The sequence below is a fragment of the Rattus rattus genome, chromosome 3 (assembly GCF_011064425.1).
Source record: "Rattus rattus isolate New Zealand chromosome 3, Rrattus_CSIRO_v1, whole genome shotgun sequence".
NCBI lineage: Eukaryota > Metazoa > Chordata > Mammalia > Rodentia > Muridae > Rattus > Rattus rattus.
The window spans coordinates 73,406,693-73,550,871 of NC_046156.1; the positions used below are offsets into that span (position 1 = coordinate 73,406,693).

At 41.7% G+C, this 144,179-nt stretch overlaps 1 protein-coding gene and 1 pseudogene across 1 annotated transcript; one reads left to right on the forward strand and one right to left on the reverse strand.

Moving 5' to 3' along the window:
- Positions 1-44,854: 44,854 nt before the first annotated feature.
- Positions 44,855-100,179, reverse strand: Gask1b (golgi associated kinase 1B). Its single transcript, XM_032898203.1, has 5 exons — positions 99,996-100,179; positions 98,131-99,271; positions 81,261-81,475; positions 52,110-52,336; positions 44,855-46,725 (listed from the first exon to the last, which is right to left on the reverse strand). The coding sequence occupies exons 2-5, from the start codon at positions 99,035-99,037 to the stop codon at positions 46,518-46,520; spliced, it is 1,557 nt and encodes a 518-aa protein (XP_032754094.1). The 5' UTR covers positions 99,038-99,271; positions 99,996-100,179; the 3' UTR covers positions 44,855-46,517.
- Positions 100,180-111,841: 11,662 nt separating this feature from the next.
- LOC116895816 lies at positions 111,842-112,427 on the forward strand (annotated as a pseudogene).
- The last annotated feature ends 31,752 nt before the right edge of the window (positions 112,428-144,179 follow it).

The window sequence follows — 144,179 nt, forward strand, 5'->3', positions numbered from 1 at the left end:
GTTCTGTCTTAGCAGGACCCAGGGCTTCCCTGGTGCTCTTACTAGGATATTCATTGCTACCTATGAGGTCAGAGTCCAGGGTCAGTCCATGTATAGTCTTTAGGTAGTGGCTTAGTCCCAGGAAGCTCTGGTTGCTTGGCATTGTTGTACATATGGGGTCTCAAGCCCCTTCAAGCTCTTCCAGTTCATTCTCTGATTCCTTCAACGGGGGTCCTATTCTCAGTTCAGTGATTTGCTGCTGGCATTCGCCTCTGTATTTGCTGTATTCTGGCTGTGTCTCTCAGGAGCGATCTACACTTCTACACTTCTTTGCTTCATCCATCTTGTCTAATTGGGTGGCTGTATATATATGGGCCACATGTGGGCAGGCTCTGAATGGGTGTTCCTTCAGTCTCTGTTTTAATCTTTGCCTCTCTCTTCCCTGCCAAGGTATTCTTGTTCCCTTTAAAGAAGGAGTAAGCATTTCATTTTGATCATCCGTCTTGAGTTTCATTTGTTCTAGGCATCTAGGGTAATTCAAGCATTTGGGCTAATAGCCACTTATCAATGAGTGCATACCATGTATGTCTTTCTGTGATTGGGTTAGCTCACTCAGGATGATATTTTCAGTTCCAACCATTTGCCTACAAATTTCATAAACTTCGTTGTTTTTTAGCTGAGTAATATTCCATTGTGTAGATGTACCACATTTTCTGTATCCATTCCTCTGTTGAAGGGCATCTGGGTTCTTTCCAGCTTCTGGCTATTATAAATAAGGCTGCGATGAACATAGTGGAGCACGTGTCTTTTTTATATGTTGGGGCATCTTTTGGGTATATGCCCAAGAGAGGTATAGCTGGATCCTCAGGCAGTTCAATGTCCAATTTTCTGAGGAACCTCCAGACTGATTTCCAGAATGGTTGTACCAGTCTGCAATCCCACCAACAATGGAGGAGTGTTCCTCTTTCTCCACATCCTCGCCAGCATCTGCTGTCACCTGAGTTTTTGATCTTAGCCATTCTCACTGGTGTGAGGTGAAATCTCAGGGTTGTTTTGATTTGCATTTCCTTATGACTAAAGATGTTGAACATTTCTTTAGGTGTTTCTCAGCCATTCGCCTCCACAGCTGTGAATTCTTTGTTTAGCTCTGAACCCCATTTTTAATAGGGTTATTTGTTTCCCTGCAGTCTAACTTCTTGAGTTCTTTGTATATTTTGGATATAAGGCCTCTATCTGTTGTAGGATTGGTAAAGATCTTTTCCCAATCTGTTGGTTGCCATTTTGTCCTAACCACAGTGTCCTTTGCCTTACAGAAGCTTTGCAGTTTTATGAGATCCCATTTGTCGAGAGTCTTCAGTTCTATTTCACTGGTCTATCTGTCTGTCTCTGTACCAATACCATACATTTTTTATCACTATTACTCTGTAATACTGCTTGAGTTCTGGGATAGTGATTCCCCCTGAAGTCCTTTTATTGTTGAGGATAGTTTTAGCTATCCTGGGTTTTTTGTTATTCTGGATGAATTTGCAAATTGTTCTGTCTAACTCTTTGAAGAATTGGATTGGTATTTTGATGGGGATTGCATTGAATCTGTAGATTGCTTTTGGTAAAATGGCCATTTTTACTATATTAATCCTGCCAATCCATGAGCATGGGAGATCTTTCCATCTTCTGAGATCTTCAATTTCTTTCTCCAGAGGCTTGAAGTTCTAATCATACAGATCTTTCACTTGCTTGGTTAAAGTCACACTGAGGTATTTTAGATTATTTGGGACTATTATGAAGGGTGTCATTTCCCTAATTTCTTTCTCGGCCTGTTTCTCTTTTGTGTAGAGGAAGGCTACTGATTTATTTGAGTTAATTTTATACCCAGCCACTTTGCTGAAGTTGTTTATCAGGTTTAATAGTTCTCTGGTGGATCTTTTGGGATCACTTAAATATACTATCCCATTGTCTGCAAAGAGTGATATTTTGACTTCTTCTTTTCCAATCTGTATCTCTTTGATCTCCTTTTGTTGTCTGATTGCTCTGGCTAGGACTTCAAGAACTATATTGAATAAGTAGGGAGAGAGTGGGCAGCCTTGTCTATTCCCTGATTTTAGTGGGATTGCTTCAAGTTTCTCTCCATTTAGTTTAATATTAGCTACTGGTTTGCTGTATATGGCTTTTACTATGTTTAGGTATGGGCCTTGAATTCTTATTCGTTCCAGGACTTTTATCATGAAGGGGTGTTGAATTTTGTCAAATGCTTTCTCAACATCAAATGAAATGATCATGTGGTTTTTATCTTTCAGTTTGTGTTTATAGTTGATTATGTTGATGGTTTTACATATATTAAACCATCCCTGCATCCCTGGAATGAAGCCTACTTGTTCATGATGGATGACTGTTTTGATGTGCTCTTGTATTCTGTTTGCAAGAATTTTATTGAGTATTTTTGCGTCGATATTCATAAGGGAAATTGGTCTGAAGTTCTCTTTCTTTCTTGGGTCTTTGTGTGGTTTAGGTATAAGAGTAATTGCAGCTTCATAGAAGGAATTCAGTAGCACTCCATCTGTTTCAATTTTGTGGAATAATTTAGATAGTATTGGTATGAGGTCTTCTATGAAGATCTGATAGAAATCTGCACTGAAAGCATCTGGACCTGGGCTCTTGATGGTTGGGAGACTTTTAATGACTGTTTCTATTTCTTTAGGAGTTCTGGAGTTGTTTAAATGGCTTATTTGTTCCTGATTTAACTTCGGTACCTAGTATCTGTCTAGGAACTTGTCCATTTCCTCCGGCTTTTCAAGTTTTGTTGAATATAGGCTTCTGTAGTAGGATCTGATGATTTTTTTTGAATTTCCTCTGATTCTGTAGTTATGTCTCCCTTTTCATTTCTGATATTGTTAATTTGGAAACACTTTCTGTGTCCTCTGGTTATTCTGGCTAAGGGTTTATCTATCTTGTTGATTTTCTCAAAGAACCAGCTTTTGATTCTGTTGATTCTTTGTATAGTCCTTTTTGTTTCTACTTGGTTGATGTCAGCTCTGAGTTTGATTATTTCCTGCCTTCTACTCCTCCTGGGTGTGTTTGCTTCTTTTTGTTCCAGATCTTTTAGGTGTGCTGCCAAGCTACTGATATATGTTCTCTCCTGTTTCTTTCTGCAGGCACTCATAGCTATGAGGTTTCCTCTTAGCAGAGCTTTCATTGTGTCCCATAAGTTTGGGTATGTTATACCTTCATTTTCATTAAATTCTAAGAAGTCTTTAATTTCTTTCTTTATTTCTTCCTAGTTATCTTCTTCCAAGTTATCTTTGAGTAGAGCATTGTTCAACTTCCACATATATGTGGGCATTCTTCCCTTATTGCTATTGAAAACCAGCTTTAGCCCGTGGTGGTCTGATAGAACACATGGGATTATTTCTATCTTTCTGTATCTATTGAGGCCTGTTTTATGACCAATTATGTGGTCAATTTTGGAGAAAGTACCATGAGGTGGTGAGAAGAATTTATATCCTTTTGTTTTAGGATAGAATGTTCTATAAATATCTGTTAAGTCCATTTGGTTCATGACTTCTCTTAGTCTGTCTATGTCTCTGTTTAATTTCTGTTTCCATGATCTGTCTATTGATGAGAGTGGGGTGTCGAAATCTCCTACTATTATTGTGTGAGGTGCAATGTGTGCTTTGAGCTTTAGTAAGGTTTCTTTTATGTATGTAGGTGCCCTTGTATTTGGAGCATAGATATTTAGGATTGAGAGTTCATCTTGGTGGATTTTACCTTTGATGAATATGAAGTGTCCTTCCTTATCTTTTTTGATGACTTTTGGTTGAAAATCGATTCTGTTCAATATTAAAATGGCTACTCCTGCTTGCTTCTTCAAACCATTTGCTTGGAAAGTTGTTTTCCAGCCTTTTACTCTGAGGTAGTGTCTGTCTTCGTCTCTGAGGTGTGTTCCTGTAGGCAGCAAAATGTTGGGTCCTCATTGTGTATCCAGTTTGTTAATCTATGTCTTTTTATTGGGGAGTTAAGGCCATTGATATTGAGAGATATTAAGGAATAGTGATTGTTGCTTCCTGTTATATTCATTTTTGGATGTGAGATTATGTTTGTGTGCTTGTCTTCTCTTTGTTTTGTTGCAAAATGATTAGTTTCTTGCTTTTTCTAGGGTGTAGCTTGCTTCCTTGTGTTGGACTTTACCATTTATTATCCTTTGTAGGGCTGGATTTGTAGAAAGATATTGTGTAAATTTGGTTTTGTCATGGAATATCTTGGTTTCTCCATCTATGTTAATTGAGAGATTTGCTGGATACAGTAACCTGGGCTGGTATTTGTGTTCTCTTAGGGTCTGTATGACATCTCTCCAGGATCTTCTGTCTTTCATAGTCTCTGGTGAGAAGTCTGGTGTGATTCTGATAGGTCTGCCTCTATATGTTACTTAACCTTTTTCCCTTACTGCTTTTAATGTTCTTTCTTTGTTTTGTGCATTTGGTGTTTTGACTATTATGTGACGAGAGGAGTTTCTCTTCTGGTCCAATCTATTTGGAGTTCTGTAGGCTTCTTGTATGTTTATGGGCATCTCTTTCTTTAGGTTAGGGAAGTTTTCTTCTATGATTTTGTTGAAGATACTGGTCCTTTGATTTGGAATTCTTCATTTGGATACCTTTTTCCTTAGGTTTGATTTTTCTCATTGTTCCTGGACTTCCTGTATGTTTTGGCCAGTCTTTTCCATTTTACATTATCTTTGGTTGGTTTCTATGGAATCTTCTGCTCCTGAGATTTTTGCATTCTGTTGGTGATGCCTGTATCTATGATCCTTGTCTCTTCCTTTGGTTTTCTCTATCCAGGGTTGTCTCCCTTTGTGCTTTCTTTATTGTTTCTACTTCCATTTTTAATTCCTTCACCTGTTTGATTGTGTTTTCCTGTAATTCTTTCATGGATTTTTTGCATTTCCTCTCTATAGGCTTCTGCTTGTTTATTTGTGTTTTCTTGCATTTCTCTAAGGAGTTCTTTTTTTTTATTAACTTGAATATTTCTTATATACATTTTGAGTTTATTCCTTTCCGGTTTCCGGGCAAACATCCCCTCCCCCCCTCCCCTTCCTTATGGGTGTTCCCTCCCCACCCTCCCCATTGCCGCCCCCCCCAGACTAGTTCACTGGGGGTTCAGTTTAGCAGGACCCAGGGCTTCCCCTTCCATTGCTCTTTTCATTGCTACCTATGAGGTCAGAGTCCAGGGTCATTCCATGTATAGTCTTTAGGTATGGTTTCCCTGGAATCTCTGGTTGCCTTGAGATTCTCTTCTCTTCTTCTTTCTCTGATTCCTTCATTCTCAGTTCAGTTGGTGATGCTCTGTATTTGCTGTATTCTGGCCTCTCAGGAGCGATCTCTTCTCCTTCGGTTTTTTCTTTGCTTCATCCATCTTGTCTAATTGGGTGGCTGTTATATATGGGCCACATGTGGGACAGGCTCTGAATGATGGTGTTCCTTCAGTCTTGTTTTAATCTTTGCCTCTTTTTATTCTTGTTCCCTTTTTTTAAAGAAGGAGTTTCCTTTTGACCTGTTTGATTTCATTTGTTCTAGGCCTAGGGTAATTCAAGCATTTCATTATCAATGGATTTTTCTGTGATTGGGTTAGCTCATTGATATTTTCTAGTTCCAACCATTTGCTATTTCAGTCATTCCTCAGCTGTGAATTTTTGTTTATTTGAACCCCATTTTTAATAGGGTTTTTGTCTCCCTCTTGCTAACTTTTTGAGTTCTTTGTATATTTTGGATATAAGGCCTCTATCTGTTGTAGGATTGGTAAAGATCTTTTCCCAATCTGTTGTGTCCTTTGTCCTTTGCCTCTAAGGGAGTTCTTTATGTCTTTCTTGAAGTCCTCTATCATCATGATCAAATGTGATTTTAAATCGAGATCTTGCTTTTCTGGTGTGTTTGGATATTCCGTGTTTGCTTTGGTGGGAGAATTGGGCTCCGATGATGCCATGTAGTCTTGGTTTCTGTTGCTTGGGTTCCTGTGCTTGCCTCTCGCCATCAGATTGTCTCTGGTGTTACCTTGTTCTGCTATTTCTGACAGTGGTTAGACTGTCTTATAGGCCTGTGTGTCAGGAGTGCTGTAGACCTGTTTTCCTGTTCTCTTTCAGCCAGTTATGGGAACAGAGTTTTCTGCTTTCAGGCATGTAGTCCTTCTTGTCTACTGGTCTTCAAGTGTTCCTGTGGGCGTGTGTCCTGAGTCCACCAGGCAGGTCGTTTGGAGCAGAAATGTTGGTCTTACCTTTGGTCTCGGGCCTGGAGTCGCTCCTCAGAGCTGGGTTTCAGCTCTCTGTGAAGGCAGCAACCAGAGGGCCTGCCCCACCTTTGCTCAGGACCCTGTGCACAGGGGGCCCAGATGGCGGTAGGTGTTTTCCTCTAGAGTCAGAAATGTGGGTAGAGAGTACTCTCCTCTGGCTTCCCAGGCTTGTCTGCCCCTCTGAAGGTCTAACTCTCCCTCCCATGGGATTTGGGTGCAGGGAGCTGTTTGACCAAGTCCCTTCAGATCCGGACAGTGTCTGGACTGCAGCATTGAGGGGCCTATCTTCCTATTCCCAGAGGCCCTATATAGTTTCCTCTTGGGCCAGGGATGTGGACAAGGGTGGGCAGTACTGGAGATCTCTCCTGCCCTGCAGTCTCAGGAGTGCCCACCTGTCTGGGCGATGAGCTCTCTCCCACACGGTTTGGGAGCAGGGAGCTGTGGGCCTGGATCAGCAAGGTTTGGGCCCCAGCTCGAGCACGGAGTTTTTTGTTTTGTTTTGTTTTTTTAAATAGCTTATCTCTCACTCTTCCTTCAGCTCTTCCACTCTTCTCTCTCTCTCTCTCTCTCTCTCTCCTCTCTCTCTCCCTCTCTGGCTTGAAAAAAAGCTCTCCTCTCTCTCACAGGAGTGGGGAAAAAAATCTCTCTTTCAAGAAACTCAAGAGATTTCTCTTGGTGCTCAAGTACCAAGAGAGGGCTAGAGACAATGTTGATTCCCACAAAGACATCTGTTGAGTATACCCTGCCACCCTTCCTGAAAGGTATGGGGCTTTAAGCTCACCATGAGGAGAAGCCGGCTTGCAGTTCCTACCGACTTTTAGGGGAAAAAGTTGAACCACATTGACAGACAAACCACTCAGCCTAATTAATTTTGTGCTGACAAAAGGCAAGGCAATCTGCCATTGCTTGGAATTTATGGTCTCTAGGAGGAAACTGGGGCAATGCTCAAGGAAAGAATAATGTTTATTAATGACATTATCAGTCCTCTACCTTCGAGTATCCCTATCTAGAAAATGCCCCTGTACTCTCAACCTAGTGCTTGTCTTGATTTGGGCTCTTCCAATTCATGAAGTCAGTAACTTAAAATACTTACCTCCAAATGCCACATTGAGCCAATACAAGTCCAATTTTCAATTGTCACCTTAAATCTTTTGCATATTGTACTATTTCACCTTTGCAATAACCGTACAGCAATATTATGAATCTGTTCATGCTATAGATGAAGAAACATGAGTCAAAAACATACTAAGAGATTTCAAGGACCTCAAGGACTTGAGCATATCTCCGTTGATGACATTTGTTTAGTAAGCCTGGGTTTAGACAGAAAACTAACAGTATCAAATGTATAGTCCTCAAAGAAATACCACAGAGAGTAGCAACAGCCAAGTGTGGAGTGTGAGCTGCTTCTTGTTCACACGTCAGTAGTTCCCTTTTTTCAACTTCCTGAGTAACAGTGTTTGACTCTGTGTTTCATCTCTGGGAGTGAGGAATAGAGAAGGCTTGGGGTGTAATTAGATAGAAAGAATATTTTTGCTTTGTTTTGTTTTCTGAGGCTTAGTTGCACGATTATGGTAGACAATAATTAACAATCGCAAAGGAATTTAAATCATGGATTTCCAACAAAGAGAAATGTATGAATAAATAGATATATCAATTACTTAATGAGATTACCAAATTTCACAATTTATTAAAATATCATACACTTAGCTCAGAATACAGCCCAGTTATAGATGCTAGCACTTTTCCTAGCATCTATGATGTCATGCATTCTATTCTCAGCACCACAGAAGCTAGCTGTGATAGTGTATTCCTATAATTTCATTAGAGTCAAGAAGATCAGTACTCCAAGGCAAACCATGAATTTACTATAATCTGGAGACTAGATTGCTATATGTTAGTTAGACCTGGCATCAAGCAAAATGAGAACACACAAGCCCAAAATATTACATATCCCATTCATGTGCATAATTATTACTTGTCAATTTTAAATATATATTAATAAAATTAATTTTGATAAAATGACGTGTGTGAAATAAATGGGTATATGTGTTTAATATTCAAAACTAACCAACATCCAGACTGATGGTGGAAGTTAAGACATTTTCCAAGGGTAAGTGGGAAGAGGAGGTAAACGGTACCACAAGAGACTCAGAGTGAGCAAAAAAAAAAGAAAAGAAAAAAGAAAGAAAAGAAAGAAACACACAGAATCTTTAACAATGGGATATAGGCCAGACTAAAAACAAAGAATGCCAAACACGCACATAATGACAAGATGCATATGAAGGCAAGGACCCATGTCAAAAGTGTTGTTCTGTGTACTGGAGGCTATCCATGGAGACCTCTGGCCCAGTCTGACAGGAGGGTTCAAGCCAAGGGGAAAGGGCATGTGCAAAGAGGGGAAGGGCTTCTACCACTCTGCTGCTGCTGCTGCTGCTGCTGCTGCTGCTGCTGCTGCTGCTGCTGCTGCTGCTGCTGCTGCTGCTGCTCTGGTGTTACTGCCCCAGCAGCCACTGTTGCTGCACTGGTTGTGCTGAGTCAAGCTGAGGTAGGATGAGTTGGAGGAGAGCTGGGTAGGGAGTGAGCAGAGTGCCGGGTAGATTCTGGTAGTGAAAGCTTTGGGAGAGCATTCTCTTCCTAGGCAGTATTACAGCTCTTGTGACCAATACTCTCAGAGGACAGAGTAATTCTCACACACCTTTATTCCTTCTGGATAGGATCTTATATACAATTTTGGGGTGGGTTGGGTCTGAAATCAGGTGCTTCCTCTTGGCTTGGCCTGAAGGCCTCATCCACATAGGGAGGGACTTGAGGGCACTATCCCTAAGTTATTGGTAGCCACAATCCTCTCTGGTGGGGGGGGAGGGGTGTGGCTATTGACAGAGGCCTAGAGATGGGAGCAGGTGAAGCTCCTACCACCCTTTCTGGGTCTCCAGGACTTCAAGCCCTAGCTCAACTTTACCAGGCTTCCTCTCACAGTTCACTACCACACAGAAAGGAATTTGCTGGGTCCTACTGAAAGAGAGAATCTCCTTTGAAGATCTAGCCAATAACAAGTTCCAGTTAGATGAGAATAAAGAAGAGAGTAAGCAAAGTAATGATTAAATCTAGGATAAAAAGTTATTACTTCTGTCTTAATTTGGGTTTTATTGCTATGAAGAGACATCATGACCATGGCAACTCTTATAAAGGCAAACATTTGAGACTTAGTCCATTACCATCATAGCAGGAAAAACAGTATCCTGCAGCCAAACATGGTACTAAAGGAACCAAGAGTTCTACATCTTGATCTGAAGGCAGCCAAGAGAAGACTGACTGTGCAGGCAGCCAGGAGAAGGCTCTGAATTCTCACACTAGACAGAGCTTAGGCACTGGGAGACTCACAGTGACTTCTTCCTTCAACAAGGCCTCACCTACTCCAACAAGGCCACAGCTTCTAATAGTGAAACTCCCCAGGGGCCAAGCATTCAAACACATGAGTCTATGTGGGGTTGGGGGGTGGGGTGACAAACCTATTCAAACCACGACAACATTGTAATGGTGATGAACTATTCTGGAGCCTAAAAACTTGTCACACAGGCTTGAGGAATCAAGCTAGGCTGGGAGAGGAGAAAATGGCAAGGTTCTGAAAACAGGAGTCTTCCTACAGGCAGGATTGCTAGCCAAGAGAGGCCACAGTGGTCCCAGAGGCCCATGTTCATCCTCATAGTAAACAGAGAGATGACCTTGGTTATTTTTAACTTATCACCCTTTCCTCTGCTACACATTATGCTGGGATTCTGCTAATGAGTTCCTGGCTCAGCCAAGTGCTGACAAGACTGGAATGTTTGACTTATGCCCCCATGTCACTAAAAGTGGCTGCACAGATGGGTGGGAGCAAAGTCCCAACAGCTTCAATATTTCCACAAAAGCTGTCTTCTTCAGTTAACACAACGATTCTCACCATTCAAACCCGAAGTCCCATTTTCCATGCAAGTCTGGTTACTAGACACAAAAGGAAAACATTTCCTCCCCATGTGCAGCAGGAAGCTATATGTAGAGAAAAATAAAATGTTTTCATCGTGGAAAGAATTTTAGCACAATGGGGACCTGACCTTCACACACACAAAAACAATGTGTGTTGGGAGACTTCCAGGTGGGAGGGGGAGGTAGAAGTTGAATATTGAACTGTGCTAACCACCACATATTATATTCTCAGACATTACTCAGCTCCTACCAGGAAAAATAGCAAAGAAAATTCAATATGCAAAGCTCTTTATAGACATCTTGCATTACTAGGACATGCCTCTTTAGTACTCCACTGCCTTTATGAAGTCTGAGTTTTTCAAAACTTTCTTACCACTGTGAAAAATATAAAATCAAAACCAGGATGCATCAATTTGCCCTCCAGGTTTAACCAGGAAGACATCTATATGCATCTAACCATATGGGCCCTTAGGGGAGAAAGTCTTGCATGCAAACAGTCATGTAGGCCACTACCCCTCTACTCAGACTTTAAAGGACACTGTATTTTCTCCTTATTGTTCTCTGTTATCTCATTATTCCCTAACCCCTCCACTGTTCATCTTCCCCCTCAAAACCATCCCTTCTATGAATCATAGCTCAGACTATTGCAGGGATGTCTTCTAAGCTGTAAAATTCACCAGCATCAAGTCCCTGCCTTTGACCTTGTCTGCACCATAGCTCTTTGACCCCATAGCTTTTGTATCCCACTCTCTCATACACAGTATCATCACCACTGCCATTTTGTTTTGGAGGTCATTACCCCACACTCTTTATTGCTTCCAGAATTTCGTCGGTAATGGGAGTCTTTGGACAGTCACCATCTTATCCCATGTCTTTTGTATGTGATTCAAATATATTTGTCTTGTTTGCTGAATGAAAGGACTTCTATCAACAAAAAGACACCTCTTCCCTATTGCTCACTCCCAAATTCTTTATCTTCTACTCTTTCAGTTTTATCCCAGGCAGACTTTCAAGATGTCCTACTGGAGAATTGTCATAACTAATCATTTGTCTCCCCAAGTCTCCATGCCTGCCTCCACTTTAGTGTGGTACTCACAGGGCTGCCAGAGCCAATCTTCTAAGTCATCTGTGATGTTCATTCTTCTGTCTGAAGCTCCTTGATTCCTTCTAGCTCACAGCATCATTTCCTTAGAAACTTCGGGTCGGCTTGCATAAGGAAGTTCGGAAAGGTTGGGAGGAAAATAAGAGAAGACAAAGTATAAAAATATCTCAAAACTCACAGAAACATTTTTGTTTCTTAATTGGTGTCATGTTCTAACTGTTTATGTTTCATGGACTAGATATACAAAGCAATAAGGAAATACTATTGTATGTGTATGTTGCTTTCAAAAACAAAGAAAGGGGGCCAGCGAGGGGGGTGGATGGAGAGGGGAATACCTTTATAGAAGAAGGGGAGGGGGAAGGGAGGGGGCTTATGAACAGGAAACCGGGAAAGGGAATAACATTGGAAATGTAAATAAAAAAAATCCAAGAAAGAAACAAAGAAAGGATAGGCTAGATCACAGCCTAGTATGATTTATGCATTAGGAGTCAGTGTAGATGTGATCATCTAATTAGCTCTCTAGATGTTTTCCCAACTGTGCTGTGGTTACATAAAATTCTTATTCTTAGGAAATATACACTATATTGTACATAGCTCAAAGAATGTGACTAATACAGCCTCCTGTCAAATTATTTAACTAAAAATAACTGTGTGTTGAGGGATGGGGAAGACACACACACACACACACACACACACACACACACAGACAGAGACAAAGAGAGAGACAGAGAGAGAAAGACACAGAGAGAGAAAGAGAGAGACAAAGAGACAGAGAGAGAGACAGAGACAGGGAGAGAGAGAGTGTGTGTGTGTGTGAGCACACACGAGAGAGAGAGAGAGAGAGAGAGAGAGGGAGAGAGAGGAGAGAGAGGAGAGGGAGAGGGAGAGGAGAGGGAGAGGAGAGGGAGAGAATAAAGTAAAACCAATTTGTCATCAAGTTAGAAATTATCACTTGAGGGTAAAGAGTCATTTTCTTTTTCCTGACAGAACATTCATCACTTCCTCATGCACTGAACAAGCCAGAAGCCTTTATCCTCATTTCTACTCATTCCTAATCTCCACTTCCGGTCACTGACAGCTTTAAAAGCCTGAAGATTTGCTGATAATTCCATCCTGGAGAAGATTGACAGGATTTGGGTTAAGTGCTCCATCTTCTGCCGTGGGTTTGTAGAGCTGGTGAGCAAATGATTTTGCACATTTCCTCTTGGATCGAAGTCCTGCAGATCTTGAGTTGTTACTGTGATGATTCATTGTGTGGGCTGTCATGTATATTCTTGTGAAATGGACATTTTAGATTTCTTCAGCTGTAGAACTGTTGAGTAATCACAAGATTACATCTCTAAAGTCCTTTCTCCCACCAAAATTCCTCTTTCATATAGTATTTCCTTGATTTCCACATGTAGAAGAAATTCAATTAACTGACCACACACTCCACTATCACTTGGAAGAGAAAAACATTTGTTCCTGACAGAGGCGAAGTAAAGCCTGTTGTCAAGCTTGTTCTTTTCTGCCTGACTTTAATTTCTTAGTTGAGACTAGAATTGCAAGACTTATTATTTCAAGAATTCTAAAAATACTAACCTCATGCCTGAGGTGGCTTACATTCTTCCTAGTAGAGGGGAATTGTTGAAATAATTGCCATGTTGCCAGATGAACGCCTCCAGTTTTCCTCATTTCTTGGGCCTGCTGTCTGCTCCGGCCACTCAGGGCCCCTGGCCTGCTTGGTTAGCCTGGGCCAAGGTCGTCAGGTCAGGAAAGAGGTGCTGCCCTCTCTCCAGACGCCACCCGTGCTTATGTACTTTGTAAGTGGCTGGACACATACTGGAATGCATTTTCTATTTTTTTGCTGCCCCAAGGAGACCTTGCAAAGGTCTGAACATAGTGCAGGTAGAAGCTGCTGTTAGTTGACAGGTGGCAGAAATGGGGCTTGGTGGGTTTTGAGGATTTAGATGACAGAAGGTCATAAACTTTACCCCAAAGAGAAAGAAGTAGGGAAGGAAGTGGTTTCTATGATGACATCAGTTACTTTCAAAGACACCAAAGCCCTGGGACATATCAAAGCAATTTTCTTAGAGGAAAAAAAGTTAAATTTTCATTAAACTTAATTCACTTGATACACACTTTAAGTCCTTATTTTATAGTCTGCACAATGATCCACAAGTCAGACCTCTGCTCTCAGGAAAGGCAGATTGTAAGAAACATTAGCTCCTAAGTAAAGTTTACTAAAAATTAAAAGATATTGGTTTGGTCATATACAAAATTTTTCATGTGATATTTTCCAGTTGAAAGAAGTGAACGCATAAAACTAATCTTAAAGGTTCTTGAAAATTCTTCCTCAGCCACGATCTGAGTATTTTCACATATTATAAAATCTTTCTTAACACTGCACAAAGCTTCTATGTTCAAAATTGCACGTGTTGTTGCATGGACTGTATTTTTAATTTCGGCTGTGACATTCATTCAATTTCGAGGTTTTAGGGTTCAGACGGACAGTGGGTGTTGACAACATTGTTTCTCTTCCCACACAGGCATTCAAGGGAAGCATCCACAGTGGAATAGGAAAAAGTCAATGCCATTAAAACTGGCTTTTCCTAAACAATATTGTCACTGTGTAAATGCCAAGGTCTACACAGAACTGGAAAACTTTTCATGGTTTCAAGCCTTGTAATTTTCCACCAATAAGCAGCCTTTGCTGTCTAAAATTCTCTATGCAAATCTCCCCAAGAAATTCTCTCTTAGAAGGAAAGGATGGTGTCATTTTAAATGCATCACTTAACAAAACCATGTTTTAACTACAATTGGTATGAAGGTTTTTCTATTGAAGCTTTTTCACATCTATACGTATGTGTAGGTATACAAACACATACAGAGAAGCCTATTAGAGCACTGGGGTTTATTTTTTGTCCATGGTAATAGTATTACTCCAGGATTTTAGGAGGTTGGAGTTTTTTTTTCAGAAGAGCAAATGGTACTTAGAATAATGAAATGTGGTCTCTACCCTTTTTGTGTGTTTCATTATGTTGCAGGATGATGTCATTATGCAGCAGGGTGGGTCCAGGATAAGGCGAAGACTATCATTGGATGAGAAGGAAGAGAAGGGGGGAAAAGTCTAGAAAGGAGAGAGGAGGGGGAAGGAGGAGGGGAGGGGAGGGGGAGGAGGGGAGGAGGAGGGGAGGAGGGGGGGAGGAGGGGAGGGGAGGAGGGGAGGAGGGGGGAGGAAGGGAAGGAGGAAGATGGAGACAGGAGTAGTATGATTCCGATCCAGGTGGTCTAGGTCAATTTTATCTTGTCTAGGTAGGCGGTTTCTATATTAATTGGCAGTGAATTTATTCTGTGAATGAATTGTAGATTGAGAATTTTAACATATAAATCTAATTGTTAAACTGCAAGTTTCTAGAGCTTTGCTTTTACCGGACTTCATGGAAGGTGAGCAAAGTTCCCAACAGGCAGAGAGACAACGTGTCTCAGTTCTAGAAGCCATGTTAGGCTACAGAACGCCTGGGGCTAGCGTGGCGTGATGTCATGCTAGAACGTGATGTGTGTGTGTCAGGCATGGTAACAACCCGCCGAGGGGACAGTGTGTGAAAGCAACTGGCAGAGAAACAGCCAGAGCACCCGGCTCCTGTGGATCCCCGTGAAGTGAGCCAGTTCTTCCACTTTTTTATTTTTACCTCAACATTATATTACCCAACAACTGCAAGTAACAGTTAAACCACACTGCTGTTGTACCTTAAACAAAACCTCAGTAATAACAGTATTTACTCCATTAAAAAATTTTGTGAGAAAAAAGTTTCAAAATCTCTGCTTAGACATTGTATAGAATGGGTCTTCACTGAGGAACATGTTGGCCCATATTCTTTGCTAAAACCTTGAAAATTTCAGGCATAAGTGTGAGATGGTGCATGTTCTGTTTGCATTGAAAGAGTGGGCTTCTGTTTCTTATCTTTGCTTTACTTGTTTCAAAATTGTGCAGCCTTTGGGGTAAATAATCTTTTCTGTTAATATGATTATAATTCATTGAAGGATGTAGAAAATCTGAATAAATTGCTTTTGAAAGTAACTCATAATCAAGCTGTTAAAGGAATATAAAAACGGTGCCACTTGCGGAATAGTGACAAAGATTACAATTTTATTTTTTTTTTAGATTTACTTGATTTTTATGCATTTGTAATTTGATGGTATGAATGAATGTATGCACACAATGTGCATGCATGATGCCCACCTATGTCAGAAGAGGACATTAGATCCTCTGGAGCTGGAGTTATGGATGTGAGCAGCCCTGTGGATGCTGGAAATTGAACCTGAGTCTCTGCGAGAACAAATACTCTTAACTGCTAAGCCATGTCTCCAGTACCAGGACTGAAGTTTTATGTTCTACCTGACCATCTGATGGAGGAGGCATTTCCTCTAGTTCATCTTTCCAAATTAGTTTAGCTTGGGGAAAAAAAAAAAGACAGACTCTTGTTACTAAGGAAATATGACCAATAATAAACGAGCCAGGTCTCATGATATTTAAAAAGCTATTGTACAGCATTGGAAACTCAATCAAGTGAAAAGGTCCTGCAGAATTGGAGAAGAGTTTAATCTGACCAAGAAATTGGTATCTAGAATATAGAAAGAATGTAAGAAACTAACATTAAGGAAACAACCACTACAAAATGGGCTATGGCACTTAATGGAGTGTTCTCAAAAGAAAAAGTATTTAAAGAACATTTAAAGTGTTCAACACCACTAGCCAACAGTCAAATGTAAATGAAAACTATTGTGAGATTACATCTTGTTCCAATGGTACCAAAATTCCCTGAATACCTTACAAACAAGAGTCCATCTTACCCTGCAAAGGAATGGTGATTACAAAGAAATGAAGTAACAAATGGTGCTGAAGATGTGGGCAAAGAGGTTCCCTTCTTCACTGTTGACAGGAGTGTGATCCTGTATATACAATATGGAAATCTTTGCAGAGTTTCTTTTTTTTTTTCCCCCATCTTTATTAACTTGAGTATTTCTTATTTACATTTCAATTGTTATTACCTTTCCCGGTTTCTAGGCCAACATCCCCCTAACCCCTCCCCCTCCCCCTACCCTTCTATATGGGTGTTCCCCTCCCCATCCTCCCCCCATTACCACCATCCCCCCAAAAATCACGTTCACAGGGGTTCAGTCTTGGCAGGACCAAGAGCTTCCCCTTCCAATGGTGCCCTTACTAGGCTATTCATTGCTATATATGAGGTTGGAGCCCAGGGTCAGTCCATGTACAGTCTTTGGGTAGTGGCTTAGTCCCTGGTTGGTTGGCATTGTTGTTCATATGGGGGTCTCAAGCCCCTTCAAGCTCTTCCAGTCCTTTCTCTGATTCCTTCAACGGGGGTCCCATTCTCAGTTCAGTGATTTGCTACTGGCATTCGCCTATGTATTTGCTGGATTCTGGCTGTGTCTCTCAGGAGAGATCTACATCCGGTTCCTGTCGGCCTGCACTTCTTTGCTTCATCCATCTTGTCTAATTGGGTGGCTGTATATGTATGGGCCACATGTGAGGCAGGGCTTCTGCCTCTGTTCTAAACTTTGCTTCCCTATTCCCTCCCAAGGGTATTTATTCTTGTTCCCCTTTTAAAGAAGAAGTGAAGCATTCCCATTTTGGTCATCCTTCTTGAGTTTCATGTGTTCTGCTTGCAAAGTTTCTATGCATGAACCACAACACGGTCTGGCTACACCATTCCAGGGCTGTACCCAAACAACTCTATACGATACTAGACACTTGCTCATTAATGTTACTGTTGTTCTAGTCATAATAACTAGAAAATAGAAACCACCTAGATGCTCATCAACTGAAAAATGGGTAATGGAAGTGTGGTGCACATATACAAGAGAATCTTACTTAGTTGTAGATAAAAATAAAATTGCCTCTCAACATGGACAAATGGAAGACAGTCGAAAGCCCCCTCACTGAAATGAGCAAGTATGTAGTATGGAGATGGGAGAGAAAGAGAAGTGGAATGGTTTGTGCACTACAAAGAGAGGCAGAACTGGAGACACGACCAGACCGAAGTGAGGAACAGCCTAATGTAAGGTGCTACCCCCTGAGGCCATGGTGATGTTCAGGTCTGTGTACCACCCAAGGCATTGCAAATGTCCATGGTCTAGGCTGCCACCTGAAGCCATGTTGGTCTTCAAGGGTCAGGCTGAGCAGGACACACCCTTCAGTAGCCACGACACCGTGGCATCAGAGGTGTCATAGGCCAGGAGAGCTGTCCCTGACCCTCGTCTGGCCAGTGCGAGAGCTGGCCCATGGGCATGGGAGAGCTGGGCTGACAAACTCAGTTACCTCCCAGACCCAGGTCCAAGGCTTTGTGTTGGCCCACCCCAACATCCACCCCATCCACAAACTGCTAGAATCAAAGCCACGGGATCGCCATGACACAGGGCAACAACAGGCTATCCAAGAGGAGCACTGATGAGGATCCACTATTGATAGAGTAGCAGAAACCAGAGGACTTAAACCAGACCGATGACCCATTGCTCTGAGCACTTTCGAGTAAAGATGTTTGGGCAAAAGGATGTACCACGTGACACACCTCAGCTTCCAATGCCACTGTCACTAATGAACGTGTGATAGAGAGATGGGAAAACCTGGAGGAGCGAATGGGTACACACAAGCAGAACTAGGGATATGACAGCTGTGGGTTTGAGAAAGGGCTATGGTTGAAAGAGGAGCAGTCCACTGCCCAGGGGGGGGTCAGAGAAAGGTTTTTGTTTATTTTATTTGAGGGAAGGGAGGTTACAAGGGTGGAGGGTGGATATGGAAGGACTAGAAAATGAGTGGATTGTGGTGCATGACGTGAAATTCCCAAAGAGTCAATAAAAAAAATGTTTTAAAAATTATGAAATTAAGAATTTTACAAGTAAATGGATGGAATACACTGAATAAACCTAAACTGACCTAGCAAGACGGGCACTGTGTCTTTTGTCCCATATGTGGCTATCAGGTTTGGGTCTTTAGCCTACTGCGTTTTAATTGGAGAACTAGAAGTTAGGAACTGGAAGGAGAGGGGGATGCTATAACATGGGTAATAAGTAGAAAGAGATGTGGATATGGTTTGAATTTTGTTTTGCTTTGTCTTTTTTATATTCAGCAAGAGAGTATTTTTTTTCAGTTCCCATTAGTATTTTAGGAAAATTGGTTTTTAACCCTGATCTTTAAAAAAAAACCCTAAAGGGACAAAAGAAAAACTAGAGAGATATCAGAGAAGACATGAGACAGTTCTCCTTCCCTGGCTTTGAAGATGTGCAGTAACTCTTCTCTTGAAGTTGTTAAATATTTCACAATCTTGGAGGCTTAAAACAATGGAGATTTGGTATCTACAGTTAAATAGGTCAGAAGTCTGACCCAAGTCTCAGAGGGAGAAAAGACAGAGCAGATGCATTCCTCTCTGGAAGTTTAAAAATGAATCAATTTCCCTGCTGTTCTAGCTTCTAAAACCACCATCACTCTCTCTCTCTCTCTCTCTCTCTCTCTCTCTCTCTCTCTCTCTCTCTCTCTCTCTCTCTCTCTCTCCCCTCTCCCCTACCTCCTGTGTCATCATTAGATTCTATTCATGAGGGGAGTCATGTCCAGGTTCTAATTCCATGTCAGAGCCTCACATCCCAGGTCCCTTTTGTCATATGAGGTGACTTATTCACAGGATGTCAGATATACATGTGGTTATCTTCAAATAGACATTGTTCTGATCATGTACAATGGATTTCTTGTGTCTTGAATATTACTGTTCTGTTTACCTCTAAACAAGAATGACTTTCACAGAAATCCTTTTAAAAACATTCAAACATGTGCAAGAAAAGGAAAGAAATTTGCCAGTTTTCCTGTGCTGCACAATTGGAAAAGCCTGCAGCTGAAGAGACTGCTTTCTCTGCACGGCTCACTAAGAACACTCATCCATTCTTTTTGAACATGCAGTATGTTTTGCAGAATGTTTACGGGAGTGACTCTGTGCTTGTCACTGTTACTACCAAGAGTATTCTCTTGCTATTTTCATATTGACTGTTTTTAGTTTTCAAGCAATTTCAGAAGTATATTAGTTACGTGAATGTCACTAGTTAGGACTACATTAAACATTTCACTTAATACCAACCATTTCCTTTATGCCAACTTGGATCACAAAGGTTCCAGAGTGTATGTAAAATATTATTTTGGATTTTTCTGTCAGGATTTGTGATAGTATTGACCTTAATGGGATTTTTTTTTAATTGAGAATAGTTTGTTTTCGTATAATATGATCCTGATCCTGGTTTCTGGGTAGGTTCTTAACTAATCCAGATTTCCCTCCTCAATATCACTGGAGCTCATTCAGTAAAGACCTGAAAAGAACAAAAGGCCATGTTTACCCCAAGTGGGATCAAATTCTATAGCAGACAGACATGTCCTGGTTATACAGCAAACCACCTACAGACGCCATCTGCCACACTGGTTCTGGAGTGGAGCTGTGGTGTAGCTGCCCCAGGCTGTAGCCTGCCAGCTCATTCTGCACTTTTGGAATGCCCAACTTCCATAACTGTATAAGCCCATTCCTTCTGAAATACTAATTTTATGAATAAAAAAGCACAGAAAGACAAAATATTTTATAAATATAAACTATTTAAATATAAATATAAAGGCATAAATGCAGGAAGGGAATTATTTGGGGAAGGAAGAATGAAGAGAAACAAGGGAGGGTAGTACAAAAGAATGTGAGCAAAGAACAGTAATACATGTATGAAAATGAAGTGGTATAATGAAGTCCATGACTTTTTACACTAGTTTTGAAAGTAACACTAAACGAATATAATAATAACATCTATTTCTCTCTGTGTTTCTGTGTCTGTGCCTCTCTGTCTCTGTCTCTCTATCTCTGTCTCTGTCTCTCTCTCTGTCTCTGTCTCTCTCTCTCTCTCTCTGTCTCTCTCTCTCTCTCTCTCTCTCTCTCTCTCTCTCTCTCTCTCTCTCTCTCTCTCTCTCTCTGTGTGTGTGTGTGTGTGTATGTGTCCTATAGACTGTTGTTCTGGAGAAGCCTGGCTTGTGTCAATATAAATAGTTCCTTTAATATACGAAGTACCTATTATCATGATCTTCATTTTTTAATTAGTGTTTTTAGTTGATAAATCAATTGTATACATTTATGGAGTAGATGAGTTGATTTTACACATGTGTAGCAGACAGAATACTAAATCACTCCTAGCCACGCATTCATTACCTTATTCACTTTATTTATTTTTTTTTGTGCTGAGTCCCTGAAATTACTCTCTTGTCTATTTTCATATATTATTATTGATTCTAGTCATGTTACTGAGCACTAGCTCCCAAAATTTTCCTCCCTCTCCAATGGTCCTCATTTTATAAATGTAAAATATGAAGTATGTGATTAGTTGAGTGTTTCATATAAAGGAGGATGAATGAGAGGAAGCGAGAAGACAGAAGGAGCCTTCAGTTTGACATTCAATTGTGATGAGGCTTTTCCTGGGAAGGTGTGAACAAATGTTATTCACACCATATAGAGTCCCAACGACAGAATTAGAAGCAAATCTATTCCAGTATTGCTTGGTGGACCCACGAGTTCATTGGGATGATTTGTTGAAGCGTGGGTGAGTAATTACTTTCAGGAACATGGACAATTCAGAGACAGCTGTATCATCAAAATCATTTTCTTCAATTTGAGGAGGAAATATTTAGTTGACTACCTGAGTTCATTTCTACCAAGAGGATGTCCTAGTCCATTGTCTAAAAAAATAAGGTCAGAGGTTTCCTGCCTGCATTAGTGTCCTAGGTAAGTACCTAAATTGGATGTTTTTTAAAAAGCATACATGAGTGCCCCAGTGGCCTCACTATTCAGCAGGATAGCCTCAGATTCACTCTGCTGTCAGAAGGATGACCCTGAAACTCTGGATCCTCTGGCCTCCACTTTCTGAGTGCTAAGAGTATAGTCATTCACTACCAGAACTGCTTTGCATAGCTCTGCAGATCAAAGCTAGACCCTGTTCAGGCTAGGCCAGCACTCTACCAACTGGACTTCATCACCAGACCCTCAAAAGAATACTGTCACACAGAATTAATGTCTACCCCAAGGAACTCTTCTTCAACCCATTGGATCTACTCAGATCCTATTTCCAAGTAGGACCACATCAGTGCCTTAAGAGCTTGGATTTCAAGCTGTCTTTGTGAAGAAACAAAATGATCTTTGCAATGAAGCCAAAGTCACAGGACTCTAACCTATTATCTGCCATAGAGTTAAAGCCGAATTTCTTCTGCAACCTGTCTGTGTACCTCAGTCTGTATGTCTGATTTCACACTGGCAGCTGTAGCCTTGAGGACGAAATCCTTGATACATACCAGGGAAATGCATTTTCAGGTCAAGCATTGCCCATGGATACGTGAAAGGTAGACAGAATGCTTTCCTCTTTGATGCCATTTCCATGTTACTCACCACTATGAAGAGCTTGGGCCTGTTTTACTTTTGTTTACCTGATTATCCAAGATTTCATACATCTGACTGATCAGCTCCTTCTTGAATCAGCAACTATTTGACCCAATGCCATCCTATGTGCTGTGAGAGCACCAAAATATAATATATGTGATACTAATAGAAGTAAACCAAACCAATCTCTGGCAGACAGGGACACTAATACCCATGGGATTAATGGATATTAATTATCCAATATGGTTAAACCTATTGGAGACAAGGCCAGATAACCGCAAGTATCAGTTGGACCTCACCTGTTCACATTTCTCAATTCAATATGATATTTATATTTTTCAAAAACATACATAGGGCAGTTTGTTTTGATTTGCATTCCTGTCCCTGCTTATAACCATTTGTCCTGGCTGGTTTTGTGTGCCAACTTGACACACACTGGAATTATCACAGAGAAAGGAGCCTTCCTTGAGGAAATGCCTCCATGAGATCCAACTGTAAGGCATTTTCTCAACTAGTGATCAAGGCAGGAGAGCCCCGCTCATTGTGGGTGGTGCCATCCCTGGGCTGGTGGTCCTGGGTTCTATAAGAGAGCAAACTGAGCAATGCAGAGGGAGCAAGCCAGTCAGAAACATCCCTCCATGGCCTCTGCATCAGCTCCTGCTTCCTGACTTGCTTGAGTTCCAGTCCTGACTTTCTTTGGTGGTGAATAGCAATGTGGAAGTGTAAGCTGAATAAACCCTTTCCTCCCCAACTTGCTTCTTGGTCATGATGTGTGTGCAGGAATAGAAACCCTGACTAAGACACCATTGCAGAAGAGAAAGTTCACAGTTCTGTCTGCAATGAAGGAAGCCCCTTTTTTATCACTCTGGCACAGACTACAGCATAGGAAACACTTGCTCTTTGCCCTATCTAGTAAATAAACTGATGAGAGAAAGTCCAGGAATCCTCCTTGCCCCTGAGAGCTGCCTAAGCATCTCAGTTCTGCTTCCTCCCAGCAGCACCCCTGCCTTTCAGCATTTCAATTGCCCACAGAAACCACTGAAGGATTTGCTCTGGCAGCTGTCAGTGCCTAGCCCTGAATATTGAACAGACAGCAACACATAGAACAATCACAGTCCTAATCAAATAATGTTTTATGCCCTTGAAACTTGGCGATAAAATTCAGATTGACTTTTTTGGAAGTTACGCCTTCTCTCTGCAATGCATATAACCTATTTCTCACTTTCATTTTCTGTACCATAAGAAATTTCAAGCATCATCTGTGGGTTCATAATTGCAGGAATGCATTTTTATGAGGAATGTGATTAATTTTCCTGCATCTTTTTTTTAAATCAATGGGGAAACATTTTAGAGCATGAATCTCTCTCTGCATCACTGACTGCATTAAGCTGAGTACCCACAGTCAATGAAAAGGAAGGAGGATAAGCCATCCAGTAGAAGGAAAGTGTGTCTCCATTAATGGGAAAGCAATCCAATCAATCCTGTTTTAATCGAGTTATGAAGACAAACAGTCCTTAAGGATGTTGGAAAATATGAATTTTGATGAGAAGGATTAAACAACTAGTACTGAACAATAGAGTCAATCTTTATAGAGTAACTTGCATCTCCCAATTTAGATTTTTAACAGAAAAGAAAATATGGTTATATTATCTTTCTGGAAATCACTAAATAGTAGTTTTATTTCCACTTTACTCAGCCTTCCCAGTGACATAAAGTAATACAACATTCAAATAAGAACTCTAAAATTAGGCTTCCTTTATTCAAGGGCAGGCATTGTAATTGACTAGCTGAATGTCCTTGGATAGGTTAACTTTTAAAAAAAACTTCCTCAATTTTCTTGTCTACAAAACAGAAATACGATGTAGTTCCTTCCTCCAATTATATTTGCACAGATATGCCAAGACCATGTGTGTAAGACACTTTGGATAATAAATGCCCAAGCTCTCTTGCTACTTGATCTTAGTGAGGAAGGAAGGCCATACATAGATCCTCTTGGAAGTGCAAAGGGAAGTTGTAAGCATTGGCTACCCACACCTATGATGTCTTTTCTTTTTCAGCACCAGATATTGCCCACCACCTTATCTATCTTCCTCAAAGAAGTCACATATGACGATAGTTGGGTAACATTGCACATATACTCATGAGGTTACTAACATGAAGCTATGAGAAAAACAAAATGTTGCTCATGTCCTACAGTGATTTCTGCCAGTAAACTAAATAGTGACTGTTTTTGCTCTAGCCATCATTCAGAAATTTTATAAGACCCACCAGAGAGAGGGGAGAGATGAAGTAAAGAGCGCATGCCCTTGCAAGAAGCAAATATGTAATTTATAAACATCTTTCCTGTCCACAAATTTGGCATATGGTTTTCATGATTTTCAACTATGAAAGGTCTTATAATTCCCATGAAGTCCTTTTACGAGAGTCAATTACTTGCAACTGGATGAGAAACCTGTGTTCTGTTCTTGGCAGATAACCTTCGCATTGGCAGCTGCGGAAGCAGATGCTGTCTGCACAGCTATCCAAAAGGAGTAAGGTGTACTCCAAGGTCAGAGCTAGAAGAAAAACACACCAATGAGGGAAAGTACAGAAACGAGGACCAGTGCCTCGATGGTTACATTTGCCACAGTGCAGCAGAGCCAGGCACTGGAGGAAGAAAGCAGCAAGCTTTCTCAGTGAGACTCTGCCTCAGCGAGATCTTCATTGCCAATTGTCAGATCCTATCCCGTCACTTTGAATTTAAGTTAAGATCCTCACACTTCATTCCAGCTTGTGAAACACTACAGATCTTCCTACTTTTCATCAAGAGCACATGAATTTGTAAATGATTGGTTGATTCAACTCTAGTCTGAAAAGCAAATTATCAACCATGACACTCATGCAACAGTGAAAAACAATCCACCCAGTATCAAAAGTCAGGAAGTCAGTGTGACACTGCCATGCTGCTAGGAAGAGATCTCTGAAGGGGCTGTCTCATCTCCCCAAAAAAAGTGTAAGAAGAAGACCCACATGAATGCTCCCACAGTCCTCTCTTGCCCCTAATTTTATGGTATAGGCTAATTTCAGAAAAGAAGATAACGTAAAGGTTACCCAGAACCACAACTAAAGCCTATCAAATTAATTCTGCAGCAAAATGAGAAACTGCACTGGTTTATTAAATAAGTAAATAAATGCTTTCTGATCCCATTGGGTGTGACTAAAGAGTAATTTGAGCTCTCACTAGTTCTTATTTGTCTGACATGGCTCATGTCCAGTCAGTTACAAAACACTCAGACTAAGGACTAGGGTTGTAGCTCAGTGGTTGAGGATTTGCCTACCATACATCAGGACCTGGGCTTAATCCCTAGCACAAACTTAAAACAGAAATTCCTCCACACCAATTCCCATGTTTTAGACCAACACTAGCTTCTACCACTGACCAAAATACCTGAGAGTTACCTTGTAAGGAAAGAAGACTTAGTTTTGATTTGCAGTTTCAGAGAGTTCAGCCTATTGTTAGTTGGTCCTATAGACTTTGGTAGAGCATTAGGAACTTGGGATAGAGGAGAGAGATTGACTTCTGGTCAACCAGGAGTGAAACAGGAGGCACATAGGGATAACATAGGTCCCATGGACCTTCCCCCAGTGACTTACTTCTTCTAGTTTGATCTCCTAAATATACCAACACCTCCAAAATAGTCTCACCAGCTAAGAACCAAGTGCTCATATCTTGAGCCTATGAGAGGCATTTCATGTCAAACCATAGTAAAGCTCAGTCTTCATGCTTGGATTTGGAGTAGAGAACAATATACAAGGGGACCAAGTAAACACATCAACTCACCAGAGGAAACATGGTTTTTTATCTTCTACTAATAAAGTTCAGGGAGACAAGGTTCTTCTCAGGAGTTCCAAGAAGCAGCTGTTATCATTGGCTTCCAGTCGACAAAGTGTCTAGTTTTCACAGCTGGACCAAATGTTCTTAAGATTGGCGGTTGCTTCCAGCACACGGTAGAAAAAAATAAAAAGATGATAATAATTGCTTCACTTCTCCTTCCTCCAAATGAAAGAGATATGGTTTTTCCACCAGAATCAAACTGCAGGTTGGGAAAATTACAAATTCATATTATCTATATTTATACTGCTAACTATAAATATTTATAATAATAAAGTCTGTGCCATGGTAATATGTAGACATAGCTTCTTACCTCTCCCTTCCCCATTCTCTCTCTCTCCCCCTCCCATTCTCCCTACCTTCCCCTGACCCCGTGTGTGTGTGTGTGTGTGTGTGTGTGTATGTGTGTGTGTCTGTCTGTGTGTGTGTGTCTGTCTGTGTGTGTGTCTGTGTCTATGTGTGTGTATGTGTGTGCATGTCTGTGTGTGTGTCTGTGTGTGTATGTCTGTGTGTGTGTGTCTGTGTGTGTGTGTGTGTGTGTGTGTGTGTGTGTGTTTCCTGGATTCCAAGCTACTAAAACATCTTAGGTTTGCATCTATCTTGGCAGTTGCTTCCTTCCAACTTCTTGAAGTACCTCAGGCATCCAGAATAATCTTCCTTCTCTCACCCCACCTTCTCCCCTGCCCCATACCCATCTGGTTCTCATTTCTCATTGACTCTTCTATTTCCTTAACACTAACATCCAACCAGTTAGTTCCACCTCCAAAATGTGTCCAGCATCTGACCATTTCTCTCTTCTATCACTGCTTGCACTGTGGTTCATCATTGCTCACTTGGGTCACTAAAAAGGACGTCCTCACTGGCTCTATGCTTCTTTCCTTGCCTCTTAGCTTGTATCTCCATCACATGAAGGATAATCTGTTAGCTCTTAGCCACAGTAGCCTTTTAGAAGAGAAGTTATACACATTCACACTTGCTGTGCTTTGAACATTAACATCCCCCAAAACCTATTTGTTAAGACTTGTATGGCTTTGTTAAATGCTAGTGGAATATCTAAAAAGGAGAGCCTTGTGGGAGGTCTTTAGGTCATTGGAGGTGTGCCCTGAAGAGAGTCGTGGAATCTCTATGTACTACTTCTCCAGGGTCATGCTAAAATGATCTCATAGCTAATACTACAAAGGGCAGACACTTCACTGCCCCACTGCAAGGAATATTCTCTCCGCTGTGATATTTTCTACTCACTGGGTTCCCTCAAGCAAAGTTAAGTAGTAATTCCCAGGGCAGCACCTGTGTTCTAATAGGTGCTGCTGTTTTTCTAGGGATCTCTGACTATCCTTGGTAGAGACAAAGAAACCACCCTAGGCCAGACAATGCCCTTGCTCAGGCTCAGGCATTGTTGAAATTCCATTCAGAAGGTGCAGCTGATTAGAATTCCTTTGAGACACAAGGTCCAAACCAAAGTCAAGAATAAAAACATGTATTTTCTCAAATCAGAGGATAACTGCATATTTCTGAACGAACATTTTAATGTCCAGATTTTATTTACATAGTATAAAAAGAATGTACATCTTCAGGAAGATACTAAAATGTATTGGAGATATTAGTTTGAAATATGTGAAGTATAAAGTGCTAATGAGGAAAAATTGTAGAATCCAGAGATTAATATTTAATTAATAAATAAAATACTTAGGTGTTTGCCAAAGCTATGCGCATCCTCAGCATCTTAACACTTCAGAACAAAAGCCAGGCATTTCTTGACCAGAAGAGATTTGCTGGGAGAAAGTGATGCTCCTTGGACGACTGGAGATTGTAGGAGGTGCCTTCCTGACCAAGGAAAATTCTGCCACAGTTGTTTCTCAAAGATAACATTGAGGCACTTCTCTAAGCCAAGCCTGTGCATAGGCAATTCTAATGCATTATCCTACTTACTCCTCACAGCATCTCTATCGGCTGCTTATTGCTGACTCATTCCCACCTTACAAATTAAAAACCTGGGGCTAAGAAGCGGGGCGATTTGTCCAAGGACACAAAGCAAAGAGTGTCCAGACTGGTACCCAAACCCAGAGCCTACAAACAGGGTCAGATTTTTGCCACTGTGTTCTGCTGTGTCTTGGCCAATAATGAAGACAAATAATGAACAACTAAAACATTGTCTTTCCGATCATTTCTTAATATTTTTATTTCATCTTTTTATTTATTTTATGTAGATGAGTACATTGTTGCTGTCTTCAGATGGTTGTGAGTCACCACATGGTTGCTGGGAATATGAACTCAGGACCTTGGCAAGAGTAGTCAGTGCTCTTAACCTCTGAGCCATCTCTCCAGCCTTTTCCGATCATTTCTTAAGGGAACAGAACTATTGGTTTCCCAATCACCCTTGGAGGAATAAAACTCAAGGTCAAGGCATGAGGTCATAGGCTTAGGGGGCAAGAACAGCTTCCTTATCTGAGTGTGGTTTTTTTTTTTCTTGTAAAATGTGATGATAATGACTATGACTGTTATAAAAACTGAGTGAATACTCAGACAGTAAATAACCCAGCAGCAAAAATTATAGGCCTTTGACCCCAACACTGACCTCACCTTTTCTTACCATCTGCCTGCTGGTTCTCTCAGCCTAGTCTCCTGAATGTTTGGAGGAGGTTATGGAAATCACCCTCCTCTCCTACCAGGGGGCTGAAAGTATTAAGACAGAAAATCTTACACATAAAAAATGTTTAATAAAATTGAGCTTTGCCTTTTATTACAAAAAAATCACCTGGCACCACAGACATTAGTGATTACTGTTCTAAGCAAATAGAAGATAATTGACTAGAAAGATGTCAAAAATAAAAATGTAACTTCAAGTAAACAGGTCGCACCAAAATTAATATTACACCAAGAGAAATGATCCTTATATTATGTAAAATAAAATCGCTTACTTGAAAGTAAGCTCTGACCGAATACATTATAAAGCAAAGTTTAGTGATTGGCTGCATAATGCAAGTTAAATAACATGAGGAAAGTTAAACTAAGATGAGATATGACAGTAAGCTAGAACAGGATAGTTCACAAATAGAACAGATAAGCCAAAAACATAGAAACATAGAGCGATCTTATCTGTGACTACATGGAAAGGCAAACTAAAAACTGAAGATTATCAGGCCATCATGAAAAATTAAAATGTAAGTCTAGAAATCTAAACCTATGTATTTTGCGGTGTGTGTGTGTGTGTGTGTGTGTGTGTGTGTGTGTGTGCGTGCGTGCGCGCGCGCGCGTGTGTGTGTGTGTGTGTGTGTGTGTGAAAGAGAGAGAGAGGGAGAGAGAGAGAGAGAGAGAGAGAGAGAGAGAGAGAGAGAGAGAGATGTATGCATATTTGTACAAGTCTAATGTCAATACAGGATATCTTTCCTTGATTGCTCTTCGACTTATTTTTTGAGACAGGCTCTCTCCCTGAGTCCAAAGTTCATTGATTTGTCTGGACTGCCTGGTCAATGAGCTTCGAGAACTCCTGTGTTCACCCCTCCACGCTACCCCTAAGGCTCAGACTTGTGCTGCCATGCCTACTTCCTCATGGGTTCTGACTGTCCAAACTCAAGACCTTGTGCTTATGCACCAGAGCACATTAGGAACAGAGCAATCTCTCTAGCCTTAATTGGCAAGGAAGATGATAGTGACAGGCAGATCTGCATAAGACTCCTAAGATTCAGAGCGTATCACTTAACAGTTTACGCAGTGTTTAGCCAAGCTAATAGCGCACAGAGAATTCTTCTAACACAACTTTGAAGGACACATTGGATTTTGTCATAGGTTCATGAAACCAGAAAAAAAAGTATTTTTCCACCTATAATTGATTCTTGGCTGCTTTAATAAAATAAAATGAAGAAATTGGACAGCAACATTTCATAACGCCGCGTGACAGTTTGGGGACCGAGGAACTTTGATGTGATTTATGCTATCAAAGACAGAGTCCCAAGATCAAACCAGTCTATGAAGAAGCAGACTGGCCTCAGATGAGGTGCATGTTCTCCTCAGAGGAAGAACTTTCTTTAGTAAGCTTTGCTTTCCATGTGATTGTACCGAGTGGCTGAACGAACACTGTGTGGTTGCCAGCAGGCTTGACAAACACAAGCCTAAGGCATGCATCTCCGGCCTTTCTGTCTGACACTATTCCCCTCACCTTGGTGGTTTCTCTGGAATATGTGTTCATTTTAACATTACACAGCGTTTTTACATTGTTCATATACTGAACTCTCTATCTAAATTGAGGTGGGAGTTATGCTTTCATTTCTATCTTTGGGAACGTACGCCTTTTGGTGGCTATGGAAATGTATAGACATTGCTCCGCCCATGCCAGCAACCTCTCCCTCTTCCTAGTCTGTCTTTGTAGGTCTCCTAGGAGATATACCCGGGTCCTCCCCAGGCTTCCTTCCATGCAAGTTTATCTTCAGACATTCTTTGAGAATGGTCCATTGTTCCAATGGCCAGCTGCTCCGTGAGCTCTGTGCTCATAACTCCACTTACGTAACTGGTATTTTAAGAATTGAGTTTTGAAAAACAGAATTCCATTTTCTTGGTTTTTTTTCTCCCGTAGTCATCTCTTGTCCTAGGCCATATTAACTTCCTTCAATAAACTTCTTCTGGTATTTTGAGGACTTCCCACATATTATCTGTTTTATTTATTGGATCAGCAGATTAGAGTACTTTTTCTGCTTCTCTATAAATTTTGGTTTGTGGCACCTGAGTTCTTTACATTCGAATTAATGTATTTAGAGAGTCTTAATTATCACTAGTGCCTTTATGCCGACAGCTGCTGAAGGTGACATTCCTGAAATGTGGGGTATTAGTTTTTCAGGGGTACCCTGAGTGCCAGCTTTTATATTGTTCTCTTCTCTGAGGATCTATGCTGGCCACATAGGGCAAATTTAAACTTTCACCCAAAATAGCATATCAGTACAGGGTTTTTATTGATTCGAGTTTTTTTTCCCCTAGCGACAGACAGAAAAATGAGCTTCCTTGTCAACCCTGGGTCAGAGGGCAGATAGGTAATGCCTGCCTGTCAGGGGTGCTTCACATTTCTATCCTGCAGGAAGGTTTTTTTCTTCACAGAGAATCATAGCTTTGTAAGGTTTATGTGCAGATATTGAAATTCAAGCCCAGGAGCTCTTTCCACATCACCCTTCAACCTCTGTCCAGGGCTGCAGCAGGGTCTACTCCACGCTCTTGGACCTAAGCTCTATTCCACATTTTTTCTTTGAAAAAGTAAAATGTTATTGTGGTGTCTAGGACTTCTCTTTCCTTGCTATGTTCTCGGTGTTAACTTTAGTGTCAGCATATATTTTATCAAGCAGTTCCAACACAGTGGGAGGGTTTGGCACTTACTTGGCACATAACTTGATGGAACTGAAACTCTGTGGGTGATTTCTTCCATTTATATGGATTTCAAATTCCCTGTGCATTTTAACAACTCCTCAATTCTATTCTGAAATCAGTGGCTCTCAACTGGGTGGTGTCTTTGCTTTACAGAGGGCATTTTGTCATGTCCAGGATTATTTTGGGTTGTCACAACAGGAGACTACTGTCTCATTGTGGGTAGAAGCCAAAGCCTCATGGCCTTTATGTACTGTGCACTACTTTTCTATTTTCTAGACCCACACTTGAATGAATATGTAAATGTGTTGAACAAAATATTGGTGTAGGTTTTATTTACCAAATCATTTTCATCCATCTTCCCCATCTTGCTGGATGGCCAGCATCGTTATGAAACTGACTGCTCCATTCTAAAGTGCAAAGGTCATCCTTCAAATCTTGATAGCCCCATGCAGTTGATCAGACTTAGAAAATAGGAGCTCATTCTTCATCTCTACTCCTCCAAACTTACCTAACTTGTTCCCTCAAAGGCTTCTCTTTTTCTTTTTTTTTCTCTCCATCTTTATTAAATTGGGTATTTCTTATTTACATTTCGATTGTTATTACCTTTCCCAGTTTCTAGGCCAACATCCCCCAAACCCCTTCCCTCCCCATCCTCCTCCCATTACCACCCTCCCGCCAACAATTACGTTCACTAGGTGTTCAGTCTTGGCAGGACCAAGGGCTTCCCCTTCCACTGGTGCCCTTACTAGGCTATTCATTGCTACCTATGTGGTTGGAGCCCAGGGTCAGTCCATGTATAGTCTTTAGGTAGTGGCTTAGTCCCTGGAAGCTCTGGTTGGTTGGCATTGTTGTTCATATGGGGTCTCAAACCTCTTTCAGACGTTTCTCTGATTCCTTCAATGGGGGTCCCATTCTCAGTTCAGTGGTTTGCTGCTGGCATTTGCCTATGTATTTGCCATATTCTGGCTGTGTGTCTCTCAGGAGAGATCTATATCCGGTTCCTGTCAGTCTTCACTTCTTTGCTTCATCCATCTTGTCTAATTGGATGGCTGTATATGTATGGGCCACATGTGGGGCAGGCTCTGAATGGGTGTTCCTTCTGCCTCTGTTCTAAACTTTGCCTCCCTATTCCCTCCCAAGGCTATTCTTGTTCCCCTTTTAAAGAAGGAGTGAAGCATTTGCATTTTGGTCATCCTTCTTGAGTTTCACATGCTTCTTGCCAATCTACCTCTTTTCAGCCTTGCCTGTCCCAGATTCATTTTCCATACCATCTGGATGACCTTCTCACTGGAAATCTGACAAAACCTCCCACTTTCTCACCAAGGTATTCACAACATTTGGCCCTCTGAGCTCCTTAGCACACATGTCCCAACAGTTACCTTTTATAAATGGCTTTTGTCTCAAAGCAATTTTTATCTCAAAATTCTTTTGAGAAAAAGAGGTTCTCTCTCACTTCTGTTTCCGCAGAGGCATGGGCTGAACAAACTGTCTTGACTTTATAAGAAAGAATGTATTCTTCTGAAAAGGAATCTCAGCCAACAAAAGAAAGCTGGACTGAGGCCATGACTGTTACTCTACTGTGCATGTCACAAAGTAAGCTCAGCCACCTTTGACTCTCTTCCCTGCTAATATCAGGATGCTGCACAGGAAACCTCATGTTCTTAAAATCTGTACCTGTCTCTAAAAGAGTTCTCTGTGTGTTTTCACATTTGAAATGTTCTCCGATACTCAGCACAAAGGCTCTACGATTTAAACCAACTGAGTGGATTTTGAATTGTTTGGATTTATATTGTGGCCTCATTGTTATTTTTAAGGCTTCCATCTGGTATTACAGCAAACAACATCACTTCAAAATATATTTCCACTAAAACAACAGTATCAAGATAAGTATCACTTGTTGTTCCTGACAATAAACTTATTTCTAGCATGCTGAGAGAAAGAAAGATTTCCTTTCCAGCAGCGAGCTGATTTTCTGAATTTCAATCTGGCTTGGTTTTTGCCTACCTTCTTGCTTTGAAGCACACTAACGAACCAGTCAACCAGCGCTGCCCTGGCCATTATGTCTACTTGCAAACTAGCAAATTCAATTTTTAACATAACAACACAAAGCAAAATGAAGTGGAATGCTGTGATTTTAAGGGGGCTTTGGTCTCTTTTGTTCTGCGAACTTTGCCAGCTTTCACAACACAGAAGCCCCACAGCCCTTTGTTCAAACTCACATCATATGTAAAGAATGGCTTTACATTGTGATCTCCTTACCAGAGGAATCCAAAGGCATCAAGGAAAATGCTCATCGAGGCTTGGAAGAGAAAGAAGTATTTACTTTACTTGTGGCCTCATTTTATGCTACTCAGCATCACGACGGATGGGACTCGGCTTGCATAGGACAGTCCGTGCTTTTATTTCTGTAGGAATCAAGAAGTCCTAACGCACATGCCTAAAATTTATCCTTTTAAATACCAGCTACTGGTAAGAGGGGACACTGAATATCACCACCTCACATACCTGACTAGCACTACATTTGCAAGAGATCCCACAAACGTACTGTTGGCTCCCACAGGTGCCTATTAGTCAGTTTTACACATGGTGTGGTTTCTGCAGTCTATCTCATCACATGGCCAAGGTACAAACTCTCTCAGGCAAGCCACAGAGACAAGGTGGAGAAAGCTCAGGGTGGATGAAAGAAACTCGAGGGACCTCATTTTCACAGGCATTAGTAACAAAGTCAAAACAGACGGGATTTCGAGTCAGTTCAGCTAACACCTACCTAATTGGTCCTGTGTACAAGCTCCACTCACTTTTGTTTGGTGGGTAGAGTTAATGTGAAGAATAGAGTTGGAAGTAAAGAATGTGTCAGTTGATTTAATTTACTCATCCTATATGATTTCTTAAGGCATATTGCTTTGCACTCCATGAGTACATGCAGGTTTGGGAAATTTTTTAAAATAAATTTTGAAAAGAAGACAGTATTTTTGAAGAGCATGGTACCACACTTGTTTTCATTAGAGAAAGAATCTGACACAGGCAACTATTATACTAAGGTGATACTATTTTTAAGGGAGTTTTTTTCCATGCTATCACTCTCAATAATTCACATGAAATCATATTCAAAGTGCAAATGAAAAAAATTTATAACATGAAAGGCCCAGTAACCTAAACAAGTTTCCAATGTGTCAGCTTTAAAGTTGTGTTCAGTTTCCCACTGTGTGCTCTTGCTCCTTACATTCCTTTGATGGCCTCCAACATCTGTGTAAAGAATCCTTGAAGATTTGGAAACACAAATAGGCAAAAGCCAGACATAGTGGTATACACATGGTAATCCCAATATTTAGGAAGCTAAGACTAGAGGATCCTAGAGACTGATCAGGGCCAGCCCACACTATATACTGAGGTCATGTCTCACTACAAAACACACACGTACACACACACACACACCACTCAAGACACCTTCAAAAACAATGAAACCAACACTGTCACTTTCCTCAGAGGTTCAACATTGCATCTACCTGAGAACACTAACCCAGAAGAAACTCTGCCCATGCGTTCAGGAAAGAGGAAACAAGGAAATGGCAGAATGTCAAAGGCCACACCTCCAGGGTCCAGCAGAGAGGGCAAGCATTAATGGAAAAGAGAAGAAGCATTAAAAGTTGTACGAAGATAAAGTATCCAGACAGCACAGAGAAGTTACTTCGATAAACAGAAACAATATTGAAGAGGCTTCTAGAAAAAAAAAGACGAAATAAAACTGGCAATTTTGCAAAGCACTTAGACACAAAGCATAAGTGTTCTGGCCACAGGGGAAGCTCTAAAGGCTGGTGCAGCTCACAGAGGACAGCCCTTGAACTTGGCTGTCCTCACATTAGTCTTCCTCTTCACAAACACCATCCATTTCATTCAGGGCAGAACATCGTGCCAAGTATGCTCTTTAAATATTGATTTTTAGAACATTTCCTTGATTTGAAAGTTCACTAGCAAGCCTGGCAGTCACCCAGATTCTTTCTCTCTGTAGTTGTTGTTGTGATTTATAGGAGCTTTCCCCCTAAGAGCAAGTGGAAGAAGACCAGACAGTAGACTGGTGGCGAGCTCACCATTGCTGATAGGTAAATGCCTTAGGGAGAGTAGGCATGAACATTTGGGCTGATCCAAGAGATCCACATTGTATACACAGGACAGCTGAACACTGATGCTTCCTTTCCTTGTAGGGACCTTTGAAGACTGGAAAACTAAAGGAACTCTGCATGAAATTACTCTTCATGATGTGTGCCCCATTCAGAATGAATGCTCCTAACTTCTGTTATTCCACAGATGCACTGGCATTAAGTTGGAGAAAATAAATGGCCAATGAGGAAAGCCCTAACTGCCTGCTTCCTGCTTTCTCAGGAGGCCAAAAGCAATCCTGACACACAGCTGGCACTCCATAAACATTGGTTAGATGAATGAATGAAGCACTAGAGAAATCACATTAGCAACTAAAGTGAAGTCTTTCATCATCACAACCTGAGAGCCCCCTGTGTCAGAAGCCCTGAGAACCTTGAAGTATGAGTTGCAACTCATGGTTTCGGCTCCCTCAACCTGAGTTCATAGCTCTAGCCAGAAACTAGTAAATAAGCTGTTTTATGATCAACCATAAAGAGAAATCAGCCTGTTGATCAATAGAAAGAAAGGGAAAATGATCTAATTCATTTGGATTTAGAGTGTGTGTGTGTGTGTGTGTGTGTGTGTGTGTGTGTGTGTGTGTATGGTTTGCAAATTCATGCCCTTTACAGTCTTTCCTTTGATGTGTCCTCAGTGACCTTCTCTGGCTTACATAACTCTCTTTAAAGACTACTGATCTGACAGCTGAGGAAAATAGATCTAAACCCTGAAGCATCTCCTTTTATACGATATTTCTAAATTTTTTTCTTTAAATCGTATCTCATAGCAATGTTTTTCTCATAAACTAACACATTTCCTAGGAATTTTAAAGTGACTCACAATTACATATGAAAAACTCTTGAAAACAACACCCATCTTAGCTCTTACCTTGACTCCTAGGCCTTGTAGAGCTCTCCTCCACGTGGCCCACCATCCCTTCCTGCCCCAGTTCATTGGGACACAAGACTATCACAAGGCAACTTTTCTGAAAAATACATTCAAGCCTGTCAGTAAAACATGACAAGAAAATAAATATAGTTTTTAGTGGAAGCTGGGGCAGGGTGAAAAGATAGGTAATTTGGGGATAAGGAAAGGGAGAAGAGCCTTCACTCCACACTTGAACTGAAGCCAACTGAAAACCAAGAATAATTAACATTTGCTGACATCGAGTTAATATTCCTCTAATGTGTATAGGTACTTTATATTAAAGTAATAAAGAACAGGCTTAAGTATTGGATGTCCATGACCTTGGGTAGAGCCGTGGCTCCTTTCTCAGGCATCATTTTACGCTGTTAACTTTGCTTACGATGAAGAGATCCTACCTTCCTGCATCTTTAGATTTTTACCTTATCACTTAGAATTCTATCAGATGCCTCAGAAACCACCCTGCGATCTTACTTAGATTCCTTGATGGCACTTTAAGATAGTAAACTTAACACTACCAGAATCCTAGGTGTGCCTAGGCAAACAGCCATGAGGTGACACAGCTCTTCTGAGAAACCCAGGCCCATGACTGACAGCATGTCTTACTTTCTACAGCTTACCTCAGTCTCTCGGTACTGAAACTGATATCAACGCATCTACCAAACCTCACCTCTGCTTCATAAACTTCCCAGTCCTGAAATTCTTTTCAGCACTGAAGCCACAAATCCCACTTTGGCTTGAATCAAAGTCCCTAAAATTTAAGGGAACACCCCGGGTTGCTGAGAATGAGTTTCTCTTGTGCCTATACCCACAAACATGGGCAGAAACCACTAAAGTAAGCTGAGGCCGGAAATTCAGTTGAAGTCAGCAGCATCACTCTCTAAAATGGCTGCCTCGAAAATCAGGACAGAGAGCATCAGTCAATCATAGTAAACTGAAGGAGGAGGAGAAAGAAAAATCACGTGCCTGTTCTCCAATCAATATGAGTTGATTCTGCCACAGCAAGTGGGGGTTTTAAGAGACTGAAAACAAGTCTTACACTTGCTCCTTCAAAAACCAGGGTGGGAGGAAATGGGGGCAATAGGGATCTAGCTCTGTGGCTTGAGGGTTTAGTGTCCACAACCTTCATTTGTCTCTCCATCCTTCCGTACTTAACTCTTGCTATCGCCACTGTCCCCACCATCTCTTCTTCATCCATCTCTTGCAGCTCAGCAGAAAAATGCTAACTAAGGCCTCAAGAATGCTGCGGATGGGTTTAGTTTTCAGAATGTTTTTTCTTATCATGATGCCAAAATTCTGAGTGAAATGTTCTGATTGGCCCAAATCAGTAGTCTAATTTTGACCCAACCAACTATTACAGGAAACAGAGCTCACAGCAAACAGCTGGCTTGCCTGGTAAGTTGCATGGCTATCAACCACAACAAGAAGGTCAGAGGTGCATCGTGTTGGGGTGCTCGGTTCCCAGAACACTGTTATTAGGATGCAGTATGATGCTGAGGCTACTTTGACTCAACACTTGAAACTTTGACCACATGCTGTACTTAGTCATTCAATGGAGAGTTCCAATTTGCAGGCTAGGTATCCAATGTGTGGAATGGCCAACTCCTTCCAGATCTTTCTTCACTCGGGCGTAGAGATGAAAATATCTGAGTGCTTGGGTGTAAAACCTTCCTATGATAGATGTGCACCAGAAGAAATCCCGTTTGTTTTAAGTCACTGAGATTTAATGGCATTCTGCTATTGCAGCATTCCTTTGTCTGCTTACTGCCTTGCTGCTATGGTTTGGATAAGAATCTCCCAAAGCTCACTGTATTAAATGCTCAATCCCTCCCTCTGCCCCCAGTAATGTTACAGTGAAGGGTGAAACCTGATGTGAGGTCTCAAGGTTACTGGTACCCTTAAAGAGAAATGTGAGATCCCCATTCCTTTCTATTGCTTCTCGCTTCCAGACTCGTGAATTAGCTTGTCCTACTGTACACTCTTTTTATGATGTTTCGTCCTCACTGAAGACCAAAGTTATAGGAACATTGAAATTGGACTGGAGCTACAGAACCATCAGCCAAAATAAACCTTTAGCCCTTATAAGTTAGCTGCCTCAAGCATTTCATTGCAGTACTGAAAGCTGACTAATGTGCCAACCCTGACTGAGGCTCCATGCTTCCCCCATTTACCTTTGCTACTCTTTCTGCAGGATCCACTTGGCCGCTGACTGTGTCCTGACTTAGCAGTCCCTCTCTAGGGTGATCTGCTGGTTCTGTTCCTCACAACGAAATACCTTCCTTCTGCTTCTTTGACCTTCATCAGGGGAGTTTTTGAAACACTTCTGAGGCCCAAGAGTGAGTTTCTTTGACAGAAAAGTTCTCAAGAAATACAGGTCCTGAGTCCTGGGGCAGGGCATGAGCACGCTTACCAACAGCCACAAACCATCCTCAAAGTCCTGGTCTTTGCTTTGCCATGGGCTTCCAGGTTTATTCCTCATCTAGAATCTTTCAGAGCCTCCAATGTGTCTCTCTCCTGAATGGCAAGTAGCTGCTTCCTGTGATTGGTTTCCTCAAGCCCTCTCATTTCTCTGAATTTTCCCTGGTGTCATACAGGGTGGTGATAGATTACCATGCATGAAATTTCACAGAGAAATATCTTTATAAGCTAAATGTGAGGAGACCACAGTTACAGTTTGTCTTTTACGAGAGACTTGGTGTCTAGGCAGTAGCTCTCAGCTAAGCAGGAGAGCATCTCCTGGGTGATGTTTTACTTTTCTCTGGAAGAGAGTGGAGAGCAGAGTGAGGACTAATCTTGGTTGTCAAGGAAACTTTTTTTATGACAGCAAATATTGGCTGTTAACCTGACATATCTGAGAAGAGACAATCTCAACACAGTTACCTCCATCAGATTGGCTCTGTAGCCAAGCCCAAGAGGCATTTTCTTTATTGCTAACTGATATAGGAGGGCCTAGCCCAGCACTAGCAGCACTTAACTGAGTGTGGGGCTGGGAGCAAACAAATAAGGGTCTTTCCTCTTCAGTTCCTGCTTCCAGGCTCCTGCCTGAGTGCCTTCCTTGATTCCCTTCAGTGATGGACAGTTACCTGGAAGTATAAGCCAAGTAAATCCTTTTCTCCCCAAGAATCTTTCGTCACAGTGTTTGTCACAGCAACAGAAAACAAACTGGAACACAGCCAGCTACACTGCATATATAACATCTGCCATCACAGGGGCTCTCGGGATTAAAATGTCTCCAGTGGAGAAAACCTACACTACAATGGAGGTTTAACTAGGATAGGAGGTTCTGTCTTTAATTAGAGACTTAGTTCTCCTGGTCCTGCAGTGCCACTGCTGTTAAAACACATCATCCCCCTCTTCCTGGAGACAATGTTTTTGGCATCCCTAGAAAAGAGGAAGTGACACAAGAGAATAAGACAGGAACTATCACAATACTTAGCAAACAATTAGTATTGTCATATTAGCATGTGTCTTACATTTTAACTGTCGTGTTAACTGATTAAGAGAGATTAATGTTGAGTCTCTTATGGATGAAACTTTAAGTTATTCCATTTCTCTCTAAAAATAGCCGAGACTTATAATATTAATCATATCATAATTACTCCAATTTAAAAATAATGTCTAGATCTTTGTTGTTGCTGCTGTTAAAATGTTACAAAGATTAAACACAAAAACTGTATTAATCTTAAAGTCTAATACTACTGAGATTAAGAAACAAGTGTCTTATTCTCTTTAATGGAAGCTGAGCTGATAATATATGTCACTTTATAAGTCAAATAGTACCTATTGTCTTGAAGCTAAAGACATAATTGGCCTACCTGTAAACTCACAGCTTTCAGTCTGGCTTATAGACCCATTGCTGTCTCAGAGACCCATCTTGCCTGCTAAACTAGAGTGGTAACCAGCTATTCTGGAACATGGGGTGAAAGTCACAACCAGACCAGGAGCCTGGCCTCAGTTGTAGCTCAGTATCACAAAAGTCTTAGAATGTCCTGACATGTACTGTTAAGAAATATAGATTGCATTTTTTTTTTAGAAAGACGATGCACCAGGGTTCCTTAAAGCTCATGTAGTTGTGAATTTTTTTTAAATCAAAGTAAGTGCATTTTAGAAGGATGAGGGTAAAGGGCTACCCAACCTTTCCACAGCGAATAGAAGTGGGTTGATGATGCGCAGTGCGCTGGCTGCTGACAGGGAAGGGGCTCTGAGATTCATTCACTCAGCATGTGCATTTTCAGGCTCTGCAGCGGGCTGCCAGCAACTCTGAGTCAGGCCTTTCTTACAGCAGAACCCCATCCCAGGGGACTAAAGAGCTTAAAAAGTGGGGAAGATGCCATATTCTAACAGGAGACAGCTGTGTGTAAAAGGGACAAGGGCAAGGGTGACAGGAATAAGATGTCCAGTACTTCCGGGAGTCAAAGACACAGGTCACATGGCCTTAAAACTTTTCCCAATGTCAAGGAAATAATGTCATTGGCAAAATTTCATGAATTTGTTTAGGAAACTGTTAAATTAAATGTGGGAGCATTACTAATGTGCAGTAAACTACTGAGTAATAATCAAGTTGCTTATTTCAATACCACATAGCAACTTATTTTTCTCCTACTCCAAAACAGATCATAGTTTTTTTTTTTGTTTTTTTGTTTTTTTTTTTTTGGTTAATTTTTTTTGTTATTTTTGAAGAAGAGCAAATAAATCAGATAACAGAGTTTTAATAAATTAAAGTATTAAATAAATGCAAATGACATTCTACAATTCTGTCAGTAGATTGGGAACTCATGGCACTGACTAAGCATATTTAAGAATTACTAACAATCAACGATTCTTAGGTTTACATGCATGGATAAAAAGTTTGCAAACCGGGTTGGGGATTTAGCTCAGTGGTAGAGCGCTTGCCTAGCAAACGCAAGGCCCTGGGTTCAGTCCCCAGCTCCGAAAAAAGAAAAGAAAAGAAAAAGAAAAGTTTGCAAACTATTTGCTCTAAGCTCAGTTTCCAATTTTGTATGCAAGTAATGACTTTATTAAGTGATGATTTCTCTTATCTATCTAATATAATTTATTGCCCTCTTAATTTTGCTCTGGAGAGCAAGCATTTTAACTCTCAGAGACTGTAGACCAAAGAGACGAGAGTGTCCCACCCATAATTGGGTACCTATAGGTCTAAGAGCCCACTCACTGAAAGCTGTATGATGCTATTGCTATAACAGCGAATACAAGTGGAGGAAGGGTTACCTGTGGAGGAGTGAGTCTACTTTCACTAACTCTTAGTATTGTCATATTGAAGACCAAGCTACTAGGACAGGCACATGTAGGGAGCAAACCACATTTTAGCCTATGAAGTTTGTTGTGGTATCTCTTGGTGCTTAAAAATTATGACAGTTCATCAAATATTCCTAATTTGACCTCAAATAGTCTAGCTTAAATTGCTAATGAGGAATCACACTAGAACCAAAGAGAAAGAAACTAGCTTCAATATTGAGAAAATTAGTATTAAAATAAAATATACATGTTCTTTTAGCCAAAAATTTCACTTCTGAGAATTCACCATGAGAAAACAAAGTTTTTATACAAATAGTTATCAACAAACACATACGTTACACAGGGTAAGTGAAAGTTTCTTCTTTGTGTCTAATAGAAAGGGATTGTTTAAACAAATCGTGATGTTTCAGTTCTATAGAGCACCACATAGTCTTTTCTCTGAGCTCCAGAGTTTAGCACCCAACTGTGGACTCAACAGCTCTACATGTTGATATCCTCCCGACCACATACTACCAACGTAATCTTTATCTCAGCATATAGCACCATTTCTATCAAGTTCTCTGAGCCAGGAATTTATGAACCATTCCCAACATTATTTCTCTGAACATACCTCTCAATGACTCACACTATTTCATTGTATTACGGTTTGTGTATCTACTGAACCTAATTGTCAATAGTGTTACTAGGAAGAGGATTTCCCATACTGTATCCAGGGGAAGGCTTAAAAATTATTAACTAGTAACATATTATAAAGGTCTGTATCTCACTTACTATTGTATCAGTTTCCTGGTTTTCATAAACGATAGTATACTCATGTAAGATCATTTAAGATTGTTATTTAAAATGAACCCCCCATATACAGGGTTTCCACAAGTAAATACAACACTGGAAACTCACTGTATTACTTTGAGATTTAATGTGTCTAAATTATTTTCAAATAAAATTTTTAACAAAAAAAAGAAGTTTATTAGAGCAAAATTTTCCAAAATATAAAATTGATTACTAGGAAAATATAAATATAAACACATATAAACTATTTGATCCAAATAATAAATACAACATTACTATGTTGGTAAACTCATTTTAAAATATTTCTAAAGTTAAACATTTAAAAGCCATGAGTAGATAAAAAACTGGTTAGTGTCCAACATGGTAATAAATTTTACCTATTAAGTTTGTTTCTTCCACCAAGAAAAATTTGTATTTCTATGGAACATGAATTTTCAAGCTAACCTCTTCCCTAAAATTCTGTTCAATAGGCATTCAGTAGAAAACCAAGCCCAACATTGTAAGAATATGCCAAAGTCATGGTAGGCTGGGCCCAATTTCAGGTAAGTTTTCTAACAAGTCGAAAAGTCTCTCTTAGAGTGAAAAGTTCTTGCATTCTGTTTTTAGACAGGGTCTGACTGTAGTCCAGGCTGACTCAAACTTGAAGTCACTCTGACTCAACTCTTCCATGCTGGGATACCAAGTACATGACATCATTGTCTCAATGACAGATCAGTGGAGAGTACTCAGTCTGGTAAACGATACTCAAGATGCTCACTACGTTCTTATGTCCTCCAGTGAGACCCCAACTGCTTGGGCTCAAACCATCATGGTGCCACAGGCTACTGAATACCTTGGACTCCCCCAGCCTGGTTCTTGACTATATTACTTAATTTTTATGAGAGAAAGAGAGAGGTGATCAAATTCATATATATATGATTTCAAAATGTTTTTCAGACCAGTACATTAGACGTGACTTAAATAGACTGCATTCAAATAAACATTAAGATGTCATAAGCCAATGTGCAAAGAATGTCTATCTAAATATTTTATTCATTACTTGTAATGTAATGCATATCTAAAAGTACAGTAGAATAAACACATTATTATTCAAGTCCACAGATATAAATATTTTAAGAATAAATCTAGGATATTTTACATTTTGGTCAACTCCCTAAGTACTTAACAAACTTATTAAACAGGAGTGATAGGAAGGAGAGTTTAACCTACTAGAAGGCTCACAGCAACCATGGAAAGTTAACCAATCCAGGCAGGCATCTTGATTTTTAAATTGCCTCTTTTTCCCCACTGGTGAAGTAACAAACAAACACACTTTTGAAAGCTCATTGCTTATCCTGTTTTCCAGTTTAAACAGAATATTTGGTCATCAAAACAAAGTCGGTATAAAGCAGAGACAGACTGGAGTGGACTGTTCCAAAGGGTGTGGGGAGCTGCTGCATTTGCTTTTGAGAACTAACTCAATGGATCAGAAAAAGTACACGACTTTAATTTGTAGCATTTTTATTACAGGGTCTGAGACACATGTGCACTTTCATATCAGTTAAAAGGAAACAGGTCACACCAGACTAAGCTCCTGTATGTGAACCAAGGTAAATTCTTCTATTTTAAATCTGTTAGAGCAAATTAACCACGTAATGAGCTAATAGATACCAAATCACAGTCATTTTTTGAGCACATCTGAAATACAAACACTCTCATCCTTTCGATGAAAGAAGAATGTTACTTATTAGAATTCAGTTTGGCCTGCAGCTATTATGCAATACTAATGCACCATCAATTACTCACTGTTTGCAAAACGAATCATTAAAAAAATGAATGTAAAGACTGGGGAGATGCCCAGCTGTTAAGAGCAGTACCGCTCTTCCAGAGGACGTTAGTTCAGTTCCAAGACCCCAAGACAGGAAGCTCACAACTGCTTCTGAGATTCTGATGCCCTTCTTCTGGCTTCCATGGGTACTACATACACATGCATGTGTATGCATATGTATACGCACAAATTAAAAAGTAAAAATAAATCCTTAGAAGATAAGTTATGAACATAATCAATAGTCTTTCACTTTTTGCTTAGAATTAAGCATGTTGAAATAACTAGGCAAAAATACAGTCAGACACATCTGGGGAAAGCCAGCCTGCTCAAAAACATCCTAACTTGAGAGACATAAAAGCAAGATTTTAAGAAGCCAGAATGCCTGTAATTAATATCACAATGGTAAATGGTGAAATGGTAAAATCTGTAGAAATAAAAAAGTATTCGGATGAATGTAGATCGTCTTGATAAGGCATGAGACAACTTGGCAGAAATCTTTTAATTCTAAGTCAAGTGGGGATGTAAAAGTGCTCGCAAGGATAATTGAGGAGATAGTTTGTGAGACAAAACTCATAGAGAGCAACCATCATGGGGACTCACCAGGGCCCAGTCATTCTCAGGTCACAGTGGAGAGAACTGCAGAGAGCGTGGCAAAGTTCAACATGGCGTGCCAAGGGAAAGGAAACCTACAGGATGGTAGGTGCAGTGCTTGGACATGACCCTTGAAAGCCAAACCAAGAGACTCAGCTCTTCCCTTGGTCTGTCTTCTCTTAGACTTAACATTTTGGCTTTCTTTTTGACATGTCGGTGTGTTTGTATCAATTATAATCTACACAAGTGTTTTTCCCCCATGACGTAGTCTATATTGCTGTGTTTTTAAAAGTTGACATCAATATCAAATTATCTTCATCGGAATATGGAAAATGTTGTGTGCATTAGGAACAAAACTGAAAAAAGGAGACGAGAAATATGATAAAAATGTGTAATGCTTTATTTTTAAGTTTCCAAAAGAAGAAAAAGTCAATAAATCAGCTTCTATGAAGGGAGGGGCACATTTCAGACAGGATGTCACTATGAACCGGACTGGCCTCAGACTTGCAAACCTTCCACAGCTTCCTGGGTGCTGGGATTTCAGCTATGTATCACCATAGCTGGCTAATCATGGCCTTTCAAATAAGGCATAGAAGAGTTGAAATCGAGAGAGACATGATTTGCTCTAGATTCAAAGGCTCCATATAAGTAGGATAAGGAATGACCTGGCAAAGTCTCCCAGGACAAAAAGACTCAGAGCATGAACCTTGTGTCTCAGTTCTTTCAACCCAATGAAAGATTTGGTAGAGGGATTTGGGGAAGAATTAATTGAGACTTAATTTTGCTTAATTTGTTGCAATATGCTTTCTATCCATGTGCTCTTTGTGAGAAGATCCAGTCATGTGTGTTGGGTTTCATTGCGACTTCTTGTATTGAACTGATCTATATGATGTATTTAATATCAATACCTAGATAATATCAATTAAATCAGATGAAACTTAATTATACCAATGTAGTCTTCTGTGATCAAAGAAAAACTTCATAAATTACAGCATATCCTTTATAAAATGACAAATTGTTAAGTATTCATTAAAAGTGGTCTAGGTTTATGGGCATAGTCATACAGTGTCTCTCTAACATGACCGAAGACCCAAGTGTGATACTGGGCACTCCAGGGCATGGCATCACATACCTGTCTGTAATCCCAACACTTGGGAGACAGAGCATCAGACCAGAAGGCCACTGATGAACAAAGAGTTCAGAGCCAGCCTGGGCTACATGAAACCTTAACTTTTTTTTAAACCAACCAACCAATAAGAACAGTAAGAGACTCTACAAGTAAATTTTCAAACAGGTAACAACATGCCTTAAACTTTTTTAGTTTTCTAACCAAAGGGCATAAATTGAGACAGCAAAATTGAATTAATACATCATTGTTATGACATTTCTATGCTGTCAATAAACTTCTTAAAAAGGGAAGGATAGGAGAGGTTTTTGTTTTTCAGAGGTAGCTGATTATCTGAGGCTCTAGAAAATATACTTGTCATTTGTAATGAATCTACTTCTATGTCTACTTAGAAGTTGTTTTAAGACTGCTGCTCTTGCAGAACTCATGCCTCAAATTCCTGATGGAGAACTGCCTCTGAATGGGGTTGGGATAGCTGTTGTACCCATCAGCAATGAGAGGATGTCAATCAATTCACTGCTAGCAGCTGGTCAGATCAGTCAAATGTCGTGGGAATGGTTTATTAGAAGAGCCAGTTTATACTGTCCCATCAAATGACATCAAAATGGTTTAAACATCAGTAGGAATAATCATTTGGGTCATTGCACAATGACAATACTGAGACACATATATCAGAGTCTTAGGAAGAAAATACCATCAGGCATTTTGCAAGCAATGTGTTATTCCGAAACTTCTTGAATCTGCATACCTTTAAACTCTACAAACTTTTTAGACTTAGTTCATGATATAAACTGCGTCAGTTTCATGTATTCAACTATGCTGCCTCATTCCTAGAAACACTTAAGGTTGATATCTTTAATTAAAGAAAAACCAAATGTGACACATGTACAGCCCTTGAGGCGGAAAGCCATTTGTCACTCGTTCATAGGTAATACTCTAGCTCCATGTGCGTTGATGTAGGTGATAAGGATTCTGGCTCTCCGCTCGATGACATCGATAAGCTTCTCAATGCCTTGCCTGCCTCCTTGACTTTCCCAATAAACCTGATCAAGGAACAGAGACTGCAGGAGCTTCTGCCTTAAGTGTTGACTCTTCAGAACAGAAACTGCAGATTCAGGAAACCTGAAAAGATAACACAGTGTTTCATTCTTAGCATTCTTTATGTTGCTCAGAAATATTCTTTCTTCCCCCACTTGCTCTGCCTTCATTAGTCTCATAAGTCACATTATCGAATAATACCTAGAAAACCAAAATGTTTTTGTCACTATCAAGCAGACACTTCCCTTAAAAATAAAATACAAGAAAAATGTGCTTTGAATGAACCAAATTATCTAATCCATTCGGAACTCGACATACTAATTCCTTATTTAAAGGTCATTAAAGACTGGCGAAGAGAGGCATAGAATTAAGATTGCATTAGGTCTGAAGATGTATTTCTCGTCATCTTAAGCTCCATGTCTCCTACAGAAAGCCTTTTGTCTGCTCTCATCAGTAACAAGGTGGAGTTTGAGGGGGAAAAAATGGTGAAAAGCAAAACACGTGTGGTTTCAGTGGAATATCCTCCCTGAGCAGCAGTAACGGTTTAAAGTGTGATGACCTCAGACTTGTGAGAGAGCAAAAGAGAAATTATTTTTAAAAAACTCAATTAGAGGAAGAATTCCCTCTGGTTCCAATTATAGAATTGAGGCATCCTGGCATGTATAGTCCAGTCCAAATGGATTCATCTACAAAACAACTCCCACATCTGGGACTTAGGAAACACTGAAGAGGAGGGAGTAGGGGTGTGTCTAAATGTCAAAAGGTCAGGGAGTTTGCACCCAGAACGTCTCACAAACATGGCACAAGCTGAGTAAGAACAACAATAGACATGGTTAGGTGCAAGGCCAGTGTTTTCCTGAGTGGAGTTTTAAATGATGCTCTATGTCTTGAATGATCTTGAATGTCTCCCAAATCTCCATGCATTAAAGACTTAGTCCTTGGGATATTATGTCTGGGGGGTGGTGAACCTTTTAGGAGGCGAGGGGTAGTGGAAGATGGTGTCATTGGGGCACGCCTTAAAAGAGATGCTAGGACTCCGCCCCTTCCTCGTTCTCGCTTTCAATTCCTGGTCATTGGTGGAAAGGACCTCCCCATCCTTGGCTATAAAAGTCCTGTTCATAAAGGAAAGCAAACCATTACTCTACTAGTGTCATTTACACTGCATTGGTTAAGGGAAAGGAAATGGCTAATATAAATACAGTAGCATTTAGTACCACCACAGTGTACTGTACCACTAAAAGATCAAAGAAGCAGAGCCAGGTGACTATGTCCTGAAATCCCTAAAGTTGTAAGTCACAGTAAATCTTCCCACTTTGTATGATGATCACTTCAGTCATTACTTACAATAACAGAAAGCTGCCAATTGTTTTCAAACAAAGTCAGCAAAACTAAACTTTGAGAGCAAGGATATTAAATGACACCTCACTGGACATCCTGAAGTCACTTAAGAAGAACCTGACTGAATAATTGAGAGATTTCATTGAACTTGATTTTATATATATATATATATAAACTAGACTAGAACCAGGGTCTAGCATGTATAGTGTCACAAGGTCTTAGAAAATTTCTTGTCATAGGTTAGGTTCTGCAATACCTCCAGCCTGGCTTCTTCGAGCTTGCAGAAGACCTGTGCCATATAATCACTGGGGTTCAAGAGTGACTTTCAAATAAATTTAGTTGCACCCTAAAAACATCAGGGCAAGAACATATACTTAAAGACATATATTTAAAGACACACTTGGGGACAAGACACGTGACACATTAGACACTAGGGATCCAGAGTCAAGAATCCTGGTGATGACAGAGACCAAAGATTGCTGAGCTGGACAGAGTAAATAATCTTGTGTGCTCTGAGTCCCTTTAAAGCATGTACTGTGCAGTCTTGTGGGCTATGTCTTAGTGTTTTGTTGTATAATGTATTAATATCCATAATTATTATTTCTATAGCCTTTCAACCAAGTTAGCTTAGGCAGCATGCATGAGATGAGAATAAAACTGCCAGACTCTTCAATGACTAGAAGTCCTGTTCATAAAAGAAAAGAAAAACCATTATTCTGCTATTGGTTTTTACATTGCATTGGTTAAAGGAAATATCAGTGTGTGACTCGAAGCCTAACAAAGACTTCACTTTTGCTTATTAATGTGTGAATTATATGTTTAAAGGAGATTTACCCTTAAACCCATTATACCCCATAATGCAGTTAAGGTTTAATCTTCTTTGAAAGAATAAATAAAAGTATTCATATTTTTGTGAATGTTTAAGATAGATAGATGTATGCCCTCGGCACTCTCAGTGCTGCAAAGAAATTTAAGTCCCTGTAATATCAACTTAATAAGAGATGTCTTAGGAATGTGAATTTCCCTATGCATAAATTTTCCTTGGCTCAGACATTTAAAAGAGAGAATCTGCCACGCATTCTGCCTTCAACTGACAGAGCCGTAAAGAGCAGCAACAAGGGAAGGCTATGGGGGGAAAAGCCTCCTGGCACTCTCAAAACCCACAGGAAAGTGTTGAGAGTTTACAAAATCCATTTTATCTAAGCACAAAGTTGGGAGGAAATGATTGAAATGTGGATATGAAACACACTGAGCCCCATGCCAGTAAGAGTATTAGCATTGGGGGAGGGGGGTATTAGCATTAGAATGCAAACACAAGTTGCCACAAAGGAAAAACAGTGGCTATAGGCTTGGAAGGGATGAGTTCTACCATTAGCTTCAGACTTACTGGGCTGTTATCCTGATGTTCAGCTCTGGGGTGGGCGGTGCTGTCACTATCTTGTGAGCTCTTAAGCTTCCAATCAAACCTAATTCCTTTTGGAATCTTATTCCCAACTAACATAGGAACGAGTATGGCTCCACTTCCTGTGAATTTTACTCATGGCTTCCATAACTGAGGTGGGACTGATAGACTTTGTAGCCAGCTCCAGCTACACTTTTTTTTTTTTTATTAACTTGAGTGTTTCTTATTTACATTTCGAGTGTTATTCCCTTTCCCCGTTTCCGGGCAAACATCCCCCTCCCCTTCTTTATAGGTGTTCCCCTCCCCATCCTCCCCCCATTGCCGCCCTCCCCACAACAATCACGTTCACTGGGGGTTCAGTCTTAGCAGGACCCAGGGCTTCCCCTTCCACTGGTGATCTTACTAGAATATTCATTGTTACCTATGAGGTCAGAGTCCAGGGTCAGTCCATGTATAGTCTTTAGGTAGTGGCTTAGTCCCTGGAAGCTCTGGTTGCTTGGCATTGTTGTCCATAAGGGGTCTCAAGCTCCTTCAAGCTCTTCGAGTTTTTTCTCTGATTCCTTCAACGGGGGTCCTATTCTCAGGTCAGTGGTTTGCTGCTGGCATTCGCCTCTGTATTTGCTGTATTCTGGCTGTGTCTCTCAGGAGCGATCTACATCCGGCTCCTGCTGGCCTGCACTTCTTTGCTTCATCCATCTTGTCTAATTGGATGGCTGTATATGTATGGGCCACATGTGGGGCAGGCTCTGAATGGGTGTTCCTTCTGTGTCTGTTTTAATCTTTGCCTCTCTATTCCCTGCCAAGGGTACTCTTGTTCCCCTTTTAAAGAAGGAGTGAAGCATTCACATTTTGGTCATCCGTCTTGAGTTTCATTTGTTCTAGGCATTTGGGTAATTCAAGCATTTGGGCTAATAGTCACTTATCGATGAGTGCATACCATGTGTGTTTTTCTGTGATTGGGTTACCTCACTCAGGATGATATTTTCCAGTTCCATCCATTTGCCTATGAATTTCATAAAGTCATTGTTTTTGATAGCTGAGTAATATTCCATTGTGTAGATGTACCCCATTTTCTGTATCCATCTGGGTTCTTTCCAGCTTCTGGCTATTATAAATAAGGCTGCTATGAACATAGTGGAGCACATGACTTTTTCATATGTTGGGGCATCTTTTGGGTATATGCCCAAGAGAGGTATAGCTGGATCCTCAGGCAGTTCAATGTCCAATTTTCTGAGGAACCTCCAGACTGATTTCCAGAATGGTTGTACCAGTCTGCAACCCCACCAACAATGGAGGAGTGTTCCTCTTTCTCCGCATCCTCGCCAGCATTTGCTGTCATCTGAGTTTTTGATCTTAGCCATTCTCACTGGTGTGAGGTGAAATCTCAGGGTTGTTTTGATTTGCATTTCCCTTATGACTAACGATGTTGAACATTTCTTTAGGTATTTCTCAGCCATTTGGCATTCCTCATCCAGCTACACTTTTTATTCAACATATTTTTATTGGTTATTTGGGAAATTCACATCATGCACCCAGATCACATTCACTTCCCAATCCTTCCAACTCCGCCCTCCCAACCTTGCGAACTTGCTCCCTCCCTGAAAAAGGAAGAAGCAAAAGAAAAAAAAAGTTCAAATTCTGTTGCCCATATATTCACTGAAGCACGGTCAAACTTCCCATGGCCAGCCCTCTAAAGAAAACTGAGTCCTTCTCCCCAATGCCCCTCCAGGCCTCCCCACCACTCTTCCCCCTGCTTCCCCACCAGAAGCCATCAATATGCGTCTGTACTATCCACAAATGCTTGAGTGTCCCACGAGACCCACTGTGTTCTTACTTCTACAGCACAGCTCTTTAGCTCAATGCTGCCTCCCTGTTTACTCTATATCCTTTCTAAGTCCTACCAAATGTCTCCCAAATGATTTGAGTCACCTCTGAGTTTTGGGCCAATCTTGAGTACAACAGTTCTTCTTTGTCTAGCTTCCTGCAGCCCCTCCTTTGTAGTTTTCAAGACCCAGCCCCACAGTGTGTCTGCCAAAAAAGACTTCTGAGTACTCAAAAGTCCTCCTACCCAGTTTAAAGGGCCAGCTGTCCTCTGGTGCCCTACCCTTCAGAGAGCTCTTTCCCAACTATATCCATAACAGTCATGGGTTAATCATGAATCCGGCATCCTACCATGCGTATTAGTTCCATGGACAGGCCAAATAGTTGATTACAGATTTAGACATTTCTATTGTTCCTGCCATGTTCAATCCTGTGCTCTCACAATGGAGCCTCTGTCACCTGATTATCATCCTCCTGACAGCCCTGCATATGTCCAACCTCACCCACATGGGTCTTCACAATGAAAGTTGACCATGGCAGTGATGGCAGACTGTGGCAGGAGCTGTGTGGGTGTAGATGTACTGGCTGCATCCCTATTCCCACACTTATAGTTTCTTTGGAAATTAAATATATCTAACACAAGGTGCGAGTTTTCACAAAACATTACTAATTATTAACAAATACATGGTCTTCCAAGATGTCACTCAATTAGAAAATGTACTCTTCATTTTGGGCATACCAGATCCTTCCTGCAATTCTAGCCCCCTGAAAGCTGAAGCAGGAGGATAACTGCAAGTTTAAGGTCAGCTTGAATGATAACAAGTTCCAGGAAAGCCTGAGCTACACAGAGAATTCCAGAACAATCTAGAGAGTGGGATGGGACTTCCACAATAAACACAACACTTACTCTCTGATGCCTTCCAACAATTTGAAGTTCAAGTTGTCTTCGCTTCTGTCAAAGAAGCCCTTATTGTTGATGAAGACCAAATGCCTTGGGTCATTCTTTCGCTGGATAATGTGTGCTAAAGTCACAGAACGTTGGTCCTCACAGTTTGGCCTCAGTCCATTCTGTACACAGGCGTCTTCCTTGCGAGGTCTGAATCCACAGCAATTGGTATCCAAGCGATTATAAATCTGAAAATGGAAATGAAAACAAAATCCAAGATGCTGAGCAAAAGCTTGGGAAAGTCAGAACCGTTCCAAAGAATGGGAGCTGTCTGAACAGCTGACCTGCCAGAATCCAAGCAGGCCAGGCTGCTTTAATTAAAAGCAGCTGTTAGAGTAAATCCACAGTTCAAAGCCCTCTGACTCAGACGTAGTCCTAAACATTTCCAGCTTCTGCTAACAGCAGATCGTCCAATTCAGGCGACCCCACCCTTGATATCCCCAGTTCCCACGGACACATGCAAGCATGTGGCCAGCAGAGTCTCTCGCTCTTCAGGAAAGAGAAGTCAGCATGGTGTTTTTACAGACCCAGGGACTAGCTCTTGTTTTCTTCCTGGGTTTGGGCCCTGCAGACTCTTATTACTTTGTTGGCTTATAAAGTCTATTGTGCTGGACTGCAGTACTGCAGGAGCGAACCTGAAATAAGATAGAGGAACTCTACAGAACGTATGAGATCCAATAGTGAAACATCAGCTACATTTTGAATGTGTGACAAAGCTATAGAGACTTTAGGGGCTTGTTACAGAACTCAAAAAAAAAAAAAAGTAGCAAGGTTAATTAGCACATTGCACTGTTTTTGACCAAGAAAAAAGTAATACTTAATAATCAGAGTGAAGTAAACCTGAGCTCAGGAATTTAGTCAAACCACTGGTCTATACTTGTTAGATGGTAACCTTGGTAGACATTCCTGCATGTCACTGACTGTGTTTAGTCACCTGTAAGCTTTGACCTATTTATGTTATACAGTTGGTAGAGAGATTAATAAAATACTGTACACTGACATTGAAGCATGACATTGTTATTTACAAACAAATGGGACCACAGTCATAGCTATCCTAAGATGTTTGTGGCCTTGAGCCACAGGTCAGACCTAATTATATGGCATACAGTCTTTACTTTAGATCTGAGTGCTTCCCCCAAAGGCCCATCTAGCAGAGACTTAGTTCCCAGGCTAACACTGTTGAAGTGGTAGAAACCTTAGAAGATGGGACTTAGGTCTTAAGTGATCGGGGTAGGCCAGAGAAGGGGATTTGGAGCCTCACTACTCTTCTCAGATTCTCAGCTTCCTCTTCCCTGTACCATTGCCTTCCTACAAGTCCAAAAGCAATGACGTCAGTCAGCTAGGGACTAAAGTCTGCCAAACTGTGGGCCAAGTTTAAACTGGCTGGAGGCCAGTTGTCATTATCACCACCATATATTCATGTTCAACTATATTAATATTCATGAGGAAATGAAATGTTTTCAATTTTTACTATACTAAAATAAACATTTAGAATTTAACTCTTAAGGACAAACTTTTTTTTTTTTTTTTTTTTTTGGTTTGGTTGGTTTGGTTTGGTTTGTTGTTGCTGCTTGAGACAGGGTTTCTCTGTGTAGCCCTTGGCTATCCTGAAACTTGCTCTGTAGACCAATCAGGCCTTGAACTCAGACATCCAATACCTACCTTCCAGCAGTACCACAAACTGGGGGCCAAGCCTTTAACACAGAAGAAAGAACATATGGGAGAATTATGATCCAAACTATAATAAAAGCCGTGAATGTTGAATGAGTTCATGTTTGATCATAAGCTCTCGTGAATTTAAGCCCTGTCAGCATCTTTATAAGAATTATATTTTATGGTTGATATTTTTAAACCTCATGAAAGCATGAGCAATTAGAAATTGGAAAGAATGACAGAGGACCTAGTTTTTATAGCCGTCCCATTTGACTGTTTCCTACAGTGTGTTCTAAAATGTTCTATATAATCTAATTTTGAGTCATGAGATATTCTGATGATTTCACCAGTTCTCTGACAATCTGCTGTGCTGGACAAGTCTGACCAACATCACCACTGAGGACCAGTTCCTCTTCTGGGAAATCATGCCACCGATGTTATTCCGATCCAAACATGTACTTGGTGAATACATTACCATGCCGAGTGTATGCCTATGCATACCTAGGGATGTACAGTCAGACTGCAAGGCCTTGGATAATGTGTTTTACCCAGTTATGTTGCTCTCTGGCTAGAGTAATGCACGTCCTTATATCTTTGCCCTTGTATAGCAATGGCTTATGTAGTTGTTAAATTATAATCTCCAAGTCATTTCAGAATTTTGTCATAGTTTTCCTCTGAGTCCCCATTCAATATAACAAGGATATTGGTATAATTCTTATCCCTTATAGTCCCTGAAAGTCAGCATTATCAGCCTGGCAGCTGGTTTAGGTATTTACCAAATACAGTTCTGTGTGCTTTCAAGATAGCTCACCAATTTTTAAAGCCTAATAAAGCCCATTCTACAAAGCTGTGAACCCCAGATGATATTTTAATGGGCTTGTTTAGTGCACACATTAAAGCAAACACTTAAGCATTGCATGGTAAAGTACCCGCAGTGCCAATCTGTGTCTCCGTTCTTAAATGGGCATCCTGGAAAGAAGCCCATTGTGGGTAAATGTTTTCAGATAAGCAATAATGACATCAATCACCATTACTGTTCGAGTTCTTACTATTTTATTAATTTACTTTATTTGGGTGCACGCATATGGTACGTACTATTTTATTAATTTACTTTATTTGGGTGCATGCATATGGTACAAATGCATGTGCCTGACACCCTCCACACGTAGAAGTCAAAGGACAACTTTCAGATATGAACTCTATTCTTTCACCATATGGGTCCCAGAAATAGAACTCAGATCATCAAGCTTGGCACAAGGCACTTTTACCAACCCGGTCCAGGCATGTCACTGGCCCTGACTGAACTCATACTTTCTTATTCTACAGTACAAGAAGAATCATTTTTTAAAAAACAGTTTACTGTTGAAGAGGACTGCCAACCATCATTCTCCATAAAAGTACTCTTTCCTTTTTTAGAAAAAAAAATATCTTTTCAATGTTTACCTAACTAAAATTACACTCAGAAAAATCCAGGTGTTCCTGCCAAACTTTTTAAAGAGATGGGATAGATATTTTTAGATATATTTCCTTCAAGAGCTTTCCCCCTTAATTCTATTTTCCTTTGGTAGCAATTATTTTGTCTTTAGGGAAAAAAAGATATCTTCTAAGTGACTTATGTTCTCTTACTGCACCTAAACTGAGGAAGCCTCTGCTCATGGCGTGGCTCTGAAGAGCCATTAGAGGTCTGCAGAAAACCACTTCCGTTTTCCACAAAACCACACCCTATCCGGGTGTTCAAAACTAGGCACATCAAGGACTTGGGTGAGTTTATTTATATTGTCAAAGTAATAGGATTAAACAACTAATTGCATACCATGTCCAAACAAAGCAACAGAAATTAAACGAAGAAACTGAGCTATGATAAGGAAGAGGCAGGTAACTCCTCTGGGCTCCCCTCTTCTCACAAAGAGGAGAACTCAGGATTCTAACCCGGAAGTAAAAGCTGTCTTCAGAGCACCATGCTCTCATCCATCCTGATACTATCTTTCGGGTACTGTCTCCCGTCTGAGGCAAAAGAAGCATTTGTTTACATTTCCATAAAACGTTAAATGATTCTGCAGGCAATTAGTGTTGATTACAAGAGTTTCAGCAGAAGTACAAAGAACTTCAGGCCAGAACAACAAGGAAAAATGCACGGAGGCAAAGTCATAAGACTTGAGTTTAAAGAGCCAGGGAGCAGGAGCTGGAGAAGAAATACTTCATTACACTCAGTGGGCAAAAGTGCTCTGCAAAAATGCTAGGGGTGCTTCTCACGGTGCTCACAGGCACTGTTTGCACTGGCGTTGTGGACTGGTATGAAGCGGGGTGAAGTGGCCTATGTCCTCCTTTGGGCTGGTATGAAGTGGCCTGGGTCCCTGGGCGACACTGGACAGTACAGTTGGAGTGCACTGCTGGAACCAAAGAGAACATGAAGCCAAGAGAAGTTAAAGTGTCATGCCCGGGACTGGAGAGATGTCTCAGCGGTTAAGAGTTCCGACTGCTCTTCCAGAGGTCCTGAATTCAATTCCCAGCAACCACATGATGGCTCATTTGTAATGGGATCTGAAGCCCTCTTCTGGTGTGTCTGAAGACAGCTACAGTGTACTCACTCTACAGTGTACTCACATACGTAAAATAAATAAAAATCTTTAAAAAAAAAAAATGTCATGCCCGTGTGAAAAACTCTGAAAATAGACTTATCTGAAAACTTTGCCATTCTCTCACATTGAACCAAAAGGACCGAATGCCAGTGAGCAGAACATCAGGGGAAATCATTAAAAGAATGAGAAGTGAAACAGAGCATGCTGGGAAGCTGAAGGAAGACTATAATGAGGATGTTCTCACCTACACCGACAGTGAACTCCCATCATCCACATGTTATAGCATAAACCAGCCAAGTTAGATAAACCTGCACATTGGTATCTACCAACTTTTCTTTCTTCATTCTTAACTAGTCTGCATGAACATAGGTGTGCATGTCTGTATTTCTTGTTTAATGAGTCAGAATCTTAATATTCTTTGTGGAGGGGATATATATAATATATATATTAATTTGCATGTGTACACATGCATGTAGGTATATTTGTTCATATGTGTAGGTCAACGTGGAAGCTAAAGACTGACTTCAGTATCTTTTCCTGTCACTCTCCCTGTTAGTGTTTCACAAAAATCTCTCACTGAACCTGGAGCTCATAGATGAATCTAGGCTGGCTGGCTGATGAGCCTCTGTCTCTGATTGGTCCAGGCTGGCTGGGTGGTGAGCCTCTGCCTCTGATTGGTCTATGCTGGCTGGCTGATGAGCCTCTGTCTCTGATTGGTCGAGGCTGGCTGGGTGGTGAGCCTCTGCCTCCCTACGCCCCACACTTCCCTTTCTGGGGTTACAGATGTATACCCACTACCATCTTTTATATGGCAATTAAACATGCAAATCCAAGCCTTCATGAAAACATTGTACCAACTAAATTATCTCCCCAGCTCCTCTCAAGAGTCTTACTGACTTCAATCAATTTACTTGGTTTTAGTTTAAACTTTTTGATCCAGAATCTGTCTATACAACCCTGCCTGTCCTAGAACTTGTGAAATAGAAGAGAGATTCACCCACTTCTGCCTCCCAAATTCGAGGGTTAAAGATGTGTACCCCCACACCTTGCTCAAACATTAAACAACTGTCATCTTTTGAACCCAAATTTAAGGGGGGAAGCTCGAATATTCAAGAAAGTATGTAGATAAACAGAAATTCTGCACAATGATTTACCCAAAGGCTAGCATGTTGTAGCGAGTAGCCCTTAATGAATCAACCCTGCTGAATGTTGCAACTCAATTTGGATTTGACTATGTACAGACCTTCAACAAAGGACTACCTTGTATTGAGAAAAGCAAGCACAGTAAAGTGTTAGCTATGCCAAGGGGAGAGGAACTTATAAAAGAGCTGTCAAGAGCAAGCCACCAGATGCCTCTTTGCTTTTGGCTAGTGTCTGTCTTTGGTTTAACTGTACTAACCATGGATCATGAATTCTGCATCTGGTAGAAAATCTACCATAATGCCTTGCATTACATTAGCATAACAGGCAGGTGAAATGGAAATCCCAGAAGAAAATTCTTTCTTTTATATGGCTGGCAGTTTCCTGGCAGAGTTCCTCTGACTTTCAATTATTTGATTGAACATCTCACTTGCTTGTTGAAAAAAAAAGGGTAAAAAATAGGCCTTACCTTCAACAATTAATTTCAAAAGGCAGACACAGAGTCAAATTTACTCGAAGCACTCCAAGCATAAGAAAATACAAAACATTCGGGCTTGTTTGTCAGAGAAACTCACGTGGGAAATGTGCTCTGGGGTTGTGTCCTATATAAACCTTTGCGTATTTGTGATGCTGCAGAATTGGTTCCCTACCATCTAATGAGGAAGATAACTTCATCATAAGAAGACCAATCTTAGACAAACACCACAGCATCTGTGGTGCCTGTTAATACAGGCACAGCTTCTTCCTTCAGGGAGCTACAGAAAGCAAAATTCTGAAGAGGAGAGAGAGGAGAGAAAAAAGAGGAAAGGGGAGGGAGAAAGAGAGGAAGAGGGAGAGGGAGAAGGAGAGGGAGAGGAGGAGGGGAAGGGAGAGGAGGAATGTCTTCTCCCCGTCCTGCACATATACCACTTGGGAACTGTGTCACATCATGAAGCAAGCCATCAATTTCACTTGTGTTCCGTGCTGCCATGACAACCAATAAGCAGGTTCACATGACTAGCAGGGCAGTTGAGGAATGATGAGAAATGTAACAATGCTCTTCTGTGTCTAACATCTACCAAGGAGCACGGGCTCTCAGTTCTTGTGTCTGTGAGCTGCTCTAATCCACCTCCACCCCAGAATTTCACATTTAAATCGCTATCAATGGGCACCAACTCAGGACGGATCTCTAGTTTCTTCCATATTACAGATTCACACGGAAAGACGTAGTATTATTTCTCTGTTCAATGTTCAATGCTGGGAAGTACTTAGGATACAATGTTAAAAAGCTTCACTGTCTCATAGAAAGGCTCTGGATAAAGGCACTAGGCAACCAACAGCCTATTTTTAGGGAAAGAAATTCACTTTCTATAATTTGAACAAGCAGAGCTGCACAAAAATAAATTCTGCCCGAGACACACCCACCTTCCTGCAGTGAGTTTTAAAAAGCACTCAAATGAACAAACAGAAAAAGAGAAGTATTTTTATATCCTGTGAAGTTCTGATTTGTAGACTGAATTTATATTAAGTAGAGAAATCTAACACAGGAAGAGGGGTCTGGAAAGATGACTCAGGGATTAAGAGGACTGCTACTCACCCAAAGGACTCAGGTTCAATTCCCAGCCCCGACACAGTGGCTCCCAACAGTACATACTTTCAGTGTCAGGGGATCCAATGCCCTCTTCTGTCCTCCCTGGGTCCCAGGCACACGGGTGGTACACATATATGTAACAAAACACTCACACACTTAAAATGAAAGGTCTTTAAAATTAAAAACTAAGCAAACAAAATGAAGATAAAACAATCTAATTTTTCCCTTAAGAATTTATACTAAGAAATTTAAACTAGAAATGAAATATGCCTAATCTAAGAAAAAAAACTCCTTAAAAATGCATCCCTCAGATGAGACGAGGCAGCATTTCAGCTCCCATAAACTAGGATTCCGAAGGAGCAAACCTCCTGCTTGTTTACATCTGAAGGAGCGATGCCACTGAAAACTGGTCTTTTGCACAGTGATATTTGTTCATATCTAGTGTTTACAAAGAATTCCTGCCAATTTTGTTTTTCTCGATAAGGTGAATCTGATAAGAGAAAATTGACAAGAATAAAGACGAACTAGGAGATGCTGCTCAGACCGTTCTGGGCATGGCTCGAATTGAAGAGGCAAATCTGACAGCTGCCTAGACTCATTGGCTTCATGAAACTCAATTAAAACAGTAACTAATTCTGACAAATTGATTGTTTGCTAGCCTTTGAAAACATTTTGGTTTTGCTTCCTGAATTGGCTTTCAAAGTTGTTTTCCCATCTACTACATACAGCATCTCCCATTCTAAGATGGAGTCATATCTGTGCTTCTCATACATTAAAGCCTTATATGTAACCAGCTAATTTTTCTAAAACATGTAAACAAAGCACTCATACACTTAAAATTAGTAAAAATTTCTTTAAAATTAAAAACTAAACAAACAAAATGAGATTGAAACACCTATTTTTTTCCAAAACAAAACAAAAACAAAAAAAGAAGGCTGCAAGGCAATCCAAACCAGCATTCCCAGTCATTACATACTAATAAAGAAAACAATTCCAAGAGGGTAACAGTCGCCCAAAAAGAGAAACAAGAGCTGATTTCCACAGCAGCCTGCCATGGTGGGCCACGCTAGGAAGACCCATGGGCTTACCACCGTGGGTGTTACACTTCTTGTGCCGAGCACGGCTAATTTTGTACGTCATACCAGTGTGCTTCCCATCTTATAAAGAACGAATACTTAATAACTGTTAATGAAGACAGGCTCCACATGTGTTCACGATACGGATAACACTGATGTGGGGATGAAGCCAGACTTCCGTGTTTCCCTATCTGTTGTCTTACTAATGTCTCACCACAACTGAACTTTGGGATACAATACATGAGACTGCTGTAGATATTCTTGTCTTGTCACTCGGGTATTTCAGAAGTATGTACTTATAGGCTCACATTTAATAAAGCGTCACTTCTCCAACGTCATTCTTGAGAGAATCTGGCACTTTCTCTGTGTGTTTTTCTGTGTTGTGCAGAGGGACACAAACTGGAGCTTTTCCTGGCACTGCGCTGCCTACCTTGACTCTTGCTAAGACACTAACAAACTCACTAACTCGTGTAAATGCTAACACACTGAAAATGGCAAATGGAGAGAAAAAACCAAGTCTCAACGTGAAGAGCATATTGATTAGTTATGTGCCTTGTAAAATTTATTTTCACAGTTGCCATGCACTTTCAGATAGTGCTGAGATTAATAATACACAGAATGTTTCAATCATAGCTGTAGTTATACCCAGGGCTGCTGAAGAGATGATGAGTTTGGAGAGCTTATGATCCTGTGGTTCCTTGAAAAGCCTGCAAAATGCATTGCCCCAGACCAGATTCCATTTGATTTGATCTTGTCACAGAAATGGTGTTTGAAGTTCCATGTATCTTTTAGTAAATAATGTCTGTAAACGGCAACATCAACATGGCTAGGGAGAGCGTGAGGATAACAGATACAATTCACAGAGCACAGGAAGCTCAAGAAGAAGGAAGTCCAAAGTGTGGATGCTTCAGTCCTTCTTAGAAGGGGGAACAAAATACTCATGGGAGGAAATACAGAGACAAAATGTGGAGCAGAGACTGAAGGAAAGGCCATCCAGAGACTGACCCACCTGGGGATCCATCCCACATACAGTCAATCACCAATCCCAGGTAGTATTGCGAATGCCAAGAAGTGCATGCTGACAGGAGCCTGATATAGCTGTCACCTGAGAGGCTCTGCCAGAGCATGACAAATATAGAGGCGACTGCTCACAGCCAACCATTGAACTGGGAACAGGATCCCCAATGGAGGAGTTAGAGAAAGGATTGAAGGAGCTGAAGGGGTTTGCAGCCCCACAGGAAGAACAACAATACCAACCAACCAGACACCCCAGAGCTCATGGACTGAACTACCAACAAAAGAGTACACAGGGATAAATCCATGGCTCTAGTCGCATATGTAGCAGAGGATGGCCTTGTCGGGCATCAGTGGGGAGAGGCCCTTGGTCCTCTGAAAGCTCGATGTCCCAGAGTAGGGGAATTCCAGGGCCAGGAGGCAGGAGGGAGTGGGTGAGTTGGTGGGTGGGGGAGGAGGGAGATGGGATAGGGTGTTTCTGGAGGGGAAACCGGGAAAGGGGATAACGTTTGAAATGTAAATAAAGAAAATGTCCAATAAAAAAGTCACTAATTAAAAAAATAAACTAAAATAAAAAACAGTAGTATATATGTAAGTATATGTATAACACTATATGCATTATAATGGTTCCAAGGGAATATCTGGAAGAATGGGCAGATGGATATTCATCAGTCCCAATGAGAGTTCAGAGTTTTTAATTTGCTTCACAACAGATTCATCCAGAAGTCCAACTACAAATTTCCTCTTTCCCGGAAACATGCTAGTTAAGTGGGTATCAGAATCGTGCAATGATATTAGAAAGCAAGGCAAGGGCTAGTTCACACAACGTGTTAAACAGCCATTGAATCTCAGATGGCTACATAGAGAACCACAGACTTCTCCAAACTCATCATCTCTTCAGCAGCCCTGGGTATAACTACAGCTATGATTGAAACATTCTGTGTATTATTAATCTCAGCACTATCTGAAAGTGCATGGCAACTGTGAAAATAAATTTTACAAGGCACATAACTAATCAATATGTTCTTCACGTCTAGCTAACAATCAAATTAGAAGTGACCAGGAAATACTTGGTTATCACAAAAAAAAAGAGATTATGTATCTCATGATTTTGACTTTCTCTGTTTTACTTAATATAAAAGCAAGTACCTAGGTCAGCCAACATCCTAGTGTAGAGAAATCAAGGACAGGAGTATCTGAAAATTAATACAAATATATATGTATATATATATATATATGTGTGTGTGTGTGTGTGTGTGTGTGTATGTATACTTGCATATAACTCAGTGATCCTATACCTGAGTACAAATCCAAAAGAAAAAAAAGAAAAAGAAAAAGAAGAAATCAGTGTGTCCAAGGGACATCTATGTCCCATGGTCTCTGCCATATTCCATGTGGCAACCAAACCATGAAATTATATCATGCATCCATTCAGATGGATGGAGAATAAAAACATGAGTCACACATGGAGAATTATAGATGAGACGAAAATCCTGTTATTTTGGGCAACATGGACAAAACTGGAGAACATTATATTACATGAAATAAGTCAAGCATAGAAAGATAAATCCCACGAGTCCCACCCAGCTGTGGAAGCTTAAAAGGTTGATGTCATGGAAAGTGCATGAGGACGAGCATTTCCCAGACACTGGCAAGGGTTGGGGAGGGATGATAAGAGAAGATGATTAATGGGCACAGGGGTGCAGCTTGGTAGAAGGAATAAGGAATTGTTGTGTGGCACAGTAATGTAACTGTGGTTGACAACAATTAATTGCTTATTTCCAAACAGCTATTAGAGAAGATTTTGGACTTTCCAAAATTAGAGATGGAGGTGATTCCAGTTATCTGCCTCCAACAGCACAAATTGTATATGATATTGAAATACCGCAGTGGCAGGTAAATATGTACAGTTAAATATTTTTTAATATTTAGAAGAAAAATACATTAATATTCTTAAATATTTCACATTGGGAGCAAACATCCCGGGAAGCTATTTGCTCCTTAACGTGGAGCATAGGTTTTGAGGCACAAATTATTATGAAAAGAAAGTGGGCTGTGGGAGACATGATTGTACCAACCTGTAACCCCAGCATACAAGAGAACCGCCAAGGAAAGAGATCAGGAGTTTGAAGCCAGCCTGTGAGACCCTTTCTAAAAACTTAAAAAGAAAAGAGGGGAAAAATGAAACCAGCTTGTCTCCAAAAAAGTAGATGTTGACTGCTGAGGCCAGCTGTTGGCTCATAAGCCAAGTGTGAGTTAATGTAGCTAAAGACGACTCTCCCTCTCCTCCCTCTCCCTCTCCCTCTCCCTCTCCCTCTCCCTCTCCCTCTCCCTCTCCCTCTCCCTCTCCCTCTCCCTCTCCCTCTCCCTCTCCTCCCGTTCACCCCCGTCTCCCTCCTCCTCCTCCTTTCTCATAGCCAGCATAAAGCAATTAAATAGCTTACATGATGTGAAGTGAGAGAATGTGGTTTCTAAACCAAAGTAGAAAGGAAAAATCATCATAGCTCAGTGCACACATATTTGTTTTCCCATCCTGTTATATGATTGAAGAGAACATTAGCACCAGCAGTGTTTTCCATTTAAGGCTCATAAAAGTGAAAAGCATTTGCCTTTTGAACTAGAGACCCACTCTCTCCTTCCTCCCTTCCCAAGGTCTCCAGAAGACCTAATTGTCAGAGAAAACCTGTCAATCTCTGCCAAGGAAGACCTCCCAGTGAACGCAGTTTGAGGTGTGAGATCTAAAGGTGCTATCCTCTTAAAGAAGATGTATCAATGAATGGTTAAAGAGGAAGCAGATGAGAAGAACACCCACAAAGACAGCTGGAGTGGAACACTACTGAAAAACAGAACACAGAGCGGATGTTTTGTCAATGTCAAGAGGCAAGCCCTCAAACCTCAAATGAAGCCAACAAGAAGTTATAGAAATCCCACAATAAAGATACACTGGCTTTCATCAAAACCCACCCATGGTTTTCTAGATGTCTGTAATTCCCAATTTGGTATATAAAGTAACATAAGAAGTGATGAAACACACTAACAGGAACAGAATAGCTGATTAAACATACATACATACACATTTAAATCATATACCCTATTCAAATCAAATACCTCGAAAGCAAAGCAAAGCTAAGCTTCTTTATGTTATTAAAATGGTCACAATCGGGGGCTGGAGAGATGGCTCAGCAGTTAAGAGCACCCGACTACTCTTCCAGAGGTCCTGAGTTCAATTCCCAGCAACCACATGGTGGCTCACAACCATCTGTAAAGAGATCCGATGCCCTCTTCTGGAGTATCTGAAGACAGCTACAGTGTACTTATATATAATAAATGAATAAATCTTCAAATAAAATAAAATAAAATGTTCCTTAAAAAATAAATAAAATGGTCACAATCAATGAATTCATGCTCTTAATATCTGCCACATCAAGATCTGATTTCAGGCCTGGAGAGATGGCTCAGTGGTTAAGATCTGTCCTTGCAGAGAACCCAGAGTCTAAGATTCGATTCTAGCACCCATGTGGTGATTCCCCATCCTCTGTAACTCAAGTTCTTGGGGAAATATAACACCCTTTTCCAACCTCCATGGAATCCTGACATGCATGTGGTACACAGACATATATGCAAGCAAACACTCATACACATAAAAAATAAAATTAAAAAAAAAATAATCTGGTTTCAAGCTGGTCATTTCCTGGTCAATGTCTTGTTCTGGCTTGGTTGGTTGGTTGGTTGGTTGGTTGTTTTTTGGAGGTAGGAGAGGTTGGTTTTGTTGTTGTTGTTGTGTAGTTTTGTTTTCTTTGTTGGTTTTTTTTTTGTTGCTTGTTTGTTTTTTGAGACAGAGTTTCTCTGTGTAGCCCTAGCTGTTCCAGAACTCATTCTGTAAACCAAGCTGGCACTGAACTCAGAGATCTGCCTCTGCCTCCCAAATGCTGAGATTAAAGACAGGTGCCACTCCCACACAGTTAATGCCTTGTTCTTGATCTGTTCTTAGGAATATATCCTCCATTTTATTCACCTTCAGCCTTCCCCTGTCCTTCCTTAGTTGTTAAAGGTACGGAAGGTGCAGAGAAATGTAGTCACCTGAATGTGTAGTGGGCCACCTTTTAAAAATGCACACATATCCACTTACTGTATATGAACTCATGGGTGTATGCATGTTGACGGGTTTCCAGCTAGCTAAAAAGCCCATGTTGGTTTCACGAGAGGGATCACATCTGGGAGAAGATAGAAGAGTGGGGCATGAGGAAGAAGACAGGAATCAAGTCTTCAGAGAGAAGACTGAAAGCAGATATGCAAAAAGATTGACAAGATCATTCTGAAAGATGGAATGTTGTGTCCTGCTTTGTAGGGCCATGTGCTTTTGGATTTAAAACAGACAGAATCCCCCCCCCCAACTAAGAGAATCCAAGAGTGAAATGTTGATTTGTTTTAGTCTATAGATCAAGGGCCCATCAGTTACCAAATACATCCAGAGGTGTTTGTTATAGTCTTCCTGTCTATATAAAAATGAGAGCCCACCCTCCTGCACCTGCTCAACAGGCCCAAGGAAACTGGCCTCATATGATCTTGCAAATGGAAACAAAAACTAAATAAAAATAAACAAAAAGATGTAGGCTTAGAGTCTTGGAGTTTTACATATTAAGATCCTAATTGATCACATGGCATAGGCTTTATTGAAAGCCTGTTTTCCAACAAATTGAAGTAAGTACCCATGCCATTTAAAACAAATAAAAAGCTTTGGCATATGGCAGGAATGATTAAAAATTTGAGGCATGCTAATAGTAATATGCTTATATGCTTTATCTTCTAGTGATGCATGCCGAAATGCATACAAATTAAGCAATACAATGTCTGTGACTTCCTCCAAATTAATACAAGGCATAGGAAATAGGTAGCACTAGAGAAGGGACAAGACTGTCATGAGCTGGGAATTGTGGACAGATACTCTGAGGTTCATTACAATGCCTTACCTGCTGGTATATTTTTGATGTTTTTTTCATTTAATCACCTTATGTCTTCATTTACTTTGGTCCCGAGGATAGGTCCTCACACATGCTAACCATGTCCTCCATCACTCAGCTATAATGCTGGCTTCCATAATAACTCTAAAAGCCCTCAGGCATTTAAACTTCACTGCCCAATCAAATGGAAGTCCTTACAGATTATTTTAGTTTTCTGTGAGGTCGATTCAGTGACGGTTTGCACAGTAAATGGCAGCCGAGAAAGACAAGGAGATCAGTTGGGAGCTTAGATGGCATCTGACTCATGTGGAGAGAGTCTGATTAAGGTGCATTGACAGGAAGGGGAGACAGATAGGCATATGGGAGTCGTTTCGAAGAACTGTCAAAATCTGCTGCGGCTTGACTGTGAGGCACAAAGCAAAGGAAGGCTAAAAAAGATGACTCAAATGTAGAAACCTCCAGATTTAACATGGTTGTGTAACGAAGAAAAGCAGGTAGGTCAAGAGAGTGAGCTGATAAAAATACCCCCAAGCATTGTAAGAACCTAAGGGACTGACTGCTATCGGAAGCAAATTCTTTAACTAGGCATGCACAAAAATAATGCCTAGTCGATTGTGTGATTTATTTATAAGTCAGCTGTCATGAATTAAATGTACTGTAACAGAGTAATCGAGTGAGTTAGTTAGCTGGGCGTAAGGAGCACACCTATAATCCCACACTCAGGAGACTGAGGTGACCAGACTGAAGGGTTCAGACAATCATGGATACACAGCAAGACTCGGCTCAAACAGAAAAATGAATCAGCTCAAATCTGTTTAGAACTAGCATAAAATAGCCCCAAACCTTCCTTATAGCAATAATTCTTACATGGTTTATCCATTTCATCTAATAAAAAAAAATTTCTTGTTCTTTTAAGCAATCTTGTAGGTAGTCTTTCTTTTACATCATGTCCAATTTCTCTACTTTCTTAAATAGTAAAATGCAAGAAACACATGTGGATGCCCCATAAACACCAAGGTTTCTGGGCGGTCCACTCAGTTATTAGAAACGATACTAGATATTACAACGAAATTGCAATTTCACAAGATGAGTTTAAAAGAAGGGGAGATCTTGGGAAGAATTCTTAAATAAGATAACATCATTATCTTCCTAAGCACAACCATTAAATGTACTAAGAAGCATCGATCATGCTGAAATAATTTTTCTTGAATTTCACTGGAGAAACGAGACAGTATAATAAATCTAAAATAACCATAATAAATGTCAGTGTTTGGCATGTCTCCCCCTATGAAGTTTGACCTTGGCCAGTTTTTAAAAATAATGTTTCTTTTATCTAGAAAATTTCATCTATGTGTACAAGGAAACAAGATTATATCCAGCCCCCATTCCACTCCAGCTTCCCTTATATGCCTTCCAACGTGTCCCCTTACAACTTCATATCACCTTTGTTTGTTTGTCAACAGCCAAATAAGTCCAATGAGTGCTGCCAGTATGAGCATGGGGGTTTGATCATCCACTGCCAGTTGCCACACTCTCAAACAAATGACGGTTCTCTTTTCCCCAGAAGCTATTGCCTGCCAATAGTTCTTCGGTAGGGCACTGCCTACTGTTCTAGAGAGCACATGACATCTCTATGAACTCAGTCACTTTTAATGTTTAGAAAGCATAGTCCATACATCCTTTACCTGAGTAAGAGATCTGGTGCCAAGGAAACCATTCTGATTATTTCATACTCCCCATAAGAGAACTGGGATGCTATATCAACAAACAATAAGGAGGAGAAATATAGCTCTGCAGACTCTTAGCTCCTCTCTCTCTCTACTTTTTAGGTCCTAGACAATTCATCATGAGAGCTAACCACTATATGAAGCTAATCCCATTTGTTCCTAAGACATTATTTGAGGCCATCACCCCTTCCTCACTATTGCAATCAAGTAAACAAGAAACTGCACCATTTGTTTGAACTTGCCGAACAGGGCAAGATATCATTTACATATGCATGGCCAGAGATCACTTAGATGGATAATGCTCTCATTCTGAAAAACAACAAAAGCTAAGCCAAACTGTGTTAAGTCTCGATGTCTGGAACCCTGGACTACTCTACCTTCTGCCACCAGAATGCCCACCTGTGACAAGTCTTTCTTGCTGGCTGTTGATGTTGGCAAGTGAGAGCCTTGATCTCTGAGACAGCAGAAGAGGAGAGGATGCTTGGGAGTCCTTTATGAGCTATCAAGGGGCCATAAGCAGAATCTTTCTTAGAGTTGCAGAGAATGGTCAAACCGAATAAAGCTTCGTTTGTAAAAGATAACAAATTCTCCCTTCTATAAAAGATGGTTGAGGTGTAAGACTGGAAAGAAGGTCCACTGGGTAAAGTGCTTATGCACATGAGGACCCAAGAACCCACATGGAAAGTTAGGGTGCCACACACTTGGGATCCCAGTGCTGGCAGGGAGAGGCAGGAAAATCTCAGCAGCTAACTGGCCAGTTAGTGAACATCTCAGTATGAGAGCATACACACCCACATACAGATACACACACACACACACACACACACACACACACACACACACACACACACAGAAACAGAGAGAGAGAGAGAGAAAGATGGTTGGAATTTTGCTTTCAACCTACAAAGATCAAAGCAAGGGGAACTCTATAGAGGTCATCCTAGAGCAAATTCCTTATGCACAGATGAAAAGGGGGCAAGGATAACTGGAGGAGACAGCTGTCAAGACAGGAAAAATGTGGCTAATCGTTGAGTTTATCACCATGAGTCCATTACTCACAGCCATCTACGCAAAAGCTACATTTGGAAAACAGGAAGTTTCTTCAGGCATCATTTTCCCATTCAAGGTACTTTTTCACACTTTGAACTCTTTGTTAAGATTCTTCTCCATTAAAATCTCTTCCTGTGGAGTCCTGCTTTTCTAGATAAAATGCCAAACTCCCTAACTTCTTTCTTGAGCCAACCATTTGAGAATAATTCATGGCTTCCCGTTCCTTTCCATAAGATTTAAGACTTAATTGTGGTCAGTGATATATTCTACTATGGTTATCTTTCTCTCATTTTAAATTGTGTAACTCTGAATGCAGGATATTATCTCTTTCAACTTTTTTATGTACAGCATTAAATTCCCCTCTATGTCTCGAACAAAAGAAGAACTGGAAAGTCTAAGTAGAAAGAAACATGCTATAATGTTTTGGTAATAGTGAAAGCAAATATTTCTGAATACACAACTACTATCCCCTTAATGTAAACATTCATTCATTAATTTCTCATTCAAAGAATGACTGAAAAAAATCTAAGTCCATCAAGCAATAAAAAGATGGCAAACATTTTCTCTTCATTAGATTCTTCCGTTTCTTTTTTCTAATTCCCTTTCTTTAACATTATTTACTTTCTGTGTTATAAGCAGTTTTCCTTTCACTTGTAACAATCATAGTTTGACACTTCAGATTTAGTATTTTCATGTAACTGGGTAGTTTTCCTTGCCCAAAAAACAGTGCCCCAAGAGCTGCATGCACCATTCCTAAACATGTGGCTGAAAACAGAAATCCAGAGTTTATAAGGAAAGACAGAGTTGTCAAAAAGAATTAAACCACAATAAGAAAAGACCTAGAAGGGATGTATAGCAGTCCATAAGCATTCAATAAATTAAAATATTTGTAAATGATTTGCAATTTAATGAATAAAATAATAAGGAGATTGATTTATTTACCTTGTATGCACATATTTGAATTTCTAGGTGTTTAATTTGCATAACTAATGAAATAATACTGAATATGTATCAAGCATCATTCTAAATACATAAAGGTATGTATAAAAGTAATTTGCTCTTTCATTAGCCCTCTATGTGGTGTGAGTGTCCTATTTTACAGATGGAGAAACTGAGGAGAGTAAAGCTTAAGTGATTCTCAAAGCTAAGAAATGACTGCGTCGTAGTTGACATTCAAATTCTGCAGATTAATTCCTCCTCAGTTTCCAACACTACAGTAGAGGCTTCTAGTTCAGGAGACATGGTTCTTGTGTGCTGACGTCAGTCCTCTTATCTAATCTTTTGAGAGAAATTGGGACAAACCTTAGAGACACAAAGCATTTTCTAGAATTCTTTGTTTTGTCATCCCTATGGTGATAAATTTTGATTTGTGCAGTTCATAGCCCCACACTTAGAGAAGAAAAGATGGCTTGTGGCTCTTTTGCACTTTACAGAGTCAGTAATATGGTTCAGCCTTTCTGAATTATACATTTGTTAATTGAGTGAAACAAATGAACACTGTATGCAGAGAATAACAACCATTCTGTGTTCCCTGGTCCTTGCTCCAGCATCACAGAGCAAGTGACTATAGCTTGCTCCAGGCATAATTTGTCTAAAATTGTTCACAAAATCTACTCTCTGCTTTCCCAAGCTCCACTTTTATAGGCATGTTTCTGATTAAATAACAACTCCATGTTATTGAATAGAAAAAATTTTTACCAATCATTAACTAAGACGATACTCAAGAATGGGTCTGTTTTTATAGACTTTGTTTCATAAACTCCAATTTCTGACAGCAATTTATGATGCTAAATATAAAAAGTGAAAGAGCCAATTATAAATAACCTTACATGAAATGCAAAACTGCTCCTTTGGTATTAGGAGAATCAAAAGGAAAATATTACAGTAATCTAGAATGTCTCTTAAAGGCCCAATCATAGAAGGATTAGTCCCAGTGATGTGCTATAGGAAAGTAATGAAACCTTACATCCATCAGATTTAAAGGCAAGGCACCAACTCATTGGAAATAGTCTAGCATAGCCTTTCCCCCCAGGCAAAACATTATGGTAATGGTCATGATTAATAAGCAAAACAACACAATGATAACCCAGTCTCTGGTGCTAGCAATGGGTCTATTTACACTTCTTAGTAGCAGAGAGAGAGAATCTTGGCTTGGGATTCCAGCCTTTTATAAAACCATTTCCTTCTAATTGAAACATTCCCTCCTGGAGAGAAAACGAAAACTTAGGACGCTAAAGAGACCTACTAAGGTAAGTCTACTAAGCAAAGGAAGTTCATGAAACTTACATTTAAGTACAAGACCTACGAGGCACCTTCCCAGGGCTGTATGAGCAATAAACAATGACTGAAGAATGAGGACACTCTTTGTGGCCTTCAAGTTGGGCACTGGGTTCCAGTGATGCTGCTTTCATGAACCCATCATCCATAGCAGTGTGAGCTTTTCGGTGGTTCAGTTGCCTTTGGATTGGCCATGTTTCTACAAGCAACCCCAATAAATGAATTGATTTGGCAAGCTAGAATTGGGTGGAATCATTTCTTTAGTCTGTCACTAATGGCCTACCTAAGATACATGGACATTTGCTCTCATCTATCCAGGAAAAGTCACACAAGATAGCTGGCACCCAAGGACCCACAAAACCAGAGAAGAGTTGGGATGAGCATTTATGCAGCAATTACAATGGGTGTACTTGAGGCTCATCCATCTGTAGATGAAGCATCCACAAGAGAAATCTAACACAATATATTGTTCCCATGAGTATGACCTATTATCCTGCTATAGTGGCAATTGCATAAAGGAGAGAAATCTTACACACATCTGATAGAAGGGGTTTAGAACAATGGACACTTTAACACCCCAGTTATGCACAATCCAAGGGCCTAAGGTGTTAGTCACTCTGGGGCAGTGCTGCACATTTATTTTCTCATGCTCACTACTAGAGTTTAAAAGTATGAACTCTCATGGGAACATACACAGCAGAAACAAGCTTTATTTGGAATTAGAAAAAAAATGAGAAATTGAGAGGATAGTGAGGGAAGCTCAAGAGTGGGAGGAATTTCCAAGAGAGAAAAAGATGTCAAAACCTTCCTTGTCTGGGGTTTTATAGGCCTGTGGTAAAAACTGGACAAATGACAAGATAATTATCCTGAGATTGATTGACTCTCTGGGCTACATTGGGTCAACTCAATAAACACCCACATCCAAGTTTTCCTGGTCAACCATGGAGGTGATAACAAGCCTAAACATGATCTAAACATCTCGCTAGGTGTGGTTAGAGCCCGTCCCTGAGATCTCTGATTTGTGCTGACAGGTACTAATTTGACTGCTAACTTAGTTACAGGCTGCTGTTGCTACCTCTGACATTGCAATGTCTCATATACTGTTCATGTAATAAGTTCTCGTTGTTCTCACATTTTCATGAGCAACTTGTATCTTTATCATGGCAGAGTTAACTCTGTCACAGCTTTATATTTAACTACCTGTCAATGGGATCGGCTGGAGTGATCTCTTAGGTGGAAGGTTCCTCTGAGAAGTCATGCTCAGTTTCAACTTAGATTTAGAATTAGCTGCATTTCAAAGCAAGAGAATTTGAAAAGGCTATAGAGGCTTCCTTTTTTTTTCTCAAAAGCTTCAGGAAGGGGCACCAGCTTGCTATAGCTGGCTAAGAGCCCTCTTCCTCCTCTTATCTGGTCCTCTTGGCTGTCTCTCTGTCTTATCCCTAGTGTTCCTGGCTCCCAGCTTTAACTCTAAATCCCTGTGTTATCCACTTGCAACCTTCACCACAGGCCCTTTTCTCCTACCACATACTGGGAGCTAGCTCCTAAGCCACAACCAAGGTTGAACCATATCAGGGTGGAGCACCCTTGGGGGGACACTCAAGGTGACTGACTCTCTTTCTCTCTGTGGCCCAGAGCCGTGTACCTCCAAGACTGAGACATATGTGCTGTGTGAGTACAAGCAGAAACCCAAGTTGACTGATGGAGTAGAGAATATGTCACAGTCTCTGAAAGTTACACATATGGTTTAGGATCATAGGCAGTTGTGATGTTCTATGGTCTTGGAGGGGGGAGCAATAAAACATGCAACTGAGGCTTAGCAATCTGCCCAGACAAAGAAAGACTTACAAGAAAAGGACTTGTCTGTGTTGTCCTTCAAATTAGCCTCCAATTTGGGAGACAATATGAAAGACAGAGGATGAGAAAAAAGTGTTAGTTTACCATTTTTTACAGCACAAATAGAGAATAAAAATTGGTAGCTTGCTTAACACCCATTCCCGAGACCTAAAAACCCCACCTCTGAAGCAGAATCAATCAATGCAGAGAGAGAGAGTGAGGAAGAAGTGCTAGAAGATGTCCCGCAGCATGAAGTCTAACCCTTAGACTGAGGACGAGGTAAATCCCAATTCAGCATGTACACAGGAGGGAGCGTTACTGAAGAGTTATACACAAGAAACCATAATTATGAGAAAATTCTGTATCTGCAATGCTTGAATTGTGAAAAGCATCCTTTAAACAAGAAATAAAAGAATCCCTCATAACCTGGCTTATTAGGCTTTTGAGGTCATGGGATATGAGAATGAATGGCATGAGTCTGAGTATGAAAGGCCTGAAGACACTGAGTAACTACTCGCACACCCTTGAAACAATACAGTGAACTTGTCCCCGGTGAACTGGCTCCAACAGGTGGTTATAGCTAGATGGGTCCCCATGAATATCAGGGACTAGAAGACAAGACAGGAATAAGATTATTACTGAGGAAAGTGGGGGTGAGGGAGACAACATCCGGTGCTTGCTCACCAAGCCTAATGGGTTTGGGTTTGCTGACGAGCTAAGAAAGAGATTAATTCCCAAGGGGCTCTGTTACTTTACTTAGCCACAGGTGAGGCATGATCATGGTGAGGTAGAAGACATTCTAGTAGATCTGAACGACTTAAATTTTTAAATTGGGAATTACACAAAGGTGTGTGTCCAGGACAACCCAATATCCAGTGTGATGAATTTGTGAAAAAGTCAGAGTCCCTCAGGTAAATATTAACAGAAGCTGCATGCCATGGAGGGAACCTTGGGAAAGCTTTAAGGCCAAAGCAGCAGTTCACCAAAGGCATGAGAGAGGGAATGGAAGACAGAGTGGTACCGTTAAAAGAGATTTGTCTTAGAAGTAGGCAATTATTGCCTCCTCCAGAGTATTCTGTGCACATTTCTCCCCATGAGAAAATATACTGGGTGTGGAAATTGTAACACTGTGGTGGTTTGAATACGTTTGTCCCAGGGAGTGGCACTATTAGGGGGTGTGGCCTTGTTGGAGAAAGTGTACCACTGTAGGGGTGGCTTTGAGACCTTCCTCCCAGCTTCTTAGAAGTCTGCTCCTGGCTTCCTTTGGAGCAAGATCTAGAACTCTCAGCCCCTCTAATGCCATTCCTGCCTGGATGCTGCTGTGCTTCCTGCCTTAATGATAATGGACTGAACTTCTGAATCTGTAAGCTAAACCCAATTAAATGTTGTCCTTTATAAGAGTTGCCTTGGGTTGGGGATTTAGCTCAGTGGTAGAGCGCTTGCCTAGCAAGCTCAAGGCCCTGGGTTCGGTCCCCAGCTCCGAAAAAAAAAGAAAAAAAGAGTTGCCTTGATCGTGGTGTCTCTTCACAGCAATGGAAACCTTAACTAAAACAACCCAGCCCACGGTTCCTTCAGCAGCAGCAAAGATGGGTGACAGATTGATAGCAGCCATGGTTCTGCCTTGAGCAACAGGTAAGGGTACAACCATAACCTGGGTGAGCCAAGCACTGCAAGGCAGTCCAGAGGAAGCCATCTAACATGGAGAGATGCATAGCGGCCACACAGCAGTGCCCCACATGAGAAAGCAGCACAGCTTACGGAGAATGTGTGGGTTAAAGAAGGCTAAATAGGGCCATGCCTACTATCCATTCTGCTCTACTCGACATCACTCTTTTTATAAAACAATTGATACAAGTTGTAAGACCTTTTCTAAAGGATCGCTCTACTTTTGAAAAGTATAAGTCTAGCTGCGAAATCCAAAGACCAATTGGCACTTGCTTAAAGTGGACAGCGGTAAGTCTCAAGACATCTTACCCTCGATAAAAAGGTTTCATTACATAATGCCCTCGAGTGTCTTGAATGTGTTACAAACTTGGAAGCGCATCTAAAAGAGAAGTGAAAACAGATGTTGAAGATTCTGAGTAGAAAAGGCCACTCAGAATCCATAGGTTATTAAATGAAAACCCTGGTGCCAGAAATAAGTTACCTCCTGTCCCAGTTACTTCTCTGTTGTTATGATACACTCTGACCAAAAGCAATTTGGTAGAGGAAAGAGTGTGTTTTGTCTTATCTGTCCTGGTCACAGTCTATCACTGTGAAAAGTCAAGGCAGGAACTCAATACAGGAACTACAGAGAAATGCTGATAGCCAGCTCGCCCTATGGCTGACTCTCAGGCTTATATTTGACTGGTTTTCTTAGCTCAGGACCACCTTACATCCACTAATGATCAAGGCAATCCCTCATAGACAAGCCCACAGACCTCCTGATAAAGAAAACTACTCAACTGAGACTCTTTGCAGCATTTGAAGCTATGTGAAGTTGGAAGTTACATGTAAGAATGGCTTAGACCTATAAACTGTTGGCTAGGTGGTAGCTTCCTAAATTCAGCCATCTCAGGAATGAATTCCTTGCTAGCAGGATCAAAACTAAGTTGTATGCCCAGGCCCTGGAACCTAACTTCTATCCTCCTTCTTCCGATGTTTCAGGTTTGTGTGCTCACCAGTAAAGGATGTGAAGGGGGAAGATGCTGTTATCCCGTTAGCCAAACTAAAGCACACAAGTCATCATGTGTTGCCTGTGTACAGCGTGACCACTCCTTTTTCCTCTTATCGTTCTAAAATTCCAGGTCAGAGTCCAGGAAGGGACCTGACTGCAAGGGCTGACTCAAAGACCCTGAAATCAGGTGACCTGGATAAGGTCCAGTCATCAACGTTAACTTCCTTGCTTAACCCCTTATTTCAAAATATGACTGGTCAATGCAACAGCCCATCCCAATTCCCTTTACTTTCTGTTCCCATTCTATAAAAATGTTCTTCGATCCCCCTTCAGAGAAGATTCCCAGAAAGTAAGACTCTATTGCTGAAGACTTTCACATTTTTGGTTTTAGGATATTGAAAATTCAAGCTGCAACTAAGATGGATGACCCCTCTATATTGCCTGGCTTTAGAGTTCTGGGAAGTCCTATGCAAAAGGTTCAGAAGGAACTGTCACCAAAACCCTTGTTCAGATATGGACTCTTCATATACACCACCCACATGTCATGCAAAATGTGGCATAACTGTTGAAGGTTCAATCGACTGCTTTCTGATTTGACCTAAGGCTATCACCAGCGAAGAGAATTCATGTTGGTAATAAACTAAGGCAAGGATCTGTGGCTGGAGAGCTGATAGGCCCCTATGCTGTTGTTTAGTTCAATGGATATAGCATGCCTGTCAAATTGCCTTCTACGTGTTTGTATTTAAACCCACAGATTACTGCTGCTATCAGGTTTGACCTAGAGGGAAACTTTTTTGTTGTTATGTGATAGACACTAGAACTCACGCTTGGTCTACCCGCTGTAAGCAAGAGATTGTTTCTGTGTATAAGGACTCAATGTTCAGCCGTAAATGGAAGAAAACTCTAACATATCTACAACACCCCCACAAAAGCCCAGGGAATACCAGGAACTGTGGAAGAAATGTAGTTAGAAATGAAGGAAACGGAGGTTGGGGATTTAGCTGAGTGGTAGAGCACTTGTCTAGCAAGCTCAAGGCCCTGGGTTCTGTCCCCAGCTCCGAAAAAAAGAAAAGAAAAGAAAAGAAATGAAGGAAATGAAGGAGCATATTATGAGGCAAATATGACCTCTGAATTTTAACATTCACTCCCGTGGGAAGTGGGAAAGGTTGGGAAAGGCTAATGAGACCCAAGAGACTCAGAGAAGGAGTAGCAAGGCCTCTCCCAGCGGTCATGTAAACAGTAAACAATCTCTAGAGAAAGAAAAGACTCTTGTGGGTGGAACTGCCTACAAGTCCAACAGAGAGCTCCAGACAGGCAGTTTCCATGAGTTCTAACCCATGCTGGGCTGGGCTTTCAGTGATACAACTGCCTTTGAGTCACACGTGTTTCTTTAACCCTTCATCTATGCCATCTGTAGTAACCCCAGGGACTTGTTTGTAAAGTGAGCCTTGGGTGAATTGATTCTTCAATCTGTCATCAATGCCCTAAATAGATTGAACAGAATTTGTTCATGTCTCCCCAGGAAAAAAGTCGAACAACACTATCATAACCAATGTGCGCATTGATCTTGAGAGGTACTAGAATACATAAGAGGTGGACACTTAACTGGGCTGAACCTCATAATGCAGCTTCTGTAGGCTTCACCCATGAAGGGGTGGCACTTTCTAGTGATGTATCAGCTTTGTCACCATTGTAAGTGACCACCCCTTTACCCCCGTCTACCTATAATCTCAGTAAACACATTGGCTCACCAAGCTGGATTTGGATAGATCATTCTTTGGATAGGTCATAGATTCATCAGTCCTGAGGAAACTTAAACAGGACTTTTGCGGCAGGCTGGCCCCTCTGTTCTCTCTCTCATCTACTTACTGCCCATGAGATAAGCAGGTTTGTCCCACCACACACTTTTTCCACAATCTACCCCCTTATCATAGGCCCAAAACAATGGGATGGAGCAATCACAGCCTGAAACATTAAAAACTGAGAGCCATAAGTCTTTTCTCTTCATAAGTTGATTGTCTCAGCTCTTTGTTTGTGGCACAGAAAGCTGCCTGATGCAGACGTGAATAGGTTTCCTTCTCATAATATACAAAGTTTTTAGTCAATAAGGAAAGTTGTAAAATGTGAACAAGAGATTTACTGGAAGCAAACAAAATACCTGAATATATAATATTCTCAATCTCACACACTGTAAAACTGAAAAATGCAAATAAGACCTCATCACCCTTCAGATTGGCAGAAACACCACGTTGCCTTCTGCTTCCCACAGTGGGGAAGAGGGAAGCAGCAACCATCAGACCTGACACAAAATGGTAAAATGACGCACTGTCTAAAGGAGATGAGCATCTCGCCTGTTCACTGATAGAAATAAATAATGAAAAGTAAAGAAAAACTGTAATCTCTCCCAACAGATGCCATTTGCATATGTGTGTATGCATGTATGTATGTGTGTATGTATATATGATGTATGTATGAATGTATGTATGTATGTATGTATGTATGTATGTATGAATGCATGTATATGTAACTGTGGGCTTTTCTACTCATGATCCAGTTCCCCAATAACAACACAGAGGTTCAGTATTAGTTCGAAATGACTAGGCCATAAGCTAGGCTTGTTCCCACCAACTCATAACATATTTAGTCTGTGTCTGCCACATGGCTAGTTACCTCTCCTCAGTGCATATGTCCAACTTCCTCTGAGTCAGGGCAGGGAACCTTCCCCTCTGACTATCTCCCAGAGTTCTCACCCACCCCTGTCTCTGCCAGATGTCCCACCTTTTAATCGTGCCTCAGCTTATTGGCTATAAGATTTTTATTGGCAGGTGATATTCCCACACAACACACAAAACATTATCTCTGCCTCTGTGTGTGTGTGTGTGTGTATTTGCAAATACTATTTAAATTAATCATTAATAAATGATATTCTGAGTTCTATACAGAGCTTTTAAACTAGAGTTAGGAGCTTCCACTCGGTATTACAGTTTGAGCAAGTTGTGGTAAATCCTTGCCCAGACTTCTTCCTCGTGAATTACCAAAGAGGAAAAGCTTCCAACACAGGCAAAGGGAGTAACTGCATAGACTACAGAAGCAGAGAGAGCCACACCCTGCAGATATCTAACCTCTGCCTTAAGTGATCTTAGCTCATACAGTTTGAAGGGGCTAAAGGGAGGCATCTAGGAGAGAAAGGACAGAGCCTTGAGCTAAGACAGGAGCCAATGAATGATATTGGTCACTACCCATGTGGCCCTCACAGAAGCACACATATGGCTCCTAGATTTTTCACTTGGAACAGTGACTGGAGATGGAACTCTGTATAAGACATGAAGGGGGCAGTTGTTCCCTTCAAGAATCAAGAAGGCTTGATTTTTAAAGCAGAACTTCTGGTTTGACTCCAGGAAGTAGCGAACATGTGACCCTGGCAAGATTACTAAACTTCTGCTTGATCCAGCTTCCTCATCTCTAAAATATAAATAACAACCAGACTTAGTTCCGGAATTACTTTCTTAGTGCTCAGAACCAGATACACAACGTAAATGTTCTGTGAGTGGTAGGTGAACCATATTATTCTTATTTCAAGGTATATGGAATATTTGCACATGTTTAAAATCACCAGTGATGACTCCATGTGCTTACACTCATCCCCAAGGCAGCAGACACTGTCCCTGCATGGGTAAAGCTGCCAGTGCTCTCAGAAGCTAAAGTGCATTGGCTGGACTTCGTTCTGGCTCAGTTAGGGTAATGAACAGTAGAGCAACACAGTCAACACATACTTTGTATAAAGGACTCCTTCCTTTTTGCTACTTCCTATGTCCAAAGCAGGAAGCCCCAATATTTGCTTAAACAAAGACTCTGCTTTAAATGGCTTATTTAAGATGATTAAACACCACTAAATGTCATCACACCCATGATCTTCTCAGGCTTTTATACAGTGTCTTGATTTTACCCCCCAAACTTCTACTCAAACACTTTCTCTTCACTATTTGGTGGCATGTGTTCTCCCTCCTTTGACATCAGAACAGTCAAAACTAATATTTAGGCACCAATTCTGACGTGGATCTGGCTTTTATTTCATATACTATAGTTTCCTAACCATTACACTTCCAGAAGAAAGCAAAGGCCAAAAGGCTTTGGAGTGTGGTAGTGGGTATAATTACTTTATAGTACTTTTATAATGATCATAGGTTGTGTGTGAATGTGTGTGTGTGTGTGTGTGTGTGTGTGTGTGTGTGTGTGTGTGTGTGTGTGTGTTTTCTCTTTGGTTGAATAACAAATGAAGGTTAGGTCAGAATGAGATTTACTTGAGGGTTTCAGATTTAAAATATAGAACACTAAATCATAGATTTGCCTTTCATTTGCTATAGGTAGTTCTGTGTCTATCAGTGACAAGCTTCGAGATCACTGTGTTGAAAGACAGTTCTCCGTGGGCATCTCTGCACAGCACACCAAGCTCGCTCTTTGGGTTTGTGCTTTGTCTTATGTTTTTGCCTGTGTAGTAGTGAGAATATACTAAGGTTTTTCACCCATCGTAGGCAAGTGCTGTCATGAAGCTGTCCTTCAGACCCTGGGCAGCACTACTGTCACACTTGTTGGTGTGGTAAACTGCTCTGGAAGATACAAATGCATCTTATTCTGGAATGTGGGGGATGTTTGCATCCTTGCCAGAATACTAAAATCGCACATCCTTCTAAGGCAAACATTAGTCAGGTTTGCTAGGAGTCAGTGGGAAGACTGGAGATTACGAGGTTAGGGTTCCATATGAGAGACTAACACGTCATCAGAAACATTCTCCAGAGCACTGCTATATCACCGCACAGAGATACAAGGAGGCATGAAGTGGATAAGAGTGGCTCTATCCTAAGTGTGAAATTCACATGTGTCAGTCCCAAGGGTTTCATGACTTCACTAGCATCAGTCGTTCCGCAGTGGGCTAATTTGTCAGTTTGCAAGTAAGCTGTCAGAATACATATTGTTTCCATGCCTCCGTTCCCCTACATGCAATATAGAGAAGGGAGCTTACTTCACAGCCTTCATATACTGAGTAAGCTTACAAATGAGATAATCCATACATAATACATAACCTATCTATACTTCAGAGCTAGACTCACTGTTCAACAGCCAAGTGGCTGTTGGCTGCCTCTCCACTCCATTAAACGCTGGCTTAGTCTTCACTTTCCACTCTGCATCACTGACAAGGGAGACAATTCTCTGGGTCAACAGTTTGTCCCCTAGACAGTGACTAAGCTAGTGCTTTCTCTACTTTTTCTGTTTTGCTTTTAAAACAGAGGGTCATGTTCCCTAGACTGGACTTGAAATCACTCTACAGTCTTCCGTCTATGTTTCCACTCCTGTTTCCTTCCTTCTAGTTAGACGCAGACAGAAAAGGTACTCACCAAAAGGAGGATGTTTTCTACAAGCGTTCTAAGACTTGTAAGTCTTAAATCCTCTCCCAATTACTATTTAACAATGTGATAACTTAAAGTACAACTTCGTAGACACTCCAGTTGCTGAAGTTTCCTTTGAGGCCTTACAACACTATCGGTCTTAGATCACCACAGGGGATTGGATAAACTTACCTGTAACAAAAAATCAAAGAGAGCCATCTTGGACCACTCATGGTGATGGACTTCAGTGCAGCCCCATTCAGGTCTGGGAACCCGGCCGTTCAGCCAGCACTTCTGTTTTAGCAACTGCTGGTAAGTTCCCCAGGTGATCTTAACAGAAGAATGGCTAGCATTGCTTGAAGGTACTAGAGATGAGTCCCAGAGAATGATAGGTCGAGGCCGGCCATCTACAAAATCAGAAAAGCAAACAGTTCACTCAGCAGGCTGCCCTAGTGAGTAGGCAAATGTCCTTGGGAAGGTCACTCACTAATTCACGCCTTCTCTCACCTGTCGGCTGTGGGACAGAACCAAATCCCATGGTCCCTGTGTCTTTACAAGCTTTAAGACTGTTATATAAATGACACTCCTGGTCAGCTAAAAATCTTATAAAATGGAAAGTTACTGTAGACAGTGAAAGAAAATTTAACAAGATTTATGGATGTGGCAAGAACAGGCTACTAACTACTACTCAAGCATCCTCTCGTTTAGTATGGCTTTATTCCACATCTAAAAAGCAGCCGCCACAAGAAAGGAAAGAATTCAGACATTTATAATTGTCTATTCAAGGTCTGAGCAGAGCGGTCTCTGTTTGTAATAACAGCTGTCTGATTTTCTGAGGCTACATCAGGATGCCGGGGGGGGGGGGGATTTTTAGAAGTCACAAATTTCAACGAGAAAATGGATGTTTCACATCAATTTTTGGAGTCTGCAAGGAAGGAAAGCAGGAGAAAGAAGTGTTTTTTTTTTTGTTTCTGTTTTTCTTTTCTGATAGAAGTGTGCAAGCACAATAGTGCTCTTGGGAAAGGGTCACTCCCTCACACATAGCCTTATAAGGTGTCTTTAAGCAAATGTCACTTCAACTGCATGTGCACAGATGATACATTTTTTAAAATGTCAGTAAAGTTGTTTGGATCTTAGTCACTGGACAGAAATGCAATTTCTATCACTGCTAGACTGAATAAAGTATAATACATTCCTGTGGAATCCTCATCAACAGGAAAGATCACGATGGAATCTATTGAACAATATTTCAGACTTAAACCAGAACTATCGTTTACAAGCTCCCATTTCATCCACGTAAAGTCCCAGAGATGGTGATGATCAGGGTTGCTTGTAATTCAAAAGTCAGTAAAGTGCCCTTGAAGAAAACAACTCAATTATAAGCATCTAGAAAGCCCCCTTAACTCGTTCTGAACAAGCCTGAACAACAGAGCCCTCAGGAATTCTGATGGGAGTGTCTAGACATGCCAGGAATTTCTAAAAAGCCCTTTGAAACAGCCTGGGATGTTTGAAATCTCCAACTTTCCTCACCTAGCTAGAAACTCAAACCCCGTTGTTTGAAACTTGTAGTGCTCTTACCTGCAGGAAACTGTCAGCTGCTTGACACATTCGGAAGCTGGTGGCATACCGACAGTTTAAACACATTAGTTCAACCATTTAATTGCTCTCATCCCAGCCTGTTCCAAAGGAAACTCCCTCTCCATTTCATCGATAGTGTAGGGTAGGGCATGTGGAAGGTCTCTGGCTTACACATCAGCACGAACACCACAGTCACTGACACACAATTAAGAGAAAGAAAGAACCTTGAACTGACCCAAAAGATCATCAGTTTTCCATTCCTTTCCTCCTTCCCATTTCCTTTTTACTGATTGGGGTTCCTAAGACCTAATTCTATTCTAAAACAGAAGAGCTAGACAATCTTGTATATGCCAAGTACTATGCTGATAGATGTCGGGGAGATAAAAATCCATGTATGATTGATCATGTGAGGAAGACAAGCTGGACCCATGTGACCAAATATGAGTAGATAATGTCATGCAGCCTTCCGAGACAAGCACATGGGACATCTGAACTTCGAGAGGCTGTGAACCAGTGTCCCCCACCCTGTGACTCACCAACATCGCTTCTCATCTCAGAACAAGGCAGTGTTCAAAAGTAACTAGAGCCTAATACTGCATGTCCACAGGACAGTCACTGCAAGACCAGGCAGGCAACTGTTTCATCTGCACCCAAGCCCTAGAAGGAGCAAGAAGCAGTCTACAGAAGTCAGAGAAACCTTGCTTCTCTCCAAATCTTAAAGAGCATCCATACCTTACTGTAAAATTAAAGAAAAAGAAGTCTCTTCATTTTAGGCAATGAAGAAAATTATGGATGAGAATGTATAAGGAAGGAAAAAAACATTGTCAGCAAACCACAACAATCAGTTGTTTTGTTTTCTGAAGTTTTCCTGCCCTCTTCACTCTTATCTGAATAAATAAATAGCTTTAAAATTTTAGGAAGAGAATGTGGTTAACTCCTGGCTGAAGCTTAGACTACGGAACCTAACAGAGTTTTTGCTCTCTAATCTGACTTCCTTGCTTTGTGACATTAGACAAGTGACAAGTCTCTGAAAATGTTCCTCCTCCTCCTCCTCCTCCTCCTCCTCCTCTTCCTCCTCCTCCCCTTCCTCCTCCCCCTCCTCCCCCTCCTTCTCTTCCTCCTCTTCCTCCGTGTCACAGGGGTGATGATGTATCTTTGTAAACTGACTTCACGATTATTAAATAAGACTTCATATAAAGAAAAAATGCCTTCCTCAAACTTTTATCACTTCTACCTAGTGCAAACATTCAGAATTCCCTTCCTCAAGGTTTTTGAACATATTCAGCATATAATTGCTAACTGTAGCCACACCACTGTTGTAAGATCAGCATGTTAGATAGGTTTGCCCTGATTTGTACATTATACAGTGTGCATGTAACTCACTAACAGGTAAAATTTTTATGTTGACATATGAAATGAAAGAAAAAAATAAAGCAAACAAAAAAAACCCTCATCCTAGTGTTTAGCATAAATGCATGATCAAGAATGACTTTATAGCAGCTGTTTTTACATATGCACCTCCTACAGTCTTCACCCAACAACCATTGCTGCTTACTGAGCAACTGCTAAATGCCAGGTAGTGTTTTGGAGCCTAAAGCTAAATTATAAACAAGTAGGTGCCAACTTTTTGCTCTAGGGAAGCATACATTTTCACAGGATAAGGAACCAAAAATTATACAAGGGAAAAAATAAAAATATGTGGATTCTCATAATTGTTTTATTAGACATTATAGTATGGATGTTTATTTTACAATTAAATATTTGAGTAGCACTGATGTAATTGTTCTGCAGTAGTGTAATGTAGCCCAATGGTCTGCGTACCATGCAAATAGCAGCGAGTAAACATTTGCAGTTTGCCAGTCATGTGATCTCCGCCACAGCCATTCTACAATATGCTTGGCTCAGTGTCACAGTGGCACACTATAAAGTGACAATTGGTCATGACTACGCCAACACAGCTTTTTTGTAAACATTAAAGTGTGAATCCACATTATTTCCGATTGTCAGAGTAATATTATCAACCTTTTCATTATATTTTTCAGCCGTGTGAAATTGCAGACATCAGTTTATGAAAGCAAAAATCTTTGGCCACAAGCCGTACGCCCATGGATTGATCAGTCTCTCTATAAGTCACAAGATTCTTTGATAGTTTGTTGCTTTTTCCTGTTGTTAATTTGTTTGCTTGTGTGTTGGTTTGAAACCAACATGGTCACACCATATAACCATGGTTGACCTGGAATCTGCTGTGTAGACCCAGCTGGCCTCAAACTCCCAGAGATCACCTGCTCCTGCTTCCCAGGTGCTGGAATTAAAAGTGTGCGCCACCACGACTCGTGGTTTCTTCCCATCACCCAGCTGCAGAGCTCCAGCTGTAGCCGCAGCTGGACTTGAACCTGCGTTCCTCCCGTCTCTGCTCCATGGGCACTGAGATTACAGGCACATGCACAGTCATTTCATATTCCTTCTATCCCGATAGCTAATAAATCATTTCTCAAACTGTCAAAGGTGGGTTCAGCAAACTGGCACAATAAATTATTCTCCATGGCCATCCATGTCTCTGGGTAAAACATAAGGACATGCCTTTCAGGGAAAGGGGTTCCCAGAAAACAGAGAAAGCCAGAGATCTGAGCTCCCCGGTTGGTGAGTAGAGGAGCACAGGCCTCTTGTTTTTCCACAGCCAAGAATGTGGGACCCAGTGGGCGATAATATCTGTCGGCGTAGCTGCAGATCCCGGCACAGTAAGCGCCACCGAGGGGAGAATTCCACATTATATAAAATACAGGAGTAAAGGAGCATTGATAGATCGTAAGGGATGATGGGAAGATGGTCTCTGGAAACAGGAGCCTGGTTAAAGGCATTCACCCTGAAGGGTTTTTGAAATGAGCCGTGTTCACCTTCTTCCATTCATATTTGTCAAAATGATGCAGTGCTGCGCTCTCTGGAGAAATCTTAATGGTGAAGAGATAAAATCCTAACTGTCAGAGTGGTGGGGAGCAGCCTTTAACAGATGTGTGGATGTCCGTGTGAGTTAACGGTTACACAGCTGTCTTAAGAAGGAAACTTGCCAGTAAAAACTCCTCTCTTCCAATATCTGAATGTCTCCTCAGAATATCGATGTTCTCTTTAGTCATTTTTGACTCAACAGCACAAAGAAGACATTCTCTGGGGAAGATGGACATGAAAATTAGCCAAGAATGTATGCTTTACACAATCTCCTTTGTCTGCATGTATTAAATGCCCTTCACTTTAAACACTGGCTGACTGGTTTCGCTACACTATAGGGGCAGGCCAAGCATGCTGGTAGAGTGTGAATGTCTGCCCGTATTTATCAGCAGACAAAAATAAGCAAAAGTGTTCTGAGCTGTGAATCAAAAGTCCTTTCTATCGAATGGGCCGAGTTCCAAGACTCCTTGTGAATGGGACCGAAAGGAAGTTAGAGTGCAGCATCGGGCCTTTCACTAAACACAATTCTACAGATCCTTGAAAGAAAGCACGGGCCAGCCAAACCCAGTGGAGCATCTTCATTGCAGGAAATAAATCCCATGGGTTCCATCACAAGCATCAGCAAGTCACTGACAGAAAGCCTTATACTACAGATTGCCCACTGCTAAAAGCAATAAGGTGTTCATGCATGCTGCTCCAAGGTCTTGTAGAACGCGTCTAGGTACAAAAACTTGTTAAGTCTTATTAACTTCATTGCCTCAAAAAGGCAGAATTTGAAATATAAGTATAAATATACATATATACATACATATATATATACATATATACATATGCCTCTCTATCTCTTCCTGTCTCTTTGCATCTCTCCGTGTCTCTCTGTCTCTGTGTGTGTCTGTCCCTCTTTTCTCTGTGTGTCTCTCTCTGTGTATCTCTCTGTGTGTCTCTGTCTTTCGGAGTCTGGTCTATCTCTTTCTGTCTGTTTCTGTCCCTCTCTGTGTCTCTGTCTCTAACTCTTACTCTCAGTTATAGATATATACATACAAGCAGACACACACACATACACACACACCTACCTATCTCTATTTTTCAATTTTATAGTTGAGATTAAATATAATTACATTTTCCCTTCCCTTTTCTCCCTCCAAACTCTCCTACATACACCTCCCCTCTCTTCTTCAAGTGTATGGACTCTGTTCTTTATTAATTGTTATTGCATGGATATATGTATATACATATATATTCCTAATCTATATACACCCTACTCCATCAGTATAAGGATACTTGTATGTACACAATTTGACTGAAGTGACCAGGCGAAGCTTGAAGCTTGTGAGTGTGACAAGCTAACATGAATGAGAGAAGCCCAAATAGGAATGTGAGATTCATGATACCCTTGAGAGAGGAATGAGTTGGAAGGAGTTGATGAAGGCTCACATATAGTCTGGATTTTCAGTACTGTTAATTTGTCTATTCATTTAAAAGGTATTTAAAAGCATCATTTACTCTCTGGATTTATGTAGTCCTAAGTTTGCAGTAGAAGAAATATGCACAAAGTGCAGATATATATATATATCAGGAAGTTTCCTAGGGTTCCAGGAAAGAGCTAAAGCTTAAACATCTTAGAAGTTAGTATAACCAAGCAAGTATACACGTACAGCAGGGGTTTTAAAAGGCCAGGAGAAGAAGTGAGTGAACGAGAACAGTGATGAACTAACTGAGATGAGCTCTGAGACATATGGTTGGAAGTCACAGGTCACTAGGAGAGGAAGCTTTGCTGAGAAGCAGCTCAGGGCTTGCTATGATAAGGTAAACAAAAAAGTCACACAGTACTGCTTCTGCCCTGAAGCCACCACTGTCTCTTCAGGACCAGAGCCGAGACCTAACACTCTAGGTAAGATACTAACCTACCCAAGATGCATAGAGAAAACTTTCTCAACTTGCAAGACTGTGTAAATCCAATGAAACAAACCCCAGTTCTGGCAAGTCTAACAAGGAACAAATCTTCATAAGGTTTTATAAAGTTTGCTTGTTTGTTCATTTTGAAGGAGAAAGGGTAGAGACAAGAGTATGTAGTTTCCATATGTGTAGATGTTACAAAACTAACCAAGTGGTGGAATTCAGGATTTGTCTTGGAAATAGATTTCTACATAAATTGAAGAACAAGAAGGCATCCTAATATATCTATTAGAATAACTATTATTAAGATTAAAGAAAAAATCTCCTGGCAAAATCCTAGGGAAAGGAGAAATTTCAGACTCTGTTGGTGAGAAGGGAACTGATCCAGTATTGTGGCAAACTGTTTGCAGGGTCCTCAGGGTAATGAAAGGAAAGTATATGACCCTATCACCCAACTCCTAGATGCTCTCCAGGGAACTGAAATCAGGAGTCTGCACTTCCGTGGACACTAAAGCATTCTTCACCACAGCCAAGCAGTAGAGGCAACCTGCCTGACAGCCCTCATGTGCTACCACACATGCACCATGGAATACTATTTAGTCTATCCCAGGGGAAATTCTGTCACTCAGGGCATCATGAAGAAACAGGAAGTCTGAGCAAAGCAAGACAGAAAGACAAAGGCAGATACTGCAAGATCCCAAACGTAGACACTGAAGTATCTAAACTCTTAGAAGAGAGTAGAACATTTGTTGCTAGAGTCTAGGAAAAATAGATAGATGACTTGAGGGCGTATGATGACAAAAAGAAAAAAGAAAAGGAATGCAAAGTTTCAGTTAGATGGGACAAGAAGATTCAATGATCTCGTGACAGGGGAGATGGCTCAGTGGATAAGGCGCTTGCTGCACAAGTGTGAGGACCTTAATTCTGCATGTGCGTGCAGCTTTGGTGCTGTGAGTGAGGTAAAGGGGCAGGGATAGGTAGAGCCAGCTAACCAATCCAAGACAATGAGCACCAGGCTCCGTGCTGTCTCAAAAGAATGCAGTGGAAAGGAACAGAGGAAGACACAGGACATCTGGAGTGCATGGGTGAAAACACTCCCATGTTCGTACATGTGAGAGAGAAACGCCTTTGAAATTTCATGATCTATTGCACAAAATGGTGACCAAAATAATATCTCAAACTAGCTTTAAACAACAGCTAAAATGTTTTTATTATGATGAAATACTAAGTATCTGAAGTGATAGGTTAAATTAGCCTACCATGCCACATTAAATATATTTTTCAATTAATATTATATATCTATATTATATACATATATAATTATAACCCAAAAGTATACACAGTTACCAACTAAAACTACAATTAAAGAGGCATCAGATGTCTAGGTAATTTAGACCACTTCTGCAAGCAAAAAAAAAAAAGTCTGTGTATTCAAATAACTACCACTCACTTCACAGTTGACCTTCTCTGGGTTGAACAGAGCTCAGTTCATCCCAGTGTTTCATTGACGTTTAATTGCTCACGCGAGTGTGTAGCCTGGGAATAGGGAAGAATGCCATGTGACTTGTCCGACATGACCCGCCCAAGCTATCCACTCCACTTTTAAAACTATCCTTTGTTCTGAACCTCTGCTCGTGGAGCAACCCTGAACACCCACTCACTAAAAGTCTCTACTTCACAAATGGAAACCCCTAAATTCTTCTTGCCTCAGTATTTATTTTAAAATGCAGGAATCAGGGCTGAGTGTGGTAACACATCCCATTATCCCAGCACTCAGGAGCAGAGGCAAGTGGATCTCTTGAGTTTGAGGCTAGCCTGGTCTACATAGTGAGTTCCAGGACAGGGCTACGTAGAAACCTTGTCTAAAAAAAAAAAAACAAAACAAAACAAAACAAAACAAAACAACAAATAATAATAACCTGCAGAAATAAAATTGACCTCCCAGGGTGGTGGGGATATTGTAAGGGTGTCAAACTCTACAAACAACCACATTTGGGGGGGGTGTAAAGTCCTCCTTGCCTTTGGGTAACCTAATCTGGGGAGTCTTGGGGTTCATACAGCGAAAGGAGTCATGAGTTTCTGGCAAGAGTAGCCTTGTAACACAAGCCCAACCATAACATTCTCTTCTCTAAAACCCAGTTACTCCCCATCCCCCACATGCTGAAGACAAAGCTCAGGGTCCTCACAGGATAAAGAGCAAACTGCCCATCTAAGACAAACTTGTCTCCCTTCATCCCTGTAGCCCCAATCTCCAGTTCAAAACTGCGTTTCCTGGGGGCATACTGCCCTCAGAAACCTCTCAGGCTGGCTGCCTCTCTACACGGATCCCGGCTCCTGCTCTACCCACAGTGACTTCTAAGAGCTGGTTCTGGGCCAGGAAGATGGCTGAGTGGGTGAAAGTGCACACCGGATGACCTGAGTTTGAGCCTTGGATCACACTGTGAAAGAGAAACAACTGCTGGAAGTTGTCCTCCGACACACAACTAAATGAACGTAAAAACAACTGGGACACATGAATGATTTGTTTCATAATCCCCCAATGTCCTAGTATAACTCGTGTGTTCCAAGACATGGATAATGGACTCAGAACAAAAATGCAGCTGTTGTGAGACCCCAGTAATCCTTACTTTCAAGGCCCTCCCTGAAAACGAATGAGAAGGATTAGGGAGAAACTTGAGAAACAGAGCTGAAAAATGTACAAAGCTTTCTGTGCCCTCATTCTCTCCAACTAGCACTTGACTCTCACACATTCGTGATGCTACAGAACTCAGGAGCAAGAGAGGTGGGGTGGAAACCCTTACACATACACGCACACCTTCTGACCTCAGGCCACTGATATGAGACCGGAAGCATCGGTGCTATACTTGAGAGAGACAGAACAATTAGGCTGTTGAAAGCAGGCTACATTCTGAATGGCTGAGGAATGGGGATACAACGCTGGAGGCCCTCCTGTGGCATGACTGATCACAGAGGTAGCAAGGCAGAAGGATGATGAAGGATCAGGCTACCGAAGTCTCCCAACTCACATCTGTATCATCTTCACTATCCGTCATTGGAGAGCTATGTTATCATTTGAGCTTCAGTTTCTCCACAGGAAATCTGTACCACAAGGAAATCATGCTTATGATACTCTTACAGGACTTAACAAGCTTGTGAAAGGAAAGTGCTCTACATTCCAAAAATTAAAAACAATATCTATTGCCAGCTACAGGATTTGCTTTGAATTAATTGTGGTTGCCCATTTACTTATCTCAAGTAAAATTAGAGAAACTATGACAATCTAAAAAGTATACCACAGGATGCTAAATCAGCTTAGAAACTAAATGAAAACAAAAGGCCACATTTATAAGTATACAGTAGGCCCTACTACAAATATTTAAGTATATATATATATATATATATATATATATATATATATATATGAGAGAGAGAGAGAGAGAGAGAGAGAGGAGAGGAGAGGAGAAGAGAAAGGGGGAGGGGTCAATTTTAGTGACAAGGCCAGATTAAATATTATTATAAATATCATTATTCTAATCATCATTGTTATCATTGCTATGCTCATAAAAAATAAAAATCAGTAAGGTATTGAATCTGGAATCAAACCCAGGCAGAGCATACTGCCAGTATACATGCTCAGTTACACAGCTCTTTGAATTGAATGACTATTAAATAGGGAAGTCCTACTCCCTGCCCCAGTTCTGGGACAGTGCTTCACAGACAAATTCAATGTCCATAGACTAAGCTCATTACAGCCAAACTGTGCAGAAGTCATAAGCATTGACCCTTAGTTAAGGTAAGAAAGGTTGCCTGGTCCTACTGAACCTGTGCAGTCCTTCCATCAACTCAGAGCTGCAGAGTCCATAGAGACATCATGGCCTTGAGCTCAAGAGACTGTTTCATGAAGTCTGCAGTCAGTGGCAGTCAGACTCAATGATGTCATGTCCACAAGGATAGCTCCCCTGGGCTATGTTGTACAGGGTTGCAGCCCCAAGGACTAGAAGAGTGACTAGTAAAAAGTGGGTGTTCAATAAACGTTTGTTAAAGGGATGACGATAAATAAAATCCTAGCAGAGGGGTAGATTTGCATGGAGTTGAGGAAGATGTTTACAGTGTGAATCCCGTAACAACCACTCCTTGTCGCGTCTGTCCTAGCCCAGAGTGAGATCAGGGGAGAAATTCCAGATGCATAGCAGAAGGTTGCCAGGTCTCCAGTGTGTCTGTGAAGGTATGTAGTGGGCAAACAAGAGGACACTGCAGCCAGCCGGTGATGCTTGGGAGGGAAGCTCAGGAAACTTTTGTCCCTAAATGAATGCAAGTATTGAGCTGGCCAGCTCAACTGGATTGCTAAAGAAATAGCCTTGGGGCTGTTCTGATAAAGAATAGAATGTGCTTTTGAGCAGAAATTTCAACAATAAACCATGACTATACAGTCCTAAGTAAATGTTTTAAGAAAGTTTGCAGACTTGTCAAGGGCTTGTAGGGATCGGAACCAGTGTGACTTCAAATTGTTCTGAGGCGTTCTCAGAGCTCCAAAGAAATGGATTCCACCATCCCTACCTGATCCCTGAAACAACAGGAAAAGCAAAACTGCCACAGTCTTCCGCCCTGGCAGATACACCAGCAGCTCGGGCTCCCAAGACTTCCTCAGGAAAGTAGAAAAGACAGGGAGTGGGGGAAAGCACACAATCTATTTCCCCTGCTCTGTAATAAGAAGAGGCGATGCAAGTTGAGACACAGTGAGCGACTTGGGATCCACAATGAATTTAAATGGAGGTTTGTGGGGTGCCTGTAGTTTGTCATCTAAGCAGCTCGCTGCACAGAATTCTTGGAACTAGCCTACCTTAATTCAGTATGACAGCTCCATGGCAATAAAACAGCATCCTAAAAATAAAGCATACATAATGCATCTTCCATGCTGGGTATGAAAAATAGCAAGATGCTTAAATGCTACCCAAACAGTGTTCCCGAGACCCATTCACAGAAATGTGCAGCCCGGAGGAGAGCTTTGGCAAAGTTCCTAATTCAGAGGTCAGATGGCACTGGGTTTCCATTTCATTCATCTATCACCTATCCATCCGTCTGTCTGTCTGTCTTCTTGTCTCTCTATTCACTCATTCACTCACTCATTCATTCATCCATTCGTTTGTTTATTTTGGGGGAGAACAAATGCATGTCAGTGTTTTGTTGAGGTTAAAGGAAAGCTTTCAGAAGTTGTTTCTCTCCTTTTATCCTGTGAGTTCCAGAGATCAAAGCTTTTACCTGCTAAGCCACCTCACCAGCCCTGGCTTTCCTTTTTAAATGCATTGACTTTCACATGGTCATAGTCTGCTTTGCCTTACCCTAGATTAAAAGGTTTTAATTTTTTTTTCAAAAGTTATCTGAACATATGGACACAACACCATGTGTACCTGGTGCCCTTTGCAGTAATTCGAGAACCTTGAACAAGAGAGACAGAAAACAAACTATCATGTTCAACCATATTTTCATGCTCACGGTTGTTCAAACCAAACATGAAAATCTGTTAAATATCAGAATTTTAGCTTTCGTTTAAAAATAAATACAGCCTTGCTCAGAGTGATACATCAAAACTTTTTCGTCTGAGCAAAAACACTGTCAGAGTTCTATTGTTGGACTTAAATAAATATTAAATAAATAGTATGTTGATATAGTAGCACAATCAGAAACTAGCATGCTAAGATTAGTATAGTTTAGTCATTATACCATAACTGTCCCAGACAGTATTTAAAACATGGGGTTGGTTTACAGAAGCAAACTGTGGAAGACTTATCCTGTGAAGAAAAAGGTACAGGTCCCAGCTTTACAAATCAGTAACCATGTGGCTTGGGGAGAAATTTATAACTTTATGTAGCTTCGGAATTTCCCCACTTAAGAATGGGGAAATGGGGGGCTCAATGGGTAGCTTTTCTGTCCTTATAGGGGTTTCCCCCCATGCATGACTCCAAGTGCATGGAGTCCAACTGTCTTACACACATGGCTAACGACACCATTATTACAGACTGTGTTATGTCTAGCACTAGGTCTTTATAGATGACAAGTTAAATATCACTGCAAAGAATATCCTGTTATATTTCGTTATTTTTTATAAAACTAAATTGGGCTTTATTTAAAAATGCCATGACAATGCCACATACCCAAGAGTGGGTGTTGTTTTCTCAAGATGTGGGTGGATCCTCGGGATTTTAGATCACTGGTTTCACAGAACTTAAACAAAGGAAAGGCTTCTTCACTGATGAAGGTGGAGAACAGGAAGGAAAACCTGGAATGGAAGGGGGTTTTCTGCCACTTTCTGTCCTTAGATGTGATTTCCCACATTTGTCACAGTGTCAGATGCAATAAGATGCATTTACAAAGAATTTACAGTCTATTATGTTTATTACCAGTTCTATACATCAGATATTACTGATATTTTATTTTATTCATTTGTTTGTGGTCTTTAGTATTGAACCGAGGACCTTGTCTGTGTAAGGCAAGTGCACAGTTGGTGATATTTTGATAAAGGTCTCTGAGGTCCTTTAATAAAGACTCTTAGGCATCATCCCAGCTGGCCATGTTGGTTCTAACCAGTTTTACAGGTTAGATCTTTTAGCCTTCAGCTACTGTTTCTCCTAAAAAGGTATCCAGCCAACCTCTTTCCCCCCATCAGAGGCTTATAGTTAATCTTAAAGGTTTGAAGAGGGGCTAAAACTGGATCTTTTTTTAAAGCACACTTTATTTTTATCTTTGGACCTCCCTCAAAGGCAGTCATAGAACACAGGTCTGTGTCCATAACAATGACTAGATCTTCTGACATTCCCTACCTAATTACAGTCTCTCCTATACATACTCTTCTCTTTTTCTAAAATAGCTTTGCAACATTTCAGAAAATAGCTGGGTTTAATTATTGATTGGCAAGTCCATGGATTTCAAATATATATTTTTATATTTAAAGAGACTCATTTAAAACATATCATTCTAAACCACAAACTGGTCCAAGAGTAATCTGAGCTAATAATTCTATGATGATTGAATCACTATTTCTTTTATCAATTTTTAAAATTGTGAAGACAGGTCTGGAGAGATGATTCAGTGGTTACAGAAAGCATATTATTCTTGTGAAAGACCCCAGTTCCACTGCCAAACACCGTATCAGGCAGCTCAAAACCATGTGTAAGTCCAGATCCACGGGATCCAGTGCCCTGCTCTGAACTCTGAGGGCACTACATCCATGTGCATAAGCCAAATACTCAAATACACATAGACATATAATTTCATTTTTTAATCTTGAAAAATGCGTGCTGCAGATAGTCTACAATGACAGTCCCTGTACCATAGCTCAAATTAATTTACAACATTTCAACTTCATGATGGTATGAGAGCATTCTGTAGAAATCATATTTAAAATTCTGAGTTTCGATCTTTTCTTTCCCTCGACTGGCAGCATCTGATGATGCTTTCTAGCAAGGCCAGGTGGCAGCACTGAACCCCAGTTAGCCATCTGACTGAACATAGACAGCCAACCGTCTCCAGCATATTACAGTGCAGGCATTATTTGGATGTTGTGTTTTACATCCCATCGTGTGTATAAAATACACATCCCTGTGTGTATATGAGCCTTTATTACAAAACAAGCTTTGTAGTTGATGACTTTGCCCAGCTATAGGTTAAATGCAAATATCCCTGGGATCTCCCATCATGCTTAAGATGGAACAAGATGAACGATGATGGCCTAGGTTAGCCATATAGAGCCTATCTTCTAATTCCTGTGCATAAACCTATAGTGAGGTGAGCTGTGTCTGTAATTGGGACCCTCTTAGACTGGACTGAATCAATGGAAAGCTTCTACTGGAAGACCAAGAGTGGACAAACCATTCAGGGGTCTTCTTTGTACCTTCTTAGGAGTGTTACACACCCCTTTTATATCCATTTATATTAATGCTCTTTTAATAAAAATGCTTATTTTCTCTGACCTTCTATCTCTATATTCATCAACTTCCTATCATGGAGTTCCAAGGTCCTGTGACTTGAGTACACTTCCAAACACTTTTATGTGATAATGGAGTCCCAGTTCTTAAAAAACGACATGGTGCTTGGTGAGAAGTGACACCCAGTGAGCGACTGTTACAATGGAGGCTACTGTTCCCTTGAGAGAAGAGGTTTCCACAGCCTGTGTGTGTGCATGAGTGTTGGTCACCTGTGATACTGTATTAAGTGACAGAGATTCTGATTGTTAAATATACTGAGAGAAAAAGAAATGCCTTCTGGCCCCTTAAAGGAAGTTGATTGCTGAAATCAGGAAAGACTTGGAAACTTAGGATAAAAATACGGAGGAAATAGAGCCTTTATTCTTTATGGTCTCAAGAATTCGTTCTCCTTTTTTGACTTTAAACAGGCTTACTTGTCTTTCATTTCAAATTAAGTTTGTTGTTTTTTTTTTAAATGCCAACAGGGTAAGGTTCTGGAAGAGTCGGTGAAAATAAAGCCAAATACTTAACTCCGAGCTTCAGACAAGCTGTGTTCTTTGTATGAGACATAAATGTATTTTCATAAACACAAGTAGAAGTCAAAGAATTGAAACAGCCCCCTTAGGACAGACTACATACAAGATGTGCTAACTACCTACTCTCTCCTTCATGTAAAAAGATGTATTTCTAGACCAAACCATATCGCTTAAACAAATCGTATTGCTCCTCCTACAGAAAACCCATCGTTAAATCATGCTAGCATAATACCAACACACCACGCTGATGGTCCTCAGTATAATACATCTTTGAGTCTTATTTGTACTGTGACAAGGCTACGAAGAACATTTGTCACTAGCCTCCACAGCAAACTTTTCATGAAGCACTCCAGATAAATCCCAGCCTGGATTTAAGATAAAAATACTAATACTTTTCCTTAGCAAATCCAAATACAGATTTACAAAGCATCAAAGAAACAAGGCAAGCAGGAATTCCCACATTCATTCACACATGTTCATTGAGTATCTTCAGTACATTACACACTCCAATAGAATCCAGACACACAATGAAAAATACAGGAAACATTACTGCCTCCCAGACACAGAGACCAGTGGGAAGGGAGAGACGACACAATAGGACAATACAGAATGAGTCAGATCTTCAGAGCTCAGACATGTTCAACCTAAAACTAAGCTTGTAGCTCCAGACAGGGAAATTCACACCCAATGGAAATTGGGAGAAAAAAGCAACTTAGGAAGGGGAAATGTGAGAATGTTCGCTGCATGCTGGAACTGGCCTGTTCTTGTCCCCTGCCTCACTGTAACAAGACACATGTATAAGAAGCCATTTCATGCTCTCCTGAGGAAGCTGACCTGACCTCATGACTCTAAGAAACTGAAGGAAGGAGATATTGAAGCAAGAGCAGAGCAACCACTGACAAAATCCAAGGGATTGAGCTTGTCAAACTGAGCTGCAACCACGACTCTGTTAACTTATTTCAACTGCCACTTAGATGCAGTTGGAGAGAGGACCATGCCAGAGACTTCTTCAAACTGAATCTTAGGGGGTTTGATATTCTAGAGACCCAGGACACAGAATCAAATATCTCAGAGAAATTCTGGCACGAAATAGGAATAGTCAAGCTAGCAGAGTCCTACTGATAGTTTGTTCATAAGAGAAAATGACCTTTGAGAGCTGACGGCCCAAAGCAACTCAAGGAACTTGGTACTTGATGTACTCAGTGGAATAACGGCAATAGCCAACACTTATTGAAGGTCTGGTCTGCGCCAAGAACTGTTTCCTATGTGTGAGCTACCAAAACTTCATGGGGTTCATGGCATTCTCACTCAGAAAGTATCCTCTGTGGGGCATGAACTTAATATACACTCTGTGATTTCACCTTACGTTCCTTATTTATTAAGGAGGCCGAGTTCACTGGTGACAGTTGAGGTAAAAGAGTTGACTCTTATGTGGTCAGTTCTGTCTGAGTCTCTGACTAAGATTGTTTGCTGAGGAAATTTCTTCTTAATTTTTTAAAATGTAATCTTTATTATGTACATAGAAGTGTTTGTCTTCGTATGTGTAAGTGTATCACATGCATGCCTGGTGCCTACAGAGGTCAGAAGACAGTGTTGAATAGCCTTGAATTAAATTTATGGCTGGTTGTGAAAGGGTGTGTGTGTGTGTGTGTGTGTGTGTGTGTGTGTGTGTGTGTGTATCATTTGCAAAGGCACTGAGTGTTCTTAACCGCTGAGCCATCATTTCTCTACCCCCCCCTCCACCCCCTTACTCTTTAAACCGTCTAGGAAGGAAGTTTCCATAGAAACCTGTAATGTTCTATGTGGGGCTGTCAGCAAGCTCTGTACCCTGGCTTCCTATCATCGTGAAAATTGTCATTGTTTTTAATTAGATTTAACATGCCACCAAAAGAAAGTTCACAGAGAGAAATGGAGAGCAAAGATTGCAGTGTGGGCTTAGCCTCACATGCCCAGCACAGCCGCGTGCTAGATCGTTAACAACAGCAGACTGGGAAAAAGAAGAATGCCACGCATATGGAAAGATGACGCTGCTGCTGCTGTCCAAATGGGAAACATGGGTGGGGAAAATAATTCAGAGAAAGTGGGGGAAAGGAGAAAATGATCCCAAATCCCCAGCAGCTGCAAATAAGAAGCAAGTGAATCTGTTACCTTGGATGAACTCTAATTTCCTGCTCACAGATGGCAGGGTCCTGTTGAGACCCAGGATCCTGTCCAGGTGGAAGGCAAACACTTCACTCATGTCCAGAGGTTGCTTGAGAAGCCCACAGGGGCTAGGGCCGCAGCCAGGCACAGAGCCTGAGGTGCTTCCTTCCAACATCAGCAAGCGGGTACCACCTTCAAAGATGGTGGGTAGGATGCTAGCCACCTCACCATCAGCCAGGAGGCGCATTCTGCGGATGTCTTCTTTGCTCAGCCATGAGGGGGCGCTCTCGCTGTAAATCCTAATGTTACTCTCTGGGGCCCTAGGCTGCTGCAAGTTTGAACCTCTAGTTCTGACTCCAGGACCATGCAGCATCCTCCAGGGTCGTTCGCCAACCTTAGTCAGGTAACCCTGAACATAGCCAGGTACTTCAGCATCTGCTGCCCGTGCAACTTCCGGTTGTATAAGGGATGGTCTAACCAGCACCTCCTGATCAGGGGCTACAGATGCCACTGCATACTTCTTCCTGCGCTTGGGTTTCACTGTGCCACGGATATTCGCAGGCTTGCTGCGCTTGGAACGTAGAGTAATGTACACCACGTTGGGCTGCAATGTGCTTCCATTGCCCTGCGACTCTGGAGGGGCCAGGGTACCATCCAGGGGGATCTCCGGGAAGGGTACCTTGAAGATATCCTGGTTGTTGGGTGGCCCCCTGTTAGTTGCCTGCCCATGCTGGAAGGAGCCCCTGCCCACCTGGCTCACCAGAAAGCCCAGGTAGATGGCACAGGCAGTGCCCAGCAAGAGGTTCCGTCTGGTCCTGGGACGCCGGCTACTCCAAAGTTTACACACTCGTGGGGCGCACAGGGAGCAGACAAACCAGTTTATGAGTTGCCCCAGCTTGTCTGGACAGGTCATTTCTCTGCCGTTTCCACATGCTGAACTGAGTTTAAAGTCTGCAGCTGGCTCCTGGTGACATGATTCATGGCTTCCTGAATCCAGCCGCCCAGTCCGCTCCGATATCTAAGTGGTCTCCAACAGGCAGAGGTAAAAGAGAAGGGTCGCCGCGGGCTCTGGGAACGCTTTGTGCACTGACCACCGCAAGCCTTTTAAACTCCTATCAGCCTTCTCCAGGAGAAAGGGGGGCTGACTCTGGAAATGAATGGAAACAAAGTTGACTGAGTCACTAACTCAACCCATTTCAGTTCCTCTACAAGAGGAAAGAGGCGAGTAACCCTTTCCTTCCAGAAATTCTACCAAGTTTGGGGTAAAGTTTAAAACACGGAAGCAAGATAAGTGTGTGAGTCTGATTTCACTTTAAAGTAATGAAGATACGCTGCAAAGAGCATTTGGTAGCTCCGAGTGAAAGCCACTACATCTGGGAAGCAAAACTTTAAAACATCATCAACCAGGATCCCCTGCAGACCTCCTTTTGGTGATTCAGCAATAAGACAAGAAATGAATCCTTTTATGATTTTTATAGGCACTCTAATAACATAAGGTCTATATTAACTACTTGGGCAAAAACACCAAGAAGTAAGTTCACATTTAAACATATTCTCTTGTCTTCACAATATGTTCTATATGTTGGATTGTTACTTAACTGCCCCTTAACGTTTGTATAACTTGGATAGGGTAAGTTCTCTCTCTCTCTCTCTCTCTCTCTCTCTCTCTCTCTCTCTCTCTCTCTCTCACACACACACACACACACACACACACACACACACACAAATCCAATTACTTTTTATTTCTCTTCTTTCTACTAAAGAGAGTAAAATGAAAGAAAAGAATCTCCAGGTTTTTTCTTGCCTTGTCTTTTCTTCACAGTTTTAGAGGGAAAAAACTAGTTTTAAAAGAAAAATGAAACTTTACTTACACAGCTGGCCCCACGCTTAGCTCCAGGAAGAATGGAATCCCTGACTCTAATGCACAGAACTTTGAAAGGCTGAGGCACGTAAGGAGAACATATTTCATGGTCAAGAGTGTTCCACCTTTCAAACATCTCGGCTCAGCCTTAAAAGCAGCCGCCTTCTAACAGCGACGCAAAGTGACTTGTAAGCTGGCTGCTGCACCGTTTTCAGACACGCGAGGTTCTTTTTAAAGATGACTAGAAAAATAAAATTTAATTTTGAATTTCTCTAAACACAGCTCAGAGCCAATTTTCATTCAAACAACTTCTGCTTCCTTCAACCCCTGGGAGCCCTCTAGTGTCCCATTTGCTAAGCGACACAGAAGTGTCAGCCTTGGGAAGTTGCAGTGATCTGAAGTGTTTGCTGGAGTTGGTGGAGACCCCCGCGTTGCCAAATAAATACATTTGTAAAATGAGTGCCACTGACCCCTGCCTGACCCCGTGGAGTTGGGGAGGCGGAGCAGGACACCAGAGTCCAAGGGCCTGCAACTTACCTTACATCTGGGCTGTTTGCAGACTAACACTTGTCTCCCACCAGTCCTGGATGAGGGAAACGACCAGGAAGAGTAGACAAAACTAAGAAGGGGGTCACTGGGAATGAGTGGAAAACCGGAAGCGTGAGACAAGGGTGGGTGCGGGAGACGGGAAGGCACTTGCGGCATGCAAATGAACGCAGCAACAGCACTCAGAAGGCAGCCTGGACCCCTTCTGATTGGAGGTCTTCTAAAAACAGGTTAGTGATTGGCCTGGCTCATTTGCATGTCAGGGCACAAAGGCAGTATCAGATGACCTTGGGGTCTCAGTGAGCTTCCTTGTCTTTGCTTCTGCAGCAAACAGAATCAAACAACAAGCCACCAATGGGATAGGGAGGGTTTTCCCCCCTTTAAACAAAAGACTGTGATGTGGCGTGGGGAAATGAAAAGAATAGAATATATGCTGCATAATCCTAAAAATACTGTGTTACAACGCCAAAAAAAAAAAGTGAAGAATTTCCCGTTCTCAAACCTTTCTTCCTCTTTAAAAGTTCTGATACATAGGAAAAAGAAACAAAACAGAGGTGGACAGGCTTGAAGTTCTGACGGGCTTTGGCCAAACTCTGTGAGAAATTCAGGCTCTGAGGTCCATCTCTTTATGCTCCAAAACTCTTCAAGCATACTCCCCCAGCGTGGTTTTGTTTTCTGGAGAGTATCTCAGAAGTTTCTGAGAGGGGACAATGGCGGACCTGCTTTTTCAAAGCTATCTTATGCTGTCCGCATATTCAAAAGAGTCACTGACCTAAGTCTTCACAAAGGAAAGACGTGAGCTGAGACTCGGCTTGCTGACAGAGCAACTGGCTTGGCATGTGGGAGCTCTTAAGTCCCATTTTCAACAACATAAAATATAAATTAAAAAGTTAAAAATAAACACTTGGCAGAAGCCTCTTCCAGGCATTTTAGAAGCAATGTTAGGGGGTGCCTAGGAAGCAGGTAAAGGTTGTGTGAGCTGATAAATTTGGCTGATTCCTCTCTCACCTCAAAATAATGTTCATTATTAGGAAAGAACAGTTCAATCATCATTGTCCCCCTTCCATAACAATAGGGATTAGCAGGAGCTAAGCAATGTGGTCAGCAAAGGATAGTCAGAAAGTCTCCCCGCACTTGCTGTGGTGCACACTGGAACTGTCTAATCTTATTGAGAAGTCCACCGACATCCAAGAGCCAGACAGCTCACCCTGAGGGCTCCCCCTTGTGGTTAAAGGAGGCAGCCCTGATGGAAGGACCTTCTGGAATAATTGGTGGTATATTTGTCTCCTGTCCACACCTTACTGAATTTATCAAAGAACCTCCTACTGACACCAGTCATGCCAAGGCAAAGCCATTATTGTAGAATTTGGAACACGCATAAGAAATTACTTAGGTTGTAAAAATAAAGTCAGTACAGGAGATGAGACTCATTCAATGTAATCAGAAATCAATTAGTGTATCATTACTTCCACTGCCCATCAAACCTGTGCTGAGGCTTCATTACCCTCTTCACACCCCTGGTGGAAACTGCAGGTGGGATCTAGGACTCCTCTTTCTACACTGGGGTTGCCCTGGGAGGGGTTTAAAGTTTGTCAATTATCATTAGCCCTTGATGTCTCTGCATAACTTATTAAAATGTTTGATTCTGTAACACAGTCAAATCTTTTCATTTTAGAGTTGAATCATGATCCCTCTGCAGAAGCCATCTTGGCCTCTCAGAAGCTTGGCTAGGAGACGGGTGTAGCAGCACATGCCTACAATCCCAGCACTCTGGATCTGAAGAATAGGTTAGAGACCAGCTTGGTTTACATAGCAAGAACTTATCTCAAATCAAACACACACACACACACACACACACACACACACACACACACACACACACACACACACACACACGAAAAACTAGTAAAACAAAAAAGCAAGGTGACCCATTGGGTGTTTGTTTCCTGTGTAGTGAATTCATTCTGACCCCATCTACCTCCTCACCGAATGCTGAGCCTGGCTCCAGGTATCCCAGTGTTTGATAGAGTAGGTGTAGAGTAGAAAATCTCCCCTTTGAAACTGTTGTGAATCTACTGAGCAGTTCCCTAGGCATGGGGTATCTATACCCTCCAATGAGCATCTCGCAGTCTCTTCTAAGGGACCAATATCAAAGCATCTCTCCAACTGGCTATTGATGTCTCCTCGGACTCTGAGATCCATCATTCCACCATTGTACATGAGTTATTATGCCTCCCCTCTCCCAATTGTTCTCTCAAGTAGCAATATCAGAGGACCAGCAAACTGGCTTCCTCAGCCCTGCCTCGTAAGGGATGCAATTCAATAATCACCATTAGTACCCTTGGTTTACATGGGCAAACTCTCTTCATGTGGTGATGCAAAGCACACTTCATCTCAGAACATAAAACACAGTGAATGCCCATTTTTGGATATGTAACAAGTAACAAGCAAGGGTCAACCAAGGAAAGGGAAGATTTAGTGAGTGACTTTCCAGTGAAGAGTCCTTATTTTGCAAATAGCTTTCAGAAGGTTGGAAGGGTTGAGTCCACAGGGGCACACAGTGGTACACCTGACAGGAGGCAGGAACTACAATTTTCTGGACTTACAATTCTACTGTAGCCTCCCTCCTGCTTCCCTCACCAAAATTACTCATGTGTTTGCTGATGTTCTCACTCCAGGCCATGCTGCCCTGCCAAGGAACTGAAGTGCTCTCTACTTCATAGTCCTTGAAATACTGTGACACAGATTCGTAATTGGTAATAAGGAATAGGGTTTTGACTAGGTTTTGTTTTGTTTGGGGGGGGTCTTTTTATGTTTTTGTTATTGTTGCTGCTGTTTGGTTGGTGGTGATCTCGCTGTTATTTTGAGTCAGGGTCTAGCCTAGAATTCACAGCAATCCTCCTGCCTCACTCAGGTTCACAAATGCTAACATTACAAGTATGAGCCACCATACTAGCTTGCAACTGTCATATTTTATTTTTGCTAAAACTGTGTGCAAAGAGTCACATTTCTTACATTGTTTTGTAGAAATCTGTGGACATCCAGGCAGAAGGAGAAACCATCCATACTGAGCTACATGTCTACACTGACCGGCAGTGGAATAAGCCTTTCAGGAGAACCTGTCTCCTCAGAGATGTCCTTATAAATCTATGACGTGATACTGTGAAGTGTCAAAGCTTGTAATTGCTCATACATAATCCAGGGATACAGTGGCCATATTACCAGGAGATGTCTCATTGGCTTAAATGTGTTCTTCATCTGTGACTAAAACTGATTAAGAGGAAATGTATGCTCCTGCCCTAATCCCAGTAATGTCCCGCCACAGTCCATTTAGCCTAATTTCCCTAGAAAGATGAGTATCATTTCTTTAAAGCTATGTGTTAGAATGGTCTTGTTCTATTACCAGAAATGTTTGCATGAACAGACCATACCATAACACATAAAATATATGCCAGCAGTCAGATGTCATAGCACATGCCTATAAAACCAGCAATTGGAAGGAAACGACAAGGGGTCTCTATGAGTTCAAAGCCAGCCTGGTCTACATAGCAAATTCCAGAACAGCCAGAGATACATAGGAAGACCCTGTGTCAACGCTCCACAAATATATAGCAGCCAATTTAACTTAAGTTTAAAGAAAGAAGGATTTTTAAAGTTGTTATTTCACCTCTTAATCATTATGTGTTTTATGAATATTAGAATAATTAACACTTGCTCCAATTCAGCGTTACCGAGTTCTTTAAATTTATTTTTAGATCTATTATTCATTTATTGTGTATGAACATTTTGCCTATATGTATGTTGTGTGCCGTGTGTGTGTGTGTGTGTGTGTGTGTGTGTGTGTGTGTGTGTGTGTGTGTGTGTGTGTTGCCCTTGGAAGTCAGAAGACAGTGACGGGTACTGGAAACTGAACTCGGGTCCCATACAAGGGCAGCTGTGTTCTTCTCCAATGAGTCAATCCGTTGGCCCCATCAGGGAAAAAAAATCTGGAAAATTAACTGAAGACTATGTAAACTATTACTAAAATATGCAGAGAATCTAGACAACTGAATGCTTCTATTTCAGAGATGGGCACCGAGTCCTCAGTGTGCAGCCTCAGCCCCTGCCAGCAGACCACTCAGGGAAGAAGCAGTGGCTACATACTCTGGCCCCAGGATACCCTCAGCCAAGAGGGAAGCACACAGCAGTAGATCTGCGTCTTGGCACATAAGTAAAGATTGCTCAACACTGACTCAACGCTTGGGCCCCTAGCAAGAAATTACACCAGAACTGTAAATCATCTCCCCTTACCTCGGGCACAGTTTATACAACAGAAAATAAGCTGTGAGGTTGTATTTGAAGAAAGGAAGGCCTCTTAGCTATGCTAGATTAAATTTGGCACACTAGAAATGCTTTGGAAATATAAATAAACATGATACAAAATGCAGGAGGAAAAAGATGGAGAAAAGTAGGATTTCTCATTCATTTAAATCTGCTGATTTTGAGAGTTTATATGCCACTTTCTATGATTCAAATAAGTGCAGCATATCTGATATGTGGACGAGTAGCTGCACATACATGTGATATGAACTAATCAAAAACCTAGATTAGGAAAGGCAGCCTAGAATAACATCACAATCCCTGCCCACCAACCATTCTCAACTCTACAGCTCTAATACATTCATGGTAACTGAAGGAAGACCCTGAGAGAGGCACTTTCATGTATTTTGAGGTCGTGTATTCTGAGATACAAGCAACACATGTGGGCTCTGGCTGAGGTGATGTGGTATAGGATATGATGGCACTTTGTGCACTCTCTCTGTCTTTCTCTGTCTTTCTGTCTCTCTCTCCCTCTTCCTCTTTCTCTGTCTTTCTGTCTCTCTCTCCCTCTTCCTCTTTCTCTTTCTCTGTCTCTGTCTCTCTCTGTCTCTGTCTCTCCCTCTTTCCCTCCTTCTCCCTCTCCCTCTCTGTGTCTCTGTGTGTGTCTCTCTCTCCCTCTCCCTCTTCTTCTTTCTCTGTTTCTTTGTCTCTCTGTCTGTCTCTATCTCTGTCTTTCTCTCTCTGTCTCTCTCTCTGTCTCTCTCCCTCCCTCTTCCTCTCCCTCTCTGTCTCTCTCTGTCTCTCTCTCTCTGTCTCTCTCTGTCTCTCTCTCTGTCTCTCTGTCTCTCTCTGTCTCTGTCTCTGTCTCTGTCTCTCTCTCTCTCTCTCTCTCTCTCTCTCTCTCTCTCTCTCTCTCTCTCTCTCTCTCCGCTCAGGCACATCTAGAAGTTGTCTAGATGGAGCATAACAGGACAGCATCCACAGGGTGAACCATGTCCTACATGGAGACAGCAGCAGTGACAGGTGCAGCGGAGACTTGCCCTTAAGCCGCTTCACAGACAGGAAGCATGCACAAACAAGGCTTATGTGTAGTAACCAGAACTGACAGGGTTATAAGCGTATGAGTGACAAGCCTTGACACCCCTGAGACACAATTAAGAGCTTTATTGAGGGTGCTGCTGGGCTTATCTCAGGCAGGAGAGTGACAGCCTGCAATTCAAAGTCATTCCCACTGAAGCATGCTTGGTGAGCCCACAGACTGAAAGAAGTTGGCCCCTGGAATCAGAATCAGTACAGGACATACCCAGACACCAAATTCTTAGCACAAAGGAGATTTATGGCAAACAAGGCAGGGAGACTGCAAAGGCGGTGGTGGCGGTGGCGGAGGTGGCCGTGGCAGCAAACACACGCATGAAAAGCAAGAGAAGCAAGATAGACAAAAAAGCAAATGAGGGTGTTTCTGCAGGAGTGGGTTTTTAAGGAGAAAGGCGGCGGGGGGGGGGCAGGTGGGAGGAGTCTGTGCTAGAGTGAACTGGTAAATCCTCATTGGACAAACTAGCCAAATCATGAATTTGATCATTGGACGTCAGTATTTTGTCTCAGAAACGAGTCGGTGACCAAATAAGGGAATAGACCTCGGGGCTAGCTTTAGGAATGTGATGAATTTTAGCAAGGAAGAGGAAAAGAGATAAAAATGTAACACCTGATTTCTTTAAAATGTTTGCCATGGTCAGGCCTGTGTTTGCCATGCTTTGTCTGGTTAGAACTGCTGAATGGTGGTCAAAAACCAAGGTTTCTGTGGAAGGCATAAATTTCTAAGGCATTTGATCTGGTTAGGTTGTTGCTGTTGTTGTTGTTGTTGTTGTTGTTGTTGTTGTTGTTGTTGTTGTTTCTGTTGTTGTTGTTGTTAACTAGATACAAACGAGAGTAAATTGGAAAGAGAGAACCTCAGTGGAGAAACTACTTCGGCAGATCGGCCTGTTGGAGCATTTCGTTGGATAATGACTGATGTGGAAGGACCCAGCCCACTATAGGCAGTGCCACCCTAGGGCAAGTGGTCCTAGCACCTATAAGTAGGCTGAGCAAGTCAGGGGAAACGCCGTAACTAATGTTCCTCCATGGTTTCTGCTCCAATCCCAGCCCCCAGGTTCCTCCTTGAGCTCCTGCCCCATGTCCCTCACTGATGGACTGTAACCCTTTCATAGCAATATGGCCGTTTCCATAGCAATAGAGAACAAACTGAGACAACATCACTTGGCTCAATAATATCTCAGTAAATGTTGGGTAAATGAATTCATGCTTGAATATATTAAATAATAAGCTAAGCTCCTGGCCGATGCATCTCAGATCACGGCCGTGCCCCACCTCATAGCTACAACTGGAACTTTCCTAAAAGAGCAACCCCCTGACTGTATCCCCAGATCAACCAAAATGGAAACTTTGGATGCAAGTACCAGTATCTGAATTGACACAGGGGATCCAAACATTGAGAACCGCCATCTTTGATGAGACTCCACAAGCCATGGAGCAGGATTCGAGGGAAAGAAGATGCTCGAGGAGGCAGGACCAATAAAACCAAAAGCCGTGAGAAGATTCAAAGTCACAGCCACGTTGGCAATTTATCTATGGCTGCTCTACGCTGCCCCCTCCTGAGGGTTCAGTTCCCTTCCTATCCCTTCAGTCACTGAATTCACAGGAGCAAAATATGTTAATACCATATTCTGCCTGGCCACTCAACATCACTTCCCCGGCCCTATGGATTCAGCCTCTTTCTCGAAACAAGGCTCTAACATGTAGATAGGAAATACTGTCTTTCAAAATTCAGCCTATCAGTTTGTAAAGTTTATACATACAGTTTTTCACACATCGTCATGCATGGCTCAGTCACAGTAGAAAAAAAATCTGAGAAGGATCATAGTACCCATCTATAGGATGAAAACCAAGAATAAATGGCTGGGTGTGGATAGGCTATCTAAGGAAAGCACCCAGAAGAAAACCACCCCGTGCTAACTGCAGCCTTCTATACTAAAACTACACTGTTTCCCAAGGCACTGCTCAGGGCCCATGCTCACATAACTTGTAGAGCAACCAAAATGTAGAAACCTGAAAGCTTTTTATTAGAAGCCTGGAATCTGTTCTAAAGCAAAAGGGGAAAGGGTACACAAGGTTCAGAAGAGCAATAAATGTCCTCAGGAGAGTGAGTGGTCTTTCCCTAACTGCCACACACCTTCGCTCTTCCTCGACAGGAGAGAAAGCATCGGATTTCAGTTCTTTAGAGAACGGAGCCATCCTTGACTGCAGTAATCACCAGCTCAGAGGCAATTCCTTGTTTCATTTTTGCACTAATTGCTCACAACACAGAAGTAGGCAATAGAGTTTATGATTGCCAATTTGCATTTCATTAGGTGAGGTTAAGGAATCTGTAAGCAAAAATTCTTACTTCGGCTAGGTGCTTTGGGCAAGATATCGAAAAGTACTTTTTCCTCATCTGAAAACGTCGGATGGTTTCATGTCGTTCACGGGGTGATTCTAAAACTAGACCTTACCTGTAAGGCACTTACCACAGTGATTAGAAGGATGTTAGCGCTCATTCATTCTCCCTGCCTCCGGTAATAGCTAAACTTTCTACACGGACCATAAGAAAACAGGCAAAGCTAAAGCCCGTGATCGGTGCATGATTCCAAGTTCATGGCACGGTTGTCAGAAGTTACTAATGTAACACATTACCAAGAATTTGCTTCACGATTATATCCTATAATTGGGAGTATATTTTCCATGCTGCTTTGGATTCAATTCATGGGTGAGGTTTGCCTTTTAAAATTATAAGCAGTTAGTGGTAATCTGCACAGCGGCAGTTAGTGCCTTGGCAACATGATTGAAATCGGAAGGCTTTGTCACAAAAAGGTATTAAGTGTGAATCAGAAAGTGTAGCGTTTTCTTCCAGGTAATTTGCTGCTTTTAAGCTAAATAGGACACACTTCTCCTAAGCCTCTGGTAATACAGAACAGGGGCTGGGAAGAAGGCCTTGGGCAGGCATAAAGACATGAGTTCATATCCCCAGTACCCACCTAAAAAGCCAGGTGCTACAGCACATGCATGTAACCCCACCACTATAGGGACAAAGACAAAGGGATCCCTGGAACTCTCTGGCCGGTCCTTATAGCTAATCATTTTAGGCTCAGTGAGAAGCCACTTCTCAAAAGGTAGAGATGTGTGGCTCTGGAAGAAACCTGATGTCGATCTCTGGCCTCCACATGTATACGCACACTCACAAATATACCCACACTCACATACACGTGTACACACACACACACACACACACACACACACACACACACACCACACGCTACCAGAACAATGGTGATGACAATAATAGTAAATATATTAATATTAAATTTACTATTCTTAATAATAGCACCTACCCTATTAGGTAGGTGTGAGGAATAAGTTAATTAATACATGAAACTTTCCTATAACAACAAACAAACAAGTAAATAATATTAGCTTTATCATTACCAGGAAGGAAACAGATACAACTCAGGAGTAGTCATTTCCTGTGACCAAAATAAGAGAATCGCAGGTGTCACACGGTCAGGGGAGCTGGCAATCACTACGTCACTATAGCTGCTCAGATTCCAGCAGGCCTCTCTCCATGATGGAAAATCGTCTTGTCTGACCAGAGACAGAACTGCTTGCTGCCACATTGCTAGATTGCTATACTATTCCTTTCTTTTCTCATTTAAAATGGTTTTTGAACATGGGGCAGTGTGGCACCTGTCCTTTAATCCCAGCACTCAGAAGGCAGAAGTTAACAAATCTCTAGGAGGTCAAGACCAGTCTCATCTACATAGTGAGCTCAAGGACACCCAAGGCTACGCACTGAGACTTTGTCTTGAAAATAAAAGTAATTAATTAATTATATGAAGCACCTGTTTGATATCCCTATCAAGTTACTTTGGATTTAGAATAAAATACAAAAACTGTGGTCTAAAGCAGTGATTCTCAACCTGTGGGTCTCGACCCTCACAGGAGTTGCATATCAGATATCCTATGTATCAGATATTTATATCATGATCTATGACAGTAGCAAAATTAGTTATGATATAGCAATGAAATAATTGTATTGTTGGAAGTCACCACAACAGGAGGAACTATAGTAAGGGTCGCAGCATTAGGAAGGTTGAGAACCACTGGTTAAGGATCCTGTCCTGTTGCTTGGGCTCCACTCTAACATCCTCGAGCACTTTATGCATCTCCTGCTTTATGCATCTTCATTTACCACCCGTAGAGCCTGCTCAAACCTAGCAAAAGCCTCTCATTTCCCGTATCAATCTTGCTCCGTTTGTATCAACATAATTAAGTACCTCGTGCCTACATGGAACCTCAGACATGGCGATTCTAATCGCACCATGTGTATGATCCGCTCCGGGACAGTGTTGAGCTGGTTTGGGTAGCTGTGTAATTAGTTTAGTATAGTTAATGAATCCTCTTCAAACCTGTCGTGAATTTCAAACTGAACCAATGACTGCTTAAAAAGACAAAAAAAGGCTCCTTTTCCTTAAGTAAGAATAAAAGGATCTTTTAAACGTATAAGTGCATTGAGTTGCAGAGTTTAGGAGGTTGCCCAGTGAGTAAAGTCCTTGCACAAGTGTGAAGTATAAGCTCCTACAGGCCACAGAGCGGCCAGGCCCTGCCCCAGAGGACCTACAACCAGTAGGTTCTACCCACAAAACACTCTCCCTTAAGGCCGGACCCAGCTCCTGCCCTCCAGAGTAAAAAGCTTCTCTAAGGGTTTTCATTGCTGTGAAGAGACCCCATGACCAAGGTATAAAGACAAACCTTTAGTTGAGGCTGGCTTACAGTTTCAGAGGTTCAGTTCATAATCATCAAGGAGGGAGCATGGCAGCATCCAGGCAAACTTGGAACTGGAGGAGCCAAGAGTTCCATACCTTGATTCTTAGCCAGTCTTCCGCAGGGACCAGGAAGGGACTCACTTCTGCATTGGGCGGAACTTGAGCATAGGAGGCCTCAAAGCCCTCCCCCACAGTGACACACTTCCTCCAACAAAGCCACACCTTCTCCAATAGGGCCACACCTCCAAATACTGCCTCCCCATGGCAAAGCAATCAAACAAAGGAATCTATTCAGGCTAAACCTATTCAAACCACTGCAGAGCTCAAACTTGGGACTTAAAATTTCACCAATCCCTGGACTCACTCCAATCTCTGGATTTGAAATCCTACCAATCCTCACCCTGGAAAGCTCTGTCCCACCCCACAAGAAATTATATACATGTGTATATAACATAACAATCCTCCTGGATATTTTTTTTCCTCTCAATAAAATCTCTTGTTGAGGTATGTTGTGCTGTGTGACTTTGTGGTATTCCTTGGCTCCTGATTGCCAGGATACCTTTCCCCTCAGAACTGTAGGACTTCCCCACCACCCACCCCTCTCCAGGAACAGAACTTAGCACTCACAGTAGGGAGATCATTCTCCAATCCTGGAGCAGAGTGGTAACGCTTCCACTGGAGAAGTCTTTCCCCACAGAGCTGTAACATTTGCATGGTGTCCCCTTGGATACTCAGAACCTACAGAAGGCTGGCAAGCATGACAACCTCCTGAACCCTAGCATTCATGATGTAGAGCCAGGTAGTCCCTGGGATAAGCTAGCTGACTAGGCTACCCAGAAATGGTGATGTTCTGTGTCCAGTGAGAGACTCTGCCTCAATAAATGAAGTGGAGAGCAACTGAGGAAGAAACTTGACATCAACCCAGGTCTACACACACACACACACACACACACACACACACACACACACACACACACACACACATCATATACACACATAGAAAAAAAATATAGTTGAGTTTTATCTAAGAGGTAGGTAACTTCCTGTTTAAAATATAAGACTAAAATAAATGAAAAGGTTTAGTAAGAGGAGCCTGGAGTTTTTACAGCTAAAGCTTGTCTGAAAACCTTGGCAGTCTTTCGCTGCTGCGTCCACAGCCATGAGTACGCTCAGACTATAGAAGAGGCTTGCCTCTAGAGTCCTCCGCTGTGGTAAAAAAGAAGGTCTGGTTGGACCCCAATGAGACCAATGAAATTGCCAATGCCGACTCCTGTCAGCAGATCAGGAAGCTAATCAAAGATGGGCTGATCATCTGGAAGCTTGTGACTATTCCCGGGCCCGCTGCCGGGAAAACACTTTGGCCTGATGGAAGGGCAGGCATATGGGCATAGGCAAGAGGAAGGGTACTGCAATGCTCAGATGCCTGAGAAGGTGACCTAGAGGAAAAGGATAAGGATCCTGCGCCGGTTTCTCAGGAGATACCGGGAATCTAAGAATATTGACCGCCATATGTATCACAGCCTATATCTGAAGGTCAAAAGGAATGTGTTCAAAAACAAGCAGATTCTCATGGAGCAGGTCCACAAACTAAAGGCAGACAAAGCCCCCAGAAGCTACTGACTGACCAGGCTAAGGTTCACAAGTCTAAGACCAAGGAAGCACGAAAGCACTAGGAGGGAAGCCTCCAGGCCAAGAAGGAAATGATCATCAAGACTCTGTCCAAGGAGGAAGAGACCAAGAATTAAAGCTTCCCTTATGTGTGTACATAGTGGCCTAGTTGTGGCCTTACATGGATCAGTCACTAAAATAAAACAAGCTTTTGTCTGTTAAAAAAACTTGGTAAACACTTTTTATTAGCTTCGAGTTTTCCATAGTTAGCAGAATTTGGTGTTAAAATGTAACTTTGTTCTTCTATTGTTATGTCAAGCTAGAAATTCCTACAGATTATGGTACCTCAAGATTAGATTCAAAATATATAACAAATTTTAAAGAAGTTCCCTAAAAGCAAGGGGCTGTAGAAATATCTCGGTGGTTAAGAGTGCTTCCTGATCTTGCAGAAAATCCAAATTTAGTTCTCAGCACCCACATTACAGCTCACGATCACCTGTAACCCCGCAGAGATCCAACACCCTCTTCTGGTCTCCATGAGCATGCACATGCATGTGCACAAACACACAAACACACTGATACATTTGCATACGTGTAATAAATAAATAATAAAATAAATTGCTTTTTTAAAGCTCCCTTAAAACAAAAATGTTCTTAAATTTAAAACTTACACATATTAATATTGTTTATTTGAATTAAAAAATCATAAATATATAAAGAAAAAACAGGTTCAACTTATGTATAAAATGTATAAAAGATGACAGAGTGGGCATGTGATATGTACCACATCATCCTTTTTAAAATCCGTTTTTATCTGTAAGATCCACTTGCCTACATTTCTGCATATGTATTTTTGTCCCTGAAGAGATAAAGAGAAGATGCTAGAGCCCTCGAAGTGGGGTTATGGATGGTTGAGAAGCACCACGTGGTTCTGGGAAACAAACTCAGGTCCTCTGCAAGAGCAAAGAGCTTTCATTGAACCATCTCTCCAGCCCAGTACCACATAATCTGTCCTTGCTTCTCTTTGCACACTTACTTTGCATTTCTATAATTAAAAATAATAATCATTGCTGTAATTAAATTTTTAATTATCTTTCAGACCCCATATTATAGCATTTATTGAACCGAATCTATTAAAAAGAATTTCAAATTTATATAAATATATATTCAACCCTCTGAAAGCACTGATGGCCAAACACCAAGTGCTGCTGAGCATTGTGAGGCTGACTGAGGGGCTCTCAGGAGCCCCCCTAACCTTTACCTCAGAACTTTCCTAAAGGCATTTCCAAATTATAGTGAAGATGCAGAGAATCCTAGGTCTGAGGCGAGAGTCAAGTGAGGATGCTGTGCTGAACAGCTGTTTCTCAGCTTGACCCATCTGGGAAGAAAGAATGGCAACTGAGAAATGCCTCCATCAGGCTGGCCTGTTAGAAAGTCTATGCAGCATTTTCTTGATTAGGGATTGGAGTGGGAGGGTCCAGCCCACTGTGGGTGGTGCCACCTCTGGGAAGGTGGTTCTGAGGTGTATAATAAGGGCTGCGCAAACCATGGAGAGTCAACCTGTAACCGTTGTTCCTCTGAGGTTTGTGTTTCATTCAGTTCCTGACTTCTGGTCCCTGCATTGAACTCTGCCCTGACTTCTGTCTGTGATGGACGGGAAATTGTAAGATGAAATAAACCCTTTCCTCCTCAAGTTGCTTTTGGTCATGGAGTTTTATCCCAGCAACAGAAGCAAACTAAAACAGAAACCTATGGACCTTTGGTCTGAGGAGCAAACTACTCAAGATAAAGGAACTTGAGAACAAACCTAAACCTTATGTACACATCCTCCCTCAATCTCCCCTTTAAACTCCACTATTCTCATATGCAAGGCAAGCTTCAAAGGACGGTCATAGACCACAGCAACCAGAAGGATCTAATCCAGGGATTTCTACAGGTGAGCAACACTAGTGAATCCAGAGTCTGGGATTCAAAGTGGAAGGAGCTTGTTGCAGCCAAACACTGGGGAAAAGTCACACCTTAAAACTAGTAGTCAATTAATGATCAATTATCGATTAATGATTAATTGATAATTAAGTAATGATCAAATGATAGTTGTCAACATCAAAATAAGTCTGGCATAACAAAGGTTAAGAGCAAGCCTTTAATGGGTAAAGTCATTCGACAAAACGCTTCAAGAAACAAAATATTTGAATGGGCAAATCATACGTAGCCTGTATTATGTCTTACCTCTCTAACCTGAAATGTTAAAACCTATTGAAAACAAGAGCAGACATCCAAAATGAGCTGGACTGAAGAAAAGAAAGAAGGCTACCAGCCTTTCCAGAGCTCATACTGTTGGAGTGACATCTGCCGGAGTAGAGTTTGGAGCAACAGCTACCTCAAAGGCTTATGCCACTTCCCGTGCCTGTAGGAGCACCTCCATTACAAGACCTTCCATGTACTGAGCTGCTGCCTTGCCTTTCATGCCATTTAAAGACCAGCAACCTGCTCCAGAGAATGGTGCATTTCTGTACGTGCTGCCTGTGGTGGTTTGAATAAAAAAGGCTCCCATTGGTCCATAAGGAGTGGCACTATTAGTGGCCTTTTTGAGGAACTGTGTCACTGGGAGTGGGCTCTGAGGTTTCAGAAACTGAAGCCAAGCTCACTGTCTCTGCTGCCTGCCAATCAAGATGTGGAACTCTCAGCTATCTCTCCAGCACCACGTCTGTCTACATGCTACCATGCTTCTAGCCATGAAGACAATGGACTCAACCTCTGAAACTGTAAGCTCCAATTAAATACTTTCCTTGATAAGAGTTGCCATGGTCATGGTGTCTCTTCACAGCAATAGAAACTCTAACTAAGACACTGCCTTAGAAAGTAACCATTTGCTTCCCTGGACAAGGCAGAGCTTCAGCAGTCAGTCTCCATAAGGGCAGCTCAAAGGATCACAGCAAAGACATCTGGCTGGCATCTCCACAGTTCTGGAAAATAATTGTGAAGTATGAAGTTTGAGAATGGTGTCCCTCTTCTGACTTGCCCAAAGTTTGTTTGGATTGTACAATGGAAGAGACAGGATGGCTGCCAATCGCATTGTGAGCCAGTGGAGTCCTGCAATTTTTAAGAAGATAAGTTGTCGTTGGAACATTAGACATTTTAGAAAGTCAGTCGCGTGCTGTACATAAGACCAAAAAAAAATGTGAAGAAGGTTCCTTGCAGTATATCCAATCAAAATTCAGAGAATAAAGAATGTTCCTAAGATCTATGCATAAAGAGCTGTTTGTGAGGCTTGCCTGTAGCCTGTCCTGTGTGAAGAGGGATAAGGAATACTGAGGGTGGCCTTGCCCTATTTGAAACTGTGCCTGGGAACGTTCAGCACACTCGTAACGTAAGAGTGATCAGGCTGCAGGAGAGTGTGTCATGTCTCTAAAGTTTTAATAATATAATCCCCACAAAAGCTTTGTTTTATTATCTCGAAACCCAAAATATGACATCCTGATGCAATTATTGTCAGTGGGCTCGCTGTTGAGCTCAGGGGTGGCTCAAGAACTCTTTGAATTAGGAGAGTCTGCACGGGCAATGAACAGCAAGGAGACCCCAACGATCATAGTCTATCATCTTCACCTGGAAGGTTGCAAGTCTGTATAAGATCAAAAATAAGGTATTGCTTCTTGACTGCTTCCCAAATGGAATTCTATTTTAGTTGGTGTTTTAAAGAAATATGAAGGTACAACAAAAACCATAATTACTCTGGGGTAACTAGAAAGAAATGCAAAGATTCAGAGTTGGGTATCATCTCTTTACGCACCCAGTAACGCATCTTTTCAGTGTGTTTAACATAATGATTATCTTTGCCTCCTCTGAATAGGAATATTTATTATATAGAAGTGGGTGGTGGGGTTAAGATACTATTTTTTAAGGTTCTTACTTAACAATACACTTTCCCATGAAATGTCTTCGTTTTTCTCTCTACAAAATAGAGAATACGAATTTAAAGAGATAGGTCTACTGATGAATTGGACTTTAAAGTACAAATTAATGCATAAAAGAAAATGCAGAGTATGAACAAAAATGAGAACTGATAGAATTCACACAGAATATTGGAACCTAGAGTAAAAAGAAAAGGACATTATTAATTCAAAAAAGTTTTTAAAGCTGGGTGTTAGCACACACCTTTCAGCCCAGCACTTGGGAGGCAGAGACAGGTAGATCTTTGTGAATTTGAGGCCAGCCTAGTCTACAAAGTAAGTTCCAGGATAGCCAGGACTGCTATATAGAAAAGCCGGTCTCCAACAAAAAATGTTTTAATCTAAAATTAAATTTTTGGGGCTTGTTTTAAAGTCTAAATTCACAAGGCAAAATCTAAGGTTTGTATGTTTAAATCTAGTTCTGTAGAAAATATAAAAACTGTCAAAAATAAATTGGAAAAATCAGAGATGCATTTGATATAGTAAAACACTCAATGTGTGATCAGATTTAGATGAGCAGAAATGACAACTGAAAGAAGACAGAGATTGTTCAAACTGATAAGTGGTATCAATCCAAGGAGTGAAGAATACAGAGACAAAGTTTGGAGCAGGGACTGAAGGAATGACCATCCAGAGCTGGCCCCACCTGTGGATCCAGCCCATATACATACAGCCACCAAACCAGGACAATGTTGCTGATGCCAAGAAGTGCATGCTGACAGGAGCCTGATATAGCTGTCTCCTGAGAGGCTCTGCCAGAGCATGACAAATACAGAGGTGAATGCTCACAGACAACCATTGAACTGAGAAAGGGGTCCTCTATGGAGGCGTTAGAGAAAGGATTGAAGGAGCTGAAAGGGTTTGCAACTCCATAAGAACAACAATACAAAACAGCCAGAGCTCCCAGAAACTAAACCACCATCCAAAGAGTACACATGGACAAACTCATGATTCCAGCTGCATATGTAGCAGAGGATGGCCTTGTTGGGCATCGATGGGTGGATAAGCCCTTGGTCCTGCCAAGGTTCAATGCCCCAGTATAGAGGAATATCAGGGCAGGGAGGCAGGAAGGGGTAGGTGGGGGAACACCTTCATAGAAGCCGGGAGAGGGGAGATGGGATAGGAGGTTTATGGACAGGAAACCGGGAAAGGGGATAACATTTAAAATGTAAATTTAAAATAATCCAATAAAAGAAAAAGAAAAGAAAATCACTGGGCTCGGAACAAGACGCACTGTCAAGGAAGATTTCACAATCAGCTGATTAAAAGCCAGAATGAACAGAGCTGAAAGGGAAACAAACTGACCCATAGAACACTCAAGCTGGAAAATGGAAAAGTCATAAAAACATCAGAGACTTAACAGACTTGGCAACAAAGTTTATTTAAAGTGCAAAACTAAAGGAAATGGGGAAAGGGAGACTAAATAATTTTTGAAGAGTAACTTCCCAATACTTTTTTGGGCTCAAGAAAGTCTATAAACCCCAAAGAAGAATAAACACAAACATGAATTTTATTTAAGAAGAAAACAATATAAGATTTGGATAATTGAGATATCATTGAATTCTTATGGGAAATGGAAGCAGCTTGAAAGGTGAACTATACTTAACTCACTGATTTTTTTAGAGGAAATAAGTTGAGAATTCTTGAAATACGTAACTAAAGAGAAACCAGTCAGAACACAGCCACAGTCAGATAGGACCTGATCACAGTCAGACAAGACCACAGTATACAGAACATGGCCACAATCTGACAGGACATAGTCACAGTCAGACAGGACATGGCCACAATCAGACAGGACCACAGTATACAGGACATGGCCACAGTCAGACAGGACATGGTCACAGTCAGACAGGACATAATCACAGTCAGACAGGACATGATCACAGTCAGACAGGACATGATCACAGTCAGACAGGACCACAGTCAGACAGGACATGGTCACAGTCAGACAGGACATAATCACAGTCAGACAGGACCACAGTATACAGGACATGGCCACAGTCAGATAGGACCACAGTATACAGGACATGGCCACAGTCAGATAGGACTTCAGTCAGACAGGACATGGTCACAGTCAGACAGGACATGGTTAGAGTCAGATAGGATCACAGTCATACAGGACATGGCCACAGTCAGACAGGACATGATCATAGTCAGACAGGACATGGTCACAGTCAGACAGGACATGGTTAGAGTCAGATAGGATCACAGTCAGACAGGACATGATCACAGTCAAACAGGACATGATTATAGTCAGACGGGAGATGACCACAACCAGAGCTCCTAGCTACAAACTAAGTGATTTCTTCCCTTTACAAAACTTTCTGTTATTTAACTTGGTTATTATGTCAGCAGAACTATCAGACCATGCTGTCATATTAAAAATAAACCGTATTTAAAACACTTTCTGCTTGACCTAACATAATGGAGGTGAGAAGGAATGTTGAGTCACGTGTTGAGGACCACAGTGTTAGAATCAGTCTGAGACTGGACTTTAAGAACTTATTACACCCAAGACTGTTCATTTGTTTCCATTCTTTTGAGGCCTGTGGGCCCACTTTCTTCCCCTCTTCATGAGACTTCAGTTGCAATCCACTCAACAACTGCCCCACCTTCTGAAGGAGGCTTGACTACAGAAGCGAAAGAGCCGAGAACTCCACTGACAGGGCATCTAACTCCATCTGCCTGGTGTCCTTCTCTTTTATTCTGGAAGCAGAAGCCCCAGCACCCTGGAATGAGAGGATGCCCACATGACTCGGCCTCGGCAGATCTAGATCTCATTCACTGTTATGTCTGTTGCTCCACAACAAAGACCATGACTCAACTTTGGATTACTCGGTTTCTTCATGGAACTTTTGTTTTGTTTTTAATTGCATTTTTATTTACATTTTAAATGTTATCCCATTTCCTGGTTTCCCCTCCAGAAACCCACTATCCCATCCCTCCCCCTGCTTCTATGAGGGTGCTCCCTCACCCATTCACCCACTCCCTCCCACCTCCCCGCCCTGACATTCCTCTACACTGAGGCATTGAGCCTTGACAAGGACCAAGGACTTATCCTCCCATTGATGCCCCACAAGGCAATCCTCTGCTACATATGCAGCTGGAGACATAGGTCCATCCCTGTATTCTCTTGGGATGGTGGCTTTGTCCCTAAGAGCTTTGGGGGGTCTGGTTATTTGATATTGTGTTTTTATGGGGTTGCAAACCTCTTCAAGGAGCTTCTAATGGAAATATCTTCTCTCTAGTCATCCAGCCATGAGCTTTGATCACAGCTGCTAAGGGAGGTCATTGTGTCAACCAACTTGAGAGCACAAAACAGCGTTCAGAAAGGAAGATACCTGAGTGTGGGGGCATCTATCTTTAATCCGACACTCAGGAGGCAGAGGTAGGAGGATCTCTGAGTCTGAGGCCTCTGTGTGGTCTACATCGGGACAGCTGGGGCTATATAGGGAGATCTAGTCTCAACAAACAAACAAGAGAAAGAAAGGAAGGAAGGAAGGAAGGAAGGAAGGAAGGAAGGAAGGAAGGAAAGAAGGAAGGAAGAAAGAAATGAGAGAATGATGGAGCCCAAAATACCCAGCCTCAGGCTCCATTCCACTGACTTTCTGTTTTAGTATAAGCCAATGGATTACCTCTAATAACCCCATATATAGTTAAAGTGGTTTAAAACCCAAAGGTTCTTCAATGGTATGGCTTTAGACTTAGAACTTTAATCTTCTCAAGCTGAGCCCTTGAAATATGGACAGGCTGAGTGAGCATGAGATGGAAACAGTGTGACTGAGATGGAGACAGTGTGACACACACACACACACACACACACACACACACACACACACACACACACACCGTATAATATACCTGGTATGTATTGTAGTGGCTTGAATAGTGCCACCTTAAAAAGCATGTCTAGGCAGAGCATTGTGGTTTACACCTAAAATCCTAGGTCTTAAAAATCAGACATAGGAGAATTGCCATGAGTTTAAAGGCAACATGGACTCCATGGTCAGTTTGAGGTCAGCGTGACCTACAGAGAGAGGCTGCCTTAGTTTAACCCAACATAGTAACCCACTATGGCTGATAAAACACCATGACCAAGAGCAAATTGGAAAGAAAAGGATTTATTTGGCTCATGCTTCCACATCAGAGTCTATCACTGAAGGAAGTCAGAACAGGAACTCAAACAGGGCAGGAAGCTGGATGCTAGAGCTGATGCAGAGGCCATGTAGAAATGCTGCTTACTGGCTTGCATCCTATGCCTTGCTCAGTCTGCTTTCTTAAAGAACCCAGAACCACCAACCTAGGGATGGTCCCACCCACAGTGATCTGGGCCCTCTCACATCAATCACTAATAAAGAAAAGACTCTACCTTCTTGCCTGCAGTCCAATCTTTTGCAGGAATTTTCTCAATTGGGCTTCCTTCCTCTCAGATAACTCTAGCTTGTGTCAAGTTGACATAAAATTTGTCAGCACATAGACCTTGTCTCAAAATAAAGTTATATTCCCCCCACCCCAGAACTTTAGAATGTAGCCTATTACAAAACTGTGGCAGGCATAGAAGATGAAGTCATAAGGGATTAAGACGGATTCCAAATCCAGTGCCCAGGATCCTTAATAAAAGTGCAGAGACACACAGAGACACAAGGAAAGTCATGTGACAAGGAAAGTCATGTGACAGTATAGAAACAGATTGGAGTGAGGCAGCTACAAGGGACGCTGGTACCACAGCTGAGAAGAGGCAAGGAAGGAGTCTTCAGAGGATTCACCAAGAGCATGGCCCTGCCAACACTGTCATTTCAGATTTTAGTCACCAGAAATGGGACAAACTAAATGTCAGTTGTTTGTAAACGACACAGTTTATGACCACTTGTTGTAGCAGCCCCACAAGACGAAGGCATGCCATAACAGGGTTAGATGTAGGCTTAAGATGGCTCTTGTTACTGGGGTTTTAAAAAATATTAATAAAATAAGCAGGTCCTCCAACATGTTCCTCCTTCTTTTAGACTGAAGGAAAATCCTGGAGAAAAACCTACTCACAGAAAGAAGACAGCTTCCTCATCACATGAGCAAGAGGCAGACGGATCTGACAAGTACTTAGTATGGGTGACCTCATTTCAGTAAAAGAGCAAAAGGATAATAATGAGAACACTTCGAGAAATAACCTAAAATACACTGCAGATTTTCAAGTTGACACATAATGTAAACAGCATCCATTCAAAATTTAATAAATTGTTAATATTATTGATTAATTGCCTGAAACGGTGCTAATACTTATCCGCCATATTTTGGCTGTTTATTCTTCGATAAAATTTTGCATACTAATAACTTTGATATTTTAGCTAAAGATGATAGAAAAGAATAATCTAGTTTTAAGACAGTCTGTTACAAAAAAATAACATTAAATAAAAGCTTAAAAGAACGTTTATTGCAGTTCCTTTTTAAAACCTAGAGAGAGATTCTGCTTTTGTTTACCCTTCATGGAAACAGTCACTTTCTCAGTGAATTCCACTGCTAAACTTGCTCTGACTTCTGATGACTCAGATTTTCTTTTGCCTAGGGACCAAGACCACAGAGAATTTATTTGATACAGCTGAATATTGGCTCAGCCACACCCACACCCATTCACCCCCCCACCACACATGCTCACACTTAGATTGACTGCACTAAGCCCTCCTTGAAAAATAAAGGTCCAGATACTAGATCGGTCCCACTAACAGCTTTTCTTGGTGGCCCAGCAAGTTTAGAATAGAGTTACTGGCTCGTGTTCACCATGCTCTCTACTTAGACGCAGCACTAAGCCCTAGAAGGAGTCACCTCTAGGCCAGGATGGCCACCCGTACACCAAACTCAAAGGTGCAGTGTAACTGAGGAACAATTGAAACAAAGTATCTGTAGGGCTGTGTGTGTGTGTGTGTGTGTGTGTGTGTGTGTGTGTGTCTGTCTGTCTGTCTGTCTGTCTGTCTGCCTGCCTGCCTGCCTGCCTGCCTGCCTGCCTGCCTGCCTGACCACCTTTCCACGAAGCCCGACCCATTTTGCAAGTACCAGCAGTTCTGGAGAATGGAGCCATCAGAAGCTGAGCCTACAGCAAAGCTGAACTTGACTTCTCTGTTCATATGGAGGAAGTTACTCTCTGGCGATTAACAGGATGAGGTGTTTGTTTAAATCCAAGCAATGGAAAACAAGTCTCTACCCAAACTTCGACAAAAGTAATTTTGCTGAAAGTAATAAAGGGTTACCTAGAAGTTTCCGTGCAGTTCGGTCCAGTTCCATTGTGTTTCTCTCTGTTTTTGTGATTTAGTTTGTGTGTAAGTATTTTCCTTGGATGTATCTATGTGTGCTGTGTGCATGCCTAGTGCCAACAGATTCCAGAAGAGGGTGTCAAATCTCCTAGAACTGAAGCTACAGACAACTGAAGCTACGCTGGGAGTTGAACCCAAGTCCTGTAGAAGAGCAGTCAGTATTTGTAACCACACCCCATCATTCCAGCCCATCTCTTTAACTCTCTTGGCATTTCCCTTGCCTGAGAGCGGTTTTCATTCTCAAACTTCCTTCCCCTTAATCAAAAAATAGCTGCCAGGAGTGACAGATATTAAATGTATCCTTTTTTATGTTCAGATAAAGCAAAGATTATAAACATTCTCCAAGCACCAAACAAGATTTTTGAGCAGAACTCAGTCACCAGAGATAGGAGTACCAAGCAGACATCCACCTTAGTTGCATGGCCTTTGCTAAACTAATAAAAACTATAAATTGTCTTTGAATTGTCTCTGGGGCTGGCTATGGTCAACCCCACAAATACCCAGTGGAAATGTTTAAAATAGCTACTGGACAGCAAGCAAGATATCTTTAATAATTACAGTAGCTTTTCTTGTCTCCTGACCATGTAAAACCATGAGAGTTCAGAATCAGAGCCGCTGCTGACCCCAGGCTCCTGTCTACTCAGTAGGTACCTAAATGAGGAATTCAATAAAGGAAGGATCAATTGTCCTCCAAAATACACTCATCACCAACTGTCTCTGTACACCTTGGAGCGCATGACACTTGCGACGAAATTTAAACAGCATCTGATTGTTCAGCCCCACATTGCAGAGGTTTAATTTTTATCTATTATTTCCTGGGTCTTTCTACTTGATTTCAACACATTACTGATTATTTTTAGGGCTGCCATTAGCACAGACTTCAATTGCTGTCCTGTTTTCCCCCTAGGCAATGAAGCAGTTGCCATGGAAACAGAATCCACTGCCTCTGTCTGGAGCCTCACATCAATGCAACTTGATGAGAGGAAGGAAGCTACTACATCCTACCTGCATTTTATGCCTCAAGACCTATTATTCAAAAAGAAAAAAAGAAAAGAAAAATGCAAGCCATGTTGGGGGAGGCATTTCTGATGATGCATAGGGGCTGACACCTGTCCAAGTAGGTGCATCAGCGTTCTCTTCTGGAATTAATGCTGGACTTTGAGATTCAGAAAGATTTTAATGCTTGAGTTAACTATTGATGCAAAGTCACAAGGTAGAGGTTACTGAAAAAATTGGAGGAAAGTGAATTTTAACTAGTGTTACCTAACAACAGAGTCATGGAGGAGAAGCCTTCCTCAGAGAGCCACGCATTGTGATCTGGGGAAGAGAAATCTCCCCAAAACTCCACCCTACAAAACACTGGAATCTAAAACTCCTCCAGCTTGACTAACCAAGGATGAGGGTGTCCTGAGCAGCATGGCTGAGACAGTGCCTGTCAGTCCAGGAAGACTCTGGAGTGGGGGCTGTGGTCTGACAGACCCTTCACACTCTTAGCACCTGAGGAGAAGGCACTGCTGTTAGTGCACTGTGGGGACAATGGCAGCACCCGCAGGTCAGAATAAATGACCCAGCACTAATGTTGATTGATTTATTTGAGACAATGTAGAACTGACTCAGAAGAAGTCTTACCATAGACCAGGCCCTAATTCTAAACTAAGATCCATCTTCATGAATGATTCAGTTTGGCCTCTTTAGCCATATGACAGCCATAATGAGGAAAGCCCCCTTAAATCACCAGAGAAGGGGTACTGAGTCCCTGAAACTGGCAAGAAGCAGTGAACTACAAGATGAGACAAAGCCGTGTCAGTGAAGGGGCTGGAATGGGCAGCAAGCAGACCAGTGAAGCAGAAAGGGCAGCCATTTGCCCATAAGGATGGGCGTCGGGGTCCCGGTGAGTGGTTTCTCTGACAGTATCTTTCTCCTCGTGGGATATTTTAAACTGAGTAAACAAAATAACTTTTTTTTAATTATATGTTTGTTTAGTTTGCAATCTTGGCCCTATCAAAGGGAAGGAGGGGAGAAGGGAAGAGAGAAAGGGAATTCTAGACATTGTGGGTGACATCCATAATCCCAACACTTTGGAGGCTAACAATTGTGACTTTTTAAAGTCAGCCTCATCTAAACAGTGAGTTCAAGGACTGCCTCAAAATGCTGCCCATCACCACCTCACTCCATCCCCACCTATCTCTCTCCTGCCTGTATCCTAACCACATCTATCCATTCTCCAAACTTTCTAATAGCACAAGCCATTCCATCATTTTCTTGGCGAAAGTCAGGTCAATGTTATTAATGTAGTCATCGCCAGGTACCACCAAGTTTGGAAATGTCATTTCTGTTAAAATATGAATACTGCTACGACAAAGTCAGACTGTGGAGCCCATTTTCTGGACTCATCGGTATTCAAGGTTGTCAGTCTTGCCTGCAGAACCCTTGATGGAATTGTGTTTCCCATTTTCTTCATCCTCCATTTCCAAGTAGATGGAAGTGTGTAATTCAGACAAAATTTCTAAACTGTTCACTCTCTCCCTGGCCCCTACTTTTATCTTTACTCCCTATGCCAGATCCAGATCTCCTTGTCCAGATCCATGGCCTTCCCCAGGCCTAGCCTTCCTTTCTCCTCTACTCTTGTTTTGACAAACCTGTCCCTTGCCCTAGAAGAACTGTGCTAGCATGCCTGAAGGGGAATCACCATAAAAATAACCTGGAAGTATGGCTCGTGAAGGCAGGAATATGAGGATCATGAGTAAAAGACCACCTTGAACTACGTAGGAAGACTCTATCTCAAAAAAAACACCCTAATATTAAAAATAAACAAAAGCAGTCTATGAAGGAGTCCATAATGAAAAACGGAAAACAACCTCGTGCCAGGAAAATAATTCAGACTAACATGATAAGAACTTGTCCCAGGGAGGTCACTGTAGAATTGGTCAAACGAAGATCATGTTGATTGACATAGCTTAAAAGTCAAGATGGGGGGAGATGAGGTCAAGGGTAAAGACCTTAATCTGAACAGTGACTTCAACATGCACATGATATTTCAGATTTCAGAAAACTGCTATTGTGCTAAGCATGATTCCAAAAACAATTCACTGACTCCCCTGGTAACACTGCATGCCAAGTCCACAGATGAGGAACTGAGTGCGCAGCTCATGTTAACGGCTTGGGCCACGTTCCTTGCTGTGGCCAGTAACCAAAAGGCCACTTACACAGAACTGGGGAGGTTTAGGGACAGTGTTCAGAGCTTAGCTTTAGACACTTTAAAGTCTGGAGACTAGTAATTACCCACCATGCCAGGCTCACCCCTCCAGGTAGCCAGTATTAGTCCAGAGAGATGTCATGCAGGGCTTTTACTAGTCTGGCACTTGGGCCTCTGTAAGTTAGTCCTCCGCCCGGGCTAGGATACAAAGGAAAACTATGCCATTCGCCAAGTCTTTTCTGATTTCTGTAGTGTGAATATCTATACTTCCAATTTCAAAGTGCCGATTGATTTTGTTCAATGAGGGGGACTGCTGTATGTTCTTCATCCATGCTGTGCAGTACCACTGACTAGGGCATTTAGAATAACTTGAGTCCCAGCAAATAGCCAGCTATGAAAATTCAAGGCTGCCAAGTGGGAAGGAGAATTTATGGTTGTCGCTGTGGCCAAAGTAGTTATGAAAATAATTTAGGCTTGGACTGGAGATTGCATTATAGATTATAAAGAATAAACAGATTAAATTCAAGGATGTGGACCAACAGGGGCTGGGTAGTAGCTGATTCTAGGTTCTGACATAGGGTGGAGGAGCAGACAACTATGACATAAATCTCAAGATTTCAAAGGCAGGCCAACCCATCAGAAGGAGCCCGGATGTAGAAATCCAGGCATGATTATAAAAGAGTCATAGGAGGTCTCAAGTATGAGGCAGTATCAGTGTCCTTGTGTACTGCATTTGCCAAGTAAATTCTCTGAGCCAACAGCTGCAGAATCTCGGAGGGATGGGGGGCAATTAAAATAACTCAAACCAAAAGCCCAGTGGTCAGATGTAAAATAATGGTCAGGAGGATTCCAGACATACAAAACAAAATAAAACAAAAACAACAACAACAAAAAAGCAAGAAACAAACAAAAACAACAACAACAACAACAAAGCAATAACAATAACAATAACAAAAGCAGGCTATTGCCGTTGTTCTTAGGGGCTCACAAGAACTAGATGGGAAGACTCTATTGCTGAAGACATCATACACTTAGGTCACAGCATGTAGAGAAACAAATTAGTACTGACCTGGAAGCTTCCTGTTGCGTAGGGTTTTCGGTACTGAAAGATGCTATGCAGGCTGAGGGAGAAAAGTCACCAAGGATCTTACACTGCTGTGAACCCTGAGAGCTGTAGTAATGACCAGCCAGGTAATACATGCCTAGTGGAGTAATAGTGCCACAAATATTATTGGGATAACCAGATACTTTCTGATCAGACTAACGCCTGTTCCAGAGGAAGGAATAAAAATACCACTCCTGGTCATATACCCAAAAGATGCTCCAACATATAACAAGGACAGATGCTCCACTATGTTCATAGCAACCTTATTTATAATAGCCAGAAGCTGGAACGAACCCAGATGTCCTTCAACAGAGAAATGGATACAGAAAATGTGATACATCTACACAATGGAGTACTACTCAGCTATCGAAAACAATGACGTCATGAAATTCATAGGCAAATGGATAGAACCAGAAAGTATCCTGGTTGTCAACTTGACTATATCTGGAATGAACTACAATCCAGAATTGGAAAGCTCACCTTTGATCCTGATCTGGAGGCTGGGAGATACAAGTTTCTCACCTGAATCTTGAGGCAAAGTGGCTATGAATCCCAGGAGCTTAAGGCAAGGAGATCTCTGAGTTCAAGGTCACCTGGGACAAAGCAAATTCCAGACCCAGGCGTGGTGGTGCACACCTTTAATCTGGGACACTTCCTCCGCTGGAGACTTACATAAGAACACTGGAAGAAGGAAGAGTCTTTCTTTTTTGCCTGCCTGCCTGCCTTGTGGGACTGAGCCACCACTAGATCCTTGGACTTCCATACACAGTTGCTGCTGATCATTGTTGGAGAGTTGGATTACAGACTGTAAGTCATCAAACAATTCTCTTACTTTCTAGAGACTACCCATAAGTTCTGTGACTCTAGAGAACCCTAAGACAGCAACCCAATCACAAAAAAAAAACCCACAAACGGTATGCACTCACTGATAAGTGGATATTAGCCTAAAAGCTTGAATTACCCAAGATACAATCCACAGACAACATAAAGCTCAAGAAGAAAGACAACCAAAGTGCAGGTACTTCAATCCTTCTTAAAAGGGGGAATAAAAATATTCATAGAAGGATATATGAAGACAAAGTTTGGAGCAGAGACTAAAGGAATAACCTTTCAGAGTCTACCCCACCTGGGGATCTAGTATATATATATATATATATATATCTCCACCCAAACTAGACAATATTGATGAAGCCAAGAAGTGCATGCTGACAGGAGCCTGATATAGCTTCCTCCTGACAAAGATAGAAGCAGAGACTGAAGGAAAGGCCATCCAGAGATTGCCCCACCTGGGGATCCAGTTCATATACATACAGCCACCAAAACCAGACAATATTGGTGATGCTAAGACGAACATGCTGACAGGAGCCTGATATAGCTGTCTCCTGAGAGGCTCTGCCAGAGTATGACAAATACAGAGGTGGATACTCACAGCCAAACATTGTACTGAGAATGGGGTCCCCAGTGGAAGAATTAGAGAAAGGATTGAAGGAGTTGAAGGGGTTTGCAAACCCATGAGAGCAACAATACCAACTAACCAGAGCTCCCAGGGACTAAACCACCATCCAAAGAGTACACATGGACAAACCATGGCTCCAGTTGCATATGTAGCAGAGGATAGCCTTGTTGGGCACCAATGGGAGGAGAAGCCCTTGTTCCTGACAAGGTTGGACCCCCCAGTGTAGGGGAATGTCAGGGTGGGGAGGCAGGTAAGGGGAGGGGGGCTGGGAAACACTCATAAAAGCAGGGAGGGAGGATGGGATAGGGGGTGTATGGATGGGAAACTGGGAAAGGGGATAACATTTGAAACGTAAATAAAATATATCCAATAAAAACAGGAAAAATCCAATTTAAAAAAAGAAAAAGAAAAAATCTCTACTGCAAAACTTGTCAAGGACCCATCACTGGGGAGGTTATAGATGTAAGAACCTACTACTATTATTCTGCTAAGTGGAGAGAATAGCAGACTGTCTTATAAATACTTAGCCTTATACCCTTAGATTAATACAGCTCTTATCTGTCACCAGAGAGTTTCTCCTTGCAATGGATATCAATTAACAGAGACTCATAGCCAGACAAAGTGCAAAGAAAAAATGCCTGTGGAGTGGTCAATTCCAAGTAAGACATCTGTGTCTCATGCTGCCCTGACCCTGACAAGGCTTAGGATCATTGTAAAAGGGGGAGATACCTTTTTAGAGCCAGAGATGGGGGAGGACTGCCATGACATCGTTTGTTCTTCACATAACAGGGAAGTTGCACTCATTAATGTACAGGTGTACCTGCACTAGACCTGCACACAACCAAGCCTGTCAGTATTTCCTCAGAGATGAGAGAGGACTTTAAGAGAACCCACCCCTAACTATAGACATATTGGCAGTCTGAGGTCGCTCATGATCCAGTGGGCATTCCATACCGGTGCACATTCAGTAGCACTAATTGGACTGGGTGTCTTCAAGAAGAAGGGGGTGGGCTGTAGAGATGGCTTCAAAGAGCACTGACTGCTCTTCCAGAGGTCATGAGTTCAATTCCCAGCAACCACATGGTGGCTCAAACCATCTGTAAAGAGATCCGATGTCCTTCTCTTCTGGTGTATCTGAAGACAGATGACTTATATATAATAAATAAATAAATCTTTAAAAAAAAAAAAGAAGAGGGGGAAGAGGAGAAGGAAGATGACAGTTTGGGAGGCAGATGAGGGGAGATGTTCTGAGAGGAGTTAAAGATGGGAAGTAAGAGGTAGACTTGATCAAAATGCATGATATACATATGTGAAATTCTTGAGGAATAACTACTGTTACAGTAGAGATGCGACAGTGACGTTGGTGACAGTGGTATTTTAAAGTTGAAACTGACATCAGAAGATATCTAATCAGAGACAGAAAGGGGGAAAGGCCAAAGTGAGCATAATCCTCACATTTGAGAGTACGGGGAAGAAGGGAGAATTGGGGACGATTCCTCTATTTCTAACTAGAGTGATTCAGTCAACAGCACCACTTAGGGATACAAGACTCTAGGAAGGAAATGATGGGAGGAAAATGTGTATTCATCAGAACTCTTGATTAGAAATGGGAGAAAACAACTGACTTAGGCAGAAAGTTACTTACTGCTGTTCAGAATCCAGGAAAGAATTCTACCGACAACAAAAAAAATGTGTAGCACACTGTGATAGGAACAGTGGCTCTTCTCAGATTGTTATATCCCCTCTACGATAACAGTATCTCCCTAATTCCCCTGTTTGGGTACAGCCATATATGACATACTCAACACCAAAGATGTAATCTATGATGGGTCTGGATAAAATAGCCCATACTCATGGTCAAAGTAGTTGGCTTGGAAGTCCCATATGACCTAAGCTACACCAATCAGAGAAGACTTTATTCGATTTCTCCATTAACAGGGACTTCTCTCTAGAGGCTTTGTCTTTGAGAAGGAGAAAAGATTAGAGCAACCTGCTGCCATCATCCTCATCACCCTAGACAAAATCCATCCTCGTAAAGACTGAACTAATTCAAAAGTAGAATCAAGAACAAAAGGGAGAGACTCAAGGAACAGCTCAGTGGTTAAGAACACTGGCTGCTCTTCCAGAGGATGCAGGTTCAGTCCCCAGCACCCACATAGAGACTTAAAACCATTTGTTCCACAGGATCTAATGTCTTCTTCAGACCTCAGTGAGCACCAGGTACACAAGCATATATCCAGGCAGAATATTCTATTCGAACATATAAAATAAAATAAATAAATAGAAAAATAGAAAAGGGAACTGGATTGAAAGAGAAGCTAGTTCTGAGGTGTGGGGAACAAAAAGGACCAACAAAGGCAACCATTTCTCTGACAATGTTAGGTACTTTGATTTTATTGCCATGTGCATAGGAAAGTAAGTTTACTTCCCTCATAGAGTCGTCATCAATGTGTCTCTGAAACGTACAGTACAAAATTCTGAGCTAATGTTTGCTAAAGGAAATCAAGGAAATGTGTCCCACTAAAATGGTTGCTCAAATCCATGAAAGACAATGTATTCATTTCATTTTGATAAAAACAAGTTGATTAATGCCAAGGACAAACAAGATTGAGACTGGACTGTCACTGGCTGGTCCTCTGTTTCTTCGTAACTCTTGGCTCTGGCTTCAGACTCTGAGGTTCTTTCCCTGCCACTGCAGATGCCTCCACAGTTTCATTTCTCAACTCTTTATCAAGGAGGAACGATCTTTATTCTGCTCAGTCTAATGAAGAACTGTAATTGGCCCACTTTGCACCACAAGATAAATTGATCACCTTTAACCATGCTTTTTAAATAATAGGCTCAGGTCCAACCAAGTTGTGGCATGGGCTCCTACAAGAAGGGACAATACTCAGTCACACACTACAGGAAGCAGTGTAGTGCTTAGAACTATTCGTGTCCTGTTTCTAGAAGATGGGTGAACACAGCCCAGACATGTCACTGAAGGAAAGATGGTGTATTTAAAGACATTGAATTCAAGACCCTGTGGAGTCAAAAGAAATCAAGGAAATGTGTCCCACTGGAATCATTGCTCAAAGACATAAGACAATGTATTCATTTGATTTTGATCAGTTTGTCTTGACTACTGTCTTTGTTACTATTGCCATAATGAAGCACCACATTCAAAGAGAACTTGGGGAGGAAAAGGTTTATTTAGCTTACACTTCCGTACTACTGTTCACCATAGATGGGAGCCAGGACAGCAATCTCAAATGGGGCAGGAACCTGACAGCAGGAGCTGATTTAGAGATCATGAAGGAATGCTGCTTACTGGCTTGCTCCTCCTGGCTTGCTCAGCCCACTTTCTCATAGAACCCAGGACCATCAGCCCAGGGATAGCACTACTCACAATGAGCCAGGCCTTCCCCAATTAAATACTAAGTAAGAAAATGCCCTACAGGCTTGCCTACAGCCTGGCCCTGTGAAGGCATTTTCCTAATTGGGGTTCCTTCTCAGATGACTTTTGCTTATGTCAAAGTGACATAAAACTATGCAGCACAACCATAAATTTCAAATTCCCTCCATAATTATACTCAAAGATTTCCTACATCTATAACTTGGTAAATTACAACAACCCTTTAAATGGTTGAGTGTGATGGCAGAATAGACAGTGTCAATTAAGAAAAATGATTGAACTTGCAAATGAAAATTGAGTTTTCTCCAAAGAGTCTCACTCAGGAAACTAATCAAGGACAAGCTACCTACCCAGCAGGTGACAGCCAACACAGGGAGGCTCCTCTGCCCTGCAGGTGACAGCCAACACAGGGAGGCTCCTCTGCCCAGCAGGTGAGAGCCAACAGAAATTGTGTGTGTGTGGGAGGGGGGGGTTTCTTGTCAAATAATGCCATATCAGGTGTCTTCTTTTTAAATTTTATCTTATTTTTTATTTTATTTATATATTTTCTTCTCTCTTTTCACCATCCAGGCCCTTGCATATGTATTATGGCTTCCCATTTAGTGTGTTTATGGGAGCCCTGAGTGAGCCTCTGTTTCTTGTCTCCTCTCTTGGGCTTTTTTTTCCTTCTGTTTGTTTTGTCTACATCTGATGTTTTCTTGTATCTTTTACTTTATTATTATCGCTTAGAAGTCTGTTTGCTTCCTAATAAGAGACAGAAAATCTGGATTTGGGTGGGAGGGAAAGTAGGGAGGATCTGAGAGAAATAGGGGGAGGAAAAAACATAATCTGAATATATAAATGAGGGACAAATCTATTTTCACTAAAAGGAAAATAATTAAAATGGTTGAGAGCAGCTATGGCGGCACAAACCCTTAATCTCAGCACTTTGGGGGCAGAAGCAGATGGACCTCTGTGAGTCTAGCGCTATCCTAGTCTACACATGGAAATCTAGGTCAACCAGGGAAACATAGTGAACGCCTGTCTCAAAAAGAAAAGAAGGCAGGGCGGAGGGAGGGATAAAGGAGGAAGGAACGGAAGGACAGAGAGAGGGTGATAGGGAGGGATGAGAATCATGGGGACTGAAGCTTAAAAGCAAACATCCCTCATCAACGTTCTCTGTGCCGGACAAGAGACAAAGACGTGAACATTTCGGAAATTATAGAAGATTGAATACAACACAGGCTTGGGTAAATCTGAGTAAGCTATTAGAACTATAGGACAAATTTTCAGAAAAGCAATCTGGACCCCTTAAGATTAAGAGACCGGGAACAATAGGCAAAAATACCCGAGTAGATCCATAAAGGAGCTTTGCAGGGCACTGAAGGAAAACGGGGAGAATGTGTCCTTTAGTGTAAATAGACGGCTGCACAGGAAGAAATCGATGGCAGCACACGCTGCTGAGGGGCACAGAAAATCTGTTATTGGCTCTGGAAACACAGCCGGGTGTTAGACAGCTTCTGTGAGGTGACAAATGCAGAGGCCGTGTCCTGAGACTTGGCTATTGAGCCTCGAATGCCAACCGATCAGAATCAGTCTTTAAATCCAAGAGTATGCTTTTTCCTTTGTGCCAACGGGTGTCGAGAAAGAACCCTAGACACAGGGACCCACATTTGGTTTTCACATTGGATTTGTCATCTGGGTAAAATTTTTGGTTTTAAGGAATGAGCACAGCCAGTTGTTTCTCAAGCATATCTGCTCTTTTTCTTACAGCTACTTGGCAACTCTAAAAAAAACCGGCGCCTTGCCAGGACACTAGTTTGTGAAATAGAATAGCACCTAGGTGAAATCCTAAAGAGAGAAATCAATGTGCTCAGCATGAAATGGGAAATTTACTGGAGAAATAAAAGGATTGTGGGAGCAAAGCCAAAATGAGACTTCGAATTCAGAAATTAAAACCCACAGGGCACAGTTGACCAGCAGTGGTGAGCAGAACTTTTGAACGCACACTTAAAGACATGAGCACCACATCAGGTCCTTACTCCACTATGTGTTTGGTGTCAAAGGGCCAAATGAGGCGCATAATCTCACATTATGCTGCAAAATGTATTAATCAATACCACAGTCACCAGACTTAGAAAGACTTTACCTTAAGAACTAGCACTAACAATATATGGACTGAACAGGTTTACTTAGACATACGTATGTGTGTGTGTATATACATATACATACATATACATATATATACATACCCACACGTATACGTATGCATGCAATAACACTGGGGAAAAGCTATGAATTTGAAGGGGGGAGTGTTGGTAGGTCTTGAAGGGAGGAACAGGAAGGGAGAAAAATGATTATACTATAATCATCAAAATTTTAAAAAGGATAACTCAAAGAAAAGAGGAGGAGGAGAAAAGAAAATATTAAGAAAACAAGGTGTTGGGGCTGGGGATTTAGGCTCAGTGGTAGAGCGCTTACCTACGCAAGGCCCTGGGTTCGGGTCCCCACTCCAAAAAAAAAAAAAAAAAAAAAAAAAAAAAAAGAAAGAAAACAACAAGGTGCTGAACTCAGCTTGAGAGGCAGAGGCAGGTGGATCTCTCTGCGTTCGAGATCAGCCTAGTCTACAGAGTGAGTTTCAGGGCAGCCAATGCTATAGAGAAATCCTGTCTCTCTCACACACACACACACACACACACACACACACACACACACACACACACACACACACACACACACACGAAACAAGGCATATCTTATTAAGTATTAAGGCTTAAGGGGACTGGAGAGATGGCTCAGTGGTGAAGAGCACTGACTGCTCTTCCAGAGGTCCTGAGTTCAAATCCCAGCAACCACATGGTGGCTCACAACCATCTGTAATGAGATCTGATGCCCGCTTCTGTTGTGTCTGAAGACAGCTACAGTGTACCCATATACATTAAATAAATAAATAAATCTTAAAAAAAATAAGGCTTAATAAATGTTGGATCAAGCCACATATTTTTAAATTAAAAAAGAGAAATATACTTAGAGTAAGTTATGCCTTGAGCTGAGGCCCCTCTTCCAGGATGTAACCGGTGAAGCAGTTCTAGGAACACAACAAGGTAATGAGCGCAGAGAGGAATTCTTGTGCCTTATTTGCACAAAGAGAACATTCAGTCATTTTTTTAACCAGTGTAATATTTCTATCGATTCTTTGGGGATTTCACATCATACACCCCTCTCACATTTGCTTCCCAGTCTTTCTGTGTCCTCTCCCCACCTTATCTCCTCGCCCCACTCAGGCAAAGAAAAAGTTCAATTTATCTAATCTATATACTCCCTGGGACGGGACCAAACTCTCCGTGGCCTGACCCTTAAAATGGAGCTGAGTCCTTCCTTTCTGACATGGCTGCTGGAAGTCATCTACTGTGGAGGGTGACAGCATAGCATCCTATCACAGCTTTTATGTTTCCCAATGGCTTCCTGTCTAGGCTGTTACAATTTGGGGGGATAAGGGTTGTCCAAGTCTCTCTTTCACAAATGTGCATCTGAAGTCATTGATATCACTGTGAAAGTAGTTTGCTGGTTACAGACCATGGGAGCTGGATCTCGGGCTTTGGGGGGGTTACGTCCAGCACAGACCACAAACAGGGCTTAAGGGCAGTAGGGCCATGGACTCGGATGCAAATGGGATCATGGACATCAGCTTTCAGCTTCTGCACAGGTCACTGACATCTAAATGGCCTTCAGTGGTAGCATGGGCCACAGACATCAACACAAACCCATCGGCAAAGGACCACAGATCCGGACTCGGCTCTCAGCCGCGGCACGAGCCTGAATCACCATGGACCCAGGTGACAGTGCAGGCCCCTAGTGACAGCATTGCCTGTGGATATCAACATGGCTTCAGGCTGCAACACAGACCACAGACATCCATGGTTAGAGCCATCAACACAGACCTGGCTGCTTTAAGGCCATGGAACCAGACATGGCCCTCAGTAGCAGCCTGGACCTGGTCATCACTATGGTCTCAAATAGTAGTTTAGGCCGCTCACATCAGTATGGTCTGCAGGGGTAGCACAGCCAACAGACGTGAACATGGCCTCGGGCCATGTTATAGGCCATGAACATTCACACATACTCATTTGACAACACAGTTCTCAGATGTCAACATGAACACAGACCTCAGCCACATCAGGAGCTGTGACAACCCCCCCACACACCACACACACACACACACACACACACACACACACACACACACACACACACACGGCCCTCGGCCCTCGGCAGCATCCCGGGACACAACAGTCCTTTGACAAGGTCTAATCAAGAAAGTGAACTGTTCTTCATCTCCAGCATCCACAATTGCCAAGATCTAGGGTGATGCTCGACTGGGCAGCTTGTTCGTGGATTCAGTCTTCATCCACTTAAGCTCCAGACTGCTGCACACCACCCTGCTGACTCCATTGGGCAATGACGTGATCCACTATCGATCTCAGTTCTCTCTCCCACCAGTCACAGCTGCCGTGTCACCAGTTCTGCGTCTTTTCACACGCACATCCTCCATCACTCTGAATCTCTCATCCACCCATTCTTTCCTGGCATTGGTGCCCAGGGGGCAGGCCGAGTAAGTAAGCATGTGTGCCCCGCCCCCGGAGCCTCGGTTAGTACAAACAGTTACAGCTTAGTTCCTAGGCTGTTCCGTTGGTACCTTTCCTCTTTCTCTCTGTGTGGATTCCTCTCAGATTCCCGGTTTCATCACTTCAGGGATGCACCCTCTCACATCTCTGCTGTGCCCTCTGCCCTTCCCTGTCATAGACCCACAAGCTTCCCTGTAAATCCACTGACCGGAGACACCACTGATGCTAAAAGCAGGAGCAGGCCAGCAAACAAGGCAGGAGAGACCGTGTGAGGTCACTGGGGGATTCTGAAGTTACTTCTGCAACATTATGTTCCATCTTAGATTAAACTCGAGAGTTTCGAATTTTTGAATGTGAGCAGTTGATCAATTTCTGATCTCGACTGATATTTAACGGAATAGGCTGTACTCATCTTCTTAGAAAATCAGAGTTCCTTTTTCACGTTTTGGGCTAGTTTTATTGCTGGCAAAAGAGCTGTGGGCTGAGCTTAAGAGTGAATTGGTCTTCTTATGATGAAGCAGAAACCAGCTAGACCTCGGAGAGTGTTTTCTGTTTTCTCACTTTTTTTCCAGTCAGTTGGTTTACTTTGTTTATGTCCCTTGTTTCCCTTGTGAGGCTCTCAGTATTATTTGTTTGTTTGTTTGTTGTTTTGTTTTTGTAAGTTTTTAGAACTGCTTACAAAAAGGAGGCACAGAAGACAGGAGCAACGTTTCTAAAACTGTGAACAAACTGCTTCAGGGAAACACTGTCCCCAAGGCCTCTTCCTGGCAGGCTTTGCAGCTATGAACACATGGAAAGGACGCCCCCTCGTGGAGGGTCCCTATTACAGCAACAGTAGATCTCCAGACCATCCCTGGCCAGCAGTTGATACCCAGACCAAGTAAAGAACGCCCTTTGGCAATCAGCAAGCCTAACTGTGGACCTTAGAGGTGAGAATTTCTAAACATGCTGCAAGAGGTATGCTAAATGGGGTACTAACATCAAATAAAACCATTCCAGTAATAATGAAATGGCCGGCTCTCGTGCAGAAGAGTAAAATCCCTGCAGAGTGAAGCAGCCTTGATTAGTATTCCACCTGGAAACTTCAGGTGTGGCTATGGTATGTGAACACATTTGACATCTTAGTTTCCAAGGAAACAGGGCCATAGGTCCATTTTATTATCCAGAAGTGATGACTTCTTGCACTCACTCCCATCCACTAAAGTACTTCACTTGATTGCACCCAAGCCCTACATCCACACAATCCTCCCTTTTATTTCTAGAGACACCCTAGAGATCCTCTGACAACTGTCTCCCTTCCTCCCCTCCCTCACACCACAATGAGTCAGTTAACCTATGTCATTCAGTGGTTTTGTCCTTGGTTAGCTTTAGGTTGACTGAGCAAGGACAAGACTTGGTTTGCTGGGTGTGTGTGTGTGTGTGTGTGTGTGTGTGTGTGTGTGTGTGTGTGTGTGGTGTGGTATGTGTACACATTAGTGTATGTGTATGTTTATATGTCGTTGGGTGGGTGTGTATGTGTAGATTTGTGTGTTCTTGTGTGCATGTGCTCAGCGAAGCCCAAAGTTAAAGCTGCTCGTTGTTCTAGATTACTCTCCGGTCCTAACTTTAGCTGGTCTGTCTAGCTGACATGCCCAGGGATGCCCTGTCTTCACCTCCCAGAAGCAGGCGGCCTCTACAGCAGACTTCTACATGAACTTTCAAGATCTGAGCTCTGGCCCTCACAAGTCCGTATTCCACTGAGCCATCACTACAGCTCATTCCGTTTCCAACTGCTTCTTTCGAGCACACCTAATTGTTTTTCTTTCATATGCAGAAATAATAATCTAACTGCGAACCAAAGAATTATCTAGAAGTTCCTATGACATCAATATAAAAAGCCACTGAAGCAAAAAAATTATCATAATATATATCATATATATACATACATATGTATATATACTTTTTTCACTTTACAAAAGATCAGGATGTGTCTTTTATGATAGAACAATGGTCCAAGGGATGATAGTTTAATTTTCTCTCCTTTAGGATGTAACTAAGCAAGATTATTGACAAAAAGCTCTAATCACCGACAGGGTACTGAGACATTTTAAACACTTGTAAACCTCCATTTCCTCCTTATGGTCCTGACTCATGACCTATGACTGTGTTTCCTACCTCACTGAAAAACAGGGGGGCCTGGGGAATATGCACTAGCTTTTCCACAAATCTTCCCACTGGCCTGTCACCACACCTAGGTGCTATGTCACCAGTGCATCTGGATCCCTGGCAAACTTCTTCCCTGGTCTTTCACACTGGGTTATTTCCACATGCGCTGGTCCCCTAAGTCTCTGCCTTTTTTTCTCCTGGGCATCGGCCTCCAAAGAGCCCTCCGTGATGCTGGTCTCTAGGTGTCCATGCTGTCCCCTGTCTCCTCCCACTGAATCAGGGACATTGTGATGAACAAGGAAGCATTGACAGAGTGTGACCTCAGAGGCTAGCTCACAAGGGACAATGGACATGCTCCTCCGTTCCCTAGACCTGTCACTCTGTGCAAAGCTATGTCAGAATACTCCAGCAGCCCATGTGAAGAGGAACTGAACTCTCAAGACAGCAACTAGAGCAGCCCATAGTAATGTGGGTAAGACGCCGTCGCCAGGCCCAGCCACACCTCGGTGCTGAGAGACCAGCCTTTATTCCCACACTCCAAGGTCTAGACCTCCAAAGCCTGAGGGAGATAACAAAGCTTTTCATATATTTTTAATGTTACACACTTGGGGTGTCTGTAAAAGATGACTTTCATATGCCCTGTGATCAGGATACTCTAGGTACTCCATTTCCCTCAGAAGAGTAGCCTATGCCTTCTCAGTGGTCCAGCCAGCCAGCCTCTCACCTGCCCAGCCCCACTTGAGGTCTCTCTAGCATTGTTCCCCGCCACTCTTTTCTCCTCCTGACTAACTCATCAGCTGCAGCCACACCCTGACGTTCCTCAGAGGCCTCAGATGGCCTCTTTCTAGGCCACTCTCCCCCTATCTCTTTTTTCCTCTTACCCCAGTTTAACACTGCAAAGGCTAGACTGATTCCACGACAAACTGGCAACTGAGGAGACCAGGCCTAAATCTCTGTTTCCAAGAACTGGGTAATTCCAGGCAAGTTCAGGCCACAGAAGCAACCCTGTCATCTAGCCTGAGGCAAGGACAATGGGTCAGCAGCAGTTTCCAGACTTCCTCCGCTACTTCCTCAGCCAACAATGCTCAGACCTCCCAGCAAGTCTCCAGTCCTCACACCCTGGTAATGGAATGTGTCTAGAGATGGACCCAACAGATTAACAAGGAGGTCCCCTACCTCGGAATCCCCTAATGTGCTTTAAATCAGGCCTGCAAGCTCACTTGAGTGTCTCTCTATCTTGGTAATGGGAGACTCCAACATGCTGGACTTCTGCGGATTAAAACACTTTTTATGTTTACAGACTTTGAGTCCAGGGTATCATTCTTCAGAGAATCATGGACCCTTACGACGTACAATAGATATTATTCATTATGTGATTCCTCTTATTTGGTTGTAAGCTAAATTGGTACAGAGGGGTGTTTTGTTTGGTTTTTGGTGGGTTTTTTTGTTTGTTTGTTTTTATTTTGTTTTGTTTTTTTCTATTCCCAGTGTCATGAACAGTGTCTGGCTCGGAGCAGGTACTTCATAGGAATTTCTCAAATGAATAACACGAATGTTTAGACACTAAGAGCCCCCAGTTGAGCATAGTGGCACAGCTTATGACCTTACCACTTAGAAGGCAGAGGCAGGAAGATCATGAGTCTGGGACCAGCCTGAGACAGTGAAACCCTGACTTAGAAAAAAAATAAGGGCTGAGAATGAGAAGTAGCTCAGTCAGAACATTTGCCTCACATGCCCAAGGCTCTGGGTTCTCTCCTCTAAGTAACATATGCTCATCTCAGGACTGCCTGCTAACTTCTACTCCAGAGTGCCTGCACTGCTGTGCAAGTCAGTCTCTCTCTCTCTCTCTCTCTCTCTCTCTCTCTCTCTCTCTCTCTCTCCCTACCTCCCTCCCTCCCTCTCCCCACTCTCTCCTCCCTTCCTCTCCCTCCCCCCCACAAATTTAAATGAAAATAAGTTTATAAGCAAATATAAATAAGTAGGTAGTGTTAATGCTTTTAAGCTCAAAATGTGTGATTTAAAGTATACCTGCTTTATTTCTAGAATTATCAACTTTATGAAGAGTAAAGCTTTAACTCAGTGAATTCTGTCTTTTAAAGTTAGTAAAGGTAATAGTTTTACTTTTTATTGGTATAACTGTTAATCTTGAAATTCTCCAGAAAAACCAACTCCAATGTTTTAAGCCAAATGTGAAGCAAACCTTTATTAAATAGTCAATACTTACCAAGTGATGGACTTTAGTCAGAACCATCCCCAGGAATTTCCCAGCCCAAAATGGCCTCTAGCTGCAGGGGCTTATAAGGACAAGCCTACAGGTCCCCATACTTTCCCATGAGGCTTTGTTACTTCCCAGGAACTACAGTTCCCAGCATTCCAGGAAGTTACCTTGTTCGTGAGCAGGCAGGGCTTACAGGTTAATTTTGGGCATTACATAACATTTATTTCAACTTTTATCCAGCACCGTCAATTTTCAATAATTTTCTAATCCCAATTTGCTTTTGAAAATGTTAATTGGGGGGTTGAGGATTTAGCTCAGTGGTAGAGCGCTTGCCTAGCAAGCGCAAGGCCCTGGGTTCCGTCCCCAGCTCCGAAAAAAAAAAAAAAAAGAAAAGAAAAGAAAAAAAGAAAATGTTAATTGTTCGATTTTATGATAAGCTCTTCTTGAAAAGAATATATTGAAGATGATAGAAATGATTGTTTTTTTTTTTATTAGTGGCTTTAAATAACCCCGCTCCCAACATATCAATAAGGTGACAAAGTCATATTAGCAAACCATCAGTTCAAAGTGAGGAATAAAAGGCCTCAGTGGTGGTGTTGATAGGGAACATGTCCTCCCCTTCCTTCAAGCTTCAAGGCAGATGCTAAAAGAGCCAGGCCCTGGGTATGTAAGTGGTGACAGAGCCCTCGTTAGTTTTCCTGCTCAAGTTACTGACATGGAACAAATCAGGACACGTTCAGAAAACCCACACATGTCCAATGCTCTGACCCATCGAGGAAGGAGTACATGTCTCTGCACACTTCCTTCACTTGGGTGCATTCGGTAACTGTGTAAGGCAGGTGTCTCAATCAGGTTTTAGCTCAAATACAAAGTAGGGAAAAGCTGCATATGCTTCAGGAATAAATATTGTACTTGAATGCAAGATCCAACACACACATGCCACCAGCAATCATGTGACATGTGGGATAGTGACACTCCATCCCCGTGTAAAAAAAAAAAAAAAAGGTGAAACCTTTAGAGAAGATTGTTGATGTGCCAGACAGCCCGGGAGAGAGAGCAGGCGCTGTATTAACAGGTGCTTTGGGCTTGTCGCACTGAAGAACTGCAGGTGACTTTGGTTTCAAAGGCAGTAAACTGTACCTCTGGAACCCAGACAGCAATTTCAGCCTAGAAATCATTCACTCAGGCTGGGCAGTGGTGACATACACCTTTGATCCCAGCACGTGGGAGACAGAGATAGGCAGATTTCTGTGAGTTTGAGACCAGCCTGGTCTACAGAGGGAGTTCCAGGAAAGCCAGAGTCCTGCCTCCAAAAACAAACAACAACGGAGGGGGGGGAGGAGGGGGGAGGGGAGGAGGGAAGGGAGAGGGGGGGGGGGGAGGAGGGGGGGAAGGAGGGAAGGGGGGGGGGGAGAAGAAAGGAGGGAGGAAGGGAAGGAAGGAGGAAAGGGAGGGACGGAAGGAGGAAGGAAGGAAGGAAGGAAATTATTGGTCTACAGAGGATTTTACATACAGAGACACTGTTTCAAAAAGGAAAAAGGGGGTTGGGGATTTAGCTCAGTGGTAGAGCGCTTGCCTAGGAAGCACAAGGCCCTGGGTTTGGTCCCCAGTTCCGGGAAAAAAAAAAAAAAAAAAAAGAAAAGAAAAGGAAAGAAAAAAAGAAAAAGAAATTGTTAGATGCAGAGAACTCAATGAAGGGAATGGAGCCTGAGTGGAGGGGGTGGGAAAGTCGGAGGCTGAGGAAGGTAGAGAAGAATGGGGATCATGATCTAATGCTCCCCTGCCTTAGCTTGGCTCTTGCTTTCTCTGTCCTCTGTGAAGCCTTTTAGGAAACATTTGACAGGATACTGCTGAAACCGGTGGAGGAGAGGGAAGGAAAGAAGAGGAAAAGAGAGGGAAGAAAGAGAACAAGCTACGTATTTAACATCTTTTAAAGCACGAAACGGCATGATTACATAATGCAGTGAGATCAGCAGATTTCGCCCTGCCTCTACACAGTGCTTAATTTCACGTTCTATATGGAAATCCTCCAAGAAGAAAGCGGAATCACTCGATCTGAAGTTATTTAGGAAAATAGAGAACATAAGTAAATAGTTGAAAATTTTAAAAAGAGCACCTCCCACAGCCCATTTAGCAGAAGAGGTTGTGGTGATGAGCTTCCATAGCTTTTCTCTCCTCTTGGCTGCCATGTTAGCACTGTGTCCTCTGTATTAAATGTGTTGAAGTCATGCAATATGGACACACTATCCTAACAAAATAAACAAAAGCAGAAGTTGTTCCTTATGTTTAATCCTTACGTTGTGTGTTGTATGAAACCTAGCTGATTTCACTTGCCCATCCAAAGGAACTTGGAAAGAAATAGATTCTGTTGTTGTCAGATGAGATACTGTGTAACTATTCACCCAGGCCGTTTCACTGTGTCCTCCCTAGATGCCTTCTGTATGTGTCTAATACGGAAGAGTAGTGAGGACCTAATTAACCTCCCTCCTTACCATTTGCTCATGTCTGACTCACAGACAGGGACGCTGCTGTAAGACACATAAAGAGGCCTGAGTTTTCTTAGAAAACTGACTTTTTCATAGGCAGTGTTGCTCTTAATCTCTGGTAAACTCCTGGTCTGTTCTACTTGGAGGATAATGCTGGAACTCTGACTTCCTCAGGATCTTTCCCCAACTTTCTAAATCTATATGCTTATCGATAAAATGAAGGTGAATTTCTCATCAACAAGGTCTACTTACGTCCTGTATTTTAGTCTTTGTTACTGTTTGTCTTTTCATTGATTCTCTCTTTCTTGCCCTCTCTAATTTCAATTCCCCATTATTAGATTCTGTTTTCTTACTCTATTAATAGACATCTTTAAAAACAAAAAAAGTGAAGGGTTACTCTGATCAGTTTTTCCCCCTAACCTCACAGTAAGATTATCAAATAATCTAAGTCCTCTATTAAATAACACAGTGACTACATAATGGAGTCAGCAGAATGTTTTCTGCTATAGCACAGTGCCCTGTGTTGCCATCCTGCTATCCTGGCACTTGGGAGAGTGCAACAGGGTGATTAGGAGTTTGATAGTAGCCTGGGCTATCTGGTGTGAGAAACGGAGGGTTAGGATGCAACTCAGTGGTAGAGCATTTGTCTGACACACATACAATCATGCGTTAAACCCAGCATTGTAAACGAATAAAATAAGCAAACTAGTCTGCTCCCCAGGCAGGTCTTGTAGACAGTTTCCAGTGCTCCTTCCCGTCCCTTAGACTTTACCATTTATAAATTACAATCTTCTTCAAAGTAAAAGATTTAGTCTCACCTTTATACCCTCCCTAAAGGATTTCCTTCACGGATGTCTGAGTTTCTAATCTATATTATATTTCTTCTCTCTGAAGAATTTCAATATTTCTTCCAACACTGTTCCATTGAAATTTTTAAGAGTTTTGTCTTACAAAAGCCCTTTTTTGTTTGTTTGTTTGTTTCTTTGTTTTAAAAAAAAAAATCTCAAACCATTACCTTGGAAATCCAGTGAGGTAT

Coding starts and splice junctions, on each gene's coding strand:
- Gask1b (XM_032898203.1), bottom strand. CDS start 99,037: ATGACCTGTCCAGACAAGCTGGGGCAACTCATAAACTGGTTTGTCTGC. Junction 81,476..98,130: donor GAAATTAGAGTTCATCCAAG/GTAACAGATTCA, acceptor CTGATTTTGTAG/ATGGCCGGCCTCGACCTATC. Junction 52,337..81,260: donor TCTTTGATTTTTTGTTACAG/GTAAGTTTATCC, acceptor TTCCATTTTCAG/ATTTATAATCGCTTGGATAC.